This window comes from Chlorocebus sabaeus, chromosome 20 (genome assembly GCF_047675955.1).
Source record: "Chlorocebus sabaeus isolate Y175 chromosome 20, mChlSab1.0.hap1, whole genome shotgun sequence".
NCBI classification, from domain to species: Eukaryota; Metazoa; Chordata; class Mammalia; order Primates; family Cercopithecidae; genus Chlorocebus; species Chlorocebus sabaeus.
The window spans coordinates 21,238,717-21,372,062 of NC_132923.1; the positions used below are offsets into that span (position 1 = coordinate 21,238,717).

The following is a 133,346-nucleotide window of genomic DNA, read 5'->3' on the forward strand; positions in this document are numbered from 1 at the left end:
ACCAGGCGGAAGTTTGCTGTAGGGGCAGGGTGCTCATGAAGAACCTCTGCTAGGGCAGTGTGGAAGGGAAATATGAGGTCAGAGCCCCCACACAGAGTTCCTACTGGGGTACTGCCTAGTGGAGCTGTGAGAAGAGGGCCACCATCCTCCAGACCCCAGAATAGCAGGTCCACTGACAGCTTGCACCATGCACCTGGAAAACCCACAGACACTCAATGCCAGTCCATGATGGCAGCCAGGAGGGAGGCTGTACCCTGTGAACCCACAGAGGCAGAGCTGCCCAAGACCATGGGAACCCACCTCTTGGCTCAGCGTGACCCAGATGCAAGACATGGAGTCAAACAGATCATTTTGGAACTTTAAGATTTGACTACCCTCCTGGATTTCGGACTTGCATGGGGCCTGTAGCCCCTTTGTTTTGGCTAATTTCTCCCATTTGGAATGGCTGTTTTTACCCAATGCCTGTACCCCATTGTGTCTAAGAAGTAACTAACTTGCTATTGATTTTACAGGCTAATAGGCAGAAGGGACTTGTTTTGTCTCAGATGAGACCTTGGACTGTGGACTTCTGAGTTAATGCTGAAATGAGTTAAGACTTTGTGGGGACTGTTGGGAAGGCATGACTAGTTTTGAAATGTGAGGACATGAGATTTGGGAGGGGCCAGGGCAGAATGATATGGTTTGGTGTTGCCCCCACCAAAATCTCAACTTGAATTGTATCTTCCAGAATTCCCACATGTTGTGGAAGGGACCCAGTGGGAGGTAATTGAATCATGGAGGCTGGTCTTTCCCATGCTATTCTTGTGATAGTGAATAAGTCTCATGAGATCTGGTGGGTTTATCAGGGGTTTCCACTTTTACATATTTCTCATTTTCTCTTTCCACCACCATATAAGAAGTGCCTTTCCCCTCCACCATGATTCTGAGGCCTCCCCAGCCCTGTGGAACTGTAAGTCCAATAAAACCTTTTTTTCTTCCCAGTCTCAGGTATGCCTTTATCAACAGCATGAAAACGGACTAATACATACCTCCAGTTCAACTTCGAGACTACAAGGTTTCTACTCATTCTTATTGCTCTTTCCTCTTGCATTTCTCCCACAGCAAAAATCTTTTTCTCAATGATACCACATTGTTGTTAATTTGCTTTATCCCTCATTATGAATATAGTCTTAGTATAACAATATTACCATCATAGCTTACTGAAAATAATCTAATTTTTAAAGTTTTTTATTAGTTTCTTTTTTGCTTTGGGGTATAGGCACATGACTGTGCTTTAAAGTCACCTGGAATATGGTTTCTTTCTGTGTATTTATGTGCCCAAATAGAGGCACATCATTAGACATTGCTTTTGAAAATTTAATTCATGTTTATAATATTTAAAATATTTACAAGGTTTTGAACTTAAGTTTACACAGAGCATAACTTCAAACAAGTCTAACTTCTCTATCCATTCCTTATTCCCATCCAGTAACCAAAATTTTAAAAATGTTATGGTTTATACTTCAAAGCATTAAATATAAACATATATGTATGTGTGTGTATATGTATTTCATCTTTGTGAAAGGTAAAATATTATACATACTTTTCTTCACCATGGCTTTCTTTACTTAACAATATATTCTGGCGATCACTCCAAAGTAATATGGTAGTATATGGAGAGTCCTCATTCCTTTATACAGGTGCCTAGGGTTCCACTTATGGTCAGCATGGTTTATTCAACCAGTTCTTTAGCAATGGATATTTGGGTTGTTTTCAGTCTTTGCTATTACTAACAGTGTTATAATGAATTGCTTTGTGAATATATCTTTTCATAGTTTTATAGTTGTATCTTTGGGACAGATAACTACAAGCAGATGGTAAAGACAAAGGGTAAATGCATAAATAATTTTACTTGATGATGTCAAGCTATCCTCCATAGGGATTCAACCTTTTGTAGATACACTAGAAATTTATGAGTGCCCACTTCCCCATAGAATTGCCAACAGAATTTGTTATTAAACTTGAATTTTTGCCAATCTGATAGCATGGTTAAATTTAAATTTTCTTATTATGTTTAGGGTTGAGCATCTCCTCATAATTTAAGAGTTATTTGTACTGTTTTGGTCAATGGTCTATATTTCTAGCTCATTGTTCTGTATGATTGTTGGATTTTTTCTTCTGCATTTGTATAAACTCTTTGTATTATTATAAATACAAGTTGCAAATATTTTTCCTATTTTACCTTATCTCTTTTTACTTATGATGTATTTTTCATATAACATTTAAATTTCTTAAATATCACAATTTCCATCTTTTTCCTTAATCAGATTTGAATTAAGTTTTCACTGCTTTTAGATTAGAGAGGAATTCAACTATGTATTCTTTTGGTCCTTTTATTTGTATGATGCATTTGGAATTTATCTTGGTGTACAATGTGAGGGATTCCATTCAATTTTATTTTTTCCGTGTGATTATCCAATTATTATTCTAACACCATTTTTTAAAAAGTTGACCTTTTCTCCCACTGATTTGAGATGCTTCCCTGATTGTATTGTAAATATCCATATGCAATTGAATCTATTTTGAGATTTTTTTCATTTGTTCTATTAGTTTGTCTGTCTATTCACACACTAACATCAAACTATTTTAATTATAAAGGCTTTCCAGTACATTTTAGTGTCAAGAATGGCAAGACCAACTCAATACTCTTCTTTTCCATACTTATTTATTTTCCCACTGAACTTTATAATCAAATTGTCTATGTTCAGAAAACAATCTGGTTACATTTTATTAGGATTGCATTGTATGTATACACGAACTTAGAACTGACATCTTTACAAATATGAGTCTCTCTAGACAAAAACATGGTATGTCTTTACTGTTCAGGTCTACTTTTATATCATTCAGGAGAAGTTTATAGTTTTTCTCTTATAGGTTTTGGGCATTTCTTGTTGCTTTTATGCCAAAGTATTTTATATTCTTATTTGTTATCATAAATGCGTTCTCCTCTTTCATTATGCCTTTGGTTTTTGTATATATATATATTTGCTTTTGATTTCATGTAAGTTTTTTAACTTTCTACTTACTAAATTATTTTATTATTTTAATAGCTTTCCATTGATTCTTTTATATTTTCCAAATGTATAATCATGTTACCTAAAATTAAAGATACTTTTACTTATTTCTTTCCAATTCTTCTGCCTCTAATTGCTTTCTCTTATTTACATTGATTACTACCTCTAATGTAATATTAAATAGTCAAGGGCTTAAAATGTAACTAACATCAATGTCAGAAATGACTCTTCTATATTTAAAACAAACTGTCTCCAAGTGACACCTCTGGCAGTAAGGTGCTCTCAAAGAGCACTATGCAGTTTCAGACAGATAAGCCAGAAGCAGAATGCTCATATCAAAGCAGAGAGATGGGTGCCTAGCCTAGGCACAGGCCACCAAACACTGAAGTTGTTCTTACGTTTATTATTCAGTAGTTGTGGGTAACTTGCAAACATGAAGGGAGCAAACCTCTTTAGCTGGATCAATTTGCATTAGGTCAAATCTCTGTAATAAATGACATATTATGTATCAATCAAGTGCTATTATTTCTCTGATCAAACATTAATTTATATACACATTGGTACTAAAAATGGGTGCTACTGTAACAAAACTTAAAGGTATGAGTCAGGGATCTCCAGAGCACAGGATTCAGAGGATATAAATATATAAGAGGAGATTCATTATGGGAATTGGCCCATGTGATTGTGGAGGGCAAGAAGTCCTATGATATGGCATCTTCAAGCTGTAGAACCAGAAAAGTCAGTGGTGTAATTTATTATGAATCCAAAGGCCTAAGAACCAGGTAAGATAATTATGTAACTCTCCATTCGAGGCCAAAGCCCTGAGGACCAGAGAGTAGTGGGGATGCTGGTGTAAGCCCCACAATCTGAAGGCCCAAGAACCTAAACCTCTCTCACATCTCAGGGCAGAAGATGGTTATTCCAGCTCTAAAAGAGAGAGTGAATTTTCCCCTCCTCTGCAATTTTTTCTATCTATGACTTCAACACATTGAATAATGCCTGCCCACATTGGGAGCTCAGATCTTCTTTACTCAGTCCATTGACTGAAATGCTAATCTGTTCTGGAAATAACCTCACAGATATACCCAGAATCAATGTTTTACCAGCTATCTAGGTATCCCTTAACCCAGTCAAGTTGACACAAAATAAATCATCACAAGGCAGCCCCTTGTCAACTTGGCACCCACATCTACTTAAAGCATATTCAATATTCAGATAAGATAATAACATAACATTAATCATTTTACCTAACATGTTACAACTATTTTTCATACAGCCAAAAATGCACTAATTCCTTACCTAGAAGAGGAAGTAGTCCTTGAGTGGTGTTTAGTCTTCTCCTGATATCCTGTAGCTTAAATACTAAAATATAAAATTAATAATGCTTAAATACTGATACAAAGTCAATATGTCTTATGTTACATCACAAGGAAATAAGACAATAAAGAAAAGAAAGATATTTGCCTAACATATGTATATATACACACAGAATGTATTTCTAACAAAATAAAGAGGAAATATTCATGACAATTGTAATCCTCATTTCTGTAACTGGTCAAGTGGTTGTAGCTGGTATTTACAACTACCTTCTTCTACTACCCATTTTGTATTTTCTTTACCTCCAGCAAGCACCTCAGTTGGGTATGATTCTTCACCTGATGGGGTAACATAAACCTTCAATTACTGAGAGTATGAGCTATTCATAGTCCTGCCTGGATTAGGCTGTCATAGTTTTCCATTGACCTTAATCACAGGGCATGGTAATACTAAGAGATACCCTAAAGGTTCTCCTCTATTCTAGAATACTCCTCCTTAACTCCATTGTGGAATAGTAATCCAGTTTCCCCTGGGTAGTCCGGAGTAATAACCCCAGCCAAAACCATAACTTCCCTCTTGGGTTGTTTACTCAGAGGAATGAAGAGCCCAAAGTGGCCAGGTGGTAGTCTTAACTTCCAGTTTAATGGAATCATTGTTCTGTTTACTGGTAGAAGCATTCCTCATTCTGAAGCTATGACTTCTGGGACAGAAGAGCGTAAGGTTGTAGGAACAGGAAGTAAAAGTTTTGCTAGTGGTTCACTAGTGGTAATAGTAAGTGGTGCCACTCGCATTTCCATCCCTTGATCATGAATCTGTGAGTTCTGGCTATCAGAGAAATAGTACCATATATTGGATGTTGATTCAGATCATATACAGCTTCTGGAGAACCTTGCTCCAGCCCTGCAAAATATTGCCGCCTCACTGGCACTGTAACTGAGTCTTCAAAAGGCCATTTCTTTATTATATCAAGCCAGTTGCTTCAGGATGCTGGGAACATAGTAACACCAGTAAATTCCATGAGCATGTGCCCACTGCTGCACTTCTTTAGCTGTGAAGTGAGCTTCTTGGTCAAAAGCAATGCTGTGTAGAATAACATGACGGTAGATGAGGCATTCTGTAAGTCCATGGATGATAGTGTTGGCAGAATCATTGCAATCAGGGAAGACAAACCTATATTCATTTTAAGTGTCTATTGCAGTAAGGACAAAACACTACCCCTTCCATGATATAAATAGCCCAAAATAATCAACCAATCTTTGAATTGCCCGGCAACAAAAATTCAACACTGTTTAAAATACAACAAAATCCAGCACTCAACAATATAAAATTCACTGTATCTAGCATCTACTCTAATATTGCTAAGATACAAAAAAATGAAATAAAATTACCCATGACTAGGTCAGAAATCAACTAGTAGACACAGAATTAGAAAAAACAGTGTTGATGAAATTAACAGGAAAGACACTAAAACAACTATTATAAACATGCACTTTGCTATGGACTGAAAGAATAAAGATTTCACCTGTTTAATATGCAGACAATTTTCTGATTTTTAAAATCCATTTAAGAGACATTGGATGATTTAAAACAAAATCAATAATGTATTGGTCCTGGAGCTTCTGTTCCAAGATGGCAGAATGGGAACAGCCCTGGTCTGCCATTCCCAGCATGATTGATGCAGAAGACAAGTGACTTCTGCATTTCCAATTGAGGCACCTGATCCACCTCACTGGGGCTGGTTGGACAGTGGGTGCATCCCACAGAGGGCAAGCCAAAGCAGGGCGGGATGTCACCTCACCCGGGAAGTGCAAGGGGTCGGGGGATTTCCCTTTCCTAGCCAAGGGAAACCGTGACAGACTGTACCTGGGAAAACTGGACACTCCGCCCAAGTACTGTGCTTTGCCTATGGTCTTAGCAACTGGTAGACCAGGAGATTCTCTCCCATGCTTGGCTGGGTGGGTCCCATGCCCACAGAGCCTTGCTCATTGCTAGCCCAGCAGTCTGAGATCGACCTGTCAGTCTGCAGCTGGGAGGAGGGAGGGGTGTCTGCCATTGCTGAGGTTTAAGTAGATAAATAAAGCAACTGGGAAGCTTGAACTGGACAGAGCCCACCGCAGCTGAGCAAGACCTACTGCCTCTACAGACTCCACCTCTGTGGGCAGAGCATAGCTGAACAAAAGGCAGCAGAAACTTCTGCAGACTTAAACTTCCCTGTCCGACAGCTCTGAAGAGAGCAGTGGTTCTCCCAGCATGACATATGAGCTCTGAGAATGGACAGACTGCCGCCTCAAGTGGGTTCCTGAACCCCGTGTAGCCTAACTGGGAGACACCTTGCAGTAGGGGCTGACAGACACCTCATACAGGTGGGTGCCCCTCTGGGATGAAGCTTCCAGACAAAGGATCAGGCAGCAATATTTGCTGTTCTGCAGCCTCCACTGGTGATACCCAGGCAAACAGGGTCTAGAGTGAACCTCCAGCAAACGCCAACAGGCCAGGAGCTGAGGTACCTGACCGTTAGAAGGAAAACTAACAAACAGAAAGGAATAGCATCAATATCAACAAAAAGGACATCCACACCAAAACCCCATCTGTAGGTCACCAGCATCAAAGACCAAAGTAGATAAAATCACAAAGATGGGGAGAAACCAGAGCAGAAAAGCTGAAAATTCTAAAAACCAGAGCATGCGTTTTCTCCTCCAAAGGATTGCAGCTCCTCACCAGTAAAGGAACAATGCTGGATGGAGAATGACTTTGAAGAGTTGACAGAAGTAGGCTTCAGAAGGCTGGTAATAACAAACTTCTCTGAGCTAAAGGAGCATGTTCTAACCCATTGCAAGGAAGCTAAAAACCTTGAAAAAAGGGTAGACGAATGGCTAACTGAAAAAACAGTGTAGAGAAGACCTTAAAAGATCTGATGAAGCTGAAAACTATGGCATGAGAACTTCATGATGCATTCACAAGCTTCAATACCTGATTTGATCAAGTGGAAGAAAGGATATCAGTGATTGAAGATCAAATTAATGAAATAAAGCAAGAAGATAAGTTTAGAGAAAAAAGAGTAAAAAGCAGCGAACAAAGCCTCCAAGAATATGGGTCTATGTGAAAAGACCAAATCTATGTTTGATTGGTGTACCTGAAAGTGACAGGGAGAATGGAATCAAGTTGGAAAACACTTTTCAGGATGTTATCCAGGAGAACATCCCCAACCTATCCATGCAGTCCAACATTCAAATTCAGGAAATACAGAGAACACCATAAAGATACTCCTCGAGAAGAGCAACCCCAAGACACATGATTGTCAGATTCACCAAAGTTGAAATGAAGGAAAAAATGTTAAGGGCAGCCAGAGAGAAAGGTCGGGTTACCCACAAAGGGAAGCCCATCAGACTAACAGTGGATCTGTCTGCAGAAATCCTACAAGCCAGAAGACAGTAGGGGCCAATATTCAACATTCTTAAAGAAAAGAATTTTCAACCAAGAATTTCATATACAGCCAAACTAAGTTTCATAAATGAAGAAGAAATAAAATGCTTTGCAGACAGGCAAGTGTTGAGAGATTTTGTCACCACCAGACCTGCCTTACAAGAGCTCCTGAAGGAAGCACTAAACATGGAAAGGAACAACCGGTACCAGCCACAGCACAAACATGCCAAATTGTAAAGACTATCAACACTATAAAGAAACTGCATCAATTAACGGGCAAAATAACCAGCTAACATCATAATGACTGGAATGAATTCACACATAACAATATTAACCTTAAATGTAAATGGACTAAATGCCCCAATTAAAAGACATGGACTGGCAAACTGGGTAAAGAGTCAAGACCCATCAGTGTGCTGTATTCAGGAGACCCATCCAACATACAGAGACACACATAGGCTCAAAATAAAGGGAAGATCTACCAAGCAAGTGGAAAGCAAAAAAAAAAGTAGGGGTTGTAATCCTAGTATCTGATAAAACAGATTTTTAAACCAACAAAGATCAAAAGAGACAAAGAGGGCCATTACATAATGGTAAAGGGATCAATTCAACAAGAAGAGCTAACTATCCTAAATATATATGCACCCAATACAGGAGCACCCAGATTCATAAGCAAGTCCTGAGAGACCTACAAAGAGACTTAGACTCCCACACAATAATAATGGGAGATTTTAATACCCCACTGTCAATATTAGATCAACGAGACAGAAGGTTAACAAGGATATCCAGGACTTGAACTCAGCTCTGCATGAAGTGGACTTAATAGACATCTACAGAACTCTCTATCCCAAATCAACAGAATATACATTCTTCTCAGCACCATATAACACATATTCTAAAATTGACCACATAATTGGAAGTAAAGCCACTCCTCAGCAAATGTAAAAGAACAGAAATTACAACAAACTATCTCTCAGACCACATAGCAATCAAATTAGAACTCAGGATTAAGAAACTCACTCAAAACCACACAACTACACAGACACTGAACACCTGCTCCTGATTGACTACTGGGTAAATAATGAAATTAAGGCAGAAATAAAGATGTTCTTTGAAACCAATGAGAACAAAGACACAAAGTACCAGAATCTCTGGGACACATTTAAAGCAGTGTGTAGAGGGAAATTTATAGCGCTAAATGCCCACAAGAGGAAGCAGTAAAGATCTAAAGTTGAACCCTAATATCATGATTAAAAGAACTAGAGACGCAAGAGCAAACAAATTCAAAAGCTAGCAGAAGACAAGAAATAACTAAGATCAGAGCAGAACTGAAGGAGATAGAGACAGAAAAAACCCTTCAAAAAATCAATGAATCCAGGAGCTGGTCTTTTGAAAAAATCAACAAAACTGATAGACCGCTAGCAAGACTCATAAAGAAAAAAACAGAAGAATCAAATAGTCACAATAAAAAATGATAAAGGGGATATCACTATTGATCCCACAGAAATACAAACTACCATCAGGGAATACTATAAAAACAAAATGGATATATTCCTGGACACATACACACTTCCAAGACTAAACCAGGAAGAAGCTGAATCTGTGAAGGGACCAATAACAGGCTCTGAAATCGAGGCAATAATTAACAGCCTACCAACCAAAAAAAGTCCAGGACCAGATTGATTCACAGCCAAATTCTGCCAGAGGTACAAAGAGAGTTGGTACCTTTCCTTCTGAGACTATTCCAATCAATAGAAAAAGAGGGAATCTTTCCTAACTCGTTTTATAAGGCCAGCATCATCCTGATACCAAAGTCTGGCAGAGACACAACAAAAAAAGAGAATTTTAAACCAATATCCCCAAAGAACATTGATGTGAAAATCCTCAAAAAATACTGGCAAAAAAAATCCAGCAGCATATCAAAAAGCTTATCCACCATGTTCAAGTCAGCTTCATCCCTGGGATGCAAGGCTGGTTCAACATTTGCAAATCAATAAAAGTAATCCATCACATAGAACCAATGACAAAAACCACATAATTATCTCAATAGATGCAGAAAAGGCTTTCGACAAATTCAACAGCCCTTCATGCTAAAAACTCTCAATAAACTAGATATTGATGGAACACATCTCAAAATGATAAGAATGATTTATGACAAACCCACAGCCAATATCATACTGAATGTGCAAAAACTGGAAGCATTCCCTTTGAAAACTGGCACAACACAAGGATGACCTCTCTCACTATTCCTATTCAACATAGTGTTGGAAGTTCTGGTCAGGGCAATCAGGCAAGAGAAAGAAATAAAGGGTATTCAGTTAGGAAAAGAGGAAGTCAAATTGTCCCTGTTTGCAGATGACATGATTGTATATTTAGAAAACCCCATTGTCTCAGCCCAAAATCTCCTTAAGCTGATAAGCAACTTCAGCAAAGTCTCAGGATACAAGATCAATGTGCAAAAATCACAAGCATTCTTATACACCAGTAACAGATAAACAGAGAGCCAAATCATGAATGAACTTCCATTCACAATTGCTTCAAAGAGAATGAAATACCTAGGAATCCAACTTACAAGGGATGTGAAGGACCTCTTCAATGAGAACTGCAAACCACTGCTCAATGAAATAAAAGAGGACACAAACAAATGGAAGAATTTTCCATGCTCATGGATAGGAATAATTAATATCATGAAAATGGCCATACTGCATAGGTAATTTATAGATTCAATGCCATCCCCATCAAGTTACCAATGACTTTCTTCACAGAATTGGAAAAATTACTTTAAAGTTCATATGGAACCAAACAAGAGCCTGCATTGCCAAGACAATCCTAAGCAAAAAGAACAAATGATATTACCTGACTTCAAACTATACAACAAGGCTGCAGTAACCAAAACAGGATGGTACTGGTACCTAAACAGATGTATAGACCAATAGAACATAACAGAGGCCTCAGAAATAACACCACACATCTACAACCATCTGATCTTTGATAAACATGACAAAAACATGAAATGGGGAAAGGATTCCCTATTTAAGAAATGGTTCTGGGAAAACTGGCTATCCATATGTAGAAAGCTAAAACTGGATCCCTTCCTTACACCTTATACGAAAATTGATTCAAGATGGATTAAAGACATAACTATTAATCCTAAAACCATAAAAATCCTGAAAGAAAATCTAGGCAATACCATTCAGGACATAGGCATCGGCAAGCATTTTATGACCAAAACACCAAAAGCAATGGCAACAAAAGCCAAAATAGGTAAATGGGATCTAATTAAACTAAAGAGCTTCTACATGGCAAAAGAAACTACCGTCAGAGTGAACAGGCAACCTATAGAATGGGAGAAAATTTTTGCAATCTACCCATCTGACAAAGAGCTAATATGCAGAATCTACAAAGAACCTAAACAAATTTACAAGAAGAAAACAAACAATCCCATCAAAAAGTGGGCAAAGGATATGAACAGACATTTCTCAAAAGAAGACATTTATGCAGCCAACAGACATATGAAAAAATGCTCATCATCACTGGTCATCAGAGAAATGCAAATCGAAACCACAATGAGCTATCATCTCATGCCAGTTAGAATGGCAATCATTAAAGAGTCAGGAAACAACAGATGCTGGAGCAGATGTGGAGAAATAGGAACGCTTTTACACTGTTTGTGGGAGTGTAAATTAGTTCAACCATTGTGTTCAACCATTGTGGAAGACAGTGTGGCAATTCCTCAAGCATCTAGAACCATTTCTTGTCAATGGTATTTCTACCATTTGACCCAGAGATCTCATTACTGTGTATATACCCAAAGGATTATAAATCATGCTACTGTAAAGACACATGCACACATATGTCTATTGTGGCACTATTCACAATAGTAAACAATTGGAACCAACCCAAATGTCCATCAATGATAGACTGGATTAAGAAAATGTGGCACATACACACCATAGAATACTATGCAGCCGTAAAAAGGATGAGTTCATGTCCTTTGCAGGGACATAGATGAAATTGGAAACCATCATTCTCAGTAAACTATCACAAGGACAGAAAACCAAACACTGCATATTCTCACTCATAGGTGGGAATTGAATAGTAAGAACATTTGGACACAGGGCAGGGAACATCATACACCAGTGCCTGTCAGGGGTAGGAAGCTGGAGGAGGGATAGGATTAGGAGAAATATCTAATGAAAATGACGAGTTGATGGGTACAGCAAACCAACATGGCACATGTATACCTATGTAACAAACCTACACATTGCGCACCTGTATCTTAAAACTTAAAGTATAATAAAAACGTCAATAATGTATTGTAATGTTTATAAAGTATGTAAAAATAAAAAGTAGGACAACAATAGCATAAAGAAAAGAGGTAAAAGGGAAGTAAATAATGGTAATATACATGAAGGGTATAACACTATTAAATAATGTACATGAAGGGTATAATACTGTTTGACTAAAATAAGCCACAAATGTGTATGGTAAACCCTAGAGCAACCAGTAAAGCAATGAAACCAATAGGTATAGCTAAAACCTGTACCTTTCCAATAGCGGAAAAAACATAAATCATAAACAAAAACTTAATCAAGTTTTAAAATAAAGGGCTGGTGGGGAAAATAGAAAATGAATTATAAGATGTTAGGTTATCACTATATCACTAATTATTTTAAATATAACTGATCTAAGCACTCCAATTAAAATGGAGAGATTGTCAGATTTGACTTTAAAAAAGAAAAATTCAACTATCAATCATCCATGAAATACTCACTGTAGTATAAACACACTGATAAATTAAAAGTAAAAGAATGAGAAAAAGTATAGTATACAAACAATAAAAAATAAAGAGTGTGAAGTGAATATAAGAATGTCAGAAAAAGGAATTGTTTCAGGTATAAAGAGGAACATTTCATAATGATAAAGTGATTAACTGATCAAGCAAACATGCAATCTTAAATATATATGCACCTGATAACAATTTTTTAAAAGTAAAAACTGATAAAACTGTAAGTCAAAACAGACATCCACAATCTTAATTGGAAATTTCAATATTCTTCTCTCAGTTATTTGTAGAACAAGTAGACAAAAGAATCACTAAGGATACAGAAGACTTGACCAATACTATTGGTCAACCAACCTAATCAATATTTATAGAACATATCACCCAACTAGAGCAGAATAGACATTATATTCAAGTACACATAGAATATTCAGCTAGATTGTACTCTGTACACTTAAATAGGTCTTAATAAATTCAAGAGAACTGGAATTATACAAAGTACATTCTTTACTATAGCAGAATCAAACCAGAAATTAATAACAGAAAGTTAGGTGGGAAATCCCCAAACATTGGGAAATTAAACCATAGAAGTAAAAATAAACCATGGGTCAAATGAGAAATCACAAGGGAAATTAGAAAATATTTTGAACTGAGTGAAAATGAAAACTCAACATATCAAAATTTCTGGGATTCAGCTAAATCAATGCTTCGAGGGTAATTTACAACATGATTATATGAGTGGGGAACATAATTTACATGATTATATGAGTGGGGAAACGGTCTTAAATCAATTATCTAAACTTCTACTTTAAAAAGCAGGAAAAATAAAAGTAAATTAAATTTGAAGTAAATTGAAGGACGCTGATAATGTAAATGCAGAAACCAATAAAATAAAAAATGGACAAGTAATAACAGAAAAAGCTATGAAACCAAAAGTTGGTTATTTGAACACATCAGTAAAATTGATAAGCCTGTAGTTTAAGTTGACAAATTCATTATGACTTGCCTGAGACTTTCTCACTGTTAATACCAAACATTTCACATTTCAGGAAGCCTCTCAGTCCTGGGTAAACTGGGAGCATTGATCACTTTACAGTAGCCAGATTTATCAGAAAAGAGAAAAAGAAAACACAAATTACTAATTTCAAGAATGAGAGATATCAATATATATCTGAAAGAGAGACATCAATATATATCCTAAAGACGTTGAAAAGATTATGAAAGAATATTATAAACAACTTGATACCAATAAATTTGACAACTTAGATGAACTGTAAAAATTTATTGAAAGAAAAAACACAATACCAAAGCTTACTCAAGAAGATAGATAATTTGAATAGCTCATTATATAAAAATAGTAACAAAAATTTTAAAAATAAATTAACTTTATAGTTCAAAGCTTTTTCACAAAGAAGTTTCTAGGTCCAGAAGATTTCACTGATAAAGTCTGCCAAACATTTTAAAAAGTATTAAAACCGGCCAGGAGCAGTGGCTCACAACTGTCATCCCAGCACTTAGGGAGGACAAGGTGGACTGATCACCTCAGGTCAGGAGTTTGAGACCAGCATGGCCAACATGGTGAAAACCCATCTCTACTAAAAATACAAAAATTAGCTGGGCATGGTGGCTGGTGCCTGTATCCCAGCTACTCAGGAGGCTGAGACAAAAGAGTTGCTTGAACCTGGGAGACAGAGGTTGCAGTGAGCCGAGATTGCACCATTGCACTCCAGCTTGGGCAACAAGAGTAAAACTCCATCTAAAAAAAAAAAAAAGCATTAAAACCACTTCTACAGAAATTATCCCATAAAATAAAAAAAGAGAAAAGAATTTCTGACTCACTTTCTGAGGCTAGCATTACTCTGATACTAAAAGGAGACAAAGACATTACAAAAGAATAAAATTATATAGATAAATATACTGCTTGAATATAGATGTCAAAATTCTTAACAAACATTTTAGCAAATCCAATCCAGCAATGTATAAAATAGATAAGAAATTAAGACCAAGTTAGTTCTATCCCAGCAATGTCAGTTTGACTTAGCATTCAGAAATCATTAGTGTAACTCTCATCATATTAACAGACCAAAATAGAAAAAACTCTATCATTATCTCAATAGATGCAGAAAAAGCGTTTGATAAAATTCCACACCCCTTCATGATAAAAGTTTTTTAGCAGCATAGGAATAAAAGGGATTGTCCTCAATCTGATAAAAGGCATATAGGAAAAGCCTACAGCCTATAATACACCTAAAAATGAAAACAGAAAAACATTGAATGCTTTCCTACTAAGAAAAAAGAAATGCTGCCCTAACACTTATTTCTATTTGACTGTGCTACACAATGATACATTACTAATATTCTGATCCTTTGCAATATAAGCTTGTGTGAGTATGACCCCAGACACAAATGATTAGAACATTTAAGCCTAAATTGAGACTCCCTGACTTAATTCTCCCCTGGCCAACCAGGAAAAGACAATTCAGGTCTTCCTATGTGTAATAGGTTGTACTTTCTGAAAGCAGCTACTGAGGCAGAATTTGGGGAGCTAACACCTATGAAAGGAAGGGAGAGAAAGCAGGATTGGGCAGAGGGAGAACTCAAGCCACACTGTAGACCCAACAAATCTTGGTCAACCCAATGAAGAACTCTGGAGCAAATATGGCCCAGCAGAGCACACCAGACCAGGGTGACTGAAATAACAGAGCTTTCATATTCCCTCCTCACTTAATGAGCAGCTGAGGGTTGTCCTAGGAAGGGCATGACCTTTAGCAGGGAAACTCTGCTGCTGAGGCAGCCCTGAGTTGCTGACAGCTAGAGACTGCCTGATGACTACATCATGTGGCTGAGAAGTTCTTCCCTCAAAGTGGGGATCTCTCTTGAAGTGGGGTGCACCTCTGCATCCACAGCATTGTATACCCTCTTAGAATGCTCCCTCATGGCACTGCAATGTTACTAAACTTTCCCCTACTCCTCCCAAGAGTTCATTTTTTTAAAGCTTGTAACATATTATTTCAATGGACATATTGATACTTTAAAAAGTAAAGTCTAGAAAGTATTGTATTAAACAAAGGACTAATATCCAGAATCTACAAGGAACTCAAACAAATCATCAAGAAACAAACAACCCCATCAAAAATGGGCTAAGGATATGAATAGACAATTCTCAAAAGAAGATATACAAGTGGTTAACAAGCATATGAAAAAATCCTCAACATCACTAATGATCAGCGAAATGCAAATCAAAACCACAATGTGATACCACCTTACTTCTGCAAGAGTGGCCATAATTTAAAAATCAAAAACTAATAGATGTTGGCATGGATGTGGTGAAAAGGGAACACCTTTATACTGTTGGTGGGAATGTAAACTAATGCAAGTACTATGGAAAACAGGTCAGATTTCTTGAAGACCTGAAAGAACTACCATTTGATCCTACAATCCACTACTAGGTACGTACCCAGAGGAAAAGAAGCCATTATATGAAAAACACACTTACACATCCATGTTTATAGCAGCACAATTGCAAAAATATGGAATCCACCCAAGTGCCCATCAATCAACGAGTGGATAAATAAATTGTGGTGTGTGTGTATATATATATATACACACACACACACACACACCATGGAATACTACTCAGCCATAAAAAGGAATGAAATAATGGCATTTGCAGAAACCTGGACGGAGACCATTTTTCTAAGTGAAGGAACTCAGGAATGGAAAACCAAATATCATATGTTCTCACTCATAAGTGGGAGCTAAGCTATGAGAATGCAAAGGCATAAGAATGATACAATGAACTTTAGGGACACAGGGGAAAGGGTGGGAGGCTGGTGAGGGATAAAAGACTTCACATTAGATACAGTGTATACTGCTTAGGTGATGGGTGCACCAAGATCTCAGAAATCACCACTAAAAAACTTGTTCATGTAACTCAACACCACCTGTTCCCCCAAAACTTATTGAAATTAAAAAAAGAAACTGTTGTCTTATGAAACTTGCTTTAATGATTTGGCACAAAAACCATTTAACATAATATCAATGTTTTACTTGTAACTAGGTGCTACAAAGAATAGTAAACTCAGTTATCATTATCTTCCATTTACTCATCTAAAGTGCATGGTACACTCCTTCTATACAACAGGCACTCTAGTAACTATTGAAGATACGAAAACAAATACAATATGATAAGAATGAGCAAATAATCTAAGACATGCTTCCTGTCCTCCAAGAGTGTATAGTTTTCCATGTGAAGACAATAAGGAATTAAGTAACAATAAAGCAATGTGCTGCCTGGACCTGGGGCAGACAGAAGAGACGGTTTTGTGGCATTTGAGATGGTCCTCAGGACAAAATGTTGGATAGAAGAGGATGGAAGGACATCCTAGGCAGAGTTGGCAACATAAGAAAGGCTGGAAGCGTGCATAGTCCAGTTTGACTGTTGTGTAGGATAGGACTGGTAGGATGAGGGAAAGGAGCATCAAATGCTGGCTGGGACGGCTTCAGAGTGGTCTTGAACATCATGCTAAGGAGGCTTGATGGAGCCCATGGAGGCTGTGGATAGACCAAGGCAAATTAATTCCTAGGACTGGACAGCTTGATGCATGTGTCCTTCCAGGTTAACAGCATCCTTTTTTGTGTTTTGTTTTGTTTTGTTTTAATTTTTAAAAACCAAAACTTTCTTTGTCCTTGTTTCAGGCCTTATCCCTACATATGTTTCAGGACTCTTGATTTGCTTTCTTTTCAAATGTATCATGTTCTTATTCTTCCATGTTATTTCTGTCCATGGCTTCCAAAAACATGCCCCTCATCCCTTTGTTAAGCAAGACAGGGATTTCAGGTCAGATCGGTAATAGCAAAATCTTGAGCCACAATAGAAAACCATCATCCTACAGCAGAATACCATCATCCAGTGGGCAACAGACAAATATGCCCATCCCTTTATCACGTCCTTCTCTTTTGACCAGTGCTGAAAAGAAAAGGTAGCATTGTGCCTGCATTTTATGCTCTCTGCAGGTTTTGTTTTCTCTTTCAAATTTCTGCTCTATCTATATGGCCTTTCAACAGGACTAGATACAAATACTTTATTTTGATACAATCCCTTAGAAATCAGGAGAAATTGAACAGATTCACCTAACTCAATCAATTTCTAGAAAATCTGTCTCTGAATAACACAGCTGATTTACACATGGTAAGTAAAACAGGAATTAGCAAATTTTTCTGAACTTGTAAAATGTTTTTAAGACACTCTGATGAGTCAGTGTTTAATCCCTTCTCCCATAAATAGAATGAAAGATCTTTGCCATGTTTTCTCTTAAGTAAATATATTTTAAAACTGTGCCTACATAGTGTTCCAATTTTCTTTTCAGCTGTCTCTGTGAATGGACATAGCAGCTGGAATGAAGGAGAACACATCACACCTCAACTTCGTATTTCCTGCCTTTTGTTTTCTTGAATCATAGCCTTGATGTTGTTTAAATAGCGTGCTATGTGTTTAATTTCCTTCTTCTCTTCACAAAGACCAAACAATTTTTTAAAATCACCCCATCTTTCACAGCGGGTTATAAAAGTGTTCTTGAGTTGAAATTGAACTGGTCTCTTATTTAAACATATAAATATATATTTAGGCATTCTAATTCACGGTCATTTATTTTATTGGTTCACTACTTAAGCAGAAATGTATTTGTGCACATTTTATCCATGTGGTGTGTTTTGTATTTAAAGATAACACCACTGATAGTGGCTGCTAATTGTGTGCACAGATGGTTGAACAAAGAACATCCATCTTCCAAGGTACATGTATGCAAAGTCTGTCCTTCACTGTTAGCAGACTATGTTGTTTGTGACTCTCCTTCTTTCTTTTCAGGTCCTCCCAGAGGAGCCAAAGATACGTGGAGGTCTAGAAGGGCATTTAGATATTATGAAGCCTGACTACCAGCTGAACCAGGGACCCAACATTCTCCAGCCTCTGCTTGCAACTTCCAGTGTTAAAACATTCAGCTCTTCAAAAAGGCAGCCCATTTCATTGTCACTTATCTCCAATTATTAGAAAATGCTTCCTTTAACTGAGCCAAAGATTTCCTTCATCTAACTTCTACCTATTTGCAATGCCCTTCGGACCTACATAGAATAAGTACAGAGGAGTCTTCTCACATCTTCTCTTTTGTCTTCTTCAAATGAAGATTTATCATTTCCTTAAGGAGTTCCTCACTATCCTGATAACTGCATATGAACCCATATCAATTTGTCAATTTTCCCCTTTGAAGTAGCTCCTGAAACTCCTGTGTGGCCTGAGCAATGTAGTAATACAGAGAAAGGCACACCTCCCCCTTTCTTCTTTAATTCTTATGTAACTAACTTACACTTCAAATACATTTTTCATATGTAGTTAAGTAATATTTATTATAGCTAGTGTTTGTCTATTTGAATACTGAATCTAAAATGTAAGACTTTGCAATTAAATCTCATCTTGCTTCTTTCTTCCTATTTGTCCAGAGTTATTTTTGCCAGTTCTATCAACAAACACTAGTTTTCCCTTCAAGCTTGGTTTCATCTGAAAAGCTGAAAAACATAGCCTTTATGTCTTCATTTAAGCCATGGATGAAAGCATTGCATAATGCTGTACTCAATATGGCGCTCCTTGATCTGGTATCGAAGATTCATATCCCTCTTAAGTTTGTATCAATTTATTAATCAACTCACCCCATTAATGGTCCTTCAGCCACTCATCTCTGGCTAAATATCTGTCTTATTCAAAAATATATAAGATAAATTTTATCAAATGGTTTACTCAAATTATGCTAGATCAAAACAACACTTTCTTGACCTACAAACTAACAATCCAATCACAAGTGGATTAGATGTCCCTCCTAAGTGCTTCAATAGCAAACTATACTCATGCTTGTTACAGCAACTAATATGTTGCATTGTAATCATGTATTTGTATATATTTTTGTGCCAATTAGATTTTAGGTTCTTTGGTGGCAAGGACTCTCTTTTTTATTTACCTTCATATTCCTATTACTTACTGATGAGACAGCGTGGTTAGTAAATACTCAATAGATGCTGGTTAAGTGAATGAATAAATTAAAAGTGGGATAATGTAATAGAAGAAGTTGTTTGGCAGGATATGTTGTGTCTAAATTGTACGTAAGTGGAGTAGATTTCCACCTTAGTAGGTTAGCTGACATTAGGAGAAAGGGTTACCTTGACAATACGGATTTTAGAATAATTAGGATAATAAGTGAAATTAAAATCAAGACTGTGAGTACATTGCTTAGGGAGAAAGTGTTGGGTGAAAATGAAAGGGATGCAATAAGGCGTATTGAATAAGGAGATGAAATTCTAGCGTGAAACTGTCTGAATATAAATAAGTTCTGCCACTTTCTCGGACAAGAAATAACCTCATGGGCTTCGTATTAGAAGAAGTCTCTGTCAAGATGTAGCAGGAGAAGCCTGATTTCAGTGGTCAGAGGAAAGGCTAGGAGGTAAGCAAGTGGAGACGGCATGTATTGATGATTCTTACAAAGGTTGACCGTTGAGGGAGAGAGGACAGAGGCTGAACACGGGAGGAGGTCAGGGAATTTCTTTGCTTATTTGTAAGACAGGCTTGATATGCACAGGGTTATAGGCTGGGGAGAAAGTAGTCATTTGAGAACAAAAGAATTTGGAATTATAGAATAGAAGAAGATAATTAGGTAAGAACAAGACCCAAGAATAAACAGGTGGTAGGAGGAAGGCTAAAAAGGAAAAAAGAGAGACCTCTGTTCCTCATCAGCCCATCATATCCTTGATAACAAAGGAAGTATGGTGCTTATCTTTGTACAGCAGGTGGTTAATGAATGCTGAAACCATTTTCTAGGGTGGGAAGAAAGGGAGATAGTATGGTGTGCATAGATGTAGGTTGGTGAGGGCAGCCAGCCAATGAGCTCCGTATGCTCTGTGGGATGAGCAATGATGACATTGGAGAAAGAAGACTCTAGGGTTGAGTAGTGAGCTTGAAAAGAATAGTTGAGGGGGAACTCAGAGGGAGCAGACCAGGGTCAGTATGAGGATAATTGGTGGAAGCAAGACAGGGATTGATTATTCAAATCTCAAACCGTGTTTATTGAGCACCTACTATGTGCCAGGCACTGTTCTAGGTGAATGGTAAATATAGCAGCAAACAAAACAGAGATTTTCCCTGCCTTCACAAAGCTCACATTTTAGTGGATGAGACAATCAAGTAAGCAAACATGAATAATTTCGATAGTGTGTTATAAAGGAGGTTAGCAAAGTAATGACTAGACTAGACATTGACTAGAGTTGGGAGGGGATAGCATTTGCATGTACAGTAGTCAAAGAAACCCTCACTGAAAAAGTAACATTTGAGTTAAGCTGGAGGAAGAGCAGTGGGGTCCTGATTAACTCACTATCAAAGGAGAAGAAAGCAAGCCTCGATTTGTAGGTTTGCTGATTTTCATGGTGTAAAATTACAACAGTCAATTTCCAGGCACTAACATACATGACATTACTGAATTCAGAGCTGGGAAGAAAGGCACACATTTGGTCCTGTCTCTAGTGGAAGAGCATGTGAAAAGACACTGCAGCAGAAAGGAGCTCAGGATGATTGGAAATAGGAAATAGGCTATTGGAAAAGGAAGAGTATGGAGAGTCAGAGAAACTGGCAAATGATAGATTTTCCACATAAGAAGCTGGATAGTATTTTAAATGAAATGGGATTAAATCTAATTTACACAGTTAAAAGATCATTCTCTTTGTTATGAGGAGAATGAATATGGGCAATAAACGAAGCAGGTAGCCATTTAGGGGTTATCGAAGTTATCCAAGCAAGAATTACAATGAGGAGGTGGGAAAGAAATGATGCAAATAAATTTGGAAACATATTTTGGAGGCAGAAAAGAGGAATTATTGGTGGATTGGATGTTACAATTTAAGGAAGGGATCACAAAATAATAATTCCTAGGTTATTATCTTGACCAACTAGGAGATTTCTGATGTCATTTATTGAAATGTAGAAGAGTGGGGGAAAATAGGTTTGGGTTTTGAAACTAATTTGAGATGCATATTAAGCATTCAAGTGAAAATGCCAAGTAAGCATTTAGATACATGAATCCAGAACTGAGGGAAAAGATATAGATTTCCAACTCATTTGCATAAAAGATGACAGCTGAATGGCTGGACTGGTTGGAATTAAGTAAAGTGTGTTGGTAGAGTAGATTAATCCCTGAGGAGCTCAAGTATTCAGTGGTCAGCTAGAAAAGAAGTCAGCGAAGGAGACCAGACAGAATGAACAATGAAAAAAGAGAGAAGTGGGTCATTGTGCTGTCACAGAAGCCTAGAGGAGAAAGTATTTCAAGAAGGAGGAAGTGGTCACTGTGTTGAATGTCGCTGAAAGGTCAAGTACCATGCAGACTGAGAAGTGCTCATGTGTGAGGCAACATGGAGGCCATGGATCATCTTGAGAAGAGACATTTCAGGCCCTGGTGATGCAGAGTGAATCAGGGTGACAAAATCAAGTCTGACATGGCAAAGCAGAAGTTTACTTAGACTGCTCCATCCCAAAGGTCCTCTCTCCCCTAGAGAAGCTGGTAGAAGACAGCAGGAGACTAACAGGCTCTCTCAGTCCACCCACTAAAGAGCTGTGCAATTCTAGCAAGCCAAGAGACCTCTCTGGACTTTCATCTTGTCATCAGTAAAATTAGATGCTCTGAAATTCGATTTAATCATTTATTCATTCAGCAAATTAGTATCCAGCAGCTGTTCTATGCCAGGTCCTGAGTATGAAGACCATGTCTCTGTCTTTGAATGATTGTCTCTGATGTACGGACTTGCATCATAAACTCTTTTGTGTGTATATGTTGCTTACCTCCCCAATGATACGATAAGGTCCATCTTGGTATCTCCCATAGGCTCTTATACAGTGACTGGCACATATTGTGCACTTAATATTGGGGTCATAAATATAATGTGCTATTAAAATATTTATTTTTTATGATTAATATACAAATCCTGACTCTATCATTCATTACTTGGGCAAGTTACTTATCTCCTCTGTGACCCAGGTTCCTTAAGTGTAAAATTGGGATAACATCAAAATCACAAAATATTGTGGGAATTAAAATGGGAGCCTGGTATGTAATAATCTATTATTCTTAATAATACATACTCATGGTAGAAAATCCAGAAAAAAATAAAATTTATAAAGAAGTAAACTAGATTTTTTACAACTTCACAACTAGAGCTAACCATTGCTAATATTTTGATGTATGTCCTTCTCATTCTTTCTTTGAATGATGCATTGAGTTATATCTTGCACTCAAGTGGCTCGAATAGCAGTTGTAGATGATGGTGCTTTTATCGGAAATGCCATGCAGAGCTCTTAATATCATGTCTTTTGGTTTCCCTTCATGCAAAATAAAGTAACATTATGTCCATGCTATTACATTTTAACATACATATAATAAAAACTCCCAATTATCTGAGTGTTTGCAGTTTTAATTCTAAGCATTTAATATACATTTTCTTATTGACTTGACATAATAACCCTTTGCGGTAGGTATTATCCCCATTTTATTGATGAGGAAAATGAGGGTTATAGAACGTGGCATTATAATTGTTCATTGGTATCTACTTCTGTCTTCTTTCTGTGCACATGGATGTAGCTATGCTCTGCCATATGGAAATTAGTTGTGGTCATAGGAATTCTGTCCAGTGAAAAGGAAGCAGAAATAATGTTGTTTTTCCTGGATAGGAACATTTAGTTGTTGATGCTTAATTCTCTACTTAACCTTTCTTGTGCCATGGTGATCCAGGAAACCAGTGTAGACGTGGAGGGCTAATGCTGAGCCATCATAAGGAGAACAGCTGTGCTGGAGAGTTGCCCAGACCTGTATCAGACTTTGCTTAAGCAAGAAATAAACCTTTCTTGTTTTAATCCATTGAAATTATGAGATTGTTTTTTACTGCAGCATAAGCTGGCCTACCTGGACCAATAGAGGGCACTTAAAAGACTCCCCAAGGCCACAAAGCTAGTAAGTAGTGCAGCCAGGATTTGGATCAAGACCTGTGTGACCCAAAGCCCATGTCTAATAGCTTATCTAAGAAGAGCCAGGTAAAGATTTAGTGAGAAACAGATAATAGACCTACTCTAGCAGTTACTGTCATCAGCTTTCTTATGTCACTGTGAATGTGATGATAATAGCATTATCTTTGAAGTTATATAGCATTTCTCCAGATCTGCACATGTCGGGGAAAAATAAGCAAAACAAACTAACCTTACCATTGATGATGGGATAGATGTTTTAGACATGTGAGAATAAGGGAAAAAGTTATGTTAAACTTGTGAAGCAAAAGAGGGCAGATAGCAAACATGGGAAACATTAAAATTAAATACTATTAATAATAATCTTTTACCCAGAAAGAAGTTTTAATCATAAATCCTTTAGAGTATCTCTGAGAAGCTAATTCAAAGATCAAAGTGAAAGAAGCAAAGGTGTTAAAATTGATTAAGTCAAGCAGTTGGATGAAAGCTTTGAAACACAGAAATTGCTGAATCCCAGCCAGGTTGAATGATTAAAAGAGGACAATACAGGCAAAATACAAAATCAAGATAGTTTTCAGACAAAAACTGTTAAAACAGCATCAAGTCCTGTGTTGTATGAAGAACAATGACAGCAATCCCATAACTTGTGGAAAGAGTCCTTCACTACCAGCATCTAATTGCTGGCATGTCTTTTCCAAGAATGGAGGCAGAAGTCGTGTAGTTAATTTTTGTCTACTTCGTCCTTCATAATGGAAGATCTATTAAGATTGAATATTAAATTATTCAAAGAAAGTAAAGACAGCATCTTCTTATTGTCTCTTACCCATGAACACAGTCTGATCAAATTAGTCATTTCTTAAAACCAGAATACAAATAGGAAAAGGAATCTCTCTCCTAGGTCAGCAGACAAGGAAGGAAATGGCTCCAATTGCCTATTTCCCTAATCCCAGGACAGGATATTTTCATTTTCCTTGCACTCTCCCTTTAGGGATAGATGTGATGGGTGACAAATGACGTGTTAATGACTCCCCCTGGACCAAAGTTTAGATGTCTGTGAGTCTCTGCCAAGGCTCTTGTCCAGGGAGAACCAAAGGAAGGGGATTGGGTCTTGGTGCATCATTCAAATAGAATGAATGTAGCATCAACTACAATAACCCTGGGCCATGACAAGGGTTCCAGCATCTTCTAGTGCTCCTCACAAGATCCATTCATGAAAATTTGGCCTACTCCTCCCATGGCCATCTCCACCATGGCTTCATCAGCACTAGTTTAATTGCTTTATCTAATATAAGACATTTATAATCAAGAATTTAAAAAATTGTATGGTCAAGTTGTGCTGAGCATTACAAGGTTGTCTCTAATGTTCTGACACTCTAAACCCATAAATTATCAAGTGCTAAACTCAAATAATGTTTACTCTACCTTTCCTCTTTTGGAGACCATCATAATACTGTGAAGGAGTTCCTCACAATAAGGATGCGCTTTTGCCATCTTGATGGAGTCTCCTTCTGCTGGTACAGTGTGTAAAAGTACTATGGTACTGCATAAACCCTCCCTATGAGTGTAAAGAGAGTCCCATGTGGCTGGGCACAGTGACTCATGCCTCTAAACCCAGCACTTTGGGCGGCCAAGGCGGGAGGATCACAAGGTCAGGAGATGGAGACCATCCTGGCTAATGCGGTGAAACCCCATCTCTACTAAAAATACAAAAACTTAGCCAGGCGTGGTGGCATGCAACTGTAATCCCAGCTACACAAGAGGCTGAGGCAGGAGAATCACTTGAACTTGGGAGGCAGAGGTTGCAGTGAGCTGAGATCGTGCCATTGCACTCCAGCCTGGGTGACAGAGCAAGACTCCGTCAAAACAAACAAACAAACAAAAAAACCAGAGCCCCATGTACTACAGATCTGTTATACTTTCCTAGCTTGTTGGCCTAAACACAGCTTGGGTTTCCAGGGACATGGAACAGGCTCCTAACTGGTGGCTTGGTGACATTAAGTCTCTACACCTGAAAGTCACAACTTGCCTGCAGTCAGAGTTCTTGTTCTTCCCAATCAGCTCTCAGCATTTCTCTGCTCACAAAAGGAAAATCCCAATTTCTATGCTGGCAAAAAGTATATGAAGAGTTCATATTTGTTCAACAAACATTTATTAATCACCTACCATTTGCTGGCCTTGTGCTAGATAGTAAGGGCTCAGACTCAAATTTTACCTCCTTCCAAATAAGTAGTAAAAGCTGGGAGTTGGATAGAACTCCAAGATCTGTTTGGAATTTTGGCTTCGTTTTTTACTAGCTTTGTGACTTTGTGCTAGAAACAACCTCTCTAAGCCTTTTTTCTCCTGTCTCTAAAACATGGACAATAACAGTGTTCATCTAGTTAGGGTCATGTGACTATTTAATGAATGGACATAGTGAGTTAGAACAGTGCCTAGCACACAATTAGACCTCTTCAAATGTTAATTCTTCTCACTATTGTTATTCTTATCTTACAGGGAAGTTGAAGATGAGAGAGATGAAGTACTTTGTTAGTACGAGCAAAAGCTAGAACAAACTAGGTCTACCTGAAACCATGCTATATCCTGTTTTTCCAACATTAACATGTAGGAAAGCCTACATGTTTTCCATCTCTCCATTTCAACATCCACATGCCTGTTTCATCCTTAACCTGGTTGATATCGTGGTTGTAGGATGGCTGATGTGGAGGTCAGGACTATGTTATTCCTGGTTCCTGTCCACTTGGAGAAAAAGATTAAACCAATTCATGTGTCTGTCATTTGACAGCAAGCGGAAACATTCACAGCAAACCTATCTTGCCATCACTTTGGTCAAAACTGGGTCACATGGCCATTGAGCCACTCATTTATAGGTGGGGTGGAAATGTCCTCGGAGTTTTGGGCCCCTTGGAATTTTCAGGGCACTTCCTTACTGATTTCCTTACTTACTTTATTTATATTCCTTGTAACTTTTTAGACTGGAAAGATTTAAGTATGTTTAACTATCTGTAGTTCAAGCCGTGATGGATAATAGATTGTAACAGAGAATGGTGGTAAAACTGAGAGCATAAAGATCCCATAAATGAGGAAGAGGACAGGAGCCAAAGCATTGGTGGGGAATGGGGGGAGTTGTTCCCAAGTAAGAGAGGGACCCCTCCTCCATTATAACAGGAGACACAGAGCAGATGGGTCCCCATCTAGGCAGGTGACTGGCCAACCTTGCTCCCTTCAAACGTCTAAGTCAAAGCCACCCACTGCACACTTTTAGTTGAATCTACTTCTAAAGTGACAAGTGTTTTGCTACCTGAGCAGGTGCGCAATCCACCAGAGGAAATTATTGAAAAGTGTGTCCTCACCCACAGTGCTAGCATTTCCAGCTGGGCTGTTTTTTTTTTCAATCAAGGTTTGACATTGAAGAATGTGTTCTAAGAAGCATACAGTGTTTAGTTTCCTCTTGGATAATGCCTCCTCCTCTAATCACTGATACCTCATGACAAGCTCTGGCTCTTTGGACAAAGTGACCCAGAAAGCCACAGGCTGGTGGGTCAAGATAAACTAGGAAAGCTAAGAATACACCCTCCACATTTGTCAAAGTTCCCTTAAAGAAAGCAATTTCCTCCAAGATATTTATTACTTACAAAGGAAAAATAGTAACTTCACAGAAGAAAAAAACCTGGCAGATACCAATTAACCAATCTATTAAAGTTAATATCACCAGTAACGAGACATATTGACTTCATATACTCTTTGATAGGATGATCTCAGAAGGGCAGAGCCCTTTCATGGTATTCATGACGATAATGCATTGCCATGATCTAAATATGTGAAAACATCAGACCAACTCAAATCAAAAGACATTCTACAAAAACTGACTTCAAAAGAACTGAGGTTGTGCAAATGTCCTTCGACAATTGATTGCCTAAACAAACTGGTCCATTAAACCATAGAGTACCACTCAGCAAGAAAAATAAATGAATTATTGACCAATGCAACAACTTGGATAGATCTCAAGAAAATTAGGCTGAGTGAAAAAAAGCCAATCTCAAGAGATTACATATTGTATAACTCTATCTATATGATATTCTTGAAATGACAAAACCATAGAGATAGAGAACAAATTAATGGCTGCCAGGGATTGGGAGCTGGGGATAAAGGGAAGTAGCTATAGAAGGGTAGCAGTGGGGGTCCTTGTGATAGAACTGTTCTCTAGTGGTGGCCACATGAATCTACACATGTGATGAAACTGAACAGAACTTATACAATCAGACACATACACGTGCACACACACTGATACACACAGGTCCATGTGAAATTGGTGAAATCTGAAGAAGATCCATGTTCCTCATCAATGTGAATTTCCAAGTTATGATATTATGCCACAGTTATGTGAGATGTTACCAATGGGGGAAACTAGGTGAGGAATATAGGGATCTCTCTGTATTATTTCCTACAACTGCATGTGAATTTAAAGTTATCTCAAAATAAAAAGTTTTAAAAATATATGTTGAAGTTGTCAAGAAAATATTTGGGACAATTACAGATTGGAAGAGACTAGGGAATCATGATAACTAAAGGTAATTTGATATCCTGAATTGGATCCTGAGCCAGAAAAAGGACACTAGTGGAATAACATCTGTAGTTTGGCCCAAAGTGTTGTATAAATGTTCATTTCTTATTTATGATCAGTGTATTATTGTTAAGTATGACAGTAACACTAGGGAAAGCTAGTTGAAGGATACACAGGAACTCTCTGTACTATTTTTGTAAATTTTTCTATAAGTTTAACAAAATTTCAAAATAAAAAACTAAATAGAGTCTATAAGGAAAGATTTCTTCTATCTTAATAAAAGCCTGATAACTGCTGTTTAAATATAAATTGAAAAGCTAGCAATCAGAGTAAGCAAAATTAAAAATGAAGTGAAAACAAAGGGTATATGTAATTTCATAATATTTTTACCTATAGATTTCTTCAAGGTTAGAACCATTGACAGCAGCTGTAATATAAAATCCTCTTCTATTTTTCCTTCCAGGTGACTCTACAGTCCACTCTGCTAAATTTCCCCATCTGGTGCTCGTATCTTAGAGTAACTCTCTGCTTCTGATCATCCTGTTCTGTGAATGTGCCACCTCCTGCGCCCCTCACCTGCCCTTTCTAGTGGAGACCCAAGCTGGCCCTGTGGCCACCTTGGTTGGTTCCAATGAACCCACTCAGGCTGTCTCTAGTCTAGAAGGGTGACTCCCCATGATTCAGCACTCTTTTCTACAGGATGGGTTGAAATGCTCAGTCAAGATCCCACTACACATCATAAATACGAGATAGATTTCTCCACACTCCTGGTCTCAGTGTCACACTCTCAGGTCCAGGGAACTCAGAAGAGACAACCGACTCCCACTCGGAAGTTGCACCGTGCAGGCATGTTCTTGGGTTCAGCTTCCGCCATGTTCCTAGGCCAAGTTATCTAAACAAGCCAGGTTTTGCTGTGGAGACTTTTTTCCTTCCTTTAAATAAGTACTTTTCCAAGCATGGAATTCAGAGGAGAGGTCACTTTCTCTTCATGGGAATCTGTCTGCTTTCTTTTTATGGTCATTTCTATATCGAGAAGGTCCTAGGTCCAGTAAGCCATGAGGTATTCTAGCAAAGCTCTGAGCAAGTGTCCACGTTCACTTGCTATCTCATTACCTCAAGTCTCATTCAAAGGCCACACTCCTCCAGTTCCCTTAGTCACTGATTTTTCTGCTCAAGTGGAAAGAAATACTTAATGCTACACCATTTGTTTCTTCTTTGGGTTCTTATCTGTGCAGCTCTGGTCCATGGCTGGACTGGTCTGGTTTTCATCCATCTAACTGGAGAGGTTATAGCAGGATGGACAGAAGTTTGGACATAGTGGTCTGGGAAAACTTCTCCCATAAACCTGACTTGATGCATCTGTCCTTCTGGCAGCGGAGGCCCACCAGGCTTCCAGCTGGCTCTTTGCCTCTTCCCGGATGAGGAACTCCATTGGATGAGGAGCTCCATCATATCCTTTACTCTCACAGAAGCAGGCTTCCCGTCCAAGATCCGCCCCAGAGAGGTAGGCATGTCATAGGCCAGGTATGCTGCGAGCAGTCTCCCATCCCAGCAGGTGCACAAGGAAGACCCAGACATTCAGCAATGAGAATCAGAGTGGGGGATCAGACTTGCCAGTCCTTGCTTCTTCAGACCCACATCTTCCTAAAAACAACCGAAAAATCCAGATCAATTGGGTGATTCTAGCTTACAATAATCTATTTTGTATTTCAAAATAACTGGAAGATAATAATTGGAATGTTTCTAGCTACAGAAAGGACAAATATTTAAGGTGATAGATATCCCAATTACACTGATTTTATCTTTACAAATTATGCAAATGTATGAAACTATCACATGTACTCCAAAAACTTGTACATCTATTATGTACCGATAAAAATAAAACTAATTAAAAACACAAGAAACAAAGCCCCCACATTCATCTTTGGTTATGTTAGGTGAACCAACAGAACTTAGAGCTAAGTTTCCAAAATTCAGGCTCCTGAATAAATCCGTTCATTTTTATACAGAAGATCGGGCCTAGAACTTCAGATACTTTATTTCCAAGCCAAAGTCCTCTGACACGAATGACTTTAAAGGAAATCTACCCATCCACTCAAATCCCACTAGTATAATGTTAAGAAAATCCACTGCATTAATATCTCAAGTTGTGGCTGACCAGGGGCATTGGCCATGAAGGAAAAAGGGAAATAGTCCAAGTCAGGGAAGGAACTGGTTGGTATTTCAGGCCTGCCTCAAGGGTCTCTGTCACTTTGGTGAAGTTGCTAAGCTGACAGGGTTTCCAGGTCTCACAGACCGACCTCTTCCCACTGGCAGCCTGTTGGCACTTACTGAAGGTTGGCTAATGACTGTCACATGGGTCCACTTTAGATCCCTGCCCCAGGGCTCAGAGCACACTGTAGCCACAGCTCCAGGTACAAAGTGGCACCAGGAGGGGCCAGCCACTGTGCCTAGCACCCAGCCTCTCTGCACTTTCTGGTGCATCTGGAAGGTCCTGAAGGAGGGGTTCAGGGCCCCGGCTGCCATGGGCACTGTAGGTGGGGGAAATACTTCATGGAACTCAGTGACATTTTCTTTCTGTTTATTCTTTATGTTTTAATGGAATTCTGTGGTCCAGACTTGGTTTCAGGCTTCGTGCTCTCAGAGTCAGCTAAAGTACAAAGGGGGAAAAAAAAGAGAAAGTAGTGGGAAAAATTAGATTCTTGATTTGTGTCCAGATGGTACTGGACAAAAATAGACTCAGAGATTCTCACTGCAAACTTGCCTCTGGTATGAAGCTCCCCCCACCCCCCTTCATTTAAAATCTTCTTGGTAGAAGAGGGAATGGGAATGGGAAAAATACTGGGAACGTTCATTTTTCTTTTTCCCAGCCATATATTAAAAGTCTTGCACAGGTTCCAGTTGAGGACTTTTGTGCAGCACCAGGAGTCACACTACATGCAGGCGCCTGGGGTGATGTGATTTCAACCAACTTGGAAGAGCCCCTTGGTTGGTGGCCTGAAGGCAGGATGGAGGGAGCAGTGTGCTCTGCTGGCGACCCCAGCGTGTGACATGCTGGGAAGCCCAGCAGCAGCTGGGCCGGCTGTGGCTCTGAAGGGCCCAACCTCAGCCCTGCCAGGAACAGAGCAGCCACCCACACTCCCTCTGGTGCCATGTTCATGGAGCTCACTTCGAAAGGGACACGGCCCCTGGGGCTCTGGCCCCGCCATACCTGCAGGGAGCAGTAACATCGGCACCTGTGCCGTTCTCCTCCGCTCTGAGAGAAGCTCACTGGGCTTTTCGGTGCCTGCTGGAAGGCCAGGGATAGAGTAGAGGGCACACAGTCCTGAGGAGAGCTCGGAGAGCATTGAGGAAGTCCACTTGTTAGAAACACAAAAAACCTGACGGATTTAACAGCTCATGTGAGATTCCACAGAACATGGGCTTAATCCCAAAACCAAAGCGACCCAGAACCCCATCCCAGCCAGCCTGAGGCCATACCCTGTGTGGTTCTCTCATCCCAAAGCTTATCCCAGAATTTCTATCACTCCTTGGTGTTCTCCAAACAGAACGGACGTGCTAAATTCCAGGACCCCTCTCCATGGACCGGCAGCCCAATGGTGGTCAATCAGATGCCAACGAAACGAGCAGTGGCCAGTTAGAAGGTGCTACTTTTTAATGCAACTTTCTCACAATTGGGTTTTCTTCCTAATATTTAGGAATAGTTAGGTGCTGGAGCTGGGCATGGGAATAGAGCCAAGCATTTGAGAGGCAGGAACCGGGCAGATGTCAGAAACAAGAACCAGCAGACGGTCCAAAGAAGGCATCTGTCTGAAGGCCAGGCCGCAAGGTGAGAGCTGCTGCCAGTCACCAAGACAGACACTGCAGGAGAAACACAGCCCAGAACGTGGCCTCAGGCACTGGGGTTTAGATGCAGGAACCTCTTTATAGTTGCCTGTGGCCACATCTGGGTTCAGGCCCTGATGTCTTTCAGAGCTTGAAGTTTTGAACTGAGACTGTTAAACTTCCTTAATCCTCTTCACCAGTGTGTTAAGTGTTTTCTCCATTTCAAATCAGCATTAGGTGGAACCTCATTGTATGGGCCATGCTATCAATATATTTGAAAAGAGAATAATATTTTGTTAATCTTTTTTTAAAAATGAGCTTCTGGATTCATTGATTTTTTGAAGAGTTTTTGTGTCTCTATCTCCTTCAGTTCTGCTCTAATCTTAGTTATTTCTCGATGTCTGCTAGCTTTGGAATTTGTTTGCTCTTGTATCTCTAGTTCTTTTAATTGTGATGTTAGGGCGTTGATATTAGATCTTTCCCACTTTCTCCTGTGGGCATTTAGTGCTATCAATTTCCCTCTAAACACTGCTTTAGCTATGTCCCAGAGATTCTGGTATGTTGTGTCTTTGTTCTCATTGGTTTGAAAGAACTTATTTATTTCTGTATTAATTTCATTATTTACCCAGTAGCCATTCAGAAGCAAGTTGTTCAGTTTCCATGCAGTTGTGTGGCTTTGAGTGAGTTTCTTAATCCTGAGTTCTAATTTGATTGCACTGTGTTCTGAGAGACTGTTTGTTATGATTTCCATCCCTTTGCATTTGCTGAGGAGTATTTTACTTCCAATTATGTGGCAAATTTTAGAATAAGTGCTATGTGGTGCTGAGAAGAATGTATATTCTGTTGACTTGGGGTGGAGAGTTCTGCAAATGTCTATTAGGTCCACTTGATCCAGAGCTGAGTTCAAGTCCTGAATATCCTGGTACATTTTCTGTCTCATTGAACTGATATTGACAGTGGGGTGTTAAAATCTCCCACTATTATTGTGTGAAAGTCTAAGTCTCTTTGTAGGTGTCTAAGAACTTGTTTTATGAATCTGGGTGCTCCTGTATTGGGTGCATGTATATTTAGGATAGTTAGCTCTTCTTGTTGCATTGATCCCTTTACCATTATGTAATGGCCTTCTTTGTCTTTTTTGATCATTGTTGGTTTAAAGTCTGTTTTATCAGAGACTAGGATTGTAATCCCTGCTTTTTTTGCTTTCCATTTGCTTGGTAAATATTCCTCCATCCCTTTATTTTGAGCCTATGTGTGTCTTTGCACGTGAGATGGTTCTCCTGAATACAGCACACTAATGGGTCTTGACTCTTTATCCAATTTGCCAGTCTGTGTCTTTTAATTGGGGCATTTAGGCCATTTACATTTAAGGTTAATATTGTTACATGTGAATTTGATCCTGTCATTATGATGCTAGCTGGTTATTTTGCCCATTAGTTGATGCAGTGTCTTCATAGTGTTGATGGCCTTTACAATTTGGCCTATTTTTGCAGTGGCTGGTAATGGTTTTTCCTTTCCATATTTAGTGCTTCCTTCAGGAGCTCTTGTAAAGCAGGCCTGGTGGTGACAAAATCTCTCAGCATTTGCTTCTCTGTAAAGGATTTTATTTCTCCTTTGCTCATGAAGCTTAGTTTGGCTGGATATGAAATTCTTGGTTGAAAATGCTTTTCTTTAAGAATGTTGAATATTGACCCCCACTCTCTTCTGGCTTGTAGAGTTTCTGCAGAGAGATCCACTGTTAGTCTGATGGGCTTCCCTTTGTGGGTAACCCAGCCTTTCTTTCTAGCTGCCCTTAACATTTTTGCCTTCATTTCAACCATAGTGAATCTGATGATTATGTGTCTTGGTGTTGTTCTTCTCAAGGAGTATCTTTGTGGTGTTCTCTGTATTTCCTGAATTTGAATGTTGGCCTGTGTGGATAGGTTGGTGAAGTTCTCCTGGAAAATATCCTGAAAAGTGTTTTCCAACTTGGTTCAATTCTCCTCGTCATTTTCAGGTACACCAATCAAATGTAGGTTTGATCTTCTCACATAGTCGCATATTTCTTGGAGGCTTTGCTCATTCCTTTTCATTCTTTTTTCTGTAATCTTGTCTTCAAGCTTTATTTCATTAAGGTAGTTTATATCTGACTGTGCTTTATACTTGACAAAGCACTTTCACATTTCTTCTCTTTTTTGGACCTGATAATTACTCTGCAAGTTAAAAAGGAAAAACTCTGAGGACCATTACACTCTATGAGGACAGGGATTATTTTGTTCATTGTTGCAACCTAAGCACTTAATATGTTGCCTGGTCCAGAGCACGTACTCATATATAAATACTTGCTGAATAAAGGGATGAATGGGTGGGTGGGTAGATGAATGGAATTTGCCTTAATTTTCAAGATGGATTCAATTTCCAATTCCACTTACTAGTGAGAAGCCTTGTCTAAGTCTTTAAACCTTATTTTCCTCATCTATAAAACAGTGACAATGATATTGTTTCTGCTACCACAATGGAAAAAAGGACAAATTTACTTAGTGTCATTGTGATCAGGAATAAAGCCAGGGCTTGAACACGGTCTCCTGATTTCTAGGCCATTGTTTGTCCCAGTGTATATGGCAGAGGGAGGAAGAAAACTGTTGAGTGTTAATTTGTCAGGCACTATTTTATGAACGTTAAAATCCTCATAGCAGGGCCAGGTACAGTGGCTCACACCTGTAATCCCAGCACTTTGGGAGGCCGAGGCAGGCAGATCACTTGAGGTTGGGAGTTTGAGACCATCCTGTCCAACATGGTGAAACCACATCACTACTAAAAATACAAAAATTAACCAGGTGTGGTGGTGCATGCCTGTAATCCCAGCTACTCGGGAGGCTGAGGCAGGAGAAATGCTTGAACCTGGGAGGCAGAGGTTGTGGTGAGCTGAGATTGTGCCACTGCATTCCAGCCTGGGCAACAGAACTAGACCCTATCTCAAAACAAAAACAAAAACAAAAACAAACAAACAAAAAACTTACAGCAGCTTTATAGAGTAAGAATTATTATTCCCAATTTACAGATGAAAAAAATTAAAATTTAGAGAAGTAAAGTGACTTGCCCAAGTTTCTGCACAGTTAGGATGGGACTGGAATGCAAGTCTACTGACTTCAAAACCCATTTTCTTTCACCACCTGCCGTATTTTCATATTAGCTCACGCTAAATCCAATGTTGGAGGCCTCCCAAGTTCCCCATCCACTTTGGAAACAAGATCTGCAACATCTGCCAGTGACTCCAGCCCTGCAGGGAAACAGCCAGCCGAGTGGTCATCATGGTTTTAACTCTCAACCAACACGTAAAAACAATCTTGCAAAGTTGGAGTATTTTGGCAAAAAACATGGCTATCCATTGCCACATTCTAGATCATCAAACCTCTTCTGCTTGCCTAAATTTTTAATTCCTGACCATTTGAAGAATAGCAGATAATCGTCACCTTTATGAGACTGATTCTATGGAATCATTTATGGTCCCAAATAAACTTATATTTATTTTAAGTATATAAAGATTTACTGTGGAAGTCACGGTGTAGGAAAACCTGCGGGAAAATGAAAACAGGGTTTAGTCTAAACCTTTTCATAGCCTTTCTATTATCGTAATTGGCTGAGTTACCTTCTATCCAGGAAGCAGGTATACAAAGCAACTTAAGACTCAAAACTCTGATTCAGAATGTTCCAATGTGGGACACACCTGTGCTCAGGAGGAAGGAAAGAAAAATGGGGTAGAGGAGAAGAAAAAACTTTAATCCTGGAAAAATGGAAACTCTTAACATGCGGGACTAAAACATGCTGGTCTCCAAGATGCATTTCTCTATTAGTTAAGGCTCAGCCACTAGTGACAAAGAACTCAGCCTAATTAGTCTAAAGCCAAACATTAATTTATGAGTCCATATAACTTACAAGTCTAAATGTTTGTATGCCCCTCAAAATCATATATCGAAGCCCCCATTGTGATGGTATTTGGAGGTGGGGACTTTGGGATATGATTAGGTATAGGTGAAGGTGGGGCACTCATGGTGGGATTAGTGTTGTTATAAGAAGGACCGAAACTTTCTCTCTGTCTCTTCTCTGGGCAATGTGAAGATGTAGTAAGTAGGCTGCCATCTGCAAGCCAGGAAGAGGGCCCTCACCAGAAGCCAACCATGCTGGCACCCTGATCTTGGACTTCCCAGTCTTCAGAACTGTGAGAAATAATTGTCTGTGGTTTAAGCCACCCAGTCTATGGTATTTTGTTATAGCAATGCCCACAGACTAAGACATATGTCCAGCTTCAGGCACGGCTGGCTAGAGGGAGGAATCAAAGCTGTCCTTATCACCTTGTTAATTTGTCCCCTGTATCTCAGCTCTGCTTACTCACCCAAGGCTTCATTGTCAAGTAAAGTTCGTACCTCAGTGCAACCCAAGCAGCTCCAGCTTACAATGCCTCAGGTTCAAGTTGGAAGGAGAGCCTAGGTTGAGGTCTCTCCTTCTGCTTCAGAATTCCCAGCAGAATCTCATTGCATCTCACTGGCCCTGTTGGGGCCACATGCCCACTCCTGAACCAAGCTCTGTAGCCAGGGAACGTGATGTGCTGATTGCCTTAGGCCTAGGCCACAGGTGTCACCCCTGACCTGTGGTTGGAGCATCACTCAAAGAACCCAGAATAAGGTGAGGCCACCAGCTCATCAAGGGACATGGCGAGGGTGCTGAAGACACAAAGAGCACAGCCTACCAAGTGGCTTAGCAGAGGCTGGATGGGGGCCAGGCCAGATCTCAAAAAGAAACCCTCAGGACCAAGAAAAGTGTGATACAGCAAATAAACAGATCAACACCAGAAAATAAATAGAGCAACATTGGCAAATAAAAAAACTGACTTTTCCCAATAATCTTGTAACTGAGTTTGTTATTGAGCCTTGAAATACTTTAAACTGAATCGTAAGTTAAAAGGGGAAATTTGTAGAGATGAAAATTCACACCTTATGTAGCTCAAGCTTCAAAACCCAGAACATGGGACTCTGTAAAAAGATTGTTTATCCTAGAGAAATGCTTTCTTATTAAATAACGTACAGGTGTGCCTCACTTCATACTGTGCCTGTATTCCTAAAATATGGTGCGTAAATTGAATTCGTGATTCTTTTTTCAAATCTGGGGTACTGAAAGGGGCATTGCAAAATGCATCTCTGATACGTGAAAAATCTCCCTATTTTCTCTGCATGTTTGAGTTGTGGCTTACTGGTTTTTTGTAAAGTGGAGCCTCTTGGTATCCTTACACACACGCGCGCGCGCACACACACACACACACACACACAGAGAGAGAGAGAGAGAGAGAGAGAGATCCACTACCGACTGGATATGGAAAAGTAGTACCTGCAGAAGAAGCTTAAAAGGTTTTTTTTTCCTCAATAGTCTTTTTCCATATGAGTCCGCCCTTGAGGGAATAAATCTTTAAATGCACTTCCCCAGAACCTATTCCTCCCCAGACAACAAATTTCATAAACAAATGGCCCTTCGGCAACTTGACAGCAGAAAGACTCCAGGAGCCAATACTCCCGGAGCCAACAAACAAAATTCTGTTTCAATAATGTCTGTTTCCATCAGATCAAAGTTCAGACTTCTGAACATATCAGTGGTACCAATTAGCACAGCAGTCTGGCTAAGTTAAACAGATTTCACCAGCAGAATCTAATCCAGAGAGGTGGTGTCACAAGGACAGATGCCAAACTAGGCATATATTGTGGACTGTGCTGATTTGTTGATTTGGAAATTCTGTTTGAACTGTTGATAGAAGCTGATAGTCAATCAGCACAAACTAAAGTTGTGCTGATTAGTAATTTTCTCTCAAATAAGCTGGGAACTCAGAGGTTTCCTTCGGCCAGGGGAATGCGTGACACTCTTTTTAAAAACAGCCTCTTCCAGCAGCAAAGCTCTAGGATATATGAATATGATAATGATATAAAATTCTAAAAGCAAAATGGCAAAAAGACATATTTTTGGCTTCTGTACCGTAAGTCTTTTTTCAAGAGAAAAAGGAGGGAGAGCAGATTGCAAAGGACTTACAAGTGCTTGTCAGACCTTATTTCATCATTGCCTGCAACCTCTCTCAGGAAGAAAGCAGAGAGGGTCGTTCCTAGAAGGAGCAGGTAACTCTCTGTTTAATGTGGTTTCCAGGGGCACTGGAGCCTCAAACCCAGGGAACACCTTCCCGAACTGCTATCCTGATGCCAAGCCTCCTTCCATGGGGGTCACTCTGCTAAAGGCAGCTGTTCTTGGGAAATGCTGGCTTAAAGCCACTAACATGTAAAGCAGTGATATCAGAACCTCTCCTGAGAGGCAACATGGATGATATCACGCATTCATTATGGGAACCATCTCATTTAATCCTCCAAACAACTTTATAGAAATGCATGTTTTATTAATATCTTTTTACAGATGAAGAAATTGACACACACACAAAAAATAAAAAACTTCCTTGGGCTACACAGTTTCAGTTTAAGGCTACATAGGGTTTGAAGAAGCAACAGAGTTGGGAAGCCACAGAGAGCAATGAGCACAGGTAAGCTTCACCACTGACCCTGGGGCTAAGCCCCAGACAAGTCACAAGCACAGCTCTCTCTGTTTTCCCAGTAAGAGAAAGGGGACCCAACAGGGATGGGGTAGGATGGGGGCGGAGAGCTCCCAGCAAGTAACCTGCAAGGCAGGCACTGGTGGAGTAAGCAAATCGGCTGACAAATGCCAAGTCCCAAGGTAAAACAGAAAGCAACCCCCTGATTCTCGCTTCTTAGCTCGTGTCATCTGTGAACAGCTCCCATCCCATGGACCTTTTTCACTTAAGGCCCAAAGGTTAAGAGAAGCAACAAACAGGAAAGGGATTCCCCATGGGCCTTACACAGAATCAGATGTTGGCAAACAGAATCAAGGCCAGAACTAAGAATTACAGTACCTGATACTCTCCCCGGGCCTCCCCTCACCACTATACACCTTAAAGACTGCCATATGTAACATATTTAGGAACACGAAACATTCTCAGTGTCCTCACTGCCAGGAATTTTCTCTCAGCATCTACACTTTGTTTTGTAACCCTAAGCCAGTTCCACCATAGAAAGCTCCTGGGCACCCTGGATGGGACAGACCAGGAAATTGCTGACTTCACCCTGAGCTCCCTCAGGCAGATGACCCACCTGTGAAGGTCTGATATGTTGGACCAGAAAGCACTACAACATCCCAGAAATCCAGATGCCCTCCACTAAGATAGTTCAAGTTTGTGCTGTTAAGTTAATTTGTCCAATTACAAGGAAAACTTTTGACTCTGATAGCTCTCTTTGTAATGTCCCATATTTCGAGGGATTAAAATTCCCCCCAATATACCAGAGAGGGTGTACTTCTCAATGGGTTTGGCTTCTACTCAATGGGTTTCAGAATCCATTGGCTCAGTCATTTAGCAAACTCTTATTGAGCAACTACTATGAGTCTGGCCCAGGGACCGCTGCTGGGTCATTAGCACTCCCCACAGGAGACAGAGAAATCATGACAATAGCAAGTGGCCATTTTTCAAAATGAACAGGCAAACCCGGCACCATGGGAGCCGAGTGCAGGGTTCAAGGCAGTACACTCTGCTCTGCATCGGGGCTGACTTTCTGATGACCCGGAGCCACTCAGGTTTTATCTGCACTCTGGGATCCATTTATACTCAGGTTCAAAGTGCATCAGGATGCTTCCTGAGAACATGAGCCCAAGCCACCCATCACACATCATCACATCTAGGGAAGTCCCCTCAGTGACAGAGGCAGGTGCTTCAGGGAACCTGAGCATAGGCAGTCTGGCTGGATGGGAGGAGCCAGCCCCTCTGCAGTCCGACCCAAGCTGAGGCCCAGAGACCTGGAAGGTCATGAAGGGGCCAGAGGAGAGTGAGTGCAAGGCAGCTTGCCGGATGCACTAGTCATTCAAGCAGTCACACTTTTATGCAATAAATATTTCTGCCGTGCCTATAGTTATACATTGCTCTGCAGTTCGGGGCTGAAATAGGACAAATATTACTTCCCTATAGAGCTTCCATCCCAGAGCAGCAAGTCATACAACAAATAATAATAGAAAATGCTATTACTGTGTGCCTGCTCTGCCTGCTTCACATATTTCACCTTCACCACCAGTCTGTGAGGTAGGTGCTATTACTAACCCTCTTAACTGACAAGGAAACTGGGGCACAGAGAAGCTAGGTAATTTCCTCAAGGGAGCTAGCTAGGAAGTGAAGGAGCCATGGATGTAATCTCTGTAAGTAATACAGAGCTCAGTCTTCAAACAACTACACTGCCACAAAATAAATCAGTTGCTTATGCATTGTATTACATGATGATAAGTTCAGGAGAAAAAACATAAGGCAGAGAAGCAGGATAAGGAGTGCTGGGGTGTGGTGGGGAGAGTGGGGTGTGTATTTTTCATTACAGTGGCTGGGAAAATCCTCAATATGAAGGGTGCACTTGAGCAAAGACTTGGAAGAAGTGAGGGACGTCTTGGGGGAAACATCCTGGGTAAGATGTCATGGGGAAGAGCATTCTAGAGTGCTTAGGGAAGAGCATTGCAGTTGTCTTGGGGAAGGGCATTCCAGAGTAGATAGCGAGTGCAAAGACTCCGAGGGCAGCATGCCTGGAGTGTTGAAGGAGTGGAAGTGGAAGAAGAGGGAAGATAGAATGAGGTAGGATCAGATAGGTAATGGGGTTTGGGGGTGGGGCACACCATGCAGGACCCTGGAGGACCCTGAGGAGGGTGACGTGGGCTATCCTCTGAATAAGATGGGAAACTGGTTGCCATTATGCTTTTGGCCAAACATTTCCATTCCTCCCCTCTGGCCACACGATAGGATTGCCCCTTTTCATCCCTTTGAAGCTATACATGGCCATATGACTTGCTTAGTCAACAAAATGAGAGTGGAGGAGATGTGGTCACTTCAGGCAGAACTTTTAAGAACCATTGTGTGAACTACCCTGTCAGTGTCGCTGCTTTCAGTGACTTCAGGAGTCTCCTTCAGGCTCAGTTCCTGAGGGACTGTGATGAACAGAGCCCTTCTGCTCTACTTGATGGGACATGTGGTTTGAATGAGAAGTAAACTTTGTTGGGTTAAGTCACTGAGATGTTGATGTTGCTTATCACCTGAACATAATCTAGCTCAAACTGACTGATGCAGAGTCCAAGGGAGGGTTTTGGGAAGAGAAGTTTTAGCAGGGTCAATCTGGCTGGAGCTGGTGTTCAGAATAGACTGAAAGGAGACAAAAGTTGGATGCAGAGAGCAGTTAAGAGAGTATTGCTATAATCTAGGTGAGAGATGAAAGGACGGTGTATTGGATCATAGTAACACGGGAAGCAATGAGAGGCAATCATATTCTAGATATTTTAGTGGAACCACTAGGATTTGCAAATGAATCAGATATTAGGTGGAAAAGAAAGCTCAAAGATAACCTCAAGTTTTTCAGTGTGGACAACGAGAAGGATAAAAATGCTCTCAAGCCCCCAAACCACCTGCTATACACACACACACACAAGCATACACACACACACCCCTTAAAAAAACAAACCCCAAACCCTCTTCCTTATTTGGCAGGCAAAGAAGTTATTCCTCTCAAATAAACATTGCCCTTAACAACAGTTTATGTCAAAATGAACAGACTCACAATAGAGGTTGGCTTATTGTGGATCAATTTATTTTAGCAACTTTCAATTCAAAGAAACCCTTGAAATCACATAGTATAGTCCAAGCCACTCATTTTATCTGAAGAAATTGGGGTCCAGGGAGATAAACGATCTTGCCCAGGTTCATGTAGAAAATGAGTTGAGTTGATACGAAAATGGGTCGAGTTGATATCCAAAGATTCCCAACTGCTAGCGCAGTGCTTTCCCTTCTGCCTCATGTCCAGTCTGGACAGGGGATGCTCCTAGGTGTGCATAGGCCTTGGAGGGGATGCAGGGAGGAGAGGAGAGACATTTAAAAGGAGTGTTACCTTCTTCACTGTTTTGTATAGACCCATCCTGAGCAGGCCTTAGCAAATATCTTCCCTTAAGGTTGCCATTATTTCCATCACGCTAACCTTGACTTCATTGGTCCTGATCCAAATACCAAACCTGAGAAGAAAAAGTATTAAAAGAAACTAAAAAATTACATCCTGCGCTCTCTCTCTCGCTCTCTCTTTCTCTGTGTTTGTGTGTTTGACACCTACAAAGCATGGAACACATTCAGGTCCCTTCTTCACTTTGTCTTGTTTGGTGTCTTCTCGCCCTGCCAGCTTTGTGCCATTCTTCTTGCAAAGCATTCTTTCAGCTGCTCCCTATGGGTCGGGCACAGCTAAAAACAGACAGTGCCAACACATCTCTTCGTATCCTAGCACAATGTATCCTAGCACACTAACTAAAATCATTTGTATTATGCACTTCTATGTCATACTTTAAATTTGCGAGATGCCTGACTATAATTTTTATTAGATTTTTATTATGAGTTGTACCTTTTAAAACAGCTATTTGAAACCATTAACATTGGAACCCTTTTCTGGCTTTTTGCAAACCTTGGACAATGCCCATTTTTAGTGACTATTGTTGTAGACCTGCTCTGAGGTCTAGGGAAGCCAAAGCAGCTTTTTATAGTTAGTGATTGGAGATTTCCCAGGGGTGACAGAGTGGTGAGAGGCAACAAGGAGTTTAGACCTGAATCTCTTCTTCTAAGAAGAAGGCAAAGAATAACCTGAAGAGGAAAATGCTACAAAAGACAGTCACAGCGTTACAGGCCAAATAGCACTCCTCAGAGCCATCGGCAGCTGACATTATAAGGGACAGCTTATAATGTTTACCAGGCCCTAGTATTGGAAAAATGTGTAGAATAAACTGAAATTGTGTTAACTTTTCTTTCTGAAGTTTAAATGAATATCCGCATTACATAAAAGTGCCAAAAAGTATATCAGAGCCTATAAAAATGTTAACTAAGACAGGACGTTTCCAATGAAAACAAATTCATTGGAAAAGAAATGTCCCCATAAAAAGGCATGCTCTGTGCCTCATTTCTCTATTGAGAGATCTGCAAATGCTGCACTTGATGTGCATGGTAAACCTCCCTTTCTTCCAATGCAAACCAATTTTGTCTTTCCCTGCATATGTGCGAGCAGTGTGGTGGAAAGATCACTAAAGCTACATTTGGAACAGTGTGACATTGTGTGCTGTTTCTGGACACGCGACCTGTTTCATATATTAACTGCATTCTAAATTCCATTAACGACAATGTCATATGTGGTTTCTGTAGTTTTTACCTCCATGTATATCTTTATTCCACCTTAACGGATCCCAGCTGTTATTAAAGAACATGGTTTAAGTCCCATCACAACAAATATTTCTCTACAACGAATGATCCCAAACAATGGCCCATTTCTTGGAATAATTTTACTCAATTCAATTTAATGACTATATTTGAAGACAAATTCTTCCAAGTACTATACTCAGTTCAGTTCTGCTGATGCAGAGACAAAAAAGAAAGGCTGAATACTCTACGCCAAAGGGCTCAATATTTGAAATGACAAAATTCCAGCACCACAAAGGAACTGTGGTTATCCCTTGAACTAATACAGGATTCCAAGTGGGAATGGTGATTCTATCCTATAGATGCTTTAGATTATTATTATTATTTTTCTTCTTCCATTTCTGCAGCTTTTCGTCAGAGGCTTCTGGTTTCTACGTTCTATTTCCGGGATAGGAGTTCTTCACCTCCAGCTGCTCCTCCACCATAACATAGACTTACTTATTTCCAAGGGAGACTGAGGAGGCCTCCTTGTCATCTTAATCAGGTCTGACAGTGTGATATTAGCATCGATACCAAACAACTGATTTGGGATTTATCTATACCAAAGTACACATCAGATGAAGCGTTTAAATCAAGGCTTTGCCCCGTCCTGTGGCCTTGGTGGCAAAGTAGTCATTTATTTCATCTCTGTCCAGTGGAACTACGTCACACATAAGAGCTTTCCTCCTTGGGCCTCTTGTGCAAGCATTTTTTCCCTCACCACAAAATGTTTTTCTTTTTTAAAAAATGAACTTGTTGCTCCAACCAGCTTGGTTACTGGCTCTGGGTCCAGAACTTGAGGGTAAATGGTGAGGTTGAAATGTGTTTCTAGATTCTGCGGCTTCAAAGTGGTTACCCTTTCCAAACCAGGGTGGGCCCTCTGCAAAACTGTCAAGTTGGCGAAGTCTGCTTCTCCCCTTCATTGCCCCTAGCTTGGTCTGAGTAAAAGGAAATGCGTCTGTAGAATCAAAGGACCCCCTGACTGAGCACTCACCATATGCCAAGAAACATTCCAAAGTCCCTTACCTGCACTGTCACGGTTAAACCTCTCCATCCACATCCTTAGCAGGGTTCTTCCTCCTCTATGGAATCCGGTGCTCAGAGAGGTTAAGTAACTTGCCCAAGGTCATAAAGCTAGGAAGTAACTGATGCAGGCTGGACTCACATGTAGGATAAAGAAACCTCAAAGGCCACAGGCCCAACTCTGCCCTTTAAAGCCTTCTATCAAACTCCAGCTACATTCTTTAGGCTACATGGTACAAGGACAGGCTATTTTTTAAAAAGACAATGAAGAAAAAATTTTTGGCAAAATATATAATTCAACTTCACAGTCAATATACACACATATAATTCAAGTTATTCACAGTCCTCCTGTGACAGCAGAAAGCCCCAGCTCTCACATGCTCCCTGGGACTTGAGCTCGTTGCTGGAGACGTTGCCATTGTAGGCAGCACAGGGCATGCGCTTGCTCGGTGGGGCCAGAGAAGCCTGTCTGTCAGGAAAATGCCTTCCCCTAATGCACTTCCTTCTTAATTAAAATAACATTTTGAAAGTAAAGTTATACAGTGTTTAGAATAAACAGTACAACAATAGCTGTGATTAATCTGTCAGAGATCGTATAATGTGATGCTAATAGGAAGAAATAAACTCCTGCTGGAGATCAAAGTCATCTCTGCACATGGGGAACTTTTAAAATTAGAATGCAGATAAATGAATCTCCAACCTAAGAAAAAGAGCTCTGCACTCTGCAGGCTTAAAAAATGAGGGAGAAAAGACAGCCTGAGGACTTCCCACAGCCCAGAGGAGCTGGGAGCCTGAAGAAGGAGTTCTGGTCCGAATCCTCGCCTTCTGTTTTTCCCAAGCATCTGGCAGTCTCTCTTTCTTTAACCTTGTGACAATCACTCAAGCGTCCCTTAGTCTGCCCAAATACTGCTATAATCCCATCAGGCTTAGCCCATGAAAAGGCATGTGTGTCTGTGTGTGTGTGCTGGGGGGCTGTTTGCTTGGAGCTGGGGGGCTGTATGCGTGCAGCATGTGTGCTGGAGCTGTGGTGGAAGAGGAGAGGCACCCAAGTCTGTGCTGTGTACCCCCTACACAGACCTTCTCATGTGCCTTACAGGCAGGTGTCATTTTCATTTACAAGCATTGGACTCAATGAGCGAAGGGGCTGGAATTAGGAACTCAAATCTTATGGTCCTAAAGCCTAGGCTTTTGTTTTGTTTTACTTCTCTTGGGGAAAGGTGTGTCCTAAGAAAGTATGATTATCCACAGAAAGGCAAATAAAGAATCTAAGAGTGTGCATGTGAACATATTGTTAGGCAGCAATTAAGAATGGAATACCTACTGCATGCAGTCATGGTGTTAGGTGCTGGGGATGCCACGGCCCCTGCCACCCCAGACAGTAGCTTGTAAAAGAGGTGGGGAGGTGAAGGGGGACAAACAAGCAGGTAGGCCTTTGTAATATAGTGTGTAGACTGCAGAGTGTTGTGGAGACCCAGTCACAGGGGATGATGGGGTCACAGAGGAAGACACCTAACCCAGACTTGGGCAGTAAGAAAGTCACATTTGCACTGAGGCCTCAGAAATGAGGTGGGGTTGGCTTAATGAAGGAAACACAGAGCAGAGAAAATTCCCAGGAAGAGGAAGGAGCGTGTTGCAAAGGCCCAGAGACGAGATAGAGCATAATTCATGGAAGTCAATACAGCCTGTCTGTGAGCAATCTTAAAACCTATGCAAAATGATGTCAGGGCCTGCCTATTGACCTTGTATTCTTCCGAATATCTTCTTCACTCAATGTACAAACTATCTCCTCCATCTTTTCTGTTAGCTCTGCTGCCCACTGAAATGCAAATACTCCTGCAAGAACCAGTGGACTCCAGTGGTTTCATCTCAAAGCCAGCGAGTATTCTAGGCCATTTACTGAGGGTAGGATTGAGACCTGAAGATGACCTAAGGTTCCCTAGAGCAAGGCAATTTTTGCCAGACTCAGAATTTGGCAGAAGTTGAAGTCCTGCTCAAAGCAAGCCTTTGTCAAATAAGGGGTGATGCCTGTTTCCCATTGGCTATGTAGCAGCTCAACCTGCAATTCCACATGACGGAGGCATGTCTTCAGTACCTGAGAGGGGTCCCAGGAACTCCCCACTGGTCCAAAACTGCTGCTTACATAAGAGTAATACAGCTCTGGACTAAGCAAGGCTGAAGGGGCACAGCTGAAGGTCATGGAGGAGTTAAATCAACCAGCACATCTGAGTGATACACAGAGTCTTCTTAGCTTCCACCATGCTGATAAAAATTGATTTGGTTCTTTTAGAATTTTCCCAAATATTAGTCTGTAAGGTATGGTACTGAGAGCATGAGTTTTGCAGACTGTCTTAGACCATTTGTGTGTCTATAAGGGAATATCCAAGGCTGGATAATTTATAAATAAAAGAAATGTATTAGGCTTATGATTTTGCAAGATGCACAGGGAGCACAGAACCAGGATTTGCTTCTGGTGAGGACCTCAGGAAGCTTCCACTCATGGCAGAGGGTGAAGGGGGGCTGGCATCACATGGGGATAGAAAGATGCAAGAGAGAGGGGAGGGTGGTACCAGACTCTTTCAAACAATCAGAGCTCATGGAAACTAATAGTGAGGCATCACTCATTACCATGAGGACAGCACAGGGCCAGCCATGAGGAATCTGTCCTCATGACTCAAATACCTCCCACTAAGACCCATCTCCAACATTGGGGATCAAATTTCAACATGAGATTTTGAGGTGACAAATATCCAATCTATATCACAGACCAACAGACTAGGTTAGCTATTTGCTAGTTTTGTTCAAGATGATTATTAAACCCTCTGAGCTTAATTTATTTATCCATATGAAATGCATTCGTTGAAAACCTATTATATTCCAGGTATTATGATGGGTACTAGAAGTTTAAGGTTCCTGAAAATTTTATAGTTTAGAGGGGATAGCAGATTGTTATCTATTGTACAAATGTGATAAGGAATGCATAGGTATTCTCTTTCACATTTGCGGGTTGTGTGATTCCCCCCCCCCCCCCGATTCTGCCAGGGGCATATGATTTTCACAGGGTACCCTTGGGACTGTTGCAGCTGGAATGCAAAGGGAAAATGTCCATATACATCTTTAGCAAGACATTTCACAGCAAGACAGTGGTTTTGAAAGTCAGTCATTCTTGTGAAAGTAAAAAAGGGGGAGGGATTCTGAATTTCTAAAGCTCTCACAGATTATAAAGAGCCAGACTTGGAGAGCTTGATCATAGAGTTTTACTATAAGCTATTATGGTAGAGGGAGCTCAGGATGTGACATAAGAGGAGTTCTGGTTGAGAAGAGAAGAAAAAAACACTCTTGTTCAGCCCAGAGAGGAGAAGAGGAAGAAGGAAATGGGAAAGGCATGGTGGTCATCTGCCAGGGTCCCCAATTGCTCTCACACTTTGGCCTGCACCTCAAGGTAGAGAATGAGTATTATAGAAATAAACAGGTAGGATGGAACCAGGGAACACTGGAGTGAGTCATCTGTTTCCCTGGGTTCTGGCCTCTGGGAGATGCCTCATAGTTGGTATGGTGCCAACATGGTGGACAGTGAGAGTGTAGCTTGATGAGGCGCTAAGTTCTCAGTGGAGACTCTGAGATGATGATAGTGGTTGCCTTCAGCCTGTGTGCAGTGTGCAGAGACAGCTAGCCTCAACATCATTCCTGATCTGCAAACTCCATATGTTGTACATACGTCCTTGAGTATTCCATGGGCCCAGCAAAATCTTAAATTGAAGACCCCTGCTTCCCAGGCCACCACATAGGCCCCACCTCTGGATGCTCTATCTCCATAGCCAGCATCATCATTTGCCTGTTCAGGCAAGTCAGGATTCCAGAGGGCACCCAGGAGACCCTTTCCTCACCCTACCCCTGCATCCAGCCATTCCCCACTCCCTGATGAATTTATACCCTAAGTTTTGTTTGAATGTCTCCTCTGTAGGCTTAGCTCCCAGGGCATGAGTCAGCCTGCTGCCATCACTGTCACCCTGACTATGACTACTGGCCCCAGGTGGTCTCTCTGCATTTGATTTCACCCTTCATTATCCATGCCTTCCTCGACCTTCCCAGTGACCGATCCAGCAGTATCTCCTACCACGTCATGTCCCACCAGTTCTGAATCAGCTGCAGTTTCCTGCATGCAACATGCTGTCTCACACTTGCACACCTTAGTTCAAAGTGTTCCCTCTGTCTCAAATGATGCTCTTCCCAGCATTCTTCTCCTGGCTCCTACTCATGCTTCAAAGCTTAACTCAGGTAATATCTTATTTTAAATGATTTATTGAGCATGTGTTTTGTGCAATATGGAGGGCTGCAGAAGCACCTAGAAAGGAAGCACCAGTCTTAACTTGGGGGATCAGGGAAAACACCTGACTAGAAATGTCATTGAAGATTCTCAGAGCTGAGTTTCAAAGGAAGAGAAAATGGATGGGTGGAAGGAGTTGGGGGAAAGCTAAAAGTTTTTGAAGCACTGAAAACACCATAGAGGACCTGTGGGGCTGGCGCTGCTTGTGAAATGAACTGAAATAAATTCACCATGGCAGAGGCTAGAGCAAAGAAAAGAAAGTAGCAAGAAAGGAGGATGAAGGGGGGCTGGAGGAGCCAGATGACACAGAACTTCGTAAGTCTCTTCAAAGAATATGGAATTTATGCAAAGTGCAATGGGATAACAACAAAGGCAAAGGCCTAAGTTGGTTGAATTTCCCATCTCCCCAGCTTCTAGATCCTCTCTTACAGATTTCTTATCAGTTTATGTGCCTGGTGCCCCATTGGATAGTAGGTTCCTATACAGCAGTAATCATTTCTTCTTGATCTTTGTTTCCTTGTACCTAACACAGATTCTGCCCCAGGATAGGATTTTAATAAATGCAATGAGCTCAGTGTCACCATTGAGGGGACAGAGATCTACCCAGGATGTGGCAGAGTTCATTTATCCCAGACTCTTGCATAGGAGCATCACAAATGAAAGTGTGGGGTTCTTGCCTGCCTCAGCACCACAGAACCTTACTTGTCAACATGATACCACGTGACAGGAAGGAGCAGCTGTGATACTCTACAGGCAAACTTGATCACTGGGGAATCCTGCCCCAGAGGTATCTCTGGGGTGGCCCCAATAGGAATGTACCAACTCCAGGGCCAGGGAGGACTGTATAGTGAAGACCCAGATGGAGGCACACTTGCCTTGGCTGTGGGCTTCTGAGGGACCCTGAGGGTTTGCCCCAGTGGAAGAGGAGTAAGAGAGCCTCAGGGGACTCTGAAGAAAGCACCAGTGAAAGCCACAGGGTCACCAGTGGTTCTTGTGGAGACTGGAGTCAGACCAGTCTGAAAAGGTGGAGGCTCACAGCTGTTTGAATCAGGAGAGCAGAGGAAAGGATCCAGTCCCCAGAGGGCTCACCTGACTCTTCTTGCAGGTACCTAAGGAGATCATTGACTTGGTTGGCACTGCCTGTCTCTGTATCTGTCTCACTCACCTGTCCTGTGCAGATCAAGCTCACCAAAATCACAACTGACTTTTATGGTCCTGGCATATAATGTGCATTAAATAATGCACATTTATTAAATAGGTGAAGCAAATTAATAGAATTTAAATTTCATGTGTCTACTGGGTACTACTAGAGCAGGGAGGAAGGAAGTGGGGCAAGGGTTGAAAAACTAACTGTTGGGACTATGCTCACTATCTAGGTGACGAGATCAATCATATCCCACACCTCAGCATCAGGCAATATACCCCTGCAACAAACCTGCACCTGTGCCCCCTGAATCTAAAATAAAGTTGAAATTATTTTAAAAAATTAAAAATAAAATTCTATGTGTTTATAGGCTGTTTTGTTCATTTGCTGAATCCCCAGCACCTAGAATGGGGCTGGCACATAGCGGGTGCTTGAAAATTGTTTAACATATTCACTCCATATAATGAAAAGTAATTATGATTATTACGGCTCAAGGAGGGTCCATCTTTCTCCTAAGGACACACCACCTAAGAGGATAGATGGGCTAAATCTTGCCAGTTCCAAACTGGTGACTTTCCTGGGCAGCAGGAAAAGAGCTGAACTGTTCTGGGCCCACATGGATTTCCTGACCTTTCAAGAAGGGGATCTGTGGGGCAGCTGCCTGGCTGAGTTAAGAGCAACGGCTTTGGATGGAGAGGCTGAGAGTCAGAGGAAAGACAGAAACACAGTCCTTGCCAGGGCCTGTGCGGGTTCGCTGAAACAAGAATCTAGGTAGTGCTTTGCATATAACACTCCAAGTGTTGGTGATTAAAGGAGAGGCCAGAGTTGAAACTATGCTTGGAATTGTAAAATTAGGAGGAAAAACACCTGGAAGAACAAGAGTGGAGGAGAATGTAAAGCGCCAGGACTGAGCTGTGGGAGGCCCATGAGTGCAGACCGTAGATGAAGAGATCAGAGGTGGCTAGTAAACCAGGATAGTGCAGTCACAGGGGCTCTGAAAGGAAAGTGGTAGACAAAGGAGGTCATGAATAGAGTGGACTAGGACTAGCAAAGCCAGCTAAGCTTGGTTGAAAGGAGGAGGAGGCATGGCATTTAACAGCAAGGGATTGGGTTCAATTCTCCGCTCAGCCATTTGGCTAGCTATGAGACCTGGAAAGTGACTTACCTCTCAGAGTTTCATCTTTTTTATCTACAAATGAACGGGACCAATTAATAAGGCTAGGAAAAGTGCCTTGCCCAGTATTTGAAATAAGGCAAGCACTAGATAAATGCTGCTGAGATTGTGTTGGTGGTGGTGGTTTTCTTGCAACTAATGACCTTCAAGAAAAAAAAAATCATCAGTTCAGTAGGGAGAAAGGAAAGGAAGGGGAGGAAGATGGGAACTAGGTTGCAGAAAGTTTGGGGGAGGGGGCAAGGAAATGATGGGTATAGATCAGTTTGCTGAGGAATTTGATAGTGAATGGAAGTTGAGAAATCCAGAGTTTGGGCTAGCAGTTTCTTTAAGAGAGAAAAGGCAAGTGAATGTTCACAAGCAAAAGCGAGGGAACTAATAGAGATGGAGGAACTGGAGATCTCAAGGAGAAACAGCAAAAGCCAGCAGCAGGACACAGGAGTAGGCAGGGATGGCCCAGAGATGAAAGGGGCACCACTGGCCCTCTCTGCACCCTGGCCTACTTTAGCTCCTTTACCAGCTTTTTACTGTAGCCTGAGTTGGTCAGTTTTTCTCCCAGCCTCTTTCAGGGAGTGTAGTAGAAAGAAGGCTTGCTTAGAAGTCAAAAAGCTTGACACTGGCCACGTGTATTTGGCTGAGCCTTTTTCCTTCCTGAGCCCTTGTTCCTTAATCCATAAATAAGGTGGCTGGATTGATCATTTCTGTGATTCTGTGGCCATGTCATCTCACTAAGCATTATGAAACATATCCTCTTCTGAAGTTCTTCTTCACTCTGATTACAAGGAAGAGGAAAAAAAATCTTTAAACGGAAGCTATCACTTCCTCCAGCAACTGGGACAATATTTCTGTGTTTCACGTGAAGAAAGAGCAGATCCAGTGATTCCATCCTTGCTGGCAGATCTCTGCTGAGCCTGCTGGTGTTTTAAATAGCACATGCACTTTGTCCTGGCCTCCTGGAATGAAGCAAGGGAGAGGCCAGGGGTTTGTGCTAGCTGACTGTTGCTGTTGATGAGGCACTCAATGGCTGCAGGCTTCTAGATCTTCAGAAATAACAACAATTACTGTACACGCCACAATCTCTCCTCCAAGTCAGCAAATGCATCAGCTGCTGGTTATTTTGATACCCTGGTTTCAAAGCTCTTTCGAGAAAATCTAGTACAGAAAAACATTCTTATCCTCTGCTTGTCTGCACCATTCCTCTGGCCGCTGCCCTCTCAGCTGTTTTTCATTCCTGTGAATGTAGCTGGTCCAGGCCTAGAAGTCCTTCTCTCAATGACCCAAGAGAAGGACATTTCTGCTGGAACCTTCTTGAAAGTGGAAGAGGCAGGGGAAAAGGCACCTGGCTGTGGTCTCTGTGCCAAAGGCAGGCTGATCTGGAACCTGCTGGAAACCAATCCAGTGTTGGTGGGTTGTCTGACAGTCACAAGTGACTCTGACCATTGTTGGATTCAACAAGTATCAACTGAGCACCTACTACAGGCCAGGTCCTATGCTAAGACCTAGGGAAACTGTGATAAACATGGTCAGGGACTAATAATCAAGCCCCTACTAGAACATAAGCTCTCTGAGAGCTGGTACCACTGCCAGCACACAGTGCCTGGCATATGGTAGGCTCTCAGTTAACAATCTTTGGAGTTTTTTTGTGTTTGTTGTTTACACGTTCTTATTTACTCAAGATCCTTGAAGTCCAGTGACAGAAACAGAGGTAGTCAGGGGCAGAAAGGAGCTCTTACTAAACCAACGTGTGCAATAAGAATATGACCAACAATTTACGGGATGAGGATGGAGCATATAAGCGAACTTATACTCCGCTTACATCACCTAAAAATTTCCCCCTTACATACCACATGAAAAAGAACCACAAGTGCCCCAAATCCTTTTGTCCTTCTGAATGATGCCACAAGAACACATACAAAAGCTCTGCATTCAACAATCAAATTCTCTGTTATTCTAAAAGTTTAATTTCATACCCAAATTCTCAGGCAGCTATTATGTAAGGCTTGGGGCTAGTGCTTTCCAAGCAAGTTTATACATGACATGATTGATGGATGAATTCATCCTGTTGTCTGGAAATTCTTTTGTTTAATTGACGATGATAAATTTCCTAATGGATCACCCCGACTATGATACTGCTTTTGTAGAAAGGGCCTTTCACGGTGTTCCCTGGCCTCTTGCCCTCACTTCCAAAGTGTGTTCATACACCAGCCTGTATCTGAACAAGTTAGAAGTGGACAAGCCTAAGGCTGGGAAACAACGAGGTCACACAAAAGCTAAGGCCGACTTCCAATTCTAGGGCTTTTTGCCTTCTTCGTCCTTCTCAGAGCATGTGTAAATGGAATGAACTTTCTTATGGGAGCAAACGTGAAAATAGAAAGAAGCAAGACTTTAAGACTAATCTGAGCCAAGGGAGTTGGAAATGCCTAGTCAGGGCTTCATCTTGCTCAAGTGCCATCCATTGGGAGTAAAGGACCACTTCAGGACTTAGGACAGGAATCACCTGCTTCACTAAATCCCAGCTCCCCAGAGGGTGCCCTTCTGCTGAGTTGCACTGGCTAGTGTCACCAGCAATAGAGAGATTCTGTGCCTCACCTTCCCTTCCTGTTACTCTCCCCACACCCACTTATCCTCTGTGGCATCCACACGGGGTAGCGGTCCAACCCACCTTTGCTAAAGGAAGAAGTGAAGACACAGACAAGCTCAACACAGGAGGGAATGGGGCTGTAAATTTCCAAAGAGCTGTGAATCTCCTGGAATGCTACAATTAATGATACACATTTGGTGACAAATTTGACTTCAGGGGTATTTCTCCCTTGCGAATTTTATGCTGGGGTGGGAACAGCCCTGGCAGAGGGGCAGGGGAAAGTCAGTCAAGCTCCCCTGTCAGGCTGAATCCAGGGAACTCAAGAAATCTTGAAGGGTCAGGAAGGATTTGTGTGGGGCCTGGAGTGTGGAGAGAGGGCCTAAGCAGAAGGTTTGCTGGCTATGTCAGTCTAGGGGTCACAGGCCCGTTGCAAAACTGATGAAAGCTGCAGACCTTCAGACCAGAAAAGAATATTAGCATTGCACACAGTCGCGCAAATCAACCTACCGTTTCAGAGGGGCCAGGGACTCCGGGAAGTTCCTGGAACCCAAGGCCTTAAGTTAAGGTCCCTGGTCTAGCTCCTCCTGACTCCTGAAGTCCTCTGCCCCTTGTCCTTAAGCTGGACTCGCCAGTGCCTGGGGGCCTTCTAACTGGTTCTGCAGCCGCCTTCCCTTGTCAGAGGAGCTTGGGCACCTGCCCCTCGCGGAGCTCCCCCTGGGTGCTCATCTATCCTGGGGTGAGGAAAGGTGCCACGAAGAAAAGCTCCCTTAGATGGCGCGGGGAGCAGCCAATGCCTGGGGCACTGAGGGCGACGCCGGGCAGACCAGGGAAGCACTGGCGAAGGGCAACGCGCGGGGGCAGGGCGGAAGGTGAGGGAAGCTGCGAGCAACTCCGCTCAGCCCCAACCAGTCGGCCCAACGACCCCCGCCGGTGCCCCAGAAAATCCCCCTCCCGGCTTTGTGCGCGCGGCCCCTCAGACCCCAGTGGGTTTCCCTTTGACCTCTGGAAGTTTAAAGTCCTTCTCTGGCTGGGTCTGGCCAGCCCTCCAGGAGCGATCCGTCTCTAGTCCTCAGGACCCCCTCCAGCCAGGCACCACCACCCCGCCACAGCAGGTGCGGGGCTGGTGGTGGGGAGGGGAGGGATGGGGGCCAGGATTTGGAGCGTGTGACTCAGGAGTACGGGAGGAGGGGCTAAGAATTCAAGAAGCCTGTGTGAGAGCAGCTCGGCGCTCCGGCACAGCAGAGAGCGCTGGGAGCCGGAGGGGAGCGCAGCGGTGAGTCAGGCTGCCCCGAGCCGATCCCGAGAGGGGCGCAGCGCGGTCGCGGGCCAGGGTGGCTGGGCTTCGCGAGAGAGTATGCAAGGATACCCGTCTGGCGAGCTCTCTGGTTACCCCCGAGGCTCCCGCGGGCCCAAGAGCAGCCCTGAGAAATGTCCCGAGTGGGTGTGGGGTCGCGGGACCCTAGTGGGAGGACGAGTCGGACCGCGGGAACAGCGTTCGTTCTCGTCGTGGAGTTCCTAGTCCCGGGATGGCCGGCGGTCCAGGGAGCAGCCTTGGCGCCTGCAGAAGCCCACGGCCATGGCAGGGTCTAGCTCGAGGGCTAGAAGTGGATAACGCGCAAGTGAGGGAGAGCGAATGGGCACCGAGAGGGATGCGCCGGCAGCTGGCGCGCCGGGGCGGGAGGAGTGGCGGCCAGCACCGCGGGGGGAGCGCAGAGCGCGCTGGCTGAGGTGAGCGCCGAGTCACGAAAGTGCTGCGCTGCTCCCAGGTAGGGGGACGAGCGGAACGGGGCGCGCTAGACCTAGGGCAGTTCCCTCAGCGCGTCTCGGAAGGGCTGGGAGTCTTGACTGAGGGCCCCGGGGGTTAACTCAGGAAGTCTGCGAGCCAATGCCGGGGTCCGTCCGGCGTACCGGGGCCCTCCACGGAGCCGCGTTGGACAACCTCAGGTCGAGGTCGCCAAGGTTCAGCCGTGCCACTTGGGTCACACGCTTCATCTCCAGCTGTCTGCCGCCAGGTGTGGGAGAAGCGGGCGTGGAAGGTTGGGGTGGGCAGCGCCTTGGGTTCAGGCGAGGAGGATCTAGGGGAGGAAGAGAGGACTCAGGGGTCAGGGAGCTGCAACTTTGAGCCAGCAGAAACAAGCAGCTTAGCTCCCTCTAATTACAGACCTTCTTAAAAAGAAAAAACAAAAAACAAAAACTCCGAGATTCTTAAGGAAGGTGTTTCGTGCTTGAACTTTTTCTTCTGTTGTGATTTGAGAGATTAAAAAAGAGCCTGCTTGCTAGGCTGGTTTTTCCAAGTTGTTCCAGGTTGGAAGTTGTAACAGTTCGAAGGATAATTTATGAGTGTTTCATGCATTAAAGTGTATTACAGCAAAGCCTTTTGGGTGCTGTGGGTATTAAGGAAAACTTAGTGCACGTTCCCAGCTGGAAACCAAAATAGTGCTCTCCTGGGTGCCTCTGCCCCATCTGTCATCCAAGGCCAATGGAAATCCTGTAGAAAAGGCACTTGATTAATTGTCCTGGCTCCATCCTCTGGGCACACCCACTACCAGTGCCAGTCCCCTCCTCCCCAATCCATGCACAGCCAGCTGCACTCTGCAAATGCAAAAATGACAGTGGAGGCCCCATCGGTAACTTCTCTCCAGGGTCTTCAAACTCTTGAGGCTGTCAGTTAAGTCTACTGGAGGGGAATCTTTCCCCTTCTCTAGGCAGTGCAGAAGGGCAGCAGCCATTGGCCCCTGCCAGCCCTTCTTACCCTGTGTTTACAGTTTCCTTCTGAATGTCTCAAACTTTCTCCCTCTGCAGAGTCACAGAAGAAAGGCTATATCAAACCTGATGGGTCTCTTTTGTTGAATAAGTCATAGGTCAACCTGAGCAACCCAAAGGTTAATTCATGATGGGCAATGTTCCCAGAGGGTCAGAGGAGACCGGTGGGTCTGGGGGATGAGACTGGCCTAGCTGGAACTGACTCACACAAAAAGTGAACATTCCTCTTGTTGAAGGGGGATAGGGTTAATGCCACGTGTTGCCAAACTCCTACCCCACTCTTTCCCCAACATCTTTATGCAGGTAAAGGGAAAAAAGAAGCACCAAAAATGGGAAGCCAAGATCACTGGGGCATGAGAACACTAATTTGACAGAAGTATAGGAGCACCTCAGAGGATTTTAGAACCAGTTGCTGGCACCACTGCATTTCCAACAGCAGCCCAGGCCCATCAGAGAAATGAACTGGGCCCACTCAGGGCAGTCATCCTAGTGTTGGTGGCTCTTTCCCTACTTTTAACCCTTGCCAAGGAATGGGGTTCTTGCCTTCTCCTGTTGCCCACCCCACAACTCCCCTGCCCCAAGGGCAAGTGGGAGCAAGGGATGAGGCTTCACACTCTCACTCTCTTTCAGGGAGAAATCCGTGCCTTGGACAAGAAGGGGGCCCTGGCTGCCGACATCAGCAGGGAGAGTAGGGTAGGGCAGGGCAGGGCTGGAGCCCGAGGGAAGTTTCTCATCATTACCGAGATTAAACTGATGAAAAAAGTCACACAACTTTACTTTTTAAAGAGTGCTGAGCACTCCTGCTGCTCATTCATAGAGTGCTTTACTGCAGCACCCTGCATCAGAGCAGGGAAACTACACAGAGATTCAGCCACTGCTCTTCTCTGCTGGGCATGGAGCAGGGCCAAGGCCCAGATCCCCAAGCAGATGTCAGTGCCAGACCCGGGACCAGAGACCCAGCCATTTACCTTTTCCCAGTAAGAACTTTCACGGACTTCAGAGTCTAAAACAAGCCTTAGAGACCTTTGCTGGCAGCAAATTCTCTGCTCTCAGGAAGCAATGGAAGGTTTGCTGAGGTCTTGCATAAAATCTCTGGATATCTGTGTGCAAACAACCCATGCTCCCAGAAAACACCTTTCTGTGACACAGAAAGAGTTCCTGTGTGTTTCTTTGACTAGCACCTCTGATCTCACAAACCATCAGCTCTTAGGCTTAGCCAGTTCCGAGAAATCAATTCTGTGGTGGACCATTTTGAGCAAACAGTGTCTGCTGGCATCGGGTAAATAAATGAGGATGAAAGACCCTTCCCCAATCCATTCCCATGAGACCTCATTTGATAACAGTGGGGAAACAGTTAAGATCCTAACTCCAAATAGCAGTCAGACCAGGATGATCCTGAGGCTGATATGTGAATGGAGAAACTGAGGCTTTGGGGTCCTCGGTCTTTTATTAGGGTGTGCAGAAGCATGGAAATGTCACTATTTGAGCCAAGGAGAATAAACCTTCAGCCACAAAGTTTAGCAAAGACCAGAAGAATGAAAACATGCAATGGAGAAGACTTTCTGGTGATTGGTGATGTTTTCATTGCTCCTCTCTGGGCTACTTTACATGCTTTTGAGGTCTCAGACTATGACACAGTAGGAATCAGATTAAAATGTTAGGATGATCCCTTGATTTTCTTCTCCTATATTTCGGGTAAACTTGCTGTAATAGTTTCTTCACTTGGGAGAAGGGAAGGGAAGTAGCTTTGTGACCTTGAGCAAGTCACTAAACTTCTCAGGCTTCACTTTCCCAACTCACTAGGCAAGTATATGGATTAATATTGTTTCTGAATGGAGCTGTCAGCATTTTGGGACAATTCTTGGTTAAGTGTGACCAATCTGCACAGTGCAGATAGTTTAGTATCCCTGCCTCACCTCCTAAATGTCAGAAGTCATAGTGACAACCCCAAATGTCCCTCATAGAGGGCTAAGTGTATTCAAAGATAATGTTGCTCCCAGTTGAGAAGTCTTTTGGAAATTACCAACAAGGACCCTATTGTTGGGGTTTCTGTGGTTAATCATCAAATTGGGGCTTCAGAAGTCAATCCCTGGGCTTCATCCTCCAGGAGCCAACAAATCAGACTCTAGGCCACCATCGGCAGGGTCCTCAGTGCTGTAGTCCCACCAGGTGTTATCCTTTGCCTTTTGTGAGTGAAGTGGACTACAAATGACCCATGGGAAAAGAAAACTAGAAAGAGTAAGGTGAAGGGACAGGTGCTATTAGAGCATGGCAGCTTCCTTCTCTGCCATATGTTATTAAAAACACAGGCAGACTGCCTGCCTGTGGAGTCTGTAGCACTGGGAGGAAATCCTTCCCTCCTTTGCTAAGTGGATCACACTCTGGCACCAGGAGGTTCCTTCCCTGAAGCAGAAGCCCCCAGCACTGACCGCACTTAATACAACATGAGTGCATGTTGACATCAAATTAATACAACTGTGCCCAAGCTGTGAAAATAAATGAGAATTGATAATGTGACATTTCATTGAAAAAAAGGCTAGCAACACTACACTCATTGGATGGTGCCTGTGGCACTGAGTTTATTCTCAAGTAGAATAGCTCGTTATTCTTACCTCTGCCTCAAGGTCTCATTGGGGGACAGAAAATAGAACTATTAGTTTATTTATAGTACATAGGGTTAAAATGAATAATATCTTCAGAGGACAGGAGGGTATTATAGGAACACGTGCTTTCTACTCATGCCCAACTCATTACAAGTAGGAGTGAAAATGAACTGCAGAGCTTGGTGCTGATTTCAAATGAGCAAAATAAAAGGAAGAAACAAAAAAAGAAAGAGAGGGAGGGAGGGAGGGAGGGAGGGAGGAAGGAAGGAAGGAAGGAAGGAAGGAAGGAAGGAAGGAAGGAAGTGAGGGAAGGAGGGAGGGAAAGAGAAAGAGAGAAAGAAAGAGAGAAAGAGAGAATCTTAAGGAGCTCCCTCCCCAAATGAGGTTGATCTGATGATGAAATCTGTCAGGTGGAACTGGCAACAATGCTTTTGAATTGCCTAAGACTGTAGCCAACGCATTCACGTGCGGGAAGTCTTTTTTTTTTTTTTTTTTTTTTAAATTAGTAGTACTATTAGTCAGAGTCAGACAGTCAGGATTTCCCTGAAAATCCACCACTAGGCTAAGCAGATTGAGATGTTTTGGCACTTTTGGCACCGCCTGTGGTGCCTTCTGCAGGTGGAGAGCCCTGCAAATGAAAGAAGCTGGCTATGAAGTCAGTGGGAATGAACCGCCCAAGTGTCACACAGAAGCCCTTCCACATTGGGCAGTTTCAATCCACTACTACAGAAATAGTGTCCCAATAACCACGAAGTATTTGCTATCAGTACAGATGGGCTGATTTTCCCATATCCTTTGGCTGTTCCTTCAGTAGTCAGAGTTGGTGGTACAGGTCACCTCCCCTCTGTGTGCGGTTGCTAAGTGAGCCCAGAGAGGATGGTCTCAAGAGCTCAGCCCTTGCCCACGTTAGGGGGTGGAGGAGACTGTCCTGTCTTCAGTTCTTCATCAGTACAGATGGATTACAACCCTCATTAGTAATAGAGTGACTTGCATGTCTCACTTATACCGTCTAGTGAAATGCCAACCCATTTTTATGAGAGGTCAACAGATTGAGGTACTGCCTCATCACTATGGATAACTGTGTATTGAACCCCCATTGTGTATGGGTGATGCCAAGCGGGACCGGCTCCCTTTGGATTATGGAGAACACTTTCAGAAAAATAAGTTCGACCAATGAACATGAGCTTCCTCCCCTCACCTTCTCCCTTGGAAGGGCTGATCTGAGGGGAGCCCCCACTGCATGGTTGTTGTTTTTAAAATTTCAGGTAGGATAACATCTTTTTTGTATTTTTTTTATGTATCTGTGCATGTAAAGTTTTTCTGCAATGGGAGGAGAAATCTTTTTGGTTGCATTGAAGACTTGTCTAAGAATTTACTCACTGATATTTTAACCTTCTGTAATTAACATTCTCATTTTGATAGAATTTTAATCAAACATTTCATCTTGCGAATTATCTTCACCTCATAATGGCTGGGTAAGAGAAGACTCAACGGAGGTTCTCCTGTAATTTTCTTTCAGAGGCAAACTTCTCCTCAGACTTTTATTTCAGAAATGTTATGCAATACTCTCTAAATAAGGCATTTCTTGAGAATGACCATTTTTGCTGGCAGCTTTAAGAGTGTTTTGCTTCCTTACTCCACATAACAACTCCTCTGTGTCTTTAGGATTTTAAGTGTCTTAGGAATTCTTCCAGTTTACAAGGAAAGAAAGAGAAAGTGAATTTTGCTATGGCAGTGGGGCATTTGTGCTCTCCCAGACCAAGAGCCAAGGGTTAAGCAGCTGTTGCTGAATTACATAGAACCCGTGGTTAAACGGGAAGATAGTCCTCGCCCCACAGGGGAGGGGGCCCACCATATATCAGGGTACTGGATAGATTTCCTTCTCTCAATTAGCGTTCTTATTAATATGCTATCTGGGACACTGGGCACTGTGGGGACTCAAAATAAATATAAATCATGATCCTGCCCCAAGGAGCTTGCTCAGGAGTCATGACTAAAAGGCTTAGTGGCTCATCAGAGAATATAAATGAGCTGGGGCCAGAGATTGCTGGGGCTGTGAAAAACCAGAGAGGCTATGCCTCATTGTTAAGGGACAGGCCAACCATTGCTCTAAAGGATTGTAGGTCCAATATTGCCAGATATTTTCAAGAACTTTTCAAGAAAAGCCAAAACTTTGAGATTGAAAAGCCAAAACTTTGAAATTTCTTCCCTTTCCACACATCAGTACAGACCAAACAAAACTTGTCTGCAGGCTTTTTTATCTTCTTATCTAAATTAACACACGGAGCAATTGCAAGCAGTATCAAAACTGGAACTGGCAGAAGTACTAATTCCGTGACTATATGACCTCCAAGAGGGAAGGGGTCGGGATGTCAAGAAGGCTTTTTCAGGGAGGCTTCTCGGAGGGGAGTGAGGGGTTGTCCCATAGGCAGGTAGGATTTTACAGGAGTCCTGGCACGTAGTCAAATAGAACCAGATTCAGGTCCAAGTTCACTTCTCATTAGCTCTCTTAACCCCATAAGCCTCAGTTTCTTCATCTGTAAAAGGGAATCGTGATGCCGACTGATTTTTGAGGGCAATTGTGAAGGGGAAAGGAAAGAGTGCTGGAAAGTTCTTACTGCTGAGTCCGGAATGTAGCCAGTGTCCAGTAAGCTGAGGCCCCCTTCCCGATGAGGACCCCCTCATTGAGCATTGCAGACAATTGCTTTTCAAGGATTTCGAATTGCTTTTTCTGGCCCAGGAAAAGCACAGGAGGTCTGGGTTATTTTTCTCCTCTCCTGTCCTCTTCTTGCTTCTCCCTGAGGCCTGTGGCTGCTTGCCCACTTGCCCTTTGTCAGAATCCCAACCTTTAAAACCCCTGACCTGGGCCACAGCAGAAAAACACAACCCTACTCAGTAAGGAGGAGAAGTGCTCCAGGAGGCTGTATAGACACGCACGGCAAATATTTAAGGAATTCTTAGGAATAAAAAAAAATTCGTAAATCTGGATTTTTGCATGAGGCCATCACAAGAACATGTTTTCTCAATTAGCGTGCACATTGCTTGGAGTGAAGTCACCACGTCCACAGCCCATCAGGGCTGACTCGAGCTGAGCCACCTGATCAGACTTCACTTTCCGTGACCTAAATGTGATTCAGCCAACCCTGCCACTGCCCCTAGCTGCTGAAACAAAATCATTCCTGAAATCCTAAACCAGGGTGGAGATGTACATGCTCCTCTGAAAAGCAATCTAATTTCAGATCCTGGTTGTATTCACCCCAAATTGAGAAAGACAGCACTACTTTGGAGGGTGAATTGATAGAGTCCCCACAACACCTTGCATGTTTCTTTTCTTTTACCATTTATTGTTAGATGGCGATTGTGTGTAGCCTTTCAGAACAGATGAGTTCTTTAGGTTCTGAAATCAGAGAAAATAGTTTCTTTTGCTAAAGCATACATCAATTGCCTAAAATATTAGCAGTCAGTGCCTGAGATCAGTGATTATATATTCTGGATGGTTTCCTGGACTGACTCTTTTCCAAGCAAATGGCTTTGTCAGATATTTGTAATTTCTGAAATATTTTATTAATGATGTCCTCTTGCCAGAGGGATGGTCCAGAGTATACAATTAGCTGCATGCCTCAGGAGCAAGATGCTGCCCAGCATCCACCAAGATCAAGCAGGAGTTCAAGGACACTTCTAATCAACTGCCATAGAGCAGAGAAAAGAAAATGTTTTCACAAGTTGAAGGCCGGGTGTGTGGCCCATGCCCAGCACCTGGGGGGCTGAGGCAGGAAGGTCACTTGAGGCCAGGAGTTTAAGGTCATCCTGAGCAACATAGTGAGACCCCATGTCTACAAAAATGAAAATAAAAAAATTAGCCAGGCGTGGTGATATACACTTGTAGTCCTAGCTACAAAGGGTTCAGGTGGGAGAATCACTTGAGCCCAGAAGGTTGAGATTGCAGTGAGCCATGATCATACAAGGGCACTGTAGCCTGGGCAACATAAGTGAGACCCTGCCTCAAGAAAGAAAGAGAGAAAGAGAGAAAGAGAGAGAGAGAGGGACGGAGGGGAGGGGAGGGGAGGGCAGGGGAGGGCAGGGGAGGGCAGGGGAGGGGAGGGGTGAGGAAGGAAGGAAGGAAGGAGGAAAGAAAGAAAGGGAAAGAAGGAAGGAAGGAAGGAAAGAAAGAAAAGGAGGGAGGGAGGGAAGGAAGGAAAGATAGAAGGAAGGAAGGAAGGAAAGAAGGAAGGAGGGAAGGAAGGAAGGAAGGAAGGAAGGAAGGAAGGAAGGAAGGAAGGAAGGAAGGAAGGAAGGAAGGAAGGAATGGATGGAGGAAAGAAAACAAAATACAGGTTGAGACCCATCATCAGGTTACGCAATCAACTTAGTGTGCAACTCTCATTAGGGGAAAAAAATGAAAGAGAATAGAGTAACATTTTCAAAAATTAATATGCATTGCATATAGCAAGAGAAAATGTTTATGACACTTTTGTTTTAGTTATACTGTATATATGTACATATACATATATATGCAAACTGGCTCATAATAGAAAATGTGTTTTTTTTACTCTAAGTCATAGTCAAAAAAAGTGTGAAAGCCACTGGCATAGACAACAGCATGATTCCGAACAGTGGATGCCTCTGAAGCCAGGCAAGCTTGGGGTTAAGTCCCAAGTCTGTGATTTGCAGTTGTGTGATCTTAGGTAACTTTCTCTAAGCATCAGTGTCCTCATCTCTAAGGTGTCCTCAGCTGTAATTCTTGTACAGCTGTTGTGTACATTAAGTGACAAAGATGTATGAAGTACCAGGTTCTGTGACTGCCACCAAGGACACCCTCAGTAAGTGAGAGCTGCTGTCATTATCTGCCTTCCCCTTGCCTGTTCCTCCTCCTTCTCTTCTTCCTCTCCTTCTCTTCCCCTTCATCCTCCTCTTCTTTTCCCTTCCCCTCTTCCTCTTTCTACTTCCTTCTCCTCTTCTTTTCCTTTTCTACCTCTTCCTCCTCCCTCTTTCTTATCTTCTTTGTAACTACTCAACCTCATCAGAATTATTGACAATGTTTTTATACCTAAGGTTTGCTTTTTCTCTAGCAAACACAGCAAAGAAGCAACAATAATCATATCTTGTGTTTGGCCCCACATTCTGCACTGTCTTTCTCCCATTTCATGCTTGCAAAGCCATCGTTCTGTGATTCTTTTCCCCAAGCATGACCATAACAGTAACTGTCCAAGGGGCACAGGACATCCTCCTCCCTGTCACTGGGCACTGACAGGGAGTAGCATGGCCTTTCCTGGCCTTGCCACTGGAATAAACGCTTTGGTCCTAGTGTGGGTTCAGTGACTTTGGAAGGAGCTTCTGTTCCCACAAAATCATATCCTTCCCCTTCAGTATATTTTTATAAGAACAACAGGGCTAAGATACCATTAAAATGTTGATATTGTCAAAATTCTAAAGAAGTTTCTGCCCAGAGCAGAGAGTCTAACATTTTCTCCTGAGCGAGGCTCCAGGCTGCCACAATGTGGAAGGTTTACATTTCTCCCGTGGTATAAACAGTTTAAAGGCTCTTAATGTGAATGTTGGAGCTGACACCTTCAGGTAAACCCTGATCCTAACTCCAGCCCTCAACCCAATGAGCAATCTGTCACTGACCTCAGACCTTTGGTTCCCAGTGGAGGGCACGTGAAAGAGTGACCCACACCAAGATTCTACCTTAGGGCCACAAAGGTGACATGTCCCAATCTTCTTGAGAGCCTGGCTAATGTAGCCTCTGAGAACAGATCAGTGATGACAAACTGCCTACCTCTTAGTTCTCACGTAGGCTTAGCCTGCCCCCATTCTGTATTCACCCTCGTTCCCCCAGGGCTCATTCCAACTCTCTCCTAGTAAAATGCCCTCCCACTGGGCCCCATTTTCACCACTAGTACTCACAGAGGATTATTAGTGACATCTCCTCTCAAATGCTGAATTCCTGTCCAGACTAAAGATTTAATGCTGCTTTTTAGGCGGCTAAGATATCTCTATTTGAGGTTCGCAAGATAGTGGGACAGAAGGCAAGAAAAGAGACCTGCTTCTGGAGATAATTTTCATCTCTTTAAGTGTATCCTCTTCTCTCCAGCGCTCATTCCACTCTTGCCTGTAAAATGAATGTCACCAAGCCAGTCGCACCTTTTAAATAACATTTATGGCAGAAGACAGACATTTGCCGTATCATGCCCTGCCCCCACCTCCCAAGCAGGTGGATGATATTGAGCCAAGCACCAGGGAGCTGGAGTGGACTGCAAACAAGCCAGCAGAGAGATGTTTAAATTCATTGCTGTTGCACCTGTTTTTAAAGGAAAAAGCAAATGCTGACTTACTTTTATTGTGCTCAAAAGGCGGAGGCGGGGAGTGTATTTCCATCCTTTCTGAAACTTGAAATGACAAATGGAATCAATTGCCCCTGAAATGACATGCCACTAAGAATGTTTCTTACTCAAGAAACGAATTACCTTTCTTTTCACCTGGGTTCAAGAGTGTTGTGTTTGTGTTTTCACGGGGAAAGTGTGAACACTAGAAATGTTTTCATTTTCTATTTTGAAGAGGTCAGACTCCAAAGCCTGACTTCAGATTTCATGCCCATGTGTCAGCATCTCTGTGTCTTGGAAATGAAAGAAAATATTTTGGGGGTGGGGTTTTCAAGTGCTGTTGTTTTTGAACTTTTCCAAAAAAGAGCAGGAGATGTCAGAAAGCAGAGAGCTTAATAAAGCAACACAAATATGTTTCAAAGGCTCTTTTTAAAGCATCTTTATGATTAAGCCAAAAAAATAATAATTTTAAGTTGACACAGTGCACAAAATGTTCATCTTCCAGTCATTTTGACTTCTTAAATGACTATGAACCTATTACAGAATTCTGACCGGCAATACTGGTGTCTAGAAAAATCTGTTTGTATCTTCTTTCTTTTGTGGTTTGGGAAAGTTATTATGTAAGAAATAAAAACAAATGGCTAAGTCAGGGGTAGATTATTTCAATTCACTGATACCTAGATTTAAGAGATGAGGAATTTATTCCTGATTCAGAATCTTACTAGTGGTATCATTTAGGCAAATTACAGAACCTCTCTGAGCCTCTGTTTCTTAATCTGGAAAATGAGAATAATGCTACTTCCCCTGCATATCTGTTAGAGCTGTTGCATTGGACATGGTTGATGGATGGGGAAACAACTTGGTTGTAGACACAGAAGGTAAGATAGGAAAACCTGGACCAGGAGTGTGAAACTCCAGGTGCTAGTGCTGGCTCTGGTCTTAGTTGCATGAGGGATCTTGACAGTCACTTGCTCTGGTATTGAGCAGTTCTGGCTCCTGCTGGTCCATTCCAAACGCAGCAGCAGATGTAGATGCACTCACATAAACCTGGGCAGAGATGAGGTATTCCTGCCATGGTCAGAATGGAGGCCTGTGCCAGGCATTGAGCAGAACCTTGTGACGCAAGAGCACCACAGAAAAAGCATGAGTGTGGAAACAGGCTTTCCAGGGTTCTAGTCCCAGGAGTCGTGCTTAAAATGCATGTGATGGAAAGCAAGTTGCTATAGTGCTCTGATTTTCAGTTTGTTCAGCTATAAAGTGGGATCAGTAACACCTATTTCCTAAAGATTAACCAAGGTGGCTTTTGCTCAATCATTTGGTTGTCTAAAACTTGGATATAGTACCATTGCCACCACCATTGAACACAAATGAGTACCTGAGGAGCTCCCTAACTACTCAGTCTAAGGCAGATGTGACAACAGTGCCAGGATGCCTCCGGGATACACATGTCCCTGTCTCTTCTCCTAATGTCCCTTCTCCCTCATTAGTCCTCCTCCCTGGCCTCTTTGCTGGCTTGTCCTTATTCTCTGGACCTCTAAATATGGAGTGCCCTGGAGCTTAGCTTTCCTTTCTAGATCGCCCTCTTCCTGGATGATCTCATCCTCCCCAGGCATGAGCTACGGTCTACGACTTCCGGATGTTCATTTCCAGTCTGGACCTCTCCCCTGGGCCCCAGACTCTTATATTCTACTGGCATGTCCACTAGGATGTCTAAAGGACATCTCAAATTTAGAATTTCTTTTTATCCCCAAACTACTTTTCTCCTAGTCGTCTTTGCTTTAGATAATGACATAATTATTCCCACAGAATAATCTAGAAACCATCCTTGATTCTGCCTTCCCTCTCACCTTTTATATCCAATTCACCAGCAAGTTTGTTGGCTTCACCCTCAAAATGTAGTCAGAAGCCAACCACTTCTTACAGTCCCACTGCTGCCTCCTTAATCTGGGCCAGGGTTGCCTCTCACCTAGACCTCTTCCTGCATCTCCTGCCTCTGTTGTCGTTTTTCTTTTAGGCCAATGGCAGCCAGAGTGCCCTTCAAAAATGTAAATTGCAATGGTATTTCCCAGCTCTGAGCCTCCCATGGATTTCCATTATATGTAGAATAAAATTATCTTGCCATGGCTTTTGTTCAGTGGTTCTTAAACGGGGGTGATTTTTCTCCTAGGGGATATTTGGCAATATCTGTGACCACTTCATTTCTGGTGGTCATAAAGAGGGTGGTGGAGGCTTGAGGGGTGTTACTGGCAGCCAGTGGGTAGAGGCCAGGGGTGCAGCAAAACAACATGCACAGGACAAGCACCTGCAACAAAAAAATCATGTGACTCAAAATGTTGATAGTTCTGGGGTGGAGGAAACCTGCCTTATGCAATCTGGACCCTGACCATCTCCAGCATCTTAATCGCTCCTCCCCTTGTGGTTGTGTGGTGACCATACTGACCTTTTTGCAATGTCTTCAACATGCCAAACTTGTTACTGTCTTGGGGCCTTTGTACTCGCTGTTTGCTCCATTTGGGACACTCCTACCCACAGATCTTCACATGGTTAGCTTCTGATCAACATTTAGTTCTGCTATCACCTCTTGATCATCCTAATCTAAAATATCTATCCTACCCCCACCAAGCCCTGCCATTCTATTCTCCCACTCTGCCTTACTTATTTTTTTAATACTTAATTTTATGATTTGTTTTCTTATTTTACTATCTGTCTCCTCCACAAGAACATAAGATTGAGGGCAGGAACTTTGCTGTGTTCATCAAGGAATCCATTCATCACATAGTAGGAGCTCTATAAGTCTTTGTCAAATGAGTAATTCAGCAAATAACTGACAAGGATAGCACAGACATGGCCTATGACAGAAGGTTAGGAGAAGAAATCAGCAGGATCTAGCATTTCACGGAATGCTTTCCAGAGGAGACCTGCCATGGGCTACCCTGTGAGTTTCCGGAGTACACCATCCCTCCAGATGAGCTGGCCCCAAAATGGAGAAGGGCTTCCTCTCAAGCATATATGCACCCAGCATAGCCTTCTTGTAGGTTAGAGACAGCTGTGGATTTTAGCCTGTGATAGGACAGAGACCCAAGCTGTAGGGCTCAGGGGTCCAGGCTCTGATGGAAGAGAGGAATCAGGAAAGAAAGTGAGTATGAGAGAAGCAGGTCCAGGAAAGAGAAGCCAAAGCTCAGTTTGGCTCAGGTCAGGAATGGAGCCCAGTATAGAGGGAAGGGAGGGGCCAGGGAAGGACAAGCAGACAGCTCCAGAGGAAAATCTCTGGGTTGGCTCATCCTGGGGTGGGGGGTCAATTGAGGAAGCTATGAAATGGAAAGCAGATAAGGGACAAAATCAAACCTTTCATGTAGCCTGGCAGAGACAGAGTCCTGTTTAGACTTAGTGACCCACATAAAGCTTGTACCACATGAGAAATATGACATTATGACAAACACAGTTAATTCCAGAACAGTCTTGATTTCAAACGCTCTGGCCCATCATCAAACATTGATCTTGTTCTTCAGTTTCAGAAAGTCATGACAGTAACGCCACATTAACAGCGCTTAGCAATGCCAGGTGATGGGTGGGTGTTCACTTCCATCCAGGTAAGGCCCTGTGCCATCTCAAAATAATGATATTGATGTCCAGTTCTTAAGGGAGATTAAGTGAGCAGGGCAGGTCATAGATCATATTTCCAAGGTCCCAGGGTTTCCAGGTTATACAAATTCTGGGGTTTGCAGATCACAGAGTCTCCCACGGGAGAGGGATGCCTGGTGGCATGTACACAGCTCTGGCCATCCTGGTATTGTCTCCAAGAGAAAGGGTATGGTCAGGGTCTGTGCCCTCAGGGCCACCTCAGAACACTTACTCATAACTCCGGTTCATTTTGCTGCCTGGATCCTTCTAAGGAGATGACTACATGTGATTAGCTGGCCAACACCTCGTTTTATTAGTCTGTTAATGTAGTTTTAAAGTAACACACCTAAGATGCAGACAGCTTACTCCAACCTAACAAAAATGTCATTATGAAAATTTACAAGGTCTACAGAGTGATATAATGGTGATGAAATTCAGATGTGTCAAATTACCCTCATGTTTAATTTAGCCTGACTCAGTCCGTAGAAATATGGATTTTCCCACAGACGTAGTCTCATAGCTGCCTGGGCACTGTGTGCTTTGCAGAGCTGAGGCTATGATAAGGTTGCCTGTCCCACAGCCTCAAAAGTCATAAAACAGCCTGTGCTGACCATCCCCTCCTGCTTCCTCAGATTGCTGCTGACAGGCCACTTTGTCTTTTCATTCACAAAACCCATCTGCCAACTGGTCTTTGGGATCCCCTTCCATCGTTAGGTCCTCTTCTTGGTAGACACAGATTTGATACTCTCAAACTTCTGCTCCATTGAAACATGATTTCTGGATCTTCATTCCTACTAAGAAATATAGGGCTGATGAAGGCTTAGACCCATACACATCCCAGGGGCAGATTCTAAGCAGCTGTCAAGTTCTCTCAGTTAGAAAGTTAATAAACCCCACTCAGCAAAAATGGAGCAAGCAAAAGCCTGACCCTGTTCCTTCCTTCCTGCTAACAATGTGACTTGCAATAGCTTGTATAAACTCCCTCTGATTCTCAGCTTCCTGAACTGTAAAACCAGAATAATAATAATACTCCCTTATAAAGTAGTGATTGTGAGAAGAGAACACATGTAACACTTAGCACTGTGCTTGGCACATAAAAGCTGTTCAAAAAATGGCAGCTACCCTCATTATATTATTAAAATCTTGGAAAGTCAGATTTCAGACATCAGTCAATGACTCATGGAAATGTTTTGGAGCTTGAGGTCTTTGTAAAGTGAGAGGGCAGGCGAGTGGAGCCTAAAACATGGGGAGGAAATCCCCATGCAAGGAATGCAGAAGGTCGTTGCCATGGCATCATGGTGACTGACCACTCATTTGTGGGCTAAACCCCATGAAACCAGCTGCAAAATGGGGTCATAATAATGTTGCTATAATTATTAAATATAGCAATGCTTATAAAATGGTTAACATAGCTCCAGGCACACGAGCCTCAAAAAATTTAGAGCTGTTGTTATCACAACCAGTCTTCCCTTGCTAGCTCCTCTGTCACCTCTTTACGCTGGTCAAGCCACTATTTCGACAGGTCCAACCTGGGTTCCTAAGGCACTATTTCACAGTTTAGGGGGGGACAGTGCAGCCCCCACTCCAAAGGTCTCTTAGTGTCACAGGGCATTTATAGCCTCCAGAAATCACTCCCACAGATTTCTGGGGCCCACTCCTTGCAGCCTCCAGGTGGCTTTGTCACATGTAAAGGCAATGTCATGTTATGCACAGAAAGGGAATAGCCCCTTTCCTTTCTTACCATGGGCCTGGAGTTGGTCCCACCTGGCTGTCACCCTTCATTCCTGGGATGGTCATGAAAGCAAGGGATCTGTACCCCCGAAAGGAATTTATTCAGCACCAGCAAAGGGCAAGGTGCCCAGACTTAGCTTTTGCCATGGGCCCTGCCAGAAAGTGCTGGGCAGGGACAGAAAAGAAATTCCAGAGACAAGGTTTCTCTAGTGTCCTTGGACTTGGGGAGAAGTAAATTGTAGGGTTGTCTCATTTATGATCAAAGGTACCAAAACTTTATAAAATGCCTTGAGGATATTTTGTCCGTGTTCCTAAGCAAACAGAAAAATGGAGAAACATTTTGGGTCCACCAAAATTGGTAGTTAGGATGAACTCTTACTGCAAGGGCCATGTCTATCTTAAGCTAATTATGCAGCAAGTATGGCTGTGTCCTCACTGTGTGCATGCACTGCTCTGGGCTTTTGGGGGCTGTAAGAACATTTAAGATTTACACCTGCCCATAAGGGGCTTGCCATCTGTTTGGTGCTTATTTCAGTTTTAATTACAAGGAAGACGTTAGCCTTTTGGGAAAAGAATCACTGGGATGAATCTAATACTACTGTGCTGGCTGTCGTGCAGATTCCTTTATGGCCCTGTGGCCTTGGACGTGAAAAGGTAATGAAAAAATTTCATTATAAAGTTTCTTCTCCCCTCCTGCATGCTCTACCATTTGCCCTTGGCTATGACACACACACACACCTGACACACACATCATGCAAAAGTGGAGCCATTTCTGAGGCAACTGCAAACATTAAAGAACTGCAGTCCTTTCGGACTCAAAAATCCATAAAATCCTAGTGTTGAAAGAATAATGAGAAATAATTCAATCCTTTCGTTTATAATAAATGCAAAAAAGAAGGAAGAAAAAACCCAAAAAGCTGGTGGATGGAGTCCCTTGATTACAAATCACAGTGTTAGTAACAGCCCACCCAGCCCAGGGCTCAGTTCATTTTTTCCTTCCATTCTTTCATCAACTATTTATGAAGCACCAACATTGTACCAGGAGCTGTGTTCCTGGTGATACAATGTACCACTGGTGATACAATGGTGGAAAAAAAAAACCATACATAATTCTCTCCCTCCTGACGGGTCTTACAGACTAGCCAAGAAGATAATCAGTCGGCATGCAAAGAAATGGCCATTTCCACCTGCTAAGTGTCATGAAGGAGAGTTCCACGTGCTGGTCCATGCTGCATCTTGGTGGGCAGAGCAGCCTTCTTGGAAGAAGGCATGATTCATCTGAGGTCTGAAAAGTGGGCAGGAAAAGGAGAGGAAGGATGCTCCAAAGATAAAGAGAAGTCCTCCAGGAAAATGTCTCACACAGTGGCGGGCTGAAGCCAGCTCACACAGGCTCACCCCTGCTCCACCAAAAGCTTCTCTTCCCAACTCCACTCCCAGTGAGGCCACACTGCTAACCTGGAATTGGCCAAACTGGGGATAATCGCATGACAGAAAGTAGCAGATGCTCCAAGTTAGGGCTTCCACCCACCTCTGCTTTGTAGAGCCATTTTTTACCAACACTTCATGGGCTTCATATACAGTGGTGCCCGCTTAGCTGTGGTTTTGCTTTCCAAGGTTTCAGTTACCTGGGATCATTTGTGGTCTGAAAATATTAAGTGGTAAATTCCAGAAATAAACAGTTTATGTTTTAAATCGTGCATCATTCTAAACAGTGTAATGATATATTGCGCCATCCCACTCTTTTCTACCCGGAACGTGAATCATCCCTTTGTCTGCTCTCTAGGCTACCTGCCCCTTAGTCACTTAGTAGCCTGTTTGGTTGTCAGATTGGCTGTCACTCATTACCCACTTAGTTGCTGGTTTGGTTGTCAGATGGACTGTTTCAGTATGGCAGTGCTGGTATTCAAGTAGACCTGATTTTACTTGATAATGGCCCCAAAGCAGAAGAGTAGGGATGCTGGCATTTTCTCATAATTGTTCTATTTTATTGTCACTGTTGTTTATCTCTTACTGTGCCTAAGGTATAAATTTTTTCACAGGTTATGTAGGTTTGGGAAATAAACACAGTGTTTATAGGATTTGGCACTGTTTATACTGGGGGTCTTGGAACATATCCCCTGCAGATAAAGAGGGACTATTGTATTCCACCTGTTTTCAGGCTGAGGGCGACACAGACACTGCCTTTTAAGCCACCAAAGGCCTGGTCCTGCTCCTGCAAAAACTCTACCAAATGCCTATTCCCAGAAAGGCACTGTCAACAAGTGACTTGGACCTTGGGGCTGTTTATTTCAGACCCTGGGCCATCTGGCTTCTCCCAGGATCCAGAACATCCCAGCAAGTTAATACCAGGAAGCTAAGAAAGAGCCTGTTCTTGTGGTCTTCGCCACCCCCTTGCCATCTAATGATATTTATCAACCACCCACGCCTGCCCAGTGCTGTATAAGACACTTGGCCAGGCAGATCTCAAGTCAGGCTTTGACCCCTCAGGAATTCAGGGCCTGGCTGAGGCTGCTAGGCTGACATTGTTCTTCCTTAATATAAGGAAGAACTCAGGCTGTCGGGGGCACAAGAACCAGGGCTGGGTGCCCAGCTGAGGGCGTGGTTTAGGAGATGGTACTGCTGCCATTTTTTGTTTGTTTCTAGGCACCAGAAATGCCAGGTGAGTAGGGGTTAGAGCTCATACTATGTATGATTTGGTCAAGTTTTAAAAACAACTGACGCTACCACCCTTGTACCCCCACTACGATTCCACTTCTCCAAAGAAATTTGCCAAAAGAAAAGGTGAGTTTTGAGTTCTTACTAAGTCTGTTAGGAAGCAAGGGTGAGCGGCAATCCCAGAGGTGGGGGTTATGCAGTAGCAGTGTCTTTGTTTCCAAACTGTGTGTGTACAGATGTGTACATGAGTATGTGTCTGTGAGTACATGTACACATGTGTGTGTGCTTGTGTGTGTGTAAGCATGTGTTTGTGGGTGTGTGTCTGCAGTGCCGACAGAATGTGGAGAGCAACAGTGTCTGCAGTGATGCAGGGTGCAAAGGAAGCAGCCAGACAGGGCTATGAGATGGAGATTCTTGAAGAAGGCCAGTCACCGGGTCTGGTTAAGAAAAGAAACCAGGCATCCTGGATGGACAGAATTTCCTTCCCTCTGGTCATCTCTCAGCTCCAGAAGGGAGTGAGTGACTCCCATTCTTGGCCCATGCTGGAGAAGACACCCCCTGCACTGTGGAACTCAACCATTTACTATCTTGACCTTTAGTCAGACTTAAATGCTGGATATGACCTGTGTGTCTCCCTGCCAGGACTCTAGTGAGAGCCAGGCAGGAATGTGCAGAGTATGAATCTGGGGAGTCCCATGAAGCCATTCAACAGCATCTGGCCATAGCCCTGCTGTAAGTGACACTTGGGCCGACAGTGTGTCTCCAGAAGGCTTCCACCCAAAAGCAAGAATGAGAAGTGATCCAGGTGGCATTGCTAGCTATTGATGGCTAGTCTTGAATTCATTCTGCTTGTCAGCTGCATCTTTGGGAGTGGGAAGCAGGTAGGAGTGGGCTGAGGGGAAAGGCTCTCGTAAGGGTGTACTGTTGGGAGAGTAGGGACCAGCAGGTGGGCTGCCAGGGGGGTAGGGATGTGGTGATGCAGAAAGTTGCTATTTGAAGGCTCTAACAACAAAGAAGAGAGGATGGTTGGAGATTACAGAGTATATAGGGGTGGAGGCTGGTGCAGGGTGAGCAGACAGACTGTTGGAAGTTGGGTGGACATGAAGATGGCCCTTGGCTGCTTTGCAGAGAAGCTTTGCCCCCTCCCAGGTCTTGCTTCCTCCTTTGCCCTATGCTGTGGCCTGTAGGCACAGCTCACATGCTACTCCTTTTCCTGAGACTGCCTTGGAGCCTGGGATTATCCACTGATCCTGTCCCCACCACTGGCAAAGTATAATTTGAGGGTCCTGGCCCAGACAGTGAGAGTCAGTGAGAAAGCCTGGAGGGGACGCACTGTCCAGTTCTCGGTAGAAGGACTGTGGGTAGAGTCACCATTAAAGCTGCGCAGGTTGTGTCCTGTCTAGGGCATCTAGCTAAGGGAATGAGTAGGGGCTCAGCTCACCAAACCATGCCCCTGGCAAGGAGCGGCCTCTACCTGAGAAAGGGACATTTCTTCTAATTCACACAAAGCTCACTCAGGGCCTAGCTGCAGCCCCCGTTCTGGGAGCCCCTGCAGGCCATGGAAGGGAGGCCCCAAGAGAGAATAGAAATGCCAGAAAAGGAGAGAGAGCATATACAGTGGGGTCCCAGTGGAGGGGGCAGCCTTCGGAACAGGGAAAGGTGAAGACCAATATTAGCCACTTTACAAGTCACCGAGAGCCAGCCCGGGGCTATCATTTTACTACACTGAAATGCTTGTGGTCTGAAGATGAAGGGATGTTTTCCTTATTAACATTGAAATAATTAACTTGTTTATGTTATTATGCTCATTGTCTAAACATTGTTCAATAAAACATCTTATTGCTGATAATTTTCCAAATGTTACAGTAAACACGGGACTCCTGCCAGTGGCAGGAATGCATTTCGAGTTACACAGTGAGCACGGTGTTTGCTTTGCTGCCAGTCACTTGACTAAGGTCTCCTGACTGTAGCTTGGCTGCAACTTCTTATCAATCCCAGGTGAAGAGCACTCTGATAAAGAGCAAATTATTCTCTGTGGTCAGATCCCCAAATACGTGGGTGACAAACACAGTGGCATTGTTTCCTTGACTCAGTCTTGTTTTCCATGTGTGGGAGGAATTCCAGACTTGAGAATTCTGCATCCAGACTTCATAGATTTCTTTTTCCTAATTGAGACAACACAACTAATGATAAAGAACAATACCAGCCTGGCTTTCAAGCTCCAAAAGGCTCTGGGTCAAAACCTGACCTCCATAGGGATTGGAGAGGGTCCAACAGCAACTACTCTCTTCTGTTGTCAAGCTAGACCACGGGCTCCTTGAGACTAACTTTCTGCTGGCTTCTGGAGCATGGAAACGGAGCAGATGTGCCTGCCTGCTAATGCACTGTAGGATGGAACTGCTCGCCCAGCTTATTGAAATCAGATGCACAACACTCGAGCTGCCCTGCAAACAGATGGTGGCTCCACGCAAGTGCCATCACATTGGAAAATTACAAGAGCCATGACTCCATCCCCTCTCCACCATGCAAAACTGCATTTTTTTTTTTTACCAACTGGGTAAGAGAAAGTCCTTCTCTTCTCCATACATCCACTCTAAGGGGCCAGGCCCTTGTGAAATATAGCACTCCTAGATTGCTAAAGTAGTATGAAAATTTGAATACAATGGACAATTCTGGAAGGATGTACCCTAAATATTAACATTCATTATCTCTGAGTAGGAGGGAGTTGAAATTAAAAAGCAGCATGGCATATGTGGACTTGTACATACTTTTTTTAGAAAATTACACCCAATTCCCAAATAGTATTCAACTTGTCAGAAACAAATTCTGAGATTGTTTAGAAATTGTTTTTAATATGCAATATCCTTTAAGAAAATTTTACCTTAAAATTCTAGATAATCAACTATTTCAATTGGTCTGAATTTTAAGTTTAATCTAAATTATATTGAATTTCTTTGAGAATTTCTAGGTTAAAACTGTGATCTGAGTAAAACATTAAGTTAGAGTGAGTTTGTTGGTTGATTTTGGATATTTACATAAGCAAACATATATATATAGCTTCACTTTCCTCCTCTGTGCAAAAATTAAACAGCTCTATTCATAGGGCTATTATGAGCATTAAGTGAGATCATCCATTTAAAATATTTACCACAATACCTGACTATACAAGATATATAAGAAATTGTAGCTATCATTAGCTATGTAATTTTCATTTTTCTTTTAAAGATGACACCAATTTCTGCAAGAAAACAAGTGGACAATCAACAAGGAGATATCAATTGGCTTATTTTCTGAATAGATGTGAGTGAGAAGCAAATATCCAGGGCCCCCACTCAAGTCCTCCAGCCTGCATTGGCTCTTAGATCTCTTCTCAGCCAGCCCTAGAAGTAATGAATGCTTAATTTGGTGTGGCAGGAGTTTAGGACTAGAAAGAACTTAGAGATAACCAGTCTGGGTCATTTTACAGATAGTGAGATTGAGCCCAGATGGGTGATGACTTCCCCATGTCACAGAGCAGCAAAGACAAGACTCTAGGGCCTTGACCGCTCCTCTTTTCACTTCGACAGATGGGCTTTCTGGTTGATATATAATGATATATAATGACATTGACTCCTGCTAGTGCCTTTTACTACACTGCGATATCATAGTGCATAGCACAGCCCTGGATGCATAGTAGGTACATGATGAATGGTTTGCTTAATCTGCTGATGTGCCAGGTGTATACTTGACAATCTAAGAGACAGGAAGTCAACTAAGACAGAATCCCTTCAGGAAGGTTCAAGAGACTGAAAAGGAAAGTTACAGCAGGGGAAGAGGGGGTCTTAGAAAGGGGAAATTTGTTTAACTTCCTCGACAGGAGAATGAGTCAGAAGTCGAATCACGTAATGAACCTCAGCGAGTTCATTCTCCAGACTCCCTATGCCAGACAAGTCCAAATGCTACATATTTACCAAACGTACATTTATAGCTCTTGACTTTTCCCCTAACTCTACATGTCTATATCAACTGCCTATTCCAATTTTCCATGTGTATGTCCAATAAAAGGTATCTCAAATATAGCTATCTCAGTATATAGGTATCTCAAATTTGACACTTTCAAACCTAAACTCTTGATTCTGCCTTCAATCCTGCTCCTCCTTCAGTGTTCTCCATCTCAGTGAATCTCACGTCCTTTCAGCTGGGTGCCAAAAAGCTTGGAATCATCCTCGATCCCCCTGTTCCCTCACTCCTGCACATCACAGTCCATCAGGAAGTCCTTTTGACCCTATTCCTCCAATGTATCCCACTTACATTTTCTTCTCTCCTCCCTTACATTGCCATGAGGCCCCAGACCATCAACTCCCACCTGGATAATTGCAGGAACTGCCTTAACTGATTTTCCAGTTTCTTTTCTTGGTCTCCATTGTGTGTTCCCTGCCAGAGTGCTCCTCTTAAAATATATCCAGTCATATTGTTTTCTGCTAAAAATCTTCTAATCACTTCCCATCTCCTTAGAAATAAAGTCCAAACTCCCCAGGGTCCATAAAGCCCTACAAAAGCTAGTTCCAGTTGCCCCTCAGCGGTCATCTCCTAACACTCTGCCCCAGCCACAGGGGCAGGTTTGCTGTTTTCAGCCAAGCAGGTTCTTGCCTCAGGACCTCACACTGGCCATACACTCTGCCTCAAATGTCCTTCCCACATTTCTGCATAGCTTTCTCCCACACTTCATTCAGGTCTCTTTGTAAACATTGCCTCATCAGAAAGACCTTTCCTGACCAAACTAGCGCTTCAACTTATAATTCCAAAACACTTACTGTGCTTTATTTCTTCCAGAACTTATCACCAACGGACATTTCCTAGTAATTTGTTATTTGTCTTCTGTCCACCTCTACGAGAATTTAAGCTCCCTGAGAGCAAGAATTTTTCTGTTCTGTTCACGACTATATCCCCAGTATCTAGAATAGTGTTTTGGTGCATAATAATTGCTCAATATCTAGTTGCTAAACAAGCAAGTCAATAATAAACTTTCATTCTGTATTTTAGCTTAGTTGTTTGTGTGCTTATCTATTCCCCCTACTAGACTGGTCTTCTTCACCTGTAATTCCTGCAGTTCCAGGCATGGTGCACCTGCACAGAACAGGTGCTCATTATGTGTGTGTTGAATTAAGTTGAGCAATTACCAAGCACTAGCCACAGATTTTGTGACTTAAATCCAGTTCATATCATCTACAAGAAGCATGCCCAAAGGGTTTGTTAATTTTTCTGAGAGATAGTCCCAATGTTTCATTAGAACTTAGGCAGCAGCTCTGGGAAGAAGGAGCCACACAAATAGAGCTTTGTGTGATGGGGAAAACAGGGAGGTGCAGTCCCAGTCAGAGCTGTTAGCAGCAACCCTTTGCCAGGCCTGAACATGCAAAGCCAAGCTCTGGGGAGAGCAACAAAAGGGTCGATTGGATCCGAGCCACGAGGTCACAGAGTCCGTCTTGGAGGGGAAGGGTATGCCATGTGTCGGCCACAGAACCATGTAGACAAACTACAGCGAGTCAGACACACCAAAATTTTTGCTCCTGTTTGTTTCTGCTACACTTCTACAGAATCAAACCACTTTGTTCCTTGACTTTGGAATCATGTCCATTTGTTTAAGGTAATGGACTGGGGTCTTCCACCATGCCACTCCCAGGACCCGCACCCTGAAGTCCTGGTATAGGCTGTGCTATAATGTGGTCTTTTTAATAACTAGCTTCTTTGGAAGGAGTTCAGGTGCAGCCAAGTTGTACAAATTTCAGGGTTATAAGTGGGGCTAGAACATGACACAATGTACTAGGAATTATTTTACAAATGTATCTTCAAATCAAAGCTACTTGCAAAAATAGATTTAGCTCTGCCCTCAACTGTTTCCTCAAGCTCAAATGTTTAAATAGAAATAATGCGTAAAATATGTCACTGTCTGCTTATATTTTATCCTCATGGCAATAGAATGTTACTCAACTCCGCAGGTCACTATCAATTATTTTTAAACTGCTTTGCCTTTTACTAAAACCTCTTTAGTATCCGGAAGATTTGTTTCAAAAGCTGATCAGAAAACAAACAAACAAGCAATTATGCATTTCAAAGATTTATTAAAGTAAAAAAGAAAAAGCTTTTAATAAAGAAACTTAATATGATGAGTATTTCGCTTTTACCTTTTTAGTGGGTTGTTGCCCATAAGTGATCCTTGTCATTGTAAACTATGCCAGGAAACCCTCCAAAATTAAAGCAAGTGCAGATTTACAGAAAAACAAACAGCAGCTGTCCCAGTTCATCTAAGGGTCTGGGCCAGCAGCCTGCTGAGAATTCATCAAGCCCAATTGAGCAGTTCAAGGCAAAAGACATTTAAAAAATAAAGTACAAACCCCTTGGGAATATTAAGAAACGACTCATCCAAAGTTTTCCAAAGACGTGCATCCAAGGCTCAAACCATTACAACAGACCAAAGCAGTACTCTCTAAACCAGAGCTGCAAAACGGCCACTTAGGAAAGCTACTACGTGAGACATCAAATGTATTCAGGTCTTTCCTTCACACAGGACTGGCTTAGAGGGACAGAACTTTCTTTTTCCTCTCTCTAGAAAATTCCCAAACCACAGTTTTATGGGCTCTATTATACTGATTTTTGAAACATTAGTCAACCCAAAATGCCATTTCCTTTGGATGGTTTAGATTATTCTCAATAAATTTTTGGTATATTGATTCAAATAAATGTTACCAAATCCTCAGTAAAAAATGTTTCCATGGTGAAATAAGTATGACCTCAAATGAAATCTTAGAGATTCCCAATGCATATGGAGAGCTTTGAGTAAAGAAAGCTGTTTCTAATCCAACAGTTCCCAAATATGTTTGACCATGGAACCTTCTTTTTACTAACCCCTTTTGATATTCCAAGGTTGAGAAACAGTGGTTTAAACATTTCTGTGACTTCAAGATCAAGATTAAGGTCTATTTCCTGTTGGGATCATTCATTCACCTATTAAGTAGACATTTTGTTAGTTGGCTTGTACGGGCCAGGCTCTCTACCTAGACCCCAACGCAAAGAAAAAGGAAGTGCTAAGATCCAGCAACTCTGGTATCTGTCAAGGTTAAGCAAAAGATAAAAATGTACATAAATATCAGCATTTTCATGTGATACAGGCTTCTGTGAACCCCTTCATTGCTGACAGTATGTACAGCACAATTTATATCCCAAGTTGTTCACTAAATATTTCCTGTGCCTTTGTCGTGTCTCTTCCGCTATATTGTTTATTACTTAAAAGCAAAGCTCATGCCTTATACTTGTCTAGTATCCTCTGTGGTACCTGGCATGGGATTGGACACATAGTAGGTCATCCAGTGAATACTGGTTGATTGACTGATTGAGGACTAAACTAGATAATCACTTGAGTCCTTTTCAATTTTGCAGTTCTAAGAGTCCTTTTCAAATACTGGTACAATCTTGTGCCTACAAAATTACGGTGAACCACAAAAGCACTGAATAATTCATTAGCTCTAGTTTACCAAGAGATGTCTTAATGCCACAAAAGTCACAAAATTGATGCACGCTGCCCCACCAAATAGACAAGCCACAGCAAACTAAAGCAATTTACTCGATACTTATGGACACAACTTAAGTGTTAACTTAAAATTTAGTGATTTGACCTTGTAATCAGAGAACAGTCACGTTCTGATCTTACATATGGGAATCCTGGAAATCAAGTGAACATTTAGCTATTCATTGTAGAATTTAATACAGATCAGGGTTAGCCACAATTGGTAACACTTGGGGAGTTGTTAATTTCTTCCTGGCAATTTCACTGTAACTTCCCTTCATAAATTTCAGATTTAAACTTGGCGTTGTCATCCAGACCTTATGCATGTTTATTTGATTTACATATGATGAGTGGCTCCTAATAGTATACTCAGTAAACAAACATCACCTCTGATGCTTTATGTATTTGAGAATTCTTCAGAGCCACAGAAATTTAATTTCGTAAGTGAAAAAGGAAGTGAATTTAGTGAGAATAAATTACATTAGGCTTTATTATGATACAGCAGGATTTCCCAACCTCTGTACTACTGGCATATTGGGCCAGACGATTCTGTGCTGTGGGAGGCAGACCTGTGCATTATGGCAAGTGTGCATCATCCTTAGCCTCTACCCACTGGATGCCAGTAGCACCCCTCCTACCCCCTTACCAAAGATGGCTCTAGACATTGCCAAATGTCCCTTGTGGGAGGAGTGGGAGTGGGAGAAGCCTCTCCTGGTTGAGAGCCACTGATGATAAAAGAACCCCTGGTGACTAAAGTCAGTTTTAAGACTAATGGTAAGTGAATTTTCAATTTAGTGGAGTATCGGTTAGTATGTTCCCAGAGAATGAAAATCAATGCTTATTGTGCTTTGGAACTAGATAAATCTGTCTTCTTTCTAGCCTGCGTGGCTTGGGACAAGTTATCTAGCCTCTCAGAGTCTCAATTCGCTTGTTTGCCCAAAATAGAGTACCTACTTTGCATGTGGTCTCAAGCATAAGTGAGCTATACACTGAAAAGCTTCTAGTGTAATGCCTGGCAAGTACCAGACATGTATTAAATATTTGTGTTCCCCTTCCTCCTTCCCCCACCCCGCCTGTTACTCCTCCCATGACCCCTTCCCCACACCCCACACCCACACCGCTTGCCCCAGTGCCTGGGATAAACACAACCAACATATATGCTTGGTGGATTCTTTCCTATTTTTCTTTCCATGGCACAAATAATCAAAAGCTGTCATATATACAAACCTTATGCGAGCTTTGGAGAACAGAACAGCCTAAGTCAACAATAAATAAAGGAGAATCTGAGTTCTCAACCCTTAATATTTCATGCCTAAGAACTTCCAGTTACAAGGAATATGTCCACACACATTGGACTAATTTATCAGCTTCTTATTCTCTGTCCAACATGGTAAGACTGTAACTTGACCAAACACAGGGGCTGCTCACAGGTTGACCATGTTTCTTACCAACACCCCCAAGCCATCCAATAGATCAGGTTTCTTTCTCAGCAACACTGACTGGAGCCATTGCCCCTGAAAAGGCCCAGGCTTGGCACCATGGTGGGAACAGTAACATGGAAATGTATCTGGTATAGTCCTAAACCTGAAGGATTTACAGAAAGGACACATGGAAAGGCTTATGGACCTTATGTTCATTATAAAGGCATTATAATAACATTACCAGTCATTTGGAAAATGGGAAAGAGAAGAAGGAGATCACCCAAAGTTGTAGCACTCAATACAACTGTTTTCATTTTACATATTTACTTCCAGGCCTGGTTCCCACACACATGTGTTTTCCCTTGGCTGCGACAATTTCACACATATTCTTCTCAACCTGTTTTGCCCCCAAACTGTACTAGATCACAGCATTGTCCCTGATTCTTACTGTCTTCACAGTTTTCACATTTGATGATTGCATAGAAATTCTTGCAGAAGATTTTCCATAAAGCAACGAATTAATTATCCCTTTTTTGAGGAACACTTGATTTCTGACTTTGCAATTATAAATCATTTAGTAGCAGGAAAAAAGTCGTAAATATAGCTTTTTCCCTCTCAGGACGTTTTCTTAGGATAAAACCTCAAAAGTAAGATTAGTAGGTTAAAAACTATGGGCATTTCTACAGTTTTAAGTATAATATTGTCAAATTATTTTAAAATACATGATTCTGTTTACAAAAGCTATTCATAGTTTGCCTAGAATGATGGTTTCCAGCTTCATCCATGTCCCTGCAAAGGAACATGAACTCATCCTTTCTTATGGGTGCATAGTATTCCATGGTGTATATGTGCCACATTTTCTTTATTTAGTCTGTCACTGATGTTCTCACTCATAAGTGGGAGTTGAACAAGGAGGACACAGGGACACAGGGAGGGGAACATCACACACCGGGGCCTTTCAGGGAGTCGGGGGCTAGGGGAGGGATAGCATTAGGAGAAATGCTTAACGTAGGTGACAGATTGATGAGTGCAGCAAACCACCATGGCATGTGTATACCTAGATAACAAAACTGCCATTCTGCATATGTATCCCAGAATTTAAAGTATAATAATTATTTAAAAAGCTATTCATAGTTTATTTCAAAATATTTACAAAATATAGAACAGTATAAAGAATAAAACAAAAATCACCCATAATCTCGTAATTCAACTACTGCCAACACACATTGTATTTCCTTCTAGTCTTTATTCCCCTGTGTCTGTCTTTAATATACGCATCTATCTAAAATTAGTTTTATTATAATATTATCAAGTCCTGGCTTCCTAAATGAGCAGGTATGACTGCTCTAAGGCATAACAAAGGGGTCTTATTAGAGTGCAAAGGATGGCTCAAAGGCTACCTGATTGCTTCAAGTATCCCAGTAGCCTTCTCCACTCATTCTGCTAAAGATCACTTATCTTCCCTCCTTGCCAATAGGACTGTCTAGCATTCCTGTTAAATGGAGCCTAACTGATCACATACAGGGACTGCATTCTAAAATCAATGTCTGAAAGGCCTTTGAACTGTAACCGGCTTTACCTTTCAAAATCCCTGAGGAAGGAGCCATGTTGGAGAACCATTAGTGTCTCTCAGTAAGTTCAACCAGCTAGTTATTTCTCCAGTGAGAACTAGTTGCTCTTTCTTGGGTTGAGCACAAGACAAAGTAGTTGGCTTACAAGGGGCTATATTTTTTTTAAAACACCAATCTTGAACACCAATATCATGCAGAATGAAAGTTGAATGGGAAGCAACTCTGACTGAAGAATGGTATATTCAAATCTCAGCCTCACATAGTCATTTGTGGAATGACACTAAGAATCACCCTTACTTTTTAAGTGGTTCATCATTTTCACTCTTTCTTTCTCTCACTTTCTGTCTTCTTTCCTCCCTTCCTTCCTTTCTTCTTTACCTCTTTCATTGCTTCCTTTTTCTCTCCTTCTTTTAATTTTTTTCTGATTACATACAACTGAATCTACACAAGTTTAATGCTCTTATAACAAAAGGCCATGACATTCATACTGAATTGGACACTGCTCATAACAGGGAATTCCACCACAACTGGCAGCCCATTTCTTTAGTTGAATATCTTTAGAAACCTCATGTTGAAGTAGCACTTGCCTCTCTTCCAGTTCTGCCCATTGTGTTTCCTGGAATGATAGACAGCAGCTCTTCTCAGACTCCCTGTGAAAGCCTTCCTGAAGTTCTAACATCCGTACTTCATCCAACCCATTTTTGTTATGGTGTGGTTTTTCAGGTGCCTCACCTTCCTGGTTTGCCTTTAACACCTGCCACTCTGGGAAGAGAATGACTGTGGGTCTTGGGCAAAGCCTATAGCCTTCATCAGCCTGTTCACTGACCAACTGCACAGCAGTGACAGGGGCATGGCAGTGGCACAGAGCAATGGTGGAAGCACATCCCTGAGACAGCCTCTCTGCAGCCCCAGCTCCAGCAGCCTGCATCCCAGATTTATGGATGGCACCTGGTAAAGCATGATGCAAACTCAATGTGAAATCCAAGTACATCATCATCTATCTCTGTATTTGGTTTGGGGTTTTATTAATGACAGAGGATGTGATTAAACAAAGTTTACACTGTAACTAACTCCAGCTGGATCCAAGCATCAATGGGAAACCCCAATTCCCTTGATGTTGTCCTTGTGTCCTTTCTACTCACAATTTCTTTTCCAAGGCATTTTCTCTGAATCTGATAATGGTGAGGTCATATAATCTCATTTATTTTAAGAGACAGTCTGGCACGCCCAGCCCAGTGGCCCTGCAATGAAGGACTTTTGTGTTGAAGATGCTGTGAGCCCTTGGATATGGCCTTATCCTAACCTATGAGATGAAATCACTGTTTCGTTCTGCCAAGGCAATGTTATCATTGGGTTTGGGCTTATATTTGAAATTTTTCCAGCAGAAATCATATTCTAATAGACTCTAAACTGAAACATCATCATACATAATCTTGTAAGATTACCAGAAGCTGGTTCAATGAAATTTGGGTTCTTTTGGTAGAGTTGTTGCTTATTATAAAATGGCTATGATTACCTATTCCTTGGAATTTTTCTCTAGGGAAATTCAGGAATCACGTCTCACCAGCACAAGCTGAGTACTATAAGTCTGCTTGTGATTTGTGCAGTGATGTCTTCCTCCTCACCAGAGCTGAGGTTGAGATTATCTTCAAAGTCTTTCCTCAGTCTCTGTCTCTCTGATCTTTCTTTCAGCTTCTCTCTCTCTTGCTGGCATTGCTCCTTTGCCCTTTGGATCTCCCTCCACACCCTCCTTTGCTTTCTCCACTCCCCTCTGTTGCTTTCCTGCTTCCCCCTCTTCTCATTTACTTTTTGCTCTCATTCTCTTACTCCCCTCCTCTCCCAATTGCGTCCCACTATAGCGCCAATGTTCTCTTTCTACTATTTCAGTTTTCCTCTATAATAACATCAGGTTTCCTAAGGGTAAGACAAATCCCAGCTCACTTAGTTTGTTCCAGTGCCTATAGGTGTTGGGGTGATCTCATTCCATCTGTTCAGGATTCATCCATTCATGCCACCACATTCAACAAGCTCCAGGATGATGGGAAATGAGACAGCCATTTCTCCCTCTGTCCCTGACCTGGGCTTAGCCCCAGGATGGCTCCTAACTGGAATCAGCAGATCCAGCACCAGGGCCAGGGCCATCAATCATCAGTACCAACATTATCAGATATCCCATAGTGCCCAGTGGTGACAGGACCAAACTGCATAATTAATGGCCATGTTGTGCTCCTCTGATGTGCCTGCCAAAATGTCACTGTTACCCTGTAGGTGACAGCCATTGTTCACTGATGAAGAGCCTTCCTCTAATTCGCACCATCATACTCACTATTCTTGAGAAGCTAAAAGAAGATGGTGGCTTTATCTCTTTTAAAGAGAGTTTCTAGAGGCAATGGGCTGGTGGGCTAGAGCAACTTCCAGAGTTTCACCCAGTGCTTGTAATGAAAACCACCAATTTGCTGTATACATAGCAACGTAATTCCTAATATTAAGCTATCGACTGAACTCACTATGGCAAATCAGAAGATGGTTCTTTCTCTTCTGGTTATGTTTTTTGTAGTGCGAGATTTTTATTATTCTAGAAAAAGGCCATTTCACCTGTTAACAATGAAAGCAAATGTCTTGCCTAAAACAAACAAACAAACAACATACCGCTGATGGTAACTCAGCCTCCTCTTTTTTTGCCTTATGATTTATTTCTGTTATATGAAGCACTCACTGCTGAGAGCATGAAGCCTGGACAATTGAATCCTGATTGAGCAACTCACATGAATTCTGGGAAATAAAGTCAACAATTCACAAATTGAATCCACTTCTAAATGTTCATCCACCAAGGACTCTTGACATTCGATCTCTTTGCATTTCTGCTCAATGTTTATTGCTTTCCACTCGTCCCTCAAACCAAAGTCTTTGCTTGGTAATTTCTTGTTTTAGAAAGTGACAAACAGACCAAGCAGAGAAAACAGTGTATGTTTTGGACTAAAAATGAAATCATTAGGGTAAGTTTCTATTCTTGTCGACTGGAATTTTACTCTGGTTTTGATTAAGCTCAACAAAGATATTATATTTGATGCTTTCCTGTAAATGTATGAGATGGTTTGCTATTGCATGTCCATGAATGGAAATATTAACAGTCTCCACTTGGCTCCATCAGCCTCTGGCTTGGTCTTCACACCCAAAAAGCCAACCAAGAGAATCACATCCTTAGCCCAGAGTGAGTAGTTTCTGTCTTGCCTGCAGTTTTTCTTCACAGTCTCAGAATTAAGAGTAAGTCTTATCCAAAATACATAAAATTAAATGGAATAGCCACATTCTATTTCTATAAATTTCTCAGTAAGGAACAACTTCACATGTCTAAACATCTATCTTTCATTGCTACATTTCTATCAGATTAGTAGGTCCTTCCAAAATCTGTTCCTTGTTGGTTAGATTACTTCAGTGAGGAGAGAGTACGGGGTATGGGCTCCCTCAAGGGTATAAACAAAGAGAATGTCATGAGAGATAAGTAGAGAAGCCAAGGTATTTTACAAACTCAAAAGTGTGTGCTAATTTTTTAAAAGCAATTAGGTATATTCAAGCATAGAAGATGCACAGAATCCTACCTATACATTATCCGTATCATGGAAGTGGAAATTGACACTCAGAACAAAACCCAGAGGACAGAACTCTTGCTCCCTTGAATTGATCAGTGTTGTGAGCAGTGCAGAGTAGGGTTAAAAAGGAGTGAACCACAGAGCAAGGGACCTGGGCTATTGTCCATCATGCCACCCACTCAACAGTGTGACCTTCTACTTCCCCACTGTATTGCTGAGGTGAAGTTTCCTCATCTGTCAAATGAAGTTTGACAGAAGTTTCCTTATCTGTCAAATACTAACCTCAAAAGATTTTTAATGAGTATTTTAAAAGGAAATAAATATATATAAAGTGCTTAGCATAGTGTCTGGTACATAATACATAATACATGTTATTGATTTTTAGTGGTAGTAGTTGTATTCATTTCTAACCGACAGTTTATGCTAATGGAGTAATTAACATATTTTAACACATAATATTACATTACATTTAATTTCACACATAAAATATAGGTCATTCTATCCTTATTAATACTTCTAATACAGCCTAAGCTGTAGGCCAAAGAGGACTCTTGGGGATTTCTATCCTATCCCTGCCTTTTCTTCCTACAAACCCAAACTCAAACTCTACAATTTTGGCATACTCACCCTAGTCACTAGGAGCTCCCCATTCAGTCTGAACCAGTGACTGAGGAAAAAAGAAGTTTTCTAGGCGTCCTGCTCAGACAGCTGTCCTGCCACTTCTCCCGCTGCGTGGAAGGGCCAGGAGACAGCCATGCTCAGGGCCTGGCCTTTAACTCCCAGAACACCTCTCTTAGAAGTGGGAGTCGTTGCTGTCATGGAATTGGACTAACCAGAGGAGTGCCTCCTTCTGGAGGCTGAGAGGAGAGGTCAGAGAGGGTGTTCCCTTCTTTTAGAGGCCTAAGCACAAAGTCCACTTGTCTTCAGATGTGAAGAAATGGAAAAACTCAACATGGTCTGCAAAAATTGTGTACCTACCTTTAATAGATTGCATCAGGCAAATGGAAGAGCCTTTCTCATTTTGGAGGACCTTACCTGCTTTTAAAAATATGGCCAGGCGCAGTGGCTCATGTCTATAAACCCAGCACTTTGGGAGGCTGAGGTGGGCAGATCACCTGAGGTTAGCAGTTCGAGACCAGCCTGGCCAACATGGTGAAACCTCATCTCTACTAAAAATACAAAAAAAGAAAAAGAAAAAATCAGCCAGGCGTGGTGGTATACTCCTGTAATGCCAGCTACTTGGGAGGCTGAGGCAGGAGAATTGCTTGAACCCAGGAGGCGGAGGTTGGAGTGAACCGAGATCATGCCACTGCAGTCCAGCCTGGGCGACACAGCAAAACTACATCTCGAAGAAGTAAAAAATACTTGTGTGTGTATGTGCACATGTCTATATATAAATGTTCTTGTGACCATTACAGGTATTGCTCTTTTGAGATAATTCTAAGATTTATCAAGGTCTAAACTGAAAAATGTTATAACCAACATTATTGGAAATACAAAGCTGACAAAAGAAAAGAAAAATCTCAGGAGAAAGAAAGGAAAAAACAGCCCCAGAATGAGTGCTAGAAAATAGTATAATGAAATATATGAGGAATCAGGAATATTGATTTCTAGATCTAACTCTATTCACCAGTCAGTTGGAGGTTATATGGACCTACACAATTCATTTAATTACTCTGGAAGAGACTAAATGACCTCAAGGCTCAGCTGTCTTCTGCCTCTGGTGATTCTACTGATGGCCTATGAGGAGGTCTTGGAGAACACTGGTCAAACTTCCATGACTCCAAAGTTCTTTAACCCTTTAGAGGTGATAGGGATGGTGATGATGGTAGTAATGGTAATGGCAGTGTTGATGGTGGGGGTGGTAATCATGGCAAAATGTTGGAAGTGGTAATGCTGGTGGTGGTGATAGGATGTTGGTGGTGATAGTGGTGAGGAAGTGTTGGGGAAGATGGTGGTGGTGATAATGATGGAGGAGGTGATAGTGGTGATGGTGATGGAGAAAGTAGTGGTGACGATGGTGTTGGAGGAGGTGATGGTAGTGATGGAATGGAAGAAGTGGAGGCAGTGATGGTGGTGGTTGTTGAAGATAATGCTGCCATGCTTTATGGATCTAAATTCTATACTTGACCTATCTAAATGCTGTGATAGATTTCAGAAGTGGGCAGAGAGGGAAAGCACTTAGGTCCTGGGACTTAATGAATACAGGTGCACAAAGAGCATTGGTACTGGTCTCTGCCCATAACCATCACATGTGCCTTTTGAAGTTATTCTTCTGTTTGGGACAATGCAGGCAAAACATACATGCTCAGGCAGATACACAGTGTTCTACTGGTTGTGAAATTTTTGGTGTGTGTTTGTTGAGGTTTTTTGTTTTATTTCTTAAATTTTAATTTATTTTTGCTTTTTATTCCTCCAAAGTTTGAATCCTTATTTTGAGAATACAGAAATCAGGTCTGTGGAAAGAAGGAAAAGTTGAAATAGCCAAAAAGAAAGCAGGGCTGAAAGTGCTGGACACAGATGAGGGGACACAATACAGGGAGATGACAAAGGGGAAAAGCATCCTCACACGCATGAGACCAAACTGTGGTTTAGGCAGAGCTTAAAAGTAACTGCCAGTGTGCGACCACACAGGATAGGTACATGGCCCTGAGACAAAAGGTGAGAGCTGGAGCCAGTCCTGGTGGCTGCAGCGCAGAGGGAGCTGGGGCAGTCAGTCTAGCGCCCACCTTCCTGGGGACAAAAGGCGACACTCTCTAGACCAGACAAGGCAGAAAGAGTCCCTGGAGGGCCTTTGAGGTGCAGCTTCCTTTACAGACAGAGGCCTGGTGCCAGAAACTCGGCTGATTCACAAAGAAGTGAAATGCTAACAAATGGTTTTCATTATCATCGTGCAGTCTCCACCCTCATTCTGTATGTGTACTGTGTTTTTTTCTTTCTTTTTTTCATCTTTTCATGGGTTGTAACTAAACAATGAGGTGATTGCCATCCCAGTGGATTGCACAACATAACCAGCGGCTGGGTTGGAGCATAGCCTTCTCCAAGGAAATTCTAGACAAGAAAAATGAACAAGCTGGAAATAAGGAGGGTGTTTGTTTTGCACAACACCTGTGTACACTTTTAGGGCTCATAAAGAAGGTGGAACGAGGGTCTTAGATTCTTAGTTTCTCTGAGGCCCACCTGTCAGGCCACCAATGTGGCACTCTCCTTCTTAAATAAAACACTAAATAGCCAAAGTGAAAGGGAGGCTCGCCCAGTTATCCAAGAAGGTGAATTGGGACCACTTGTTATTTCCCAGTATAACATGAAATAATGATTTACTTGGGTTGAATAAACTGGCGCAGCTGTGGGAAGAGTCTTCAATTCCATTCAATAAACATTCATTAAGTGCCTACACTGGGACAGCCCCACAGATAGAAATACACTTAAGACCTCAAGAAGTTAATCCAGCAGATGCCTAAACTTGTCCCAAATCCCTGGATAACCAAGTATAAATTTGATCATGAGGATATCTTCCATGTTGTATTCTCCTTGTGATTCACTTTTCCTGCAAGGCAGCAATTACTTAAGAAAAGATGCTATTAACTTTACAGTGCCTGGCAAGTTTTAGTGACAGCTAAACATCGCAGCGCTCCGATGAACACAGCCGTAGCTGGAGCAGCTTCCTCCCTCTGACTGCGACATGGCTGAAGAAAATGGATCATTTCAAAAACAAATGTTTCAGTTTGTTACTCAGCATCTTTGTTGGCAAATGATTGCAGATAATCGCCCCACAGCTGCAGGCTGAGCAGTCTACAATTGCTCGGTTCCACTGAGCATGTGCATGGCCAGCCATTCCAATCACAACTGGGACACAAAGTGGTGATTTCTTCCTGCCAGAGAGGGCCAGATGGGGGCATGGGATGAACAGGAGGCATCACTTTCTCTTCTGCACCCAGATCTGCCAATAACTAGCTGCCTGATTCTGGCCAAATGTCTTTAATGATATTAATAAGAGTAGCTGATATTTATGTAGCACCAACTAGGTGCCAGGCACTGGGCTAAATGCTTATTCAGTTTAACCCTCTCAATAACCCAGTATGGAGGGTATAATTGTTCTGATTTTTGAGAGAAGATGTTGAGGGGCAGAGAGGTTAAGTCTCTTGCTAAAGATTGAGAAGTGTGGTGATTGAGAAGGAAAACTGTCTGCCCTCATCTCTGGAATTTCTAATTACCCACAATGTTCTGGGTCTCTAGAGACAGATGTTCTCTGTGGGTCTCTCGTTAGCTCCGGAGTAAATTTCCCCAATGCAGAGTTTTTATTTTGTTCACATTGTCATTATCAAATAAACCTTAAAAGAAGAAACACTAGAAGACTGGGAATATTCTGAAATATAATTATATGAGAAGCAAGTGACTTTAGAAAGGACAGCAGGTTTTCATCTCTCCTGACCTTTCCTCCCAAGATAATGAAAGAACTAGATGAAACTCCTTAACCTAAGCTCAAAAATCCCTGTCAAATAGCCCTTCATTAGAGTTAATCACCCTGATGGTATTCCAGCATTCCCCATAAGTCATATGTGTTACTGTATAATAGGAGCCCATATGGGACTAAGATAGTTAAAGCCATGCACAGGAAGTAGCTAAAACAGCACAAAGCCCCCTGACAAACACACACATGGAAGTAAATTCTTCATTTCCAGCTCTTATCTTCGCCTCAGGTTACCTAGGATTTGCATGTGCTGCATGCCTGGGCAAAGCTGGGCTGAGTTATCTCTTTCATGCCTTGAGTCAGATTTTCTGGATGTGAAGTCAGCAGACAAGCTAGGAAATGTCAGTGCAGAAGAGCAAGGGAGCTGAAGACACGATGGCAGCTGTCACTCCAGAGTGGTGTGGAGTGGAACAGTATCTGATGTGTCCTCGGACTCAGTTTCCCTTGGGATGTGTTTGGTGCTGACTGCTTGTGATCCATGTTTTCTTGGATGCAGGTTGGTTGAGGTGCAGCGATTTTTGCAGTGAAACTGAAGTCCAGCTGCTCAAACAGAAATGGCCTCATCTAATGGACACTTTAATGAGTAAGGGTGGCATTTTACTTGAATCCTTACATTCAAGTCCCATGACTCATCCCTTATCCCTCCTTAACTGAAGGATGGACTGCCTGCCTTTTTTAAAGCACCGGAATACCATGTGTCGGTTAAGCCAGTATAGTTCCTGGTCTTTTTCAGGGCTATGAATCTTTACCTTGTCTTAATTTCTGAAGTTACATCTGAATCGCATTATAGACTTATGTGTTGTAACATTTCTTGACCTATTGCTTAGAAAACATACCACACACTGAGAGGAAAAGGCTAGCTCAAGAAGAGCCGAGGACATTTAATCCTATAAAGCAAGTAGAATAAAGGGCTTGGATCTGAGTTAACATTCACTGGCACCGTTTTGTTTTCCTTCGTGTGTTCAATCCTAGGTGGTCATTCAAGGTCTGCAGTAGCCTGGAGACTCCATAGGTGCTGTTACGATTATATGCGAACCTTGACTGCAACCAACCTGAGAGTTGTTGCTCCCAGTACCACTGTCTGCTCTTAGTCCCAAGTATGGGAACAACGGACCAGGGAAAGGCCAAAAGCATCACTGAAATAGAGTTTTTTGTGTGGTTTAAGGATTAGCCAGTTGGAACCAAGGAGATATTTTCTTAGGATCTCAGAAAAGTTTGAAAAATTATTGGATTGTTTTTGGCACTCAAATGTAGATTATAGATATATTACCAGTATTACTAAGCTGATGGGCTATACTACAAGGACTATTATTTAGCCATACATTCTTGCAAAAATATTCTGCCCTCAACTCTGTAACGGAAGGCTGCTGTGTGTTTAGATGTCTTATCTTCTACCACATTAATGTTGTTTTAATTACCCACACTTTGAAAACCTCCCTGGGGTGTGGGACGTTATACAGCTCATGAATTCCTCCAGTCAGGTAAACATGCGAATTGTGTTTCGCCACACACAATAGAAGGCCACTCTCATTCATAGCAAGTGCCCTTTGATTCTGAAGCTGAGGTCAGCCAACCACAACAACTTCTTCCTACTTACAGCTGTCTGACTCTCCGGGGAAGTGCTAGAAAGGGTTTTGTAATTTACCCACAAATTTCCCAAAGAGCCATAGGACCATTTTTCTTTCAGGAAAATGTGCCAGGGCACTTTAGAATTGTCAGCATTGAAACTTTTCATCAAAAAGAACAGCAATTTCACCGAACCTTAATGTCTTCCTAAGTCCTTGGTATTAATTTCCTACTGGATGTGCCAAAACCACTGGATAGTTAAAACACATCAAATCATCTTAAAATGGCCAAAGTTGATTTTTCCCTCAAAAAAGAGCTCTTTCTCAGCAAACCTCATATTATATTTCATGCTAGAAAAGATTTCAAATTCCTTTTCCCATTGTGGACAGACTCAGGGTAAGGACTAACAGAGGGAGGGGAGAATTGAGGGGAATGGCTATAGCCAGGAAGATCACAGCAGTCATATCAACAATTATTCTTATTTCCTCAACAACATGTCTTTAATATAAGACATTCCTAGTGAGTTTCCCTACGCACAGAGCTCTCCTTGGTGGAAACTAGGAGAAAGGGGGCTGAAGCTGCCCTGGCATCTTTGATGTAGTGATCAATTTGGCTATTACCAAATAGTGGGTTGGACTATTATTAAGTTCAAGGACCATGTGCTGAAATTTTGAATACCAAAGATTTGGGGACACTTGGCCAAAAAGACCTCTGGGACCACTCCTCCCATGTGCTCCAAAGCAATGGCTAGTCCCAAGAGCAGCTTGCACTACATCAAGGATGTCAGGGCAACTGCAGCCCCCTTTCTCCTAGGTTCCGCCCAGGAGAGCTCGGTGAGTAGGGAAACTCACTAGGATGTCTTAGATGAAGGACATGTTGTTGAGGGTATAAGAATGATTGTTGGTGTGATTGCTATAGGCTGTAACTATTCCCCTTAATCCTCCCCTCTCTCTGTTAGTCCTTACTTGGAGTCTGTCCATAATGGGAAAAGGAATCTGAAATCTTTTCTAATATGGAATACAACCATGAAGTTTGCTGACTAAGAGCTCTTTTGGGGAGAAAAAATCAACTTTGGCCATTTTGAGGTGATTTGATGTGCTTGGTAATGGCCTTAATAAAGGTCAATAATAGACAACACCAGAGAACATTTTAAGTGGCACGAAAGGAGGAAAACAAACAAAAACCTTCCAATTCACAAATGTTAGTTATATCTAGACAACTGGGCATGGATCAGGCAGGAGAGACGGGGGCAACATTCCCCAGAGAGTTTGTCAACTATATTCTCAGACCTTCTTGTGGCTTATAATGTGACCACACCTGAACTTTATGTTTTCTGAGATATATTAATTTCTTGATAATGTCTCACAATTACTAGCTTATCAAAGACAATTCCAAACTTCCCATTCATCCTATGCAGCAGGGGTTCCCAGCCCTGGCTTTATATTGGGATCACTTAGGGAGCTTTACAAATTCCCGAGGCCCAGGCAGCACTCCAGGTCAATGAAATCAGAATCTCTGAAAGTGAGACACAGGCAGCAGGAGTGCGGAAAGCTGCCCAGGAGATTCCAAACTACAGACAAAGTTGAGAACCACTGCTATAGAGGATTCAGGGACAGTAGAAACGGGGAGCCAGTGAGATAGATAGAATGTCCCACAAAATCTGAGTGTGGAGGGATTAAAAGGATGGAGATTGACAGAGTTATCGGGTTTCAATGGCTGCGGCTTAGGCCCATTAGTCCCTGACAAATGATCAGCAGAGGCACAGTTTCCTTAAACTATATATTGATTGGATTTTGAACAGTTTGCCATTAATCTAAGTTTCATGACTGAAATTGACCAAAATATTATCGATTAACCTCAGAGGTCTTAAGAAGAGCCCTCTCTCCCCTAGCTCTACCAGGCTCAGGGTTGGTTGGACATTGGGTTCTGAGATAAGTCCTAGGTGTATGGTCCAGAAGAGGGAAGAAGCCCACAACATACCTTTGACTGTTATATGGAAAGTTACATTCAAGCAGGTGGTCTACAGCAGTGGACTGGCTCTGGGTTGGTGCTTTGTCTTTGCACTGGATCCTTCACCCCATGAGGAGGAACAAGGTGGAAGCCCTAAAGCAATGGTTCTTAAACTTATGTGACTATCAGAATCACCTGCAGGGTTGGTTAAATCACAGATTGCTGTGTTTCATTCCCAGAGTTTCTGATTCAGTAGGTTTGTGGTAAAACCCAAGAATTTGCATTTCTAACATGTTCTAAGAGATTACTACAATACTACTATGGAACCACACTTTGAGAACCACTGCTTCAAAGCATAAAACCCAGAACAGGACAAGCTCTAGAAGAGGTACACCAGACTTTATTAGGATTCCTTTGTGCCCTGTAAGAAGTAACAGAATATGATCCTGAAATGAGCTGGGATTTATTTCTATGCATTTATCAAAAGTGTGAGAGCTGATTTCTGTTTAAGTGATTACTCTATGAAAACAGGGTTTTAAAAATAGATATGCATTTGGGTTGTTTGTCCCAATGCCTTGATTAGAAATTTGTAATATTTAAATTGGATTTAATTTTAGAGCCTCAACCTTCATTAGCATGAGACTAAAAACAATGACAACAATATCTACAAAAATCTTTTTGAGTTTCATTATTGTGGACAGAGAATTTCTTTCTGCAGTAGTAAACTGCTTATATCAACACAGAATAAGACAAGGCCAAAGGCATAGGAAATGCTGGACACAATTTCAAATATAGCAATCAGATATCCAGATGAGATTGGCAGGAGACCCTGGCCCTGGCGTGCACCAAGGTGACTTAGTCCAGAAATTGCAGATACAGGGCCAGGGAATCTATTGTGGTTGGCTTACAGTAGATACCCTAAGAATGCAGATCTTCCTAGGAATTGTGGAATTTTTTATTTAAACCAAACTTCCCTCTTCTTCTAGTCATCCTAGCTTGTAGTGGAATATCCAGAATATTTCCAGAGAAAGTCACTATTCCTTCTCTGGTTGCTCCACTGGTTAAAAGCGGAGGCTTTTTGTGTCCTATAGGAAGAAGTTCAGTGGGCAGGCCCCAGAAGGGTACTGCAAGTCTATTAGCACCTCTTTATGTGTAAGGCCCATTCTATACTCCTCTCCTCTCCCCTACTCCTCTTGCAATGCCATGGTGGACCTCCACCCAGTTCTTGAACTCTGGGACCTTTCCTTCCCTTCTTCCCTAATGAACTCTTATTCATCCTTAAGAACCCTGCTCAGATGTTACCTCCTCTATGAATATGTCTCTAACCAGTCTGGCCAGATAAAATCAATTTCTCCTTCCACTATGCTTCCATATCATGTCACATATACATCATACTGATCGCACTGTACTTTAAATGTTTGTTTATATGCATGCCTTTTCCTATCTCTAGATTACTTGCTCTAGGAAGTTAAGTATTATATCTTAGTCTTCTTTGTATCCCTAGCACCTGACACCTAACACAGTGGCCAGCACAGGACCTGCAAGTTTAAGTGTTTAATCAATGAAATAAATGAATCCCAATTTTGGGGTGAGAGAAAGTACTACTTAAGCATCTAGTAGCAATGCAGCCTGGAAAACAATCAAAGTCATGGAATCTCAGATGATCAGAGCCAAAGAGGACCTTAGCTCTCGTCTGTGCCAGCTTCTCATCCTATAGAGGAGAAAGCTCAGAGATGAACTGAATCTCCTTCTATAGAGGAGAAAGCTCAGAGTGAACTGAATCAGAATGCAGGTGTGTGGGTTCCAGCCTGCAACCTTTCAGGTTTAGCCAAACACCCAGATGAAGGGTTTATGGACTAGACGAAACCGTCTTCCCATGACTAATGGGACCAGATAATATCCACCTCTTACCCTGGGGACATGCCATTCTCCCTCTCCCATGCTAAGTCCAATCCTGGGAGAGCATGAAAATGTTCTTCGTCACAGAATGTAACCTTTTAAAGAGTGTCTGAGTATGCATTTTCATCACTAGCCTTCAACCCCAATTGAGTATTGAAAGGTTTTTCTTGTTCTTTCTGGGGCAAGAAGACTATTTTGAGCAGGATGGGAAACGAATAAGAATGGAGACATCCCAGGGCTTAATTTCATGATTTCTAGTGGCTTGAAGATCACTTCAGAGGCCCTTGCTACCTCCCCTGTTCTCCAGCTCCTCTTCGTGGTTGGAGTTTGGGGACCCGTGGTGGCTTCTCTGACATTTGCTTTCATAACACAAGCTGAGAGGGAGTTGGATGAAGCTATGTGGTGGGGATCCACGCTGGACAAAGATACCACAGGGAGAGGAATTTTTTGGAGTTGAAAAGAGACTATGGACAGGAAGGTTAAGATGTCATTCTAGAACTTTATTGGGAGGGCTTCTCCACCCTACAACAAATTCTGTCATAGACATAATCATTCATTCATTTATCCATAAATATCACCCTCCTGTTCAAAGCCCTCCACTCCCTTCCTAATGTCCTGAGGATAAAACCATAACTCCGTGCTGTGTCTCTGTAGACCTGGCTCTTTCTGGCTCTCTAGCTCATTTTCTAGGTCTCATTCCTTCATGCTCAGAACCTTTGTCTTGTTTCTATCTCAGGGCCTTTGCACTTGTTCCTGCTGCCTGGAATGTTCTCTTCCTCATTCCTTCTCATCCTCCAGATCTTAGCTTGACGGCCATCTCCTCAGAGAACTCTTCGCTGAGTGTCCCGTCTACAGTGGCCCCTCGATACCTCCTGCAGTTGCCCTCTATCATCAGACCCTGTAATTGCCTTCATGGCATATAACGAATCTGGAGATATCTTGCTTATTTAGACAAGGCTGTAAGCCCCCTGAGAGCAGAGGCCTTGTTTGTCTTATTTACTGCTGCTCAACACCAAAAACAGTGCTTGGCACATAGTCGGTGCCCAGAAAATATTGTGAATGAATGAAGCGCCTACATAGATTAGGTTATAGAGGTGAGAAGAGAATAGAAAGCTTACATTGTTTCTAGAAACTACAGCCTAAAATTGATTTTTTAAAATTGTATCAGCTCCATAGCTTCCAATTCTAAAACCTGCTTTTCACTGTGGTACTCTGAGATTCCTGTTTGATTCTGTGAGAGCTCCATGCTCTCTCTCAAATGGTCAGTCTGTCTTATCTGTCACCATTACTCATCTGCATTTTTATCAAAGCACCAACTTGCTCTGGATTGTCAGGGATTTTGCATCTGTATAATGTATTTTAGACTGGTTCAGAGTTGGATCTACTATGTCTGCATGTGTCAGGTACTGAACAATTTCCATTTTGATGCCAGATTAGGGATCTGCTGGGGCAAGACTTTGGCATGTGTCTAGAAACACCTGCACTAGGTGCAAGATCAGCCATGGACAGTGTCCAGACTGAAACCAAAAGGTATGGCACAAGAGTGAGAGGCAGGTGCCACTACAGGACTATGAGAGGCCAGACCCCGGTGAATTTCGGTAGCCAAATTCTAGCTCCTTCCTGGGCCTTGATGCTGGTAATATCCCAGAACTCAAGGAAATGGAATTTGTCCTATTGGCACATGCCTCCCCACTGTGTAGGGCACAGGGAATGTGGTGAGGTACCAGTCTAATGCCAGCTCTCCCCCTCCACAGAGTTTTGGTCAGTGGTCGTGCAGTCCAAGGGGCTGGATGGCATGCTGGACCCAAGCTCAGCTCAGCGTCCGGACCCAATAACAATTTTACCAAGGGAGCAGCTTTCTATCCTGGCCACACTGAGGTAAGTGCCTAAGGGGCCTTGGCCTTGCCGAGGTCCTGCCTCTGCAGCTGCCAGAAGCACGGGTCCCAAGTGACAGAACCTGAGAGGGCAAGTCAGATTGAACTGCTGAGCAGCAAGGGCCTGGAGAAGCTCTCGGTGATGCAGCAAATGCAGCCTGCCTAGCCCAGGAGAGAAAATCTTTTGTGCCCTCAGGTTGGCCCCATGGTCCCCAGGGACATATCAGGAGTCTGAGCTGCATCAAGGGTCTAAAGTCACCAAACACAGGACCTTGAATAGCCAGTGTCAATCAGACCCTCCACACAACTCTCTGGTCCGACTGAGCAGGGAGCTTGTGAAATGGAAGGTTCACAGCCACTCTTTGTGCCCTTGGCTAGTGGAGTGGAGGGGTGTGGAAGAGTTCCAGATCTGTACACAGGAGGTCTGGCTCTGAGTTCCATTTCTGTTTGGCGTGTACCTGTGATACAATTACTTAATCTTACTACATCTCTGGCTTCTCATTGTTAAAATAGGAATGATATGGCCAACCTCCCAGGTTTGTGTAGTGGTTAATTAGAAAATTATACCCAATAAATAATAATTATTACTATCTCAGCTCATTCATGTCAAGGTATGTCTCTAAGAATTCAGATCAGTTGATTTGGTTCCCATTTATGTATCCAGTACACCTGCCCTCCAAGAACCCAATGACCCCACGGGTGCCGGTACCTGCTAGTGCTTTCTGGTTGCATATTTCTATCATGGGCATTTTAAGTGCTTTTGGATAAAGTCTATATGGTGCCCAGAAATCCAACAAAGCAGATGTGAAACAATTCAATATCTAAATATTCCCTAATATCTGGATTTGTGGCATCAGGAAGGTAAAACTTATAATCTGTTGAATGGAATTTTCATTTCGATGTTGGGGGATGAGTAAACTCACCCCAGCACCTATCAGTTACAGTGTGCATATGGCTTCAGGTCTCTCTCCTCTAAAAGATAGCAAGGCTGAGCTCAAGTCAGGTGTCCACAGACTGGCCCTGCCACTCACTGGCTGCAAAAACCCAAGTCACTTAGCCTCTCCAAGGCTCATTTTCGTCTTCTACAAAGTTAAAGAATTAGGCTAGACTTGTGGCTCTCAAAATGTGGTCCACAGACCAACTGCATCAGCATCATCTGGAAACTTATTAGAAATGTAGATTCTTAGTGTCCTCCTACCAGAGCTACAGAATCGAGCGTTCTGAAGATGGGGCGCAGCAGTCTGTAGTGTAACAAACTCTCCAGGTGATTCTGATGCCCTGAAGTTTGGGAGCCTCTGGACTTGAATCTCTGATGTACCTTCCAAGCCATGCCTCCTCCCAATAAATCCTGTCTGGGAGATACTAACAGAGGCTCTGGATTTTACTCTGTCGATGCCTCTCTCTGTTCAGCCCAGCCCAGGACACCTCTGAAGTACCTTGCTGGGGAAATGAGAAGTCACAGAATTCCTCTCACTCCGACCCCCAAGAGCATTCGAGCCTTTACAACTGAAGACAGCAGCCAGTTAACATTTAGAGTGAAGGTCAAGCGTAAAACAAGAAACGACCCTTGACCCACTCTCGGAATGTGGCGAATGAGATGGAGGAGGAGGAGGCTAGATTTCCTTGGCCACAAGAATTTCGTCTCTCGCCAACTGTTAGTGACCCGGGTTCATGTATCCCATCTCTAGCCCGAGAATCGCTCGCAGCTCTTGGCATGGCTCTGTCCAAGGCAGGAATTCTCTCACTCCCTTCTACAACACATCTCCCCAGGCACGGTTGCCAAGCCTCCCAGTGCCGTCAGCCCTCCTAACCACAAATATTTGGGCCAGTTGCTTAGCTCTGTCCAGCAGCTCCATCACCTATTCAGGTGAGGCCAGAATCTTTGAAGATCATTCACCTAGTGCAAGAAATGTATCCTATTACTGGAGTGTGTGAACCACTGGAAATCCACAGAATGTACCGCTGGTTCAGAAGAGGGCAAGGGAGCGGGGCACCCCATCAGTGGCTGGTTGTAAAGGCATCCCGATGGGCCACCCCACTCTTAGTCATGGATCTTCCATTCTAGGTAGGAGGAAGACAGTTAAAGACCATTCTCACATTAAATAGAACATGTTTGTTCATGTGAGCCCCTAATTGCATCCTCCCCATCTGATCATTCAGCTTGCAGAGCTCTGCTTAGTAAAGCCACACAGAAGGCTGTCATCTGTTCAGGAGAAAAGCTTCAAAGGGTGTTTTAAAAAAAAAATAAATAAAACTTCTCCTCTGGTTCACATCAAAAATAAAAAGAATGTTCTTTTCTAAACGGTGCATTATATCACTAGAATAGAGAATGCACTCAATTTTTCTTTTATCTATTGATCATTTTTTAAAAGAGAGTTTTTGTTTAAAAACTTAAAAGTTTATAGGAACACACTCTCATGAGTGAATTAAATATATATTTTTTTAAAACTTTAAACCTAAAATCTAAATGAGAGATATATTTGAGACATATTCAAGTCTTAGTGAAACAATCTGCCTTTGATACAAATCTCCATTGTGATTAAATGTGATACCATTTGGTATCTTGACTGTGAGTGGAAAGGTAGTGTTAGAGTTTAGGAACTTCGTGAAGCCAGTTCAGTCAAAACAGCAGATGCAAGGCAGAGTAGAAAACTTTGTAAGTGCCTAAAATGAAAGAATATACTAGTTGGAAGATACCTTAAACATCATCACACAGATGGAGAATTAAGGAACACTGGAGGCAGGAGACTTGTCTAGGTACTCACAGGTTCTTAGAGGTGGAGTTACCTAGGAGTTCTAGGTCACCTGGAGGCAACAAAGATGAGTAGGACACTTTGCTGCCTACAGGGAGTTTGTCCTCTAGAAGGGAGGGTAAGAGAATCCAACTGCCCTAAGAGAATATAAAGGGAAGGCTTTAAGAGATAGAGAAGGAGCCGGGCATGGTGGCTCACGCCAGTAATCCCAACACTTTGGGAGGCCGAGGGGGTGTGGATCACGAGGTCAGAGATCAAGACCATCCTGGCCAACATGGTGAAACCCCGCCTCTACGAAAATACAAAAATTAGCCAGGTGTGGCGGCATGTGCCTGTAGTCCCAGCTATTCAGAAGGCTGAGGCAGGAGACTTGTTTGAACCCAGGAGGCAGAGGCTGCAGCGAGCTGAGATCGAGCCAGTGCACCTCAGCCTGGACGACAGAGTGAGACTCCGTCTCAAAAATAAAACAAAACAAAAGAAAAAGAGACACACAGAGAGAGAGATAGAGAAGGTAGTTTGTCTCGGAATTAGAAAAAGCTCCCCAGGGGAGGCAGCACTGAAGTTGTTGAAGGACAACAGGAGGATTCCACCAGCAGAGGAGGAGAGCAGAAAAGGCCCTGGGAGGGTAGGGGAGTACACCTGGAAGGGAAGAGTCTGAAAAAGGGCAGTGGTGGGGAAGCCCAAGCAGGAACTGCCCCCAGGAGTTTTGTGCGCCCGGAATGCAAACTATGTGAGGGGAGTAGAAGGAGGCAGGATCCCACTGCCAGGCAGAGCAGTCCCTACTGGCTTATAGACAAAGGACTTGGCACCGGTTCCTTTGAGCAGGGTGATATGAATCAGAGCAGGTTTTAAGAAGCTAAATGGGGTGGCCAGGGATAGAAGGCATTGGAAGAAGAGAGATGAGGGTCCAGGACGTCAGGTGGGAGACTGTTCCCATGACCTGAACTAGGGGCCCAGAGATGAGAATGGAAGGGAAAATACAGTTTCAAGAGAATGCTACCAAAACAGAACCAAAAAGGCTGGATGGAGGTCAGGGATGAAAAAGCAGAGGGATAAGCAGAGGTATAGAGCTAATGGATGAATGAATGATGGTTCCAGTAACAGAAAAAGGAAACTGTGAAGAAGCGTGTTTAGGGAGATGAGGAGAGAGGATCAAAAGAGATGGCAGCTGGGAAACTAATAATCAAATGATCCAAAATGGGTCTGTTGCTGTTGTATGCAGAGAAGGAAGATGGGGAGAAGATGGTCCTAATTAGGATTATGAGTATGGAGATTTTCATTTTGGATGTCTTGCATTTAAAATGCCAGTATCTATGGAGAATTGCCCTCAAGAAGCTGGAAGGCAGAACTAGCTTCAAAAGACTAGTTGATTAGAGATCCAGGTATGGGAGTCAATTGCACAGAAATTTCAATGGTCTCCTTAGAAGAGGATGAGCCCACCAAAGGGGAGACCATGAATGAAGTGGGAACTTAGGGTAACGGGGAATAGGGAGAAATATGTCCCTTATGTCCATTGAAACCTTTTTATTTAGTTATTTTCACTTTCCCCTCAAAATTCTAACAAGTGTTACTAATTTGGATATAAGGGGATGAATTTCAGTTTTCTTTCTTCTCCTTTAATCTATCTGATAAGAGATATTATGTACCGAGAAGAACAAAGAAATGAAACATGAAAACGAGCAAAAGTAAAGGGTTTAGGTTTGCTGCCAACTGAATGTTCAGTCCTCTAAGAGTTGTCCAGACATTTATCTGCAAGACCATTAGCCAACAGATCTGGTAATGGTCAAAACCCCAGATATGCCATTGCCTCCTTTGCATGGTCAGCTGGAGAATTGGAGCAAACAGAAGCATTCTTCAAAGAAACCAAAGAGAAAAGAATTTGGTGATTTCCTTCTTGGTATCTCGCCAAAGAGCTGTCTATTTCCAGTCGAATAAAAGCACAGTATGGAAGAGAAGAATGTGTTGCCTTAAAACAGATTAGAAAAGCAGTGTGTAGCCATATGCACAAAGGCCAAAAGAAACCACGCACTGTGATGGAAAGAAGGCAGATGGTGAGCTTCTCTTGCCACTCCCATTCATTCTTTCATTCATTTGAGTACCTACTACATGCCAGACACGACAACTGGCCCTGGAAATATTGAAATGCGTAATGTGCAGCTTCCAAAGCACTCTCAGGGATACAGACAAGTCAGTGATTATCCACAACCCTAGGAGAGGTGATAGTGTTATGTACAAACTGTTGTGGAATACAAGGCATGGAGTGCCCAGATACACAGGTGGATGAGACACAGCTCCACCCTCCAGTACCTCACAGTCAAGGTGAGACAATAAAAATGGCTTTGAAGGAGGTCTGAGAGAGGTAAACCCAGCAGTAGAAAACACAAAAGACAAAGTCCTTGACACAAGGAGACAGAATTAACTCATAATTTACACAAATTTTGTGAGAACCTACTTCATCCTAACAATGACTCTGGGAAATAGTGTTTCTTGCCCACGTCCGATCAATGAGAACACTAAGGCTCTGGGAAATTAAATGGGTTTCTTCTGCTAACAAGTAGTGGAGTAGGAATCCAAATAAGGTTTTCTAATCCCCAGACCCAATGCAGAGTTCTTGTCATTACACTGATTTAGAAGAGAACATACCACACACACACACACACACACACGCACACACACATATGCACATACAATTATGCTATTCTGAAGTGCAGAATGGAAAGATATCATTTTTGATTAGAGTGGTCTGAAAAGCCTTCGAGGACTAGGTGATATCTGTGTGGAAAGGAAGTAGAATGACCCATGAGAGTGGGAAGGAGAGATGGGAGAAAGGATAGAATTGGAAGTTTGCAGAACACTCTTACAGGTGATATTTCTAATCCAACCAAGATCTATGGAAGCTTTACAGAGGAGCTGACGTTTGCTACACATCTACAAGTATGCACAGGAGAGCCACAGAGGCCAGTGAGAGGCCCGCTAGGAGCAGAACTAATTCTATAACTACTTGACCAAGTGGGGGGGATTATTTGTGGGGTAACTGCAGTGTAGTATAGAGTCCTCTTGGGGACAGATAGATCCATACCATTTGATCTATAGTCACATAAGAACAAATAATAAAAAGAAAAGACATGTTTAAGAGTGAAAGAGAAAGGGAGGGAGAAAAGAAGGAAGGGTGGATGGAAGGACAGACTGGCTTAGTAAGGGGTCAACTTTGGATTCTATTTCTGGTTCAGTTTTCATTTGTGACTTCAATGCTTTAGTGTTAGTTCATTTTCTGTGAATCAGTTTCCTTATATGTGAAATAAATATGATAAATCCTAATCGAACTCACAGACTCATGAGAAGATAGAAGTGAACACATTTTGAAAACATTACACAAAGAGGAACTATTATGTGGTCCACAGTTATATATGTGGGGTAGTGTCTGAAGAGGTGCCTGGACTAAGTTGGTCCCAGAGCCACAAGGTTTTTGCCAAACATGATGCTTTGTGAATTCATAACAAGGGCTCCGAGTCACCAGATCTTAGAGCTGACCCAGTGCACTGTCTGAAAGGGGGTACCCAGTGCTGAGGCTTGAAGACATGTCCCCAGCAGATCTCCCCAGTGCCTTCCCAGAGGATTCAGAACTGCTGAGCAGGACAGCACCATGACATCAAGGCACAAGTGCCAGGGAGAGGTGTCAGACTCTCCCCACTGGCCTCCCTGGTACACACATGGACTCTTACTACCTCCCTCAGCCTCCTTAAGCGTCAGAGAACTCAAAGGATTCTGCTTGATATTTCCAAGCTCATACTGAACTACTGGGCAAAATTCTAGGGGCTCTGTCCCTTCCTGGAGAAGCCTGGATGGAGAGACCACACATCCATACTGCCTGAGTCAGCCCGGCTTATGCCTGTTGTCCCGGTGTAAGCATTGCTAGCACACCCTTTCCCTCTCAGAAATGCCCCAGTTTGAATGAAATCTCTTTGTGATTCCCCGTGGGAGGTCAACTCTGAGGGACCGAGAAACTGCCTTTTGACTGCATTTAGTACTCCATGGAGTCACCCTCATTTCTTTTTCATTCCAGGTGCATAGCGTAATGTCCATGTTGTTCTACACTCTGATCACAGCTTTTCTGATCGGCATACAGGCAGAACCACACTCAGAGAGCAATGTCCCTGCAGGACACACCATCCCCCAAGCCCACTGGACTAAACTTCAGCATTCCCTTGACACGGCCCTTCGCAGAGTCCGCAGCGCCCCGGCAGTGGCGATAGCTGCCCGAGTGGCAGGGCAGACCCGCAACATTACTGTGGACCCCAGGCTGTTTAAAAAGCGGCGACTCCGTTCACCCCGTGTGCTGTTTAGCACTCAGCCCCCACCTGAAGCTGCAGACACTCAGGATCTGGACTTTGAGGTCGGTGGTGCTGCCCCCTTCAACAGGACTCACAGGAGCAAGCGGTCATCGTCCCACCCCATCTTCCACAGGGGCGAGTTCTCGGTGTGTGACAGTGTCAGCGTGTGGGTTGGGGATAAGACCACCGCCACAGACATCAAGGGCAAGGAGGTGATGGTGTTGGGAGAGGTGAACATTAACAACAGTGTATTCAAACAGTACTTTTTTGAGACCAAGTGCCGGGACCCAAATCCCGTTGACAGCGGGTGCCGGGGCATTGACTCAAAGCATTGGAACTCATATTGTACCACGACTCACACCTTTGTCAAGGCGCTGACCATGGATGGCAAGCAGGCTGCCTGGCGATTTATCCGGATCGACACGGCCTGTGTGTGTGTGCTCAGCAGGAAGGCTGTGAGAAGAGCCTGACCTGCCGACACGCTCCCTCCCCTGCCCCTTCCACACTCTCCTGGGCCCCTCCCTACCTCAACCTGTAAATTATTTTAAATTATAAGGACTGCATGGTAATTTATAGTTTATACAGTTTTAAAGAATCATTATTTATTAAATTTTTGGAAGCATCCTGTGTGCTGACACTGGTTATTTTTCCCAGTAAAATCATCTGCAAGTCTCAGGAAGATGCAGGGGGAATTGTCCGAATTGTCCAAAGTACTCCCTGGCTCCTTCTAAGGCCCACCTGTAACCCTTACCCCACCCCCAGCCAGTGCTGCAACTTCAGGAAAGGCTAACTGGTTTCAGATATTTTAGCCTAAGTCAGGCATGATTAGCAAAGGAAGCCTGGTGGATTGCAATTTTGTTCTACATTCCAGAGCCAAAGCTACCTAATCATTGGATTACCTGCCCACCGCCTGGAAGCATGGGCTCTGGTCTCCTCCCTTGGGGAAGTTAGTGGAGCCTCATCAGGAGGCAGATCACCACTGGGCACGGGGCTGCCCTGGCCTCAGAGGCACAGTCTCAGTCCTGGGGGCACTCGATAGACAGGGACGAGGCTTGCACCAAAGATCTGTGCGCTGCTCATTTGTAGGGGAAGATGTGCTGTCTGGAAGAGTTGTAACAGAGTAATCTCACGAGGCCTGTCAAAGTAGATCTGGTTTCATGTTCAGCTGGCCTTAGTACTCATGGCCACTCTTCGGTTTATCCCTCAGCAGCCTCCTGCAGAAAGACTTCATTACCCCAAGAAAACATTAGTGCCTCCGACACTCTTACAACCTACTAACAGCCACAGTAGCAACTTCCAGGGGCCCCAACATTGGCCCACAGCCAAGGAAGCCAGAGATGGGAAAGAACTTCTGAAAACTTTTTTATTCTTAATTGGATGATTTCCATAAGTGACCAAAGGTGACTGGGGCCGTGAGACCTGCAGAGAAGAGGGTGGGGCAGAAAGACTAAGTAAATGGAGTGAGAACCAAATAAACCGGGAGATGTGGAGGACAGGTGGGCCGGCAGAGAACAACGGCTTTCTGCTTCTCCCCAACAGGGGAAATGAAACAAGGAGGACAAGGAGAAGGCCAGAGTGGGGTGTGAGGAAGGGGAGGGGAGGACAGAGCAGCAGGAGGAGGAAGGTGTGATCTCTCATCTTTACCAGCACTCTCCAGCCTCCAGGAAAGTTAGCAACCTGGGTGGTTCTCGTGGGGCTTTGTGAATGTGTTCATCAACACTGATTCCATCCACAGCATCTTAGACAGGAGTGAAGGTGACAGAGGGACTCCAGGGTTCGCTCCGCCTAGCCTCACACAACCCCCTTCCCCTGCAACTTTCATTTTGTATTTTCCCTGAAGCCACAATTTTGCCCCAGACAGAGCAGTTGTAGTAAGACAGACATTTTCCCCTCCTAGCCGTCCTGTCTCCCCCCGAGGATGAAATGCCTACACTGGTTTTCAAGAGAACAGGCCCAAATTGTCCATCCGAGAAAAGAGCAAATGGTCTTATTCATTCCCTCTGTAACTCTCGCTGTCCTGCCCCACCCCCAACCCCATCCAAATAGGGCAAATTAGAACCGTAGGGAGCTTTGGCATGAGAACCATTTGATTAGGGTCGAAGCATGATGAAATGTGCCCTGTTTTTTTCTGTCAAAGCTACTGCAGTTGGAATAAAGATTTATGTTCAAGAAACACCAGCTAGAACATTCTGTGCTGAGATTCTCGGTGAGATACAGGGCTCGCGAGGGAGCCCTCCCAGTGATCTACGTCTGTGACTTTTTACTGGGGTCCAATGCCAGTGGCCTCACCTATCCTAGGTGCCCCTACAAACAATTTCTGGGTGCCTTTCTTTCTCTTAGAACTGGACTTTGGACCTGGGATGTGGGGAGAGAGGAGTGGAGAGGGAGGCCTTCAGGAAGCTCCCCATCACGAAGGTGGGTTGTGAGCAGCTACACCAACAAAGAGGGTCCTGGAGTGCTGCCCGCAGCACTGTAAGACATTGGGACATCTAAAAAATGTCTTTGGCTCCCCTGGGCCGCCAAGAGGGGGGACCCTCTGAGGGAGCCCGGAGGCTGAGGCCCTCACTTCCATGTAGGTTGCTCTCCTGGGTGTCCGGTAAGAGGAGGGCCCCTCACCCCAGGAACACCACCACCTACCCAAAGGCAAAATCTGCTCTAGGCGGAAACGCTGGAGTCCCAGCCTGGGAGCCAATGTTTTCACACAATATAAGGGATATCAGTTTGGCTGATCGGTGTCGGAGCCTTCCAAAAACAACCCAGCGCCCGGTGGTTTCCGCAGCTTGGGCTCTGCTCCCACACGCGGGGGAGCTCTGGCTTTCAGACCCACCCGGGCTGTCCCAGAGAGGCTGACCCGGGTCGCCAGGGCCCCAGCCACTTGAACACTTGGAGAAAACAGCTTCAAACCGCCCACTATCCTCTGCTGAGGAGCGGCAGCGGCACATTTTGCAAAAGTTTCCTTCCCGTGCCTCACTGAGATTTTTCTGCCTTGGTTCCCCAAAAGCCCAAAAGGTGAGAGCAGATCCGTCTCCCCTCGGCAGCTTCCTTTGGTGGAAGGCATCCTCCACCATGCGCAAGAAAGCTAGCGCCCGCCCTGGCTGTCCGCCCTGCTAGCAAGGCTCAGGCCCCGGCCTGGGAGACCGCGGGGTGCCTGGCTCTGGGGTACACTCAGTTGTCCCTCTGACGCCCTCCCCCAACCAGAGCGCCAGCCTCCCCAGCCTGACCCCCTTCCCTGCTAATAGAAAGCCCACCATGGGGACAGAGTTTCAGCAACAACCCAGCAGCTATTTTCATTTCCGTGAAACAGCAGTGTTCCTCCTAAAAGCCTTACCACTTTCTCCTCAGCATCATCCACATCATGGGAGGAGGATCCGCCCAGAGCTGGAGTAGAGGACAAAAGGGCACCCGGGTCTCGTGTCTGCTCCGTGGAGGAGAGACAGCTGGGCAAGAGAAGCGGAACCGAGTGGAAGTGTGGGCTATGGAGAACCCAGGGGCCTGGGAGTCTTCCTTGCACAGGCCGGAAAGGAACAGTGGGAGGCAACGGGTGCTCAGAGTCGAGGTCACCAGCCAAACCCAGTGCCGAGGGAGCAGCCCAGTGTCATGGTACAAACTCTGGGCTTGGTGTCAGCAGAGCTGGGTTCTGGCCCCAGCTCCCCCATTTCTATCTGTGAAACTTTGGCAAGCAACAGTTCCTCTTTGAGCTCAGTTCTTGCAGCTGTGAAATGAAAATAATCATTCCTATATCCCAGAGTTGTGAGCAAGAAGCAAAACCAAGTACTTGAAAGCAAACAGTCAAGTCCTATACAAGTGTTAGGCAAAGTAATTTATTCCAAACTTAACAATTCCTGTGTTGATTATAGGAGAGAAGCAGCGATGTTGGTGCTCACTGAATATTTGTTTATTGGCACATGTATGGACTGGAGAAGGGAAACCCTCTGGTCAGTGGACATCACGGAATATAGATGTGGCATAGCCAGGCCATTATAGATAGATAGATAGATAGATAGATAGATAGATAGATAGATAGATAGATAGAGGCATAGCCTGCTTTTACCAGGAGGGTAAAAGCAAGAACAGCAGCTATTCAGCTTCAGATGCCTGAATCCGAGTTCAGGTAGGCCACCTGGATTCTAGTGATTCCAGCATAGTGGTAGACTTTGGAGTCAAACAAGTATTTCTGCTAAGGCTGTGTAACCTTAAGCAAGTTGCTTAACATCTCTGACAATTGACATATGGAAACTCTGATGATTTCTTCACCTGTGAAATATGGATGATAATAGTGCTTTTCTCAGAGGGCTGAGAGATAATTTAATGAAATAATATATATAAATATACAAAACTAGCTAGCACTTAAGAAGTGTATAATAAATTTTTGTTTTGAAAAGTAGATTAGCTGAGAACCCCTAAAAGGATGTTAGAATAGAGTGAAACAACTTTCCACAAGGCAAGGAAGCTTATGGACAGTTTTATAGATGTATCCTAGGTTTATTCTGTGACAAGCAATGCTAATAGTGACCTTAGCAATTATTAAGAGCTTGGTATGTGCCAGGCACCACACTAAACACTTTATGTGGATTAGCTCTGAGCAAGCCTCTGGGTTCTAAGACTGAAGACTATCTTAAGGCAAGCGGCGGGGAAGGCTGTGCTTTCTGCTTATGTGTATCAATGCCAGAGAAGTGCTCCACTGTTCTCTGGGATGTGTTTACTCCCCCAGCCCTTGGCAAGTTTATAAACCATTGGCTTTGAAAGTTTCCACGTGTCAAGCACGTGGGATCTGTTTTGCTCTAATTCACTTGGGTTTGCAACTGAAAAGCTCTGACCTTCCCAAAGTTCACCTGGGTGTGTGAAGATGGCTCAGGGGGCCCAGGGCCAAGAGTAAGTTGTGCAAATCTTCCCTCTACCACAGCAGCCTGCAGAGAATGCCTCCAACCCAGGACTGCTCCTTAAAGTCAAGGATGCAGCACATCTGTGTTTCTTCAGCACCTAGACCCAATCTTGCATGTGGCAGGCAATCAATGTCTTAAGGAAGGGAAGACAGAACCTAGCTTCCATCTTTTTCTCTATCCCCAGCATCCCCACCCTGTCTGCTCCTATCCTCTGCACCTACCTTGTGTCAGCCATACATGCGTTAATGGTCTCAGTTGAAAACAGGGTCCTCCCTGAGGCATGTGAGGCATCTGGGTAGTTTTCAGAGGCTGGTGTCAAGAGCAAGAACAGACCATCAGGGATCAAGCTTGGCCTTACCCATGGCTTGGCTGAGTGACACTGGACAAATTACTTCTCTCTCTGCACTGCAGTTTTCTTTTATGTAAAATGTAGGTGATAATAAGAGAACTTTCTTCATTGTATTGTAAGGCATTTGATTCAATGTTGGTACATAATAAATCACTGTATATTGAAACATATGTAAATACACAGTACACACAGCTATATACACATATATGCACAGATATAGACACAATATACAAACATACACACACAAGGATAGTGTGTATGCATATATGTGTGTGTGTATGTGTGAATAATCCCTGGAAGCTGAGAAGCAGCCAGGAAGTGCTCGTTCTACACTCACATGCACCCACACACTGACTTAAAAACACAGTGTAACATACAAATCCATCCAATAAGCATTCTAAATGATGACTACTGTAATAAGAAGTAGCGCAATGGAAAGAGTAAGCCAGGAAAGACTTCCTGGAGGAAACAACTTCAAACTGCGCATGGAAAATAAGTTGAGTGAAATTATTGTCCTATGCTGAGACTTACTCCAGAATTAAGAACAGGGTAAAATCCAACCAAGAGGCTGCCCAGCCTCAGTGGGAGAGAGATCGCTAATAGAAGTGAGAGTCTCTGTCTATTCTCTCACTTCATTCTGAGCTACAACTGGCAGAGGAGTTAGCTTCTCCTGCAATTCCAGACCTTAGGAAAATTCAGAGAATAATCCTGTGAAATCCTGTAGGAAAACGCAGTTAAAGTCCCCATATGGTTTTCACAAAATCTTGTCTCTGTTAAGACCAAACACCAAAGAGCTGGTCAGATATCTTCCTGAAGATGGGGCCTCCTCCAGCCATATCAGCTGGGTTCCCTCGATCCCCAAAGCAAGAAGAAAAAAAAGGCTCTCAGAGTAGGTACCGTGCACCCCTGGCTCCAGGGGGAGACTTGGGTTGGAGAGGCCAGCCAGGCGCCTTGGCTAACGTTTGGTTCCACAGCTAAGTGCAGTCTCCAGCTTAGCAGCCTCTCCCCCTTTATCTCGCCCCCACCGTTCCTTTCACTTTGACATAATGAAAGTGCAACTTGCACACTGTCTCGAGATTGCATATGATAATTGGAAACATGTGTCTTAGCTGGCATACCTTCAAAGGGCTTTGGAACTCTGACTTGGGCCGTCTTCTGATTGCAATAGCAATCCCCCAAGCTGGCTTTCCAGTCTTCACATTCCTTCAGTTGCACCTTAGTATTAACTCTTGCCAGGAGAAGGCTGTTGCAAGCAGAGCTCATTCCTGAGGGTCTGCAGAGTCTGGCAATAATGGTTTCCTGAGTGCACAGCAAGGTTCTGGGCTTGGCATCTGGGCACTGACTTTCCAGAAAATAACAGCAAGAAACAGCAGGTCCATTTTCCGTTTTGCAGAAATGGCACATTGATGAGTTGTCACCGAGGGAGAAGCCTGGGTCTTTTAGAGTATTGCTTGGACTCTCAAGGGTTGTGATGCTGGACCCCATCTAATCCAGCAGTATGCTTTTTTCCTGAAGAAAATATCAAAATGTCATTATGTCACCAGGAGACTCCTGCGGGAAGTATAGAATCAATGGTGACTCCACTATAATCACCCCAAGCTGTGTGATGGACAGGTAAGGCCAAAGGGACCTTATTCAGTTCAGCAGACACTGCACATCTGTGATGTGCAAGGTGCCATGCTAAGCCCAGAGTAGACAGAGGAGTAAGATGGGGCCCCTGTCCTCCGGGCCCTTACATCCCAGTTGGAGACTGAATAGAGGATTGGGTGTTACTTTCAACTTTCAGTCTGGATATACCCATAGACTACATATCCACAGCATATACAGGTAGCCCCCAACTCCCTCTGGTGTAGGCAGCAATCACCCGGCCCACCCCCACACATACCTTGGCCTCCACCTACTTATTGATGACTTGCTCCCACTCCTGTCTCAAACCTACTGTGTTCCAAACTCTCAGCTGGCCGTGCACCCCTAACCCTAATCCTGCCTTGAGTTCTCTATGGAAGTGTTTCTCAAACTTTCAGGTTCATGTGAATCAGGTCTGATTCAGTAGGTGATAGATGGGGGACTAAGATCCTGCATGTCTAACAAACCCCCAGGTGACATACACAGTGCTGCTCTGGGGACCGCACTTTGAACAGCGAGGTCCTACACCACACATGGCTCCCCAGTGGTCTCGACCTGTTCTTGCTTAGGAACTCTGACAAGGCTCATTTCTTTGGTTCTCAGGCCAACTGGCCTTGGACAGAGCAGTCCTGGCTTGAGCTCCACCAATGGGAATCCAACCTCTGCCTTTGGTAAAGAGAAGTCAGAAAGAGGCCCATCTGACTAACATCATACTGGGGAAAACGTGGTGTGGATGACAATCAAGTCCTAAGAAGGTAGGAACCTATCCCAAAAGGAAGCTGGAGGTGGAGACACGGGTAGGAAGGAGAGGGTGTGTGTCAGGCCTTGAAGGTATATTTGACAGAGAGGCAGAAAGAGCAAGACACCTGCCACACAGCACCAGCCTTGGTCCCATTCGTAGAAAAAAGACATGGTGGCAAGCAAAGCACCGCAGTGGAGACCTGAGGCAGAGTTTTTCCTTGTTGAAATAAATCTGAGCAAGCATCCTCTCTTCTCTTATCCTCAGTTTCTTCTTCTTCTTGATAGCAAAAGATAGAGTCCTCCTCCTCGGTGTCAGACATCTGGGACTGTCCTAAGGCTTCCCAGAGGGGCTGTTTTTACTGCACGCAGGACAGTTTACATAACACTTACATCAGCAATGGTTGTAAAAATGAAAAATGTCACAGTTCAATGTGTAAAACAAGTAGCTCCCATCAGTTTCAGAGTTTGTCTTCCTTCATCTTTAAGTAGATGAATTCCGTAGTCAAACCGTGTCAGGAGTCATTTGAAACATTTAAAAACCCCAAACCAGGCCTCCTGATGGCCATGTGTGGAGTTTCCACCTCAGGCTCTTACCTTCAAAGGGCAATATACAGTTTATTTACGGTTTGTCATATTTGAAGAATGTCCTTTAAAAATAACAACCAGTTCTATTCCTTCTTTCTTAAGTTGGCTCCTTTCTCGGCCCATAACAGTTGTTGCTGTAATCACAGTCTCTCTTTTATCCATTAAATAAAAATATCACTATTTTGGGCAAAAGATCATGAACACAATAAAAATGAGGCTTATGATTGTCATAAGAGAAGTTTAGCTAGAAAAAAATATTGCAAAGAATTCAAAGTACCAGAAGTTTATCAGAACAGATGGCCAGCAAGTTCTCTTAATTAATAGTTTCTCTAAGCAATAAAATCAAAGTAAATGTTGCCTGTGTATACCAGAAATCACGTATTCAGATCACCTAGTGAAGTTCTTTGGTTTACATTTAGGTATCTGGTGCCACAGATATGCAGCCTCTGGTGGTAAATATAAATTTATCTCTGGAAATATGTTGTTTCAGAGACTGTTTGAAGTTTTCAGTTTTTGTTTTTGTTTTTATTTTTTTTTTACTTTTATTTTACAACATGATTCTACACAGAGCAAGAGCCAGAAGACCAAAATCTGGGCAAAACTCCCCCTAAATCAGTCTTGCTTAGTTTTTCCAGCAGCCTCTGGATTCAGCACAGGCAGGGATTCCAGCTGGGAAAGCCATCAGTTTGCTGCTGATTTTCTTCTTCTGTGCTTACCTTTCACTTGGGTCATTTTCCTGATTTTTCTACACATGTTCCAGGAAGCCTTCCCTCAGCCTCCTGTCAGACAAGACTTCTTCCCATTGAGCAATCACACAGGATAAGATTCATGGCGGGGGAAAGTGATGATAGGACGGAGGTCTATGAGCAAGAGGGCCCAACATACATCAAGGGGTTTGGATGACTCGTGGTAACAAAAAGCAAAACTCTATTCATTGAGAGATTTTTTCTACATAGACTTTAATCATGGCTTTATTCAGTTGTTGTTTGTGCGTATCTGGTGAGTCACAGACGTTTTTAAGAGGAAGAGGCTTTTCAATATTTTTCTTCATTATAAAAGCTTTATCTTATGTAAAGCAATAAAAACACAATTAAAATGGAATATCCAGATTCCAGTGGAATGAGGGGAGAGTGTCAGAAAAAGAAGGTGAGGAAGACAGGCTGAACCCATTGACATATACAGACCATCTGGAGCATGAGGTAAATCTCAGTGCTATTTTCTTTTAACGAAGACACTGCAGAGTTCAGGTGGCAAATAGTGGCAGGCTGAGGAGAACACAGTGAGCACTATTGCCCTCAACACACCCACACAAGCTATGTGTTTATATCTGCCCCTTATTGACTGGGGGTAAAAAAATAAAAATAAAAAATCCTGCTCCATCTATCCATTGGCCCATATTGGCCCAAACTACAAATTCACCTGTTTGTTGTTTTTTGGATTTCTATGAATTTTTTATTTAGTGAGGGAGAGGCAAGTATGGCAGAGAGGTTAGGAGAATAAGGTACAAGAGCAGAATTCCTCAGTTCAGATCCTAGCTCCCTTACTTAATAACTGTGTGACCCAGAGCAAGTTATCTAAGCTGTGCTTCTTTATCTGTGAAATGGAGATGATCCTTTGCCTCAGGGTTTAATATCATCTCTGTAAAGTGCCCAGAATATTGTTAGTTGACAATGTTACATTTCTCTCACACAGGAATGGACTCTATGGCTTCATTCCATTAGGGAAACCAAGAAGGACTAGAGAAAGGAAAGGTAACCTACGCATCATCAGTTCCAACCCTGAGGAGGAGAGGTAGAAAAGACCAGAAAGCAAAGTGCTAAGAGAAGAGACCATCTGGCTCACTGTTGGACAGCCTGGATGCTACAGTGAGTTTTTCCTCATGCTGAACTAAACATCTTTCCTCAACATTTCCACCTTTCACCCAAAGTGCTGTTTCTGGAACAATACATGGAGTTGGCCCATGCCCTTTTCTATGTGACAAATCTTTGAAAATAGCTATTATGTCCCCACCTAAGTCTTTTATTTCCCAGGCTAAGCATTCCCGAGTCCTTCGATTATCCCTGGATGACAGAGTTTCCAGGCCCCTTCCCATCACGGCCAGCCTTCTCTGGACACACTTTAATTTTTCCATGTTCCTCTTAAAATGTGGTGTCCAGAAGGAAACACGATACTCTAGATGTGGACTGACCAAACACTAATTACAATGGGACTATTAACTCCTTTGATCCACATAGTATATTTCTATTAATGGAGCCTAAAATTACACAAACGTTTTCAGTGGCCACATCACACTACGTTTTCATTTTGAGTTTATGGTAAATTACAGCCCCTTGGTTTTTTGTTTTGTTGCATTGTGTTTATTTTTTACTACTGTATTATTTAACCAGGACTCTTCTATCTTGCATTTTGCCAGTAATTACTTAGGTTAAACACAGGAGTCTGACTGACTAAATGGTGAGAGTTAAGGTCTTTGTGGGCAGGAACTATGTCTAGCTCATCATGGCATTCCCGAGTCTAGCACATTGCCTGGCTTATCCATGTGGTAGCTGTATCTTCTACCTCTTGCCTCCCATCATGATGACAGCTTAAGGAATAAAGGCACAAAGAATGTACCAGGCAGAAGCTCAATCTTTACACTTAATTCTAGCATTAACCCCAAATCCCTATGACATCTCCCACCCTGGCAACACAGAGTAGAGCACCTTTGTAGGACTTTTATGCTCTTACTTGAATCAGCATATATGATAGCAAACTCAACAGGGAAGAAAGATGAAAGGAAAAAAGCAAATCGAAAACAGGGGGTGAATAAAAGAGTGTTTGCTCAGTCCAGCTCCATGTCTATTTGCCTGTCCTTCCCACCAAGAACTCTGCCACTTCAATCTGGGGCATCCTGTGAGAGGAGGGGGGGGATCCTTGAGCTCCCCCTAGAGGTTAGAGTATGGGACTAATGAGAGATGTTCAATACTTAAGTGATCACTGATGTTGTATTCTTTCTGAATCTTAGATCCAGTATTCCAACATATTGATCAGTCCTCTCAACTATCAGATAATTGTGAGTTTAAGAAGGATTGGGCCAACCTGGGGCTTCTAAATGAAATACTATTGCATGTGACCTTGGTCCAAGGAAGTCACTGCAAACTCATTTTGCCTGAACATGAACTTCCTTACCTTGTTTGCTTGCTCCTGTCAGCTTTGGACCCCAGGCAGCCTCCCACACACTTCCAGGCTTTGTATTTGCTTAACTTGGACTTCAGATTTATTACTCATTCACTTGGTCATCCAAGTCCAGGGCTGCATAGGCGCTGGGAATACACTAGAGAGATAAATCAGGCATGGGAATTATAATCTAGTGAAAGAGGAAAGTAACCCACAAATAAGTGAAGTTGTAGCCAAAAGAATCACATAGGGTCCTGAGCACCACGATAAGGGGCTCTGACCTTATTGAGGAGGAGAAAGTGATGTGTGAGATGAGAAATGAACACAGTCAGCTAGTTAAGGATGGGACTGCAGTGAAGGAATTTCCAAGTAGAGGAAATGGCCTTCTGCCAAAAAAAAAAAAAAAAAAAAAAAAAAAAAAAAAAACAAAACCTGGTACATAAGGGAGCCCAGCAAGTACCAGAAGCTGAAAAGAGGCCAGCATAGCTAGAACAGAATGCAGAGAGGAAGCTCACAGGAAGATAAGGCTACAGAAGAGAACTACTTGGCTTGTCACCAAGACCTGCCTCCAGATTAACTGTGACCATGACCCATGCCTTTTGAGGATGACTGTCACATCATTCTTTTTTTTTTTTCTTTGAGACAAAGTCTTGCTCTGTCACTGAGGCTGGAGTGCAGTGGCATGATCTCAACTCACTGCAACCTCCACGTTCCGGGTTCAATAGATTTTCCTATCTTAGCCTCCTGAGTAGCTGGGATTACAGGTGTGCACCACCATGCCTGGCTAATTTTTGTATTTTTAGTAGATGTGGGGTTTCACCACATTGGCCAGGCTAGTCTTGAACTCCTGATCTCAAGTGATAGCCTGCCTTGGCCTCCCAAGTTGCTGAGATTACAGGCATGAGCCACCATGCCTGGCCAACTGTCACATAATTCCTAATCTTTTTCCTAAATTCCTAAACTGTCACATAATTCCTTTTCCACTCTATCTGCCAGAATTTCATGAAATACACTGTCAAATACTTCAAGGCAATCAAAATACACTAGGTGCATATCATGACCTTGATAGAACTGTGATTCCATTACAGACCATAGCCATAGTATATCAAGGATGATTGAAGATTGTTTGTTTGCTCTTCTTATTTAACAGGGAATGTTTGGACATGCTTAAAAACATAGGAAGAAGTCAAACAGGGAGAAACAATGGGTGCTAGAGAAGATGGTACATAGAAGAAAAACAGATTCCTTCATGAAGAGACACTAGGTGCCTTCCTAATATCTTTCTATGAATAGTTTCACTTATATCTTTAAAATAATATCATTCGGCAATACTTTTTATTTGTTCAATGCTTTTTCTTGTAGGTAAGAAATATCAACTGGTGACCAAGCAAACTGAAGCCTATTTTTCTCCATTCCAGGATTATTGAATACCAGCTACACATCTGTATCCAAGCAGTAGCATCCTCTACTTTTATTGTTCATTCGTCTAATCACCCGTTCTTTCAGCAAATATGTATTAAGTTCTGTCTATGTGCTAGATATTGGAGCTAAAAATATTAATAAAACAGAGTATTTGCCTTCAGAAGGCTCACCAACAAGTGGGAAAACTATACAGGACACAATTAATAAGTGATGAGTAGATGCAAAGGTAAACAAATTTTAACACGAGGTGAGAGAAAGCTCTTAATTCTGTGTATGGAGGAAAGGAAGGCCTTTCGTGGAGGGGTATTTGAGCTAAGACTTGGAGGATGAGTGGGAGCATACTACCAGTGCAAGAGGAAGTCTGAGGTAGAGGAGACAACATTTGCAGAGTCCTGGAGACAAAGAAAAATGTGGAGTGGTCAGTAGCTGAAAAAAGATAGCGTGGATAGAGTCTGAGGTGGCCTTAGGAGTCCAGAGAAGATGAGACTGGAAGAGCAGGTAGGATTCACTCATGATAGGCAATGAACTCTGTTTTCTACAATTTAGATTTTATTGGCTAGGCAAATGGTGAAGCTCCAGTTTGCATTTTAGAAAGACTGCTCAGGCAACCATGTAAAAGATAAGTTCAATCATAACGACCTGAAGAGAATTTTAACTGAACTTGACATCAATAACTGGTTGGTTCATCTACATTTGGCAGTATACCCACAGTGCTACCTTGATTTGTTTGGAAGAATATCTAAACCTTAATTAGAATCCGGAATCTCTGAAAAAGATGGCTGGGATTAGCTCAGTTTTTTCTTAATTGTGTTCTACAGAATGCTAGTTCTATGGAGTATTAGTAGGTGCTAAGGGGTATGGGGGTAGAGGAGTGTCTACCAGTTACATTTTAGGAAATTATACTTAAGGTTATTACCCTTAGGGAATAGAGTGGCATTATGGGTAACCCAGAAAAGATAAAGCAGAGAAAATGCTTCTATGTTTCTTCAGAAAGCATCAAAGAAGACATATTGCAGGAAGCTATAGACACAAACATAACTTCTTGCTTCCTTCTCTGTGCTTACTTTCCTTGGACTAGTGCTAAAATGGGCTGATATTGATATTCTCTGAGCACACAAGTACTTGTTGCAGTTTTAACTTCAGCTGGGTGGCTGGGAGAAAATTAATTTATGATTTGAGAATTTGTTGTGCAGCTGACTAACCCTCCCCTAGAGAAAGGGCCAGGGTGTGTAGATGGTATCAGCCAGGCTGATCAAGGTGAGAAGGTTCAAGGGGTCAGGATAAGTCAGAAAGAGGAGGGACCAGGGAAGAGATGAGAGAAGAGATCCAGGACTTGAGTGTTAAGCAGTGACCGTGGGAGAATGTTTGAGTATCAAGATAAAGATGTTGAATCTGACATTAGACCTGGGCCTGAAAAAATCAGTAGGATATTAGGTCCCAATTAATGTAGAGACATAATAGGAAGCTGGGAACAATATGTGAATGAAACAAGAAGGTCTAGGCCTTTCTCCGTGAATGGAGACGGGTAGCTCGCAGCATCTTTTTATGAGGCGCTGTCTGTGTGATATGGAAGTGCGGGGGTGGGGGGGTCACTGTGCATTAAAGACACAGCACCTGGGTAGGCAAGGTCATACCCCTGGACTATAAGTTACTGGGCAGGAATCATTTGATTAATTTTAGTTCCTGTAGCACCCAATACAGAACTTGACACAACAGTAGGTGCTCAGTTAAGATTTATTGAACAGATGGCTAAATAAATTCTATAATTTAAGCTTTCCTCCACATCACCAACCTATCCCTACCTCTGTGTTCCAAAGGAGATTCTACTTTGACACGGTGTTTCTTTGTAGAATGACCCTCTGAGTCTTTATCCCAACAGAAAGATACGAAAACCTTCATTAAGATGTAGGCTTCCTATTTCAATAGAAAAATGACACCAGTTGGCAGATCTATTTCTGGTGGAACACCGAAAGTGGCACAGGGTCTGAATGTTTGTGTCCCCTCAAAATGTATATGTTGAAATCTAAACTCCCAAGGTGATGCTATTAGGAGGTAGGGCCTCTAGAAGATGATCAGGTAATAAGGACAGAGCCCTCATGAGTGGAACTAGTGCCCTTATTTAAAAAGCCAGAAAGAGCTGCCTTGCCCCTTCCACCCTGTGAGGGAACCGCAAGAAGGCACCATCTGGAAGGAAGCAGGCCCTCACCAGACACTGAATTTGCCAGAACCTTGATGTTGGGCTTCTCAGCCTCCTGAACTGTGAGAAATAAATTTCTATTGCTTATTAGACACGTGGGTTAAGGTATTTTGTTATAGCAGGACAGACAGACTGAGTCTTGCTAACCACTCCTCTCCCTCTTTTTACTTCATTCCAACACTAGGCTGGACTTCCGGGAAGCTAGGCAAGCAGGAAGCATGGGCCCAGAAGACAGCTTACTGAAGAGGGACCGTGGGAAAAGTTTAGCAGTGCTACCAACTTAGGCTTATTGGTCAATAATTTTGTTAGGCAAGTCAAAACCATAGAAATGGTAATATTGTGTTATTTTGTTAATTTTTGCTTTTTCCTAGCTTCTATAATCATGGAAAATTTGAGTATGGTTGCCTTTTCACAGAAATGGAGGAAAGGGGGTGTAGGTCTTGAATGGTGTGTGGTTCACACTGTGGCCAATCGCTACACCAAGTGCCCAGGAGTAGAGTCATATAACTCACAGGCAAAATGCCAGTGGGTCGAGAGCATAAGAAATCTGATAATGCCCACTTCCTACAGAGCAGCAAATGGCATTTCAGAGCAATGTTCATGGTGTCATCTTTTCCAAGGTTTATGTACTCAGGGAAGATGGAGGGAACTGCTAGATATATTTGCAGGAATATGAAAAAGACAGAAACAAGGGTGGCTGGCACTCAACGCAAAAGCAAGTTGATTCTATTGCATAACATTGTAAAACTACTTAATGTGAATGCACTTAATGCCCTAAAATGTACACTTAACAATGATTAAACAAGTGATTAAAATGGTAAATTTTATCTCATATGTATTTTACCACAATAATTTATTTAATGAGCAAATAGAATGAGGGGAGCAACTTGATTCTTTATAACCTGCATAGAGGGAAGGGATCTATGGTACAGTTGGTTCAAAAACATCTTTATTTGGTTTTGGATGGCAACATAGGAGTCTGTGTATGTGGCTGGTAATGTTCCTAGGTATGTTCACCTTTCTCTTGGGCACACGCTATCTGATAACAAGAGAAGAAAGTGCTGCAGTGCACTGAGTATCATGAAAGGAGGAGCAAAAGCTACTCCTGGCCATGTTTGATCTGCAGAGTGATGGGCAGTAACTGTACCACGACTGGGCAAAAAGGCCCAGCTATTTATGCACTGCCCACACAGCTGATACTCAGCCAAGCCAATGTCCATTTTCCTCCCCTGGTCCATAGCATGTGTGCAGGGTCCAGCTAGGGCTGTCCTGGAACACAGCAATAGGCAGAGACTTCCGTATGCTCACACCCAATGTCTTGTCCTCAGAAGCTCTGTCAGTCTCTGCCTCGGAAAGGCTGGCCAAGGAATGTTCAATTCAGAGGCACTCCCTGTCCTGCTCAAAGACGAAACAGTGACAAAAGTGACAACACTTTATGTCTGCAGGGTAATTTATAAGAATAACCTTGCAAAATTATCCAGCTTCAGTTGGTGTTTGTCACTTGCTGCCTAATGTCTTCAGTCCAACGTTAGTGATAGAACAATATCAGGTCTGGCCAGGAAAGGGGCTTTGTAGCCTCTCCCTTCTTCTTAAAGGGGGCCTCCCTTCCAACTTAAGAGACATTAGTCAAGCATCGACTGTGTATTCTATGCTAGATCCTGGGACCACACAGAGAAATTAGATAAGACCCTGAGGTCGGGGCATTGCCCTTCCTCAAACCTCAAGCCTCATGCTTCCTAGTTGTAACCTTCCCTAGAGATCTGGAGCCCAAAAGATGATTGGTTCCCAGTCAGTCCCTTGGCAAGTATTCACCCTTTGCCTCCTCAGGAAATCTCATTCCATTGCACTGTCTCCCTCTGGCCTTAGCAGAAACTAACACTTTTTGAGGACACTGCTCCCCTGCCTCAGTCAGTTTGGGCTGCTGTAACAAAAATACCATAAACTAGGTAATTCATAAACAACAGAAATTTATTGCTTAGTTTGGGAGCCTGGGAAATCCAAGATCAAGGTGCCAGCAGATTCACTTTCTGGTGAGGGCTTGCTCTCTGCTTCATAGATGACACCTTCTCTTGGTGTTTTCACATGACAAAGGGGCAAACAAGCACCCTCAGGCCTCTTTTTTAAGGGTGCAGTCCCATTTATGAGGGCACCACCCTCATGACTGAATCACCTCCTAATTACCTCAGCTTTTAATATCAGCACATTGGGGATTAGGTTTCAACATGTGAATTTTGAGGAGATACAAACATTTACCATAGCATCCCCCTACCACTCTCTCTATGGTTTCTCATTCTTCCATTCTTCATTTACCTCAAGCTGAGGTGGGGTAGAGAGGCAGTAGCACTGGGCACCCATTGCTGCTTCCAGGCCATCACTCCTCCTACCTCCTGTGAGAGTCTCTTCTCCTTTATGACTTTACCGTGGTGCCCCACTCCTCCTCATGCCACCAACTGTGAACCTCCAAGGTACTGAAGAGAACTTAAGTAACATTAAAAAAAAAAAAAATTCACTATCATCAAGTCCTGGGAATTTAAGCTCTTAATTTTCTTAGATCTGATCCCTCTCTTTCTGCAACCACTGCCCTGTTCAGGCCTTCATCATCTCTTGCCTGGAACACTGCTATAGCTTCCTTACTACTGTATCTGTAGCCAGTCTTGTTGCCCTCGTATCTACCTCCTCTTCCTTTCTAAAACAGAAATATACCCGTCGTACTTCCCAACTGATTGTGACCTCATGGTGATACTAACATGTATTAAGGGCTGACATCGTGTGAGACACTGGGCTAAGTGTTTGATATGTTATTGTTATTGACCCATTTTACAGAAAAAACCACAGATGAGAAATAGTCAAGATCACATAGCAATAAACATCTCAGATGAAATTCGCAGATATAACTCTCCAACTCTAGAGCCTAAGCACTCAAATATCATGTGTCATTAATGTCTCTGCTCCCACCAAGCACAGCACAAGGGAGGATTTAAGGAAGTCACTGCCTGGCCTCCGTAGTGTTAGAAGCAGCCATGTTAGCTGCTTTGGTCAATGAGAGGTGAGTGGAAGTGATATGGCTCATGTCCCGGTGGAAGCATTTCAGCCTGTGTGTAATTCTCCATGCTCTCCTTCTCTGCTGTGGTGAACCCCAAAACTTTGTGTTGAGATGATGGAATCATACAATGATAGAGCCCTTTTCTGCCTGGGTCCTGAGAGACCAGTATAAGTTGAATTTCCCATCAAGCCACAGGATTAAAGCATAAACTACAAATAAGCTTTTGTTTGGTAAACCTTTAGGCAGTTGAGATTTGGTTATGCTAAAGAGAAAAAAATATATACTCACAGTGTAACTTAGCCTATCTAAATGAATACAAATATACCACCTCACCTTGATTCTAATAACCAGGCTCTTGTCTTCTTGCAAACTCCTTCTCACACTTCAGTTTTTAAGTAATTGCACTTACTAGCTCTGCAAATTCAAGTAAGTCACTTACTTCTCATGATCTTAGTTTCTTCCGCTATGATGAAGTAGAAGGTTGAATTAAATTTTAGATAACAAACACTAACAGAGAGTTGGTAGGTACCAGGCACCATGCTGGATGCTAGTTGATAGCAAACCCCCTCTCCTATATCTGGTAGATAGCATGAATCTGTCCCGACGAGCTGCCTAGGACGGTCCTCCAGAGACAGTCTGCTGGAAACAAACCTGGAGCAAGTCCTGACTCTGCTACTGGCCGTGACACCTTGGGCAAGTTATTACTTAACCTGTCTGTGTCCATTGCCTCATTTAGTCAAACAAGTATATTTGTTGTTACCTATCAGGTCCGTTGGGAGTATTAAATAAAATAACGAGTGTGTGTATAACTCCATGGTTAAGTCTGTTGGTGATAGAAGCAGATAGATCTGGTTCTAGTTATAGCAGTCACCTCTTACTTTCTATGAGATCTTGACCATGTTACTTAGCCTCTTTGTACCTCAGTTTTCCTATCTATGAGGAGAGAATAATAATGGGTACCTCTACCTTATTGGGTTTTAGTGAGAAATATTGAGCTCTTGGCACATAGTGGCACTCAACAAAAGTTATTTTTTCTTAAGAAAGCTGCTTTACACATGCTAGGTTGCTACATATCTATGTATCAAAACTCACCACAATTATTTATTGAATGGGTTTTTCTTCTGCCTTGAAGACAGGGGCTGAGTCTTGTTCCTCTTCACCTCTACAGTGCCTGGAAAGTAGACGAACTAAATAATTGTTTCAGGATTGAGCCCGGATACATTCATCATGTTTTCTATTCTCTCGCTCTTTCTATCATCCTGAAGAAAACTCAATCTCTTGGCCTTAGAAAGTCATAGGCTTATCTGGGGGACTGTTCAGTTGTCAAAGAAATCAGTCTTCAAAATGAAAGGGGAAGGAGCAAAAGGGGAGGGAGCAAAAGAGTGACGAGCTCCCCAAATTGCCTACGTCTCTGGGTTGTGTTTTTCTGCAGTCTGAGAGGTTTTGTTTTTGATTTAAAGAAACAAAACAGTTTCCAAGAAAAACTCCTTTTGCTATGATTCAAAACCATTTAATCTGTGATATTATTTCCTCTGCTGAGCTTTCAACTTTCTACACCCCTCTGGGGCTGAATAGCTCAGGGGCTGAGCATGCTCTTGCGTATGTAACATGGTGCTTCTCTGCAGGCCACCGCTGGCTGCAGAGCCCTGAGACGCAGTTCACGGAAATAAATCACGGTCCCTACGGGCTTTATCCAGATGGACGTCAACAGCATCCTTGCAAGTGGACCCTCCCACGCCTCTTAATCATGGGTTTTTCCCTGGGGAAAGTGTAGGGTCGTCTGTGACTAGAGTCAGCACAGCCAAGCTCAGGGCTGTCAGATGAGTGTCTCTGCATGGTTTTGTGGCAACAGTTGGGATTGCCTTATAACGTCTCAGGGAAAAATCCCTGGAATCCCAGATACAGTGTCTTTGTCCTCACAGTTCACAACCATAGAGAGCACCTGCCTTTCCTCAAAGTCCCTCCACGCTTCAAGGTGGCCAAAAGAAAGCTTTTCCTTCACCTGCTGGCCATGTCCCATGTCTGAAAACTGTTCCACAAGTGGCCTGGTGCCTTTTAAGGCTTTTCTTGAATGGAGGGACAATTCTACCTGGATCATGGAATTCACTGATGTAAATTCTCCCAGGCGGGAAAAAACCGCCCCCTTCTCCACACCAGCACAGCGAGGAGCAGGGCTCAGGCACCAGCATTTTCCTCACTACTTGAGAGCCTCTTCAGACCAAGGGAAGGATGCTACATTAAAAATCATTTAAAAAAATCTACATGAGGCTGAAATTTCTAGAATAATTTTCTAAAAAATGGACTATTTGACTTGGAATGGAATGAAATTGTCACTGGAATTGTTCGAACACCAGGCAGAAAATACATAGAAAAGATTCAGACAAACAAATATTGACATTAGTTGGTTAGTTATCCCTTTCAATCCCAATATGCTATAATCGAAGGAAAATATTTTCGCTTACCAACAAATACTAAAAGCCTGGTAAGTGCACTGTACTCCTTGAGGTACCATGAGACATGAGGAGATGAGAAGACACAGTCCTTGTGCTTAGCCTCACTCAGGAGGTAAGATACCTGTATCAGGCAGGATCACTTAATTGATGCTAATTTCAGAAACTTAAAACTATAAATGCCTAAATTCCCATGTATGTGAGGTGTCTTTCATAAGTCATGAAGGAAGCAGGGCTCTGCTCCACATCCTCTTGGTTCAGGGACCCAGGCTAACAGAGGCTTAGCTTTGGGGAATGCCCCGTGTTACTGCAACAACCAAACAACAATATAGGGCAGTATGTAATCAAGGACTCAGTGAAGAAAGTGCCACATTACAGTTTGATGAATGAATTAATTAATTAATGAATAGGAAATTCAAGTGAGTTCAACATTAAAAAGGAAGATTTAGGATGTGGCTACACCACTGAAAGGGGAGAAGTAAGTAAATGGGAGGCACAGAGAAGAAAATACCATCTCCAGAAGAAGTGAAAATGACAGAGCAAAGTGGGAAGGAAACTAAAATTTATAAATCACCTATTATGCTCCAAGGGCTCTGTAGAAAAGTTTACATTTTATGATCCTCATTTTACAGATGACATTGAGTCTCAGAGAAATCATAAAGCTTATTCTCCTATACACATACTTCTAATAAATACAGAGCTGGCTTTCAAATATAAGTATCCTTGGCTCCAAAGTGTGTGAAATTTTCTACACCACAGGAATGTAATAAGCGTTATATTTTTCCAGGACCATGAGGAGGCTGGATTGTCTAAAGCAGCCCTAGGGAACAGTGAAAGATAAACTCAGAGAATTTTGGCTGTGGGCTGAGTTTGGAACTGATCAGTAATCAATAAGGCATCACTGACATTCAATTTGTGTATATATTACATGCACCTATTACTGTAACATTGCAGGAGTTATCAGTATTAATAAAGTGTTTCCTCCCTTCTAGGAGCATACAAAGCCTTAGGAAATAAGAGTTACCCTGTAATACAGGCAGAATCTGCTGCTTCATAGCACAAACAGAAGTACAAAGGGTAAAGATAGGAAACACACTCTACATGCAGGTGTAAGTGGCAAGGGAAGAAAAGGAGACAGGTGGTCCTGTTGTTCCCAGGAAGCTAAGGAGAATAGCCAAACCCTTAAGTGTAACTGTGCCTTCCCCAAGCCACACTGGCCATGGTAGGACCCAATACAAGAATAACACTTCCCACCAGATATTCTCTATGATTTATTGCATCACTAGGGTGCATTTCACCCGTGCTCTGAAACCGAGCCTTCTTGTCTACCACAGAAATGGCCCATCATCTTTTTCCTTGCATTCGCTCCTTCTTACCTGCATTTTCTCCTTCCTCTAACTGAATTACAGTGTCGATTGACCTGGCTTATTAACAGTAATAATGATAATAGTAACTTCTAACAATTACAAAATACCAAAGATATGGATCACATACATTGTTTCATTTACACCTTGCAACACCAGGTGAAGAACCCAAGACTCAAAAAGATGTGCATCTTATCCAAGATCACACAGCTAGTAAACATCAGAGCCAAGATTCAAACCCAGATCTTTCATTCTGCACAGTACTGCCAGGAGACTAAGGGCTATTTCTTAGAGCGAACAGAGCACAATGCCTGGCACAGAGAAAGAAAAACCACCAAGGTTTATTGAACGGGTTAAAGGAATAAAAAGTCAGACATTGAAATCACATTCCTGTAGTGACAAATATATTTTCAAGAGTAAGGAATGCATGTTAACGAATTAGGAGATCTGAGTTGGTGAGACAGGGGTGTAAGAAATGTCGACGGTAGGCACTGGAGTCCAGAAAGTGGAGGTGGGATTTGCTGGCATCTGTAGCAGGCAGCACAGTAATTCTTTGAACAGTGGGGCAGGACCTTCACTCCAGTTGTGTGTAAGAAGGCAAGAGGTGGATGGGGCAGGAGATATGGTGGTAAAATGAGAACCTGGACTTGGGTGGAGACAGTGGGAAGAAAAGTATCAGATACTGCAGTGCAAATCAGTGGGATTTGGTGGAAGATTAGACATAGGTGATGAAGGAGGAGGCATAAAGGATGACTCCAAGTTTTCTAGGTGGTATAAATTTGGCAAGAAATTTCTTGCCATTGAAATATTCCATGGGGCATATTCTATAATATTGCCGTGTAATTTTTTTTTCTTTTTTGAGACAGAGTCTCACACTGTCACTCAGGCTGGAGTGCAGTGGCACGTTCTCAGTTCACTGAAACCTCCGCCTCCCAGGTTAAAGCGATTCACCTGCCTCAGCCTCCTGGATAGCTGGGATTACAGGCGGCCACCACCAGGCCCGACTAATTTTTTGTATTTTTAGTAGAGATGGGATTTCACCATATTGGCCAGGCTGGTCTCGATGTCCTGACCTCATGATTCACCCACCTTAGCCTCCCAAAGTGCTGGGATTACAGCTGTGAGCCACCATGCCTGGACAATACCGTGTAATTTTACAGATCTTTACCATTTATAAAGAACCCCTGCACCCACTGCTTTACCTCAATCTATTTTACAAATGAAACAAGTAAGACTCAAAGCATCTCAAATAGGAATTACCCGCCCCAAAGCCTTTCACTTTGGTAACCAATTCTTTTTGTACAGACAAATGGTTAGGAACAAAGATATCCATGTAGCAGGTATAACTCATTAAAGGACTTAAAGGAACTTAGTTCTGGAACTTAAAGGAAAAAAGTTCTGGAAGAAGGAACCAGACAGTGTGTGTGCCCTGTTGAAGACTGAATTAGAGGTCAATGCACACTCAGCATTCAGTTGGATGGTTTCCTGTAGGATAAAGACAGACTTGTAGACTCTAGGAGAAGGACGTGTGCCTAGCCTGAAACCAGGGACTATGGTCTCAACACCTCTGAAGAAATGAAAGTCATGAGAGAAAAAAATCCTGACAGGAGGGGAAAGGGCTGCATAATGTTGCAATCTTTAACAAAATAAAATAATCATACGTTGTTGGTTAGCCAAACTCAACATCCTTTCTGCAAACCCTGTCTTTCAAGCAAGGGACACAGCAGGAAGCCTTCAGGATTAAGAGGGTGAATCTTAAGTCCAGCTTCTACGTGGAGAGCACTGTTGTTCATGAGGTTCGTGAAGGTTGGACAAATAATGACATAATCCCTTCAGATGGATAATAACTAGCAGAAAAAGAAGAGGCATATTCTTCATACTCCCAACCCTAAATGAAACACAGTGTTTATCAATTCCTGTCAATGTTTTTTTTAATTCTTTTTTCTTCCTTTTTTGTTTAATCACTGTGTATGAGAAGTTAAAAAAATAAAGACACTTTTAAGGTTTAATTTAGAACACTTGGTATGCAAAGCAGTCCCAAAGAATTCATTCTGACCTGTGGCTGGAAAACAGGGTGCCTTGGTTAGTTCTTTGTATCTAACATACTGGAAAGTTTGTTCACAAGTCTGTCTTTTCTACAAGAATAAGATCTCTCTGGCAGTCAGGTACCACACACTTAGCAGATATTAGCCCATAAATACAAAAACTCACAAAATTAATGTGGAATGACAATATATTTTAATTCATCTGTGGAACAGAAGTTAACCAGGGTTACTATATGCAGTTATCGGAACTATTCTTTCTGTTCCTGCTCAAAGCCAAGTGGAAGATACACACATTCTATGCCAGCAAGTTCCTACCAAGTTCCTCCTCGATACTCTCTTCTAAGTTGCCTCCCGAAGAACAGGGGCCAACTAGAGCATCATGCTTGCGAGGGCATTGAGATTATGTAACTTTGCAACTACCCCTCTCCGTAAGTGTGTTCCCCAAGAAGCTGCCATAATATGAGTTTTTCTACACACACAAAAAGCAATGTGGCACGGGAGGTGGTGAGTATGGCCTATCTCCATCCTTGCCATGGCCAGACCTATTAATTGCCTTGCAATCATCCTCAAGTCATTTCATATGGGTCAAATTATTTCCTACTCTAGATGTTAAGCTTCCTGAAGATGTGGGCCTTGTTTTACTGTTTAAATGTATTATCAGGGTCAGGAACACAGAAGCCTTAATTAAATGTACCCTGAAATAAGAGAAGGTAGGGGCGGAGAAAAGGCCCCCATGGGTGGAGACAAAGAGTTGGGTCGGGGGTGGGCATTCTCCTTTGTGGTAGAATCAGTTGTCTGTGGCCCTGGATTTCAATAGCACAGGAGTTCTGGTGATCTCCACGAAGAAGTTAGGGTCAGGCCATGGAATTAAAACTGTTCTTTACACAAACACAAGAACCTTTTAAAATATTTAATTGAAATGGATTGCCACATTTGTTGAAAACAGTTCTGCACTTAAAAAAAAAGCAGCTTCAGACAGCCTGTTTAGATTTCCAAAACATCTGTGCCTCTAATGCTTGGAAACTCACACTCCAGCGCATGGAAGCTGTCTCCAACAGGTCTGCTGCCAAGCTGCTTAGAAAATAACTAAAGAAGAAGAATCAAACAAACTCTCCAAGTAAGTATTCCCTTTCTACAGCATGCACACTTGCTTGCTTTCGCTTTTATTTTACTTTCTCCCCAAATGGCTTTGTTTGCAAGGCCTTCTTCATGCTGTAAAAAGAGATGGGCTAGAGGTGAGTGGACTGGGGTGTGACAATGGGTGGCAGCCTCTCTCACTGCCCCCTTTCCAGGAATCGGTAGACCAACTCCCAAATGCTCCTGTGCATTTGCCTCCAGACATAACATAAATTCATGAGAAATTTTCTTCAAAGAAAAAAATTCTTCCAAACCTCCCAGACCCACGGAATGGCAAATCTCAGAGTCAGCAGGGGCCTTCGAGGGCATATACAAAGACACCCCTCCCCACGCAGGGATTTTCTTGTCACCAGGCTGGCCTGGCTAGGGGCATCTCCCCTCCGTGGGGGGCCCTCCAATAACAGGAGCTCACCACTTCCCGGGAAGTCCAGGTCTCTTATTTGTGGTCACTTCTCTACATTCACCCAAATTGCTTCCCTGTAACTCAAATCATCAGACCTGCTCTACCCTGTGAAACTTCAAAGGATAAATCAAATCAATTCCTCTTTTCCATGGCAGACATTCAAATATGTTAAAAGAATTGTCAGGCCTCCTTGGAGTCTTCCCTTCTTGGGGCTAAATAGTCCCCATTTTCTGAAACCAGCCTGCACGTGATGGGATTGTGGGGCCATTCCCTAATCATTCATGCAGCCCCACGGGATATGCTCCCACTTGAAGATAGCTTGCAGACAGGCAGGACACTCCCTCAAAGGAATGAAATCCTCTGAATGTGGTCTGCTGACTACAGAAAACACTCAAACCATTACTTCCCCCAACTTCTGTTCTTTAGAAAACCAGAAAATCATAGCATTCTGTGGTTTATTCGTGGGTTTCTCCCATGTTCCCCTCCGTGTATTAACTACTTTTAACTCACCTTCACCCTGTCCTGGACTTTGTAGATTTGTTGAGGCATAGAGCTGAACTTGAAAATTTTTTAGAGCTTTACCTCTGAAATTTTTATCTTCACAATTTAAACGCTTCATTTAGTCTGTTGAAAGTTTTTTGTACCTTGACTTTCTCGTCTAATATGTCATCCATCCCTCCCATCTTTGGGAAGAAAGTGACTTCTGTGTCTTAATCCAAGCCCAAGATTAAAAAAAAAAAAAAAAAAAAAAAAAAAAAAAAAAAAAAAAGTGTGTATACGGTAGGTTCCAAAACAGAACATATAATAATTACCAATATTTATTGTTTTATTGTTTATCATAGGCAGGCACTATTAAATCCTTCTCATGAATTTACACATTTAATCTTCATATCAATACTAACATATAGGTATCATTAGTATCCCTCATTTATTGATGAGGAAACTGAAGCATGGAGAGGTTAAGCAACTTGCCCATAGTTATCCAGCTAGTAAATGGCAGAGGCAGGATTTGAGGCCAGGCAGTCCAAGTTCAGAGCCTTTGGTGTTAGCCACATTTCTATATTGCCCCTGCTCGCACACATCAAGACACTTCCCTCCACCTTGACAGCAGTAGTCCAACAATCAATGCTCTTTAGGAGTAACTGGGTTGACCAGCTAAAAGGCCAATATTTGTACTATAATTTAACCTATTTTTGTTCATCCTTCCGTAAGTATATTATAAGAAACTTCATCACATGGTTTCCTGAAGTCAAAATGTACTGTCTATAGCATTACCTGGATATGCAGGTTCAACCACTTGTCAAAGAAAATGAGTTTAGTTTGGAATGATTTGTTCTTAGAGAGCTTGTGCATGTGCTAGTACTTGTCTGCTTTCTTGCCCTTTAAGCCTGCCTAGCTTGACCCACATCACTACCCCCAGCTGTTCCTGGTTATTGCAGAGGGCTATTCTTGCTTATTCTAGTCTAGTCCATTCTTGCTCCAAAACCCTCTGATGCCTAGTTTAATTACTTGGTGTTTGAATCCCACCTTTGATCCTTTCTTCTCACATGGTGTATCTATGTTTTTATTTTATTTTATTTTATAAGTTCCAGGATACATCTGCAAGTTTATTACATAGGTAAATGTGTGCCATCGTGGTTTTCTGTGCCTACCTACCCATCACCTAGTTATCGAGCCCATCTCACATTAGCTATTTATCTTGATGCTCTTCTTCCCCCTGTTCCCATAAGTATGT

The 133,346-nt window shown here is 42.7% G+C and overlaps 1 protein-coding gene and 1 long non-coding RNA gene across 4 annotated transcripts; both read left to right on the plus strand.

The window, feature by feature from the left end:
* Window positions 1-54,721: 54,721 nt before the first annotated feature.
* On the plus strand, window positions 54,722-106,832 carry NGF (nerve growth factor). Of its 3 annotated transcripts, none has more exons than XM_007977456.3 (3): window positions 54,722-54,821; window positions 99,007-99,130; window positions 105,943-106,832. In XM_007977456.3, the coding sequence occupies exon 3, from the start codon at window positions 105,955-105,957 to the stop codon at window positions 106,678-106,680; it is 726 nt and encodes a 241-aa protein (XP_007975647.1). In that variant the 5' UTR covers window positions 54,722-54,821; window positions 99,007-99,130; window positions 105,943-105,954; the 3' UTR covers window positions 106,681-106,832. The 3 variants fall into 3 exon arrangements, with proteins under 3 accessions (XP_007975647.1, XP_007975646.1, XP_007975645.1); XM_007977454.3 differs by lacking the exon at window positions 54,722-54,821 and adding an exon at window positions 84,504-84,727; XM_007977455.3 differs by lacking the exon at window positions 99,007-99,130 and having other exon boundaries at window positions 54,766-54,821.
* Window positions 106,833-112,684: 5,852 nt separating this feature from the next.
* On the plus strand, window positions 112,685-121,333 carry LOC103224159 (uncharacterized). The gene is made up of 4 exons (XR_494006.3): window positions 112,685-113,056; window positions 116,087-116,259; window positions 118,701-118,814; window positions 118,913-121,333. It is a non-coding gene; the product is annotated as an uncharacterized lncRNA (long non-coding RNA).
* The last annotated feature ends 12,013 nt before the right edge of the window (window positions 121,334-133,346 follow it).

Coding starts and splice junctions, on each gene's coding strand:
- NGF (XM_007977456.3), top strand. CDS start 105,955: ATGTCCATGTTGTTCTACACTCTGATCACAGCTTTTCTGATCGGCATA.